The sequence below is a fragment of the Salmo trutta genome, unplaced genomic scaffold, assembly GCF_901001165.1.
Source record: "Salmo trutta unplaced genomic scaffold, fSalTru1.1, whole genome shotgun sequence".
In the NCBI taxonomy this organism is placed as follows: Eukaryota; Metazoa; Chordata; class Actinopteri; order Salmoniformes; family Salmonidae; genus Salmo; species Salmo trutta.
Window position 1 is genome coordinate 13,468,463 of NW_021822911.1, and position 141,440 is coordinate 13,609,902.

Below are 141,440 nucleotides of genomic sequence, written 5' to 3' on the forward strand. Positions count from 1 at the left end.
TAGGTTGTAACTCTCTAGGTCATGCCAGTAGGTTACAGTAGGTTGTATCTCTCTAGGTCATGCCAGTAGGCTACAGTAGGTTGAAACTCTCTAGGTCATGCCAGTAGGCTACAGTAGGTTGTAACTCTCTAGGTCATGCCAGTCGGTTACAGTAGGTTGTATCTCTCTAGGTCATGCCAGTCGGTTACAGTAGGTTGTATCTCTCTAGGTCATACCAGTAGGTTACAGTAGGTTGTATCTCTCTAGGTCATGTCAGTAGGCTACAGTAGGTTGTATCTCTCTAGGTCATGCCAGTAGGTTACAGTAGGTTGTATCTCTCTAGGTCATGCCAGTAGGTTACAGTAGGTTGTATCTCTCTAGGTCATGCCAGTGGACTACAGTAGGTTGTATCTCTCTAGGTCATGCCAGTAGGTTACAGTAGGTTGTATCTCTCTAGGTCATGCCAGTGGGCTACAGTAGGTTGTAACTCTCTAGGTCATGCCAGTAAGCTACAGTAGGTTGTAACTCTCTAGATCATGCCAGTAGGCTACAGTAGGTTGTAACTCTCTAGGTCATGCCAGTAGGTTACAGTAGGTTGTAACTCTCTAGGTCATGCCAGTAAGCTACAGTAGGTTGTAACTCTCTAGATCATGCCAGTAGGCTACAGTAGGTTGTAACTCTCTAGGTCATGCCAGTAGGTTACAGTAGGTTGTAACTCTCTAGGTCATGCCAGTAGGTTACAGTAGGTTGTATCTCTCTAGGTCATGCCAGCAGGTTACAGTAGGTTGTATCTCTCTAGGTCATGCCAGTAGGCTACAGTAGGTTGTAACTCTCTAGGTCATGCCAGTAGGCTACAGTAGGTTGTAACTCTCTAGGTCATGCCAGTAGGTTACAGTAGGTTGTAACTCTCTAGGTCATGCCAGTAGGTTACAGTAGCTTGTATCTCTCTAGGTCATGCCAGTAGACTACAGTAGGTTGTATCTCTCGTAGGTTACAGTAGGTTGTATCTCTCTTGGTCATGCCAGTAGGTTACAGTAGTTTGTAACTCTCTAGGTCATGCCAGTAGGTTGTAACTCTCTAGGTCATGCCAGTAGGTTACAGTAGGTTGTATCTCTCTAGGTCATGCCAGTAGGTTACAGTAGGTTGTAACTCTCTAGGTCATGCCAGTAGGTTGTAACTCTCTAGGTCATGCCAGTAGGCTACAGTAGGTTGTAACTCTCTAGGTCATGCCAGTAGGCTACAGTAGGTTGTATCTCTCTAGGTCATACCAGTAGGTTACAGCAGGTTGTAACTCTCTAGGTCATGCCAGTAGGTTACAGTAGGTTGTATCTCTCTAGGTCATGCCAGTAGGTTACAGTAGGTTGTATCTCTCTAGGTCATGCCAGTAGGTTACAGTAGGTTGTAACTCTCTAGGTCATGCCAATAGGTTACAGTAGGTTGTATCTCTCTAGGTCATGCCAGTAGGCTACAGTAGGTTGTAACTCTCTAGGTCATGATAGTAGACTACAGTAGGTTGTATCTCTCTAGGTCATGCCAGTAGGTTACAGTAAGTTGTAACTCTCTAGGTCATGCCAGTAGGTTACAGTAGGTTGTATCTCTCTAGGTCATGCCAGTAGGCTAGAGTAGGTTGTAACTCTCTAGGTCATGCCAGTAGGCTACAGTAGGTTGTATCTCTCTAGGTCATACCAGTAGGTTACAGTAGGTTGTAACTCTCTAGGTCATGCCAGTAGGCTACAGTAGGTTGTAACTCTCTAGGTCATGCCAGTAGGCTACAGTAGGTTGTATCTCTCTAGGTCATGCCAGTAGGTTACAGTAGGTTGTATCTCTCTAGGTCATGCCAGTAGGCTACAGTAGGTTGTATCTCTCTAGGTCATGCCAGTAGGTTACAGTAGGTTGTATCTCTCTAGGTCATGCCAGTAGGTTACAGTAGGTTGTATCTCTCTAGGTCATGCCAGTGGGCTACAGTAGGTTGTATCTCTCTAGGTCATGCCAGTAGGTTACAGTAGGTTGTATCTCTCTAGGTCATGCCAGTGGGCTACAGTAGGTTGTAACTCTCTAGGTCATGCCAGTAAGCTACAGTAGGTTGTAACTCTCTAGATCATGCCAGTAGGCTACAGTAGGTTGTAACTCTCTAGGTCATGCCAGTAGGTTACAGTAGGTTGTATCTCTCTAGGTCATACCAGTAGGTTACAGCAGGTTGTAACTCTCTAGGTCATGCCAGTAGGTTACAGTAGGTTGTATCTCTCTAGGTCATGCCAGCAGGTTACAGTAGGTTGTATCTCTCTAGGTCATGCCAGTCGGTTACAGTAGGTTGTATCTCTCTAGGTCATACCAGTAGGTTACAGTAGGTTGTAACTCTCTAGGTCATGCCAGTAAGCTACAGTAGGTTGTAACTCTCTAGATCATGCCAGTAGGCTACAGTAGGTTGTAACTCTCTAGGTCATGCCAGTAGGTTACAGTAGGTTGTATCTCTCTAGGTCATACCAGTAGGTTACAGCAGGTTGTAACTCTCTAGGTCATGCCAGTAGGCTACAGTAGGTTGTATCTCTCTAGGTCATGCCAGTCGGTTACAGTAGGTTGTATCTCTCTAGGTCATACCAGTAGGTTACAGTAGGTTGTATCTCTCTAGGTCATGTCAGTAGGCTACAGTAGGTTGTATCTCTCTAGGTCATGCCAGTAGGTTACAGTAGGTTGTATCTCTCTAGGTCATGCCAGTAGGTTACAGTAGGTTGTATCTCTCTAGGTCATGCCAGCAGGTTACAGTAGGTTGTATCTCTCTAGGTCATGCCAGTAGGCTACAGTAGGTTGTATCTCTCTAGTAGGTTACAGTAGGTTGTATCTCTCTAGGTCATGCCAGTAGGTTACAGTAGGTTGTAACTCTCTAGGTCATGCCAGTAGGTTGTAACTCTCTAGGTCATGCCAGTAGGTTACAGTAGGTTGTATCTCTCTAGGTCATGCCAGTAGGTTACAGTAGGTTGTAAATCTCTAGGTCATGCCAGTAGGTTGTAACTCTCTAGGTCATGCCAGTAGGTTACAGTAGGTTGTATCTCTCTAGGTCATGCCAGTAGGTTACAGTAGGTTGTATCTCTCTACGTCATGCCAGTAGGTTGTAACTCTCTAGGTCATGCCAGTAGGTTACAGTAGGTTGTATCTCTCTAGGTCATGCCAGTAGGTTACAGTAGGTTGTATCTCTCTAGGTCATGCCAGTAGGCTACAGTAGGTTGTATCTCTCTAGGTCATGCCAGTAGGTTGTAACTCTCTAGGTCATGCCAGTAGGTTACAGTAGGTTGTATCTCTCTAGGTCATGCCAGTAGGCTACAGTAGGTTGTAACTCTCTAGGTCATGCCAGTAGGTTACAGTAGGTTGTAACTCTCTAGGTCATGCCAGTAGGCTACAGTAGGTTGTATCTCTCTAGGTCATGCCAGTAGGTTACAGTAGGTTGTATCTCTCTAGGTCATGCCAGTAGGTTACAGTAGGTTGTATCTCTCTAGGTCATGCCAGTAGGTTACAGTAGGTTGTATCTCTCTAGGTCATGCCAGTAGGTTGTATCTCTCTAGGTCATGCCAGTAGGTTACAGTAGGTTGTAACTCTCTAGGTCATGCCACTAGGTTACAGTAGGTTGTATCTCTCTAGGTCATGCCAGTAGGTTACAGTAGCTTGTATCTCTCTAGGTCATGCCAGTAGGTTACAGTAGGTTGTATCTCTCTAGGTCATGCCAGTAGGTTACAGTAGGTTGTATCTCTCTAGGTCATGCCAGTAGGCTACAGTAGGTTGTAACTCTCTAGGACATGCCAGTAGGCTACAGTAGGTTGTTCCTCTCTAGGTCATGCCAGTAGGATACAGTAGGTTGTATCTCTCTAGGTCATGCCAGTAGGTTACAGTAGGTTGTATCTCTCTAGGTCATGCCAGTAGGTTACAGTAGGTTGTATCTCTCTAGGTCATGCCAGTAGGTTGTATCTCTCTAGGTCATGCCAGTAGGTTACAGTAGGTTGTAACTCTCTAGGTCATGCCAGTAGGTTACAGTAGGTTGTATCTCTCTAGGTCATGCCAGTAGGTTACAGTAGGTTGTATCTCTCTAGGTCATGCCAGTAGGTTACAGTAGGTTGTATCTCTCTAGGTCATGCCAGTAGGTTACAGTAGGTTGTATCTCTCTAGGTCATGCCAGTAGGCTAAAGTAGGTTGTAACTCTCTAGGTCATGCCAGTAGGCTACAGTAGGTTGTTCCTCTCTAGGTCATGCCAGTAGGCTACAGTAGGTTGTATCTCTCTAGGTCATGCCAGTAGGTTACTGTAGGTTGTATCTCTCTAGGTCATGCCAGTAGGTTACAGTAGGTTGTATCTCTCTAGGTCATGCCAGTAGGTTACAGTAGGTTGTATCTCTCTAGGTCATGCCAGTAGGCTACAGTAGGTTGTAACTCTCTAGGTCATGCCAGTAGGTTACAGTAGGTTGTATCTCTCTAGGTCATGCCAGTAGGTTACAGCAGGTTGTATCTCTCTAGGTCATGTCAGTAGGTTACAGTAGGTTGAAACTCTCTAGGTCATGCCAGTAGGCTACAGTAGGTTGTTCCTCTCTAGGTCATGCCAGTAGGCTACAGTAGGTTGTATTTCTCTAGGTCATGCCAGTAGGTTACAGTAGGTTGTATCTCTCTAGGTCATGCCAGTAGGTTACAGTAGGTTGTATCTCTCTAGGTCATGCCAGTAGGTTGTATCTCTCTAGGTCATGCCAGTAGGTTACAGTAGGTTGTAACTCTCTAGGTCATGCCAGTAGGTTACAGTAGGTTGTATCTCTCTAGGTCATGCCAGTAGGTTACAGTAGGTTGTATCTCTCTAGGTCATGCCAGTAGGTTACAGTAGGTTGTATCTCTCCAGGTCATGCCAGTAGGTTACAGTAGGTTGTAACTCTCTAGGTCATGCCAGTAGGCTACAGTAGGTTGTATCTCTCTAGGTCATGCCAGTAGGTTACAGTAGGTTGTAACTCTCTAGGTCATGCCAGTAGGTTACAGTAGGTTGTAACTCTCTAGGTCATGCCAGTAGGTTACAGTAGGTTGTAACTCTCTAGGTCATGCCAGTAGGTTACAGTAGGTTGTAACTCTCTAGGTCATGCCAGTAGGCTACAGTAGGTTGTATCTCTCTAGGTCATGCCAGTAGGTTACAGTAGGTTGTAACTCTAGGTCATGCCAGTAGGTTACAGTAGGTTGTAACTCTCTAGGTCATGCCAGTAGGTTACAGTCGGTTGTATCTCTCTAGGTCATGCCAGTAGGCTACAGTAGGTTGTATCTCTCTAGGTCATGCCAGTAGGTTGTAACTCTCTAGGTCATGCCAGTAGGTTATAGTAGGTTGTAACTCTCTAGGTCATGCCAGTAGGTTACAGTAGGTTGTAACTCTCTAGGTCATGCCAGTAGGTTACAGTAGATTGTATCTCTCTAGGGCATGCCAGTAGGTTACAGTAGGTTGTAACTCTAGGTCATGCCAGTAGGTTACAGTAGGTTGTATCTCTCTAGGTCATGCCAGTAGGTTACAGTAGGTTGTATCTCTCTAGGTCATGCCAGTAGGTTACAGTAGGTTGTAACTCTCTAGGTCATGCCAGTAGTCTACAGTAGGTTGTAACTCTCTAGGTCATGCCAGTAGGTTACAGTAGGTTGTAACTCTCTAGGTCATGCCAGTAGGTTACAGTAGGTTTTATCTCTCTAGGTCATGCCAGTAGGCTACAGTATCTTACAGAAGTTTCGTAATGATTAAGTTATGTGGACACGTGTCATACCGACAACTTTGATAAAACACTATAGGAGTTGTCTCCAGATCGCTATGCATATTCATGCTAGTAGCTTAGCATCTCTCTCCATTGAATACAGGCGGCTGACGTCAACAACCCTCATAGAATATAAACAATAGATTACAATAATAAGATGTATCCACCAATCCAAAGACAGGATAGGCGGGAGATAGACAACCCACAGTGCAGCTTTGTGGACAACGACTCCCCTTGTCAGGACGGAGAGACATCTTGTCAGTATATCCATAATCTTTGGTGTAGCCAACCCAACTCTCACATGGCTCTATTGGGGGTCACGGTGTGTAGTAAAACATCACTACATTAAAATCACTACATGCCGTGGCCCCCCAGTCTGCGGTCAGCAGATAGATCCTTCTCAAATATATATGTTAAGTCACTTTTTGGAAACGGAACGGAGAAAACAAGGGGCAGCTTGTTCTCTACGTCGTCTGATTCTAGACATATCAGTCATCATCCCAGGGCCCTCCGTTGAAGAGGTATTGACGAGCCAACTCAAAATATCCAAAGTTAAAAACTAATTGAAGGCGGTACTTACTGGTGTTACTCAGATCTCCTGTCTCCTCCTCTTCATCTTTCAATGTGACAGTAATCTCTCCTTCCTTCTTCACTCCAAAAACAGCATCATCCTCTTCTTCCTCTTGTTTAACTGAAACGTCTTTCTCTTCTTCTTTCACTGTAACAGCCTCACTCTCTACTTCTTGTTTTACTGTAACATCCTCCTCTTCCTTCTCCTCTTTCACGACAATGTTCAGCCCCAGAGCTTCTTTCTCCGTCCAGCAGACCTCCTCTTCTTTAACAGGAGGGGAGTAGTTTAGGGAGCTCATGTTCGGGGATGTTAGCTAGCTAGCTATCATTAGCGACTAGGCTAATGCTAACTTAACCAGCCAGCTACTATAGCTGACTAATAAAAAATAACGTAATATTAAATTAAATAGGTTAACAAGTAGATACGACAGAAGTGTGTCTGAAACACAGTAGCTAATATAGACCGAAAGCGTATAAATAGCTTGAATGTTTCGGCTATGTTGGCTAGCAAGCTACCAAGGTGGTTGACGAGCTGTTTATGAAGAACCGTCCACTAGATTATACGTCACGCTGCAGCATCGCCTGAAAGACGCACATCGCCGTCTGCTGACTGGAGGGAAACGCAGTTGAGGATCACATTTTATTTTCAGACTAAGATTATTTTACATGGATTTAATTAAATAATACTATTATATTGAGACAGACAAAGACAGGAATGTGGTGATTGATTAGTGAGAATATATTTTTTTTCTACAGCACATTTAAGGCAGTTTCATTCAGTCAAACAACATATAAATAAGTAGCCAGCTACTGTAGGTCTATACTGCTCCTACATGGTGTAACAATACATCATGTAGATATATATAATGAACAGACTAGGTCTATACTGCTCCTACATGGTGTAACAATACATCATGTAGATGTATATAATGAACAGACTAGGTCTATACTGCTGCTACATGGTGTAACAATACAGTGCATTCGGAAAGTATTCAGACCCCTTCACTTTTTCCACATTTTGTTACATTACAGCCTTATTCTAAAATGATTAACACTACCGTTCAAAAGGTTGGAGTCACTTAGAAATGTTCTTGTTTTTGAAAGAAAAACACTTTTTTGGTCCATTAAAATAACATCAAATTGATCTGAAACACAGTGTAGACATTGTTAATGTTGTAAATGACTATTGTAGCTGGAAACAGCTGATTGTTTAATGGAATATCTACATAGGCATACAGAGGCCCATTATATGCAACCATCACTCCTGTGTTCCAATGCCACGTTGTGTTAGCTAATCCAAGTTTATCATTTTAAAAGGCTAATTGATTATTAGAAAACCCTTTTGCAATTATGTTAGCACAGCTGAAAACTGTTGTGCTGATTTAACAAAGCTTTTGTAAACAGTGTTGTTGCATAACAATCAGGGAGTAGAACAACAATAATCATCACCCTCTTGACCAATCTTCCCTCCACTTAACATTGGGTTGATTCAGACCCTGTCAGTGTACCAGGTGGACATTGGATTTGATTCAGACCCTGCCAGTGTACCAGGTGGACATTGGATTTGATTCAGACCCTGCCAGTGTACCAGGTGGACATTGGGTTTGATTCAGACCCTGCCAGCATGGCCAGAAATGTATTCCAAGGTCAGTAACTTATAACCACAGAACCACCCCAGACCTTTCATGCATGACTAAAAACACCTAAGTATTAGATTTACTGCCATGGTCTAGTATGTCACCGCCTCAGACACCATTCACAATGCTGGCTGAGGTACGAGTAAAACATGACATATTATTTCCTAACCATTCACAATGCTGGCTGAGGTACGAGTAAGACATTTTACATTTTAGTCATTTAGCAGACGCTCTTATCCAGAGCGACTTACAGTAGTGAATACATACATTTCATGCATTTTTTTTGTACTGGCCCCCCGTGGGAATCAAACCCACAACCCTGGCGTTGCACACACCATGCTGGCGTTGCACACACCATGCTCTACAAACTGAGCCACAGGAACATATTATTTCCTAACCATTCACAATGCTGGCTGAGGTACGAGTAAAACACAACATATTATTCCCTAACCATTCACAATGCTGGCTGAGGTACGAGCAAAAACATGACATATTATTTCCCAACCATTCACAATGCTGGCTGAGGTACGAGTAAAACATGACCTATTATTTCCTAACCATTCACAATGCTGGCTGGGGTACGAGTAAAACATGACATATTATTTCCTAACCATTCACAATGCTGGCTGAGGTACGAGTAAGACATTTTACATTTTAGTCATTTAGCAGACTCTCTTATCCAGAGCAACTTACAGTAGTGAACAGTTCACTTAATTGTCCATTGAAATAAATTTTGACAATTTAATCATTACTACATTAAGGCCTGATTGCTGGAGTGCTGCAGAGATGATTGTCCTTCTGGAAGGTTCTCCCATCTCCACAGAGGAACTCTGGAGCTATGTCAGAGTGACCATAAGGTTCTTGCTCACCTCCCTGACCAAGACCCTTCTCCCACGATTTCTCAGTTTGGCCGGGCGGCCGGCTCTAGGAAGAGTCTTGGTGGTTCCAAACTTCTTCCATTTAAGAATGATGGAGGCCACTGTGTTCTTGGGGACCTTCAATGCTGAAGACATTTTTTGGTACCCTTCCACAGATCTGTGCCTCGACACAATCCTGTCTCAGAGCAATATGGACAATTCCTTTGACCTCATGGCTTGGTTTTTGTTCTGACATGCACTGTCAACTGTGGGACCTTATATAGACAGGTGTGAGCCTTTCCTAATCATGTCCAATCAATTGAATTTACCACAAGTGGACTCCAATCAAGTTGTAGAAACATTTCAAGGAAGATCAATTGAATCAGGATGCATCTGAGCTCAATTTCGAGTCTCATAGCAAAGGGTCTGAATACTTAAGTAAATACATTTGTAAAAATGTTTTTAAAAAATGATTTTGTTTTGTCATTATGGGTTATTGTGATGTCATTATGGGGTATTGATTATTCAATTATAAAATTATTCAACTTTAGAATAAGGCTGTAATGTAACTAAATGTTTAAAAAGTGAAGGGGTCTGAATACTTAATGAATGCACTGTATACCCCTTGCAGTTTTGTACACAGTCATGTGATACGTGGTATAGAAGAGTCCAATCTTAGGAGAGTACATGGGAGGCACTATACTGTGTGTCTGCAGGTGTTTATCTGGTCAAAACCACTGATACAGGAGCCCCTCCACCCTCTGGTGGGATGGATCATGTCAACAGAGAAACCTAGATTCAAATACTTAGATTTGTGTGTTTTGGGTATATGTCGTGAAATTGTTAGATATTACTTATTAGATATTACTGCACTGTCGGAGCTAGAAACACAAGCATTTCACTACACCCACAATAACATCTGCTAAACACATGTATGTGACCAATAAAATGTGATTTTGATTTGAATTAAACGTCCTATTTATCAAAGATGCTTTTGGCTGGAGTCAAAATGACTCCAAAGGATTTGAATTTGTTAAAAGTCCATATTGATACAGAAACACTAAACCATGATTTAGATGTATTAACAACCAGTTGATTGACAAAGTCATGAAAAATTGGAAGAATTGAATAAAATAAATTTTTGGCTATGATAAAAGACATGCCTCTGGGGTCAAAATGATCCATGTCAGAAGTATGGTTCAATGCAAATATGTAGTGGGTGTAAAGTTTGTTTTAAATTCTCTCTCATTAAACACGAATCAATCAACACATGCTTCTCTTTGAACGACTTGATATAATATTAAACTTTTATGAAATAAATGAAAAATAAACGTTTGGTTCCTCAGCTGCGTTGCCCTCCAGTCAGCAGATGGCGATGTGCGTCTTTTAGGTTCAGGCGATGCTGCCAGTGTGACGTATAATCTAGTGGACGGGACGCTCCTTCAACAACAACAGCTAGTCAGACACCTCGGTAGCTTTCTAGCAAACATAGCTACAACATTCACGCTCTTTACACTGGTTTGGTGTATATTAGTCGCTGTGTATTAAACACACTTCTGTCGTATGTACTTGTTGGCCCATTTAATTATATATTTACGTTGTTTGTCAGCTAGCTGGTTTGCTAAGTTAGCTTAGAACTAGGCTAGTCGCTAATGCTAGCTAGCTAACATCCCCGACCATGAGTTCACTAAGTTTCTCTCCTCCTGTTAAAGAAGTGGAGGTCTGCTGGACGGAGAAAGAGGCTCTCGTCAAAGAGGAGGAGGAAGAGAAGGATGTTACAATACAAAAACAAGTAAAGGGTGAGGATGTTACTGTGAAAGAAGAAGAAGAGAAAGACGTTTCAGTGAAAGAAGAGGAAGACGCGTTCAGAGTGAAAGAGGAGGAGGATGTTACTGTGAAAGAGGAAGAGGAGGATGCAGTTTTTGGAGTGAAAGAGGAGGAGGGGGAGATGACTGTCACATTGGATGAAGAAGAGGAGGTTGGAGATCTGTTTAACACCAGTAAGTACCGTCTCTGCAGTCGTTGAACCAATATGCAGTAAAGGGGTTCTACACTTTAATGTTGTTCTGTAGGAATGGCTGAAGCTTCACTGTAACGTGTAGAACATCAAGAGTGGACCATCAACAACACGTTAACAATTGATCAAATGCATCCAATGACAATGCCTGAAATACTGTAGTCCTCAATATCTCCTATTAGATTAGCCCAATATGTTCTCTTAAAGGGGCAATCAGCAGTTGTTACATCCATTTTGGGACTTATACATTAATGATATGTACCCATCTGTTTCTTTAAGAATTCACTTTTAAATGCCTCGTGAGCTTAGTTCAACTGTTGTACCCCATCAGATCCCAAAATATAAGCTTTTTTTTACTCCAATGTTTGTCAGTGAATATAAACAAACACTGTATATCCTCAAAACATGGTTAAAACTATAATGTTGATATCATGGCTGGTTACATTTCTCCAGCCCCATCCCTCAGCTTTTTACCGAAACGGGCAGGGAGTACGCTTTGTTATTGTTTCTACTGCTGATTGCTGCCCCGTTACTCCTCAAGGTCCAAGGACTGTATGTTATTTTCAGAGGTAGACTGGCTCTGGCAGCTAAAATAGTCAAATATTCCATCTAAATGTGAATCGATTCTCAATTGCGATACGTTTCTAGAAACATAAATTGCTGTACTTTCATATCAATTCAGAATAATTTCACACAATACTTAAATATCACATCAAAATAATTTCAAATAATACTTTCATATTACATCAAAATAGGTAACCAGTCGCGATGCCTACATCCATAACTAGTGGTTTCCTCATTAGCAGATATACTACATCCATAACTAGTGGTTTCCTCATTACCAGATATACTACATCCATAACTAGTGGTTTCCTCAATACCAGTTTTACTACATCCATAACTAGTGGTTTCCTCATTACCAGATATACTACATCCATAACTAGTGGTTTCCTCATTACCAGATATACTACATCCATAACTAGTGGTTCCCTCATTACCAGATATACTACATCCATAACTAGTGGTTTCCTCATTAGCAGGGAGGAGTTTCTGCAACCAATTCAGTAGGCAAGTCAGTTAAGAACAAATTCTTCATTTCAATGATGGCCTAGCAACGGTGTTCAGGGGCAGAATGACAGATTTTTACCTTGTCGGCTCGGGGATTCGATCTTCCAAACTTCCGGTTACTAGTCCAACGCTCTAACCACTAGGCTACCTGCCGCCCCTGGATCAGCCTCATTAGCAGGGAGGAGTTTCTGCAATGAAATTGTGTGCGCATCGCCCTCGCACCGCAATTTTAGCAAATACAGAAAGGGGCCTATATTGGAGACCAATAGTTGTCTGGCACACTGCTTAGAATTTCAACAACTTTAATAACTTATTTCTAGTTACCACTAATGGGTATCTCTGGGCATCACCTTTTACCTCAAATAAACAGTGGATTTCTGCTGTTGTTGGCCTTTAATCATCTGTCTGACTTTGTGATTCACACAGGAGAGAGACGGGACTATCGTGGATCCTCTGGGGATCCTCAACAACATCATGATGCTGACGAGGCAGAGAAGAGTCTCTCCAGATCAGAACTCCTCAAGAAACACCAGCATAGAGCCACAGGGAAGAAATCTCACTGCTGCTCTGACTGTGGGAAGAGATTCAGCTCTTCAGTAGACCTTCAAATACATAACATAATTCACACAGGAGAGAAATCTTTTGGCTGTGATCACTGTGGGAAGAGTTTTACTCAGCTAAGCAGCCTGATAGTACACCAGCGGACACACACAGGAGAGAAAGCTTTTAACTGTGATCAATGTGGGAAGAGTTTTATTCGGCTACAAACCCTGAAATCACATCAGAGAATACACACAGGAGAAAAACCATATAGCTGTAATCAATGTGGGAAGAGTTTTACTCAGCTAAACACCCTGATAGTACACCAGCGGACACACACAGGAGAGAAAGCTTTTAACTGTGATCAATGTGGCAAGAGTTTTGCTACATCTAGCCAGCTGACTTTACACCAGAGAACACACACAGGAGAGAAACCTTATAACTGTAGTCAATGTGGGAAGAGTTTTACTACATCTAGCCAGCTGACTTTACACCAGAGAACACACACAGGAGAGAAATCTCATAGCTGTCATCAATGTGGGAAGAGTTTTGGTACATCCGGATGTCTGACAACACACCAGAGAACACACACAGGAGAGAAACCTTATAACTGTAGTCAATGTGGGAAGAGTTTTACTACATCTAGCCAGCTGACTTTACACCAGAGAACACACACAGGAGAGAAACCTTACAGCTGTGATCAATGTGGGAAGAGTTTTGCTTCATCTAGCAGTCTGACAGTACACCAGAGAACACACACAGGAGAGAAACCTTATAGCTGTAATCAATGTGGGAAGAGTTTTGCTTCATCTAGCGGTCTGACAGTACACCAGAGAACACACACAGGAGTGAGACCTTATAGCTGTGATCAATGTGGGAAGAGTTTTATTCAATCTGGCAATCTGACAGTACACCAGAGAACACACACAGGAGAGAAACCTCTTAGCTGTGACCAGAGATAATCTGATAAAAGATCTCTGATCAAATATTAGACAATACATACATGAAGGAGTTGTTTCATGATATCAATGAAATGTCACAATATAGAATGTTTTAACATTGTAGTAGGAGTAATTTAATGATTTTAATGATAATATTGCAGGTGTTTCCTCTTGAAAACAGATGGTCAAAGTTTTGCGTTTAGCCAGTGAGTTGCCATGGATCACCAACTATTTTGACTGCACGTTTTTCCGTATTGGAGATGAGTTTTGTTTGGGCTCGTTCCAAGGGGACGCGAGTTCTAGAAGCTAGTGGGATTTAGGAAGACGAGAGTTCTAGAATTGTGGGGGAAAAATATTTTTTCTTGTTTTTAATTGTTGACATCCAGTAGACACCATGTTTATATTGGTGAAGGTGAAGCATTGTAGTTGATTATAATGTGAAATGGAAGTTGTTTTCTGTTGGTGGTAAGCATTCTCTTAAGGGGGAAGGTATTACATTCTTTGGTTTTTCCATTCATGTTTTGAGGTTTGGATTTTAGCACGTCTAGCTCGTTAGCGCGTCTAGCTCGTTAGCACGTCGTCTAGCTCGTTAGCACGTCGTCTAGCTCGTTAGCACGTCGTCTAGTTCGTTAGCACGTCGTCTAGCTCGTTAGCACGTCGTCTAGCTCGTTAGCCCGTCTAGCTCGTTAGCCCGTCTAGCTCGTTAGCACGTAGGACGCACTGATTGGTGTCACCTCGTTAGTCAGTATGTGTTACACCTGTGCTGGCTTGTCCATCTCGTTAGTAGGAAGGTGTTTCACCTGAGCTGGTCCGGTTTTTAGTTGTGGTTGTTGTCAGTGACTCTTTGTTAGTTCCCTCTTCTATGTAAGGGCCATTTCTGGTTTTCTTGTTTTCTTGATGGGGAAGGTAACAAACAAGCTTATATTATGGGTTGGATATTGCATCCTATTGTTAATATTTTAATCAATGGCATTTGCTTAGGGTGTTCATTAGTCTTTCAGTTGTTAGTCTTCTGTTTGTTGTGATTTTCATTAGAATGCTCAGTAGTCTAAGTTATTGTGTTTTATCCTCTTGTGTTTGAGTACTAAATATTTTCATAGTTTTTTTCTGTGAAGCCATTGTGTTGCATCCATGTCTGAAATGTGCTGTATAAATAAAGCTTGATTTGATTTGAACATATTGTAAAACAAATGAACCCAATGACTGACCAACACTCTTGCATAACCAATGAACAAATGTGTGCAAAAGCAACACATATCTAGGTCCATCTGGTAAACACCACCCCCGGCTCTACCAGGGGCTTGAGGTGTTCTCCCACAGCTCTGCTTATGTCATGTTCTGTGGCCTTGCTGTTCCATTTATTGACTGCCCCTGCAACACAGAAACACATTTAGTCATATTATATAAAACACTCAAAGTAATGGATATGGAGCATCTCTGGCCTCAGTTACACCTGGCACCTAAATGTGACTTGTCATCCGATCACTCCAAGCTTCATTAGGTTCAGATCTACCAGGATGGGCCTTTGACATAGTCTGGATGCAGTCAGGCCACTGAATATGCATAAGCAATGTAAAGAGATGGGGTGAATGAGGTGAAAAGTACATTTGACACAAATGACCTTCATAATATCAAATAAGAAATGTGTGTGTCTGAGGGGAAATTAACTTTCATACAGCCAAAAGGGGTGAGAAATTACACCAATATCAGTGGACAATTTGCACTAATGTAAATAAACATGGATGATGGAACATATTCCCTTTAGCTGACGTGATGAACCACTAAGGGGACATAAATATTTACCATCTAAACCATGTGTGACCTCTCACCTCTCTGGCTGTAGAAGTGTTCTTCCTAACCAGTCCCTCAACAGCTCTCTGACTGAGCTCCACCCTCACTGGGTCTTCAGAGGAGAGGAAGGCTGAGGAGGGATGGAAGGATGAATGGATCAGTCAGTCAATAAAGTGTAGAGCTGCTGTCTATGCTGTCTGACAAAATCACTATTTTAGTAGTTTATTAAAGTAAATTAGGCTTTATGACTGCTGAATACCAACTGTCAATCACTTAGATCATGTATTTTCAGGTAGAGATACATCCTTGGGACGTCCCTAGCCCGTTGAAGTTGACATTTAAAATGGTTAAGGTTAGGGGTTAAGGTTAGGGTTTAGGGTAGGGATGTCCCAAGGATTCCAGATTGCATTGACCATCGTGTATTATTCTGTCTCTTTTACATAGCAGGTGTAAAATAAACACAGACAAGACAAGTAGGCACGCAGTGCATTATGGTCATTGTAGTTTAAAATAGCATCTAATTATGCCAATCTGTACGTGGGGTTGTTAGAGAAGAATGTGATTGTCAGCCCTAACAATCCATTCTAGCAGCTCATCAGGCTCTGTAAAAGTCTTCATTGATGACGTGTTCCATCTATTCCAGGGGACAGCAGAGGAACTTCATCGATTCCACTCCTTCATCAATACAAGCAGTGAACATCTGAAATTCACCCTCACCTTTGATGCGCATGAAACAAGTTACCCGATGGTTGGATGATACTGTTCTCGTCAATCATCTTAAAAACTTAAACTGAAAATCAACCAATCCTCCATTGTTAACGCAGTGGAAATGTCAAATGCTTTATTATCTACACATGTAAAGTGGGTGACGGAGAGAAATAAAATGGTTAGGTTATGGTAAAGTTTATAAAATATCAAATAAAGTATTTTTCCCAAAAATTGTTTTAAGTCCCAATGCAAAGTTACACCTCACTGTTCTATTTTTGGAGTTATTACATAAAACCAATCAGAATTCAGAAGAATGATAAAGGCAGGTGTTATGTAATATGGAAGACCGGTCTATTCCCTGTGATGTAAACAACAACAGAAAGAACTTCAAATGTAGAACTTCAAATTAAACCAATCGTTTCCACTCATGACTTGAGTGATTAAAGTAAACCAACGTTTTGGAAATACATAACGCCATCTAATCAAAGAATGTTAGCTATATGCAGTTATCTTAGCCAGCCAGCTAACATTACCTATTTGGCCAACGAGCTATGGTCAGCGAGCTGGAGCCTAACTAATGGAGACCAGTTAGAACCCAACTAAAACCCAACTAAAACATGACTGCAGATCAGAAGAGACATACAGAATGATGGCAGGGAAAATCACAGCATCAAAAATAGATAGATTCCATGATGGGGAAACAAAGCTTCCTGAAGCATCGACGCTTTCCAGCCGATTGTCTCAAAAATAGGTTCATTACTCAAGGCTTTGAGCAACACAGAATTTAGAACAGCCAAATTATTATAGATGACGTCCCACACCGTAGCAGCATAGCCTTTATGTCATTATTATAGATGACATCCCACACCGTAGCAGCATAGCCTTTATGCCATTATTATAGATGACATCCCACACCGTAGCAGCATAGCCTTTATGTCATTATTATAGATGACATCCCACACCGTAGCAGCATAGCCTTTATGTCATTATTATAGATGACATCCCACACCGTAGCAGCATAGCCTTTATGTCATTATTATAGATGACATCCCACACCGTAGCAGCATAGCCTTTATGTCATTATTATAGATGACATCCCACACCGTAGCAGCATAGCCTTTATGTCATTATTATAGATGACATCCCACACCGTAGCAGCATAGCCTTTATGTCATTATTATAGATGACGTCCCACACCGTAGCAGCATAGCCTTTATGTCATTATTATAGATGACATCCCACACCGTAGCAGCATAGCCTTTATGTCATTATTATAGATGACGTCCCACACCGTAGCAGCATAGCCTTTATGTCATTATTATAGATGACATCCCACACCGTAGCAGCATAGCCTTTATGTCATTATTATAGATGACATCCCACACCGTAGCAGCATAGCCTTTATGTCATTATTATAGATGACGTCCCACACCGTAGCAGCATAGCCTTTATGTCATTATTATAGATGACATCCCACACCGTAGCAGCATAGCCTTTATGTCATTATTATAGATGACATCCCACACCGTAGCAGCATAGCCTTTATGTCATTATTATAGATGACATCCACACCGTAGCAGCATAGCCTTTATGTCATTATTATAGATGACGTCCCACACCGTAGCAGCATAGCCTTTATGTCATTATTATAGATGACATCCCACACCGTAGCAGCATAGCCTTTATGTCATTATTATAGATGACATCCAACACCGTAGCAGCATAGCCTTTATGTCATTATTATAGATGACGTCCCACACCGTAGCAGCATAGCCTTTATGTCATTATTATAGATGACGTCCCACACCGTAGCAGCATAGCCTTTATGTCATTATTATAGATGACGTCCCACACCGTAGCAGCATAGCCTTTATGTCATTATTATAGATGACATCCCACACCGTAGCAGCATAGCCTTTATGTCATTATTATAGATGACATCCCACACCGTAGCACGTAGCAGCATAGCCTTTATGGCATTATTATAGATGACGTCCCACACCATAGCAGCATAGCCTTTATGTCATCAACTAAACCACGGGCCGTGTTCGAGAGCATAAAATCCATGCTGCATTGTGGGTAAATGGTGACTGGCTGACTGATTTATAAATAATAATGAGTAGTTATTTATGATGTAAGGTGATTTGTAGATCAGTCAGTCGGCAGTCGCCTGCAGTGTCGAACAAGCCCAATACCAAACCAATCAGGTGGTTGTTTGATGAAATGAAGCTTCAGACGCCATTGATGACGTGCTGCTGATAAAGTGATACAGGCATCGGTACACTGCTTTGAGGTTTACTGCTTAGCGATTTGGACGCAGGCCTCGTAGCTCCGGTATCAAAAGTAACATCCCTACTGACAACAAGGCACCAGAGTCCACCGTGCTAATGCGTTCCCACTAGATATCACAACCACACAGTATATGAAAGCATGAGGTGTGGCTGACGTTTACAAGCTGGAGCTAGATACCGAGCTAGCATACAAACTCTGTAGCACATAGTGCATTGTGGGTAGTTTAGAAGATATCTGGAAATAAGTTTAAGAAATATGTAACAACGCAAAAACATAACTGTTTGTACTTATAGGTAACCAGATTGTGACTACAACTAAGTTACTAAGTCTTTAACCACACTGTGTTGTTACACGGGTGAGTAAAAACGAACGCTTCCTACCCTTTAACTTTTTGTCTGAAAATAAAATATACATTTTAATCAACTGCGTTACCCACTCCAGTCAGCAGATGGCGGTGTGGGAATTTAGCGCAATGCTGTTGGTGTGACGTATAATGTAGTGGACGGAACTCTTCTTTCAACAGCAGTAACAGTTCGTCAGCCGCCTCGGTAGCTTGCTAGACAAAATAGCCGAAACAATAAAGCTCTTTAGACGCTTTAGTGTATATTAGCCACTGTGTTTTAAACCCACGTCTGTCGTCTAGTTAGTTATCCGATTTAATTTCATATTTACGGTGTTGTTGTTATTATTCAGCTAGCGGGCTGGTTAAGTTAGCATTAGCCTAGCTAGCTAACATCTCCGACCATGCGGTCACTGAGCTACTGTCCTGCTAAAGAAGATGACTTCACAGTAAAACAAGAAGTAGACGGTGAGGCCGTTACTGTGAAAGAAGAAAAAGACGCGTTCAGAGTGAAAGAGGAGGAGGATGTTACAGTAAAACAAGAAGTAGAGGGTGAGGCCGTTACTGTGAAAGAAGAAAAAGACGCGTTCAAAGTGAAAGAGGAGGAGGATGTTACAGTAAAAGAAGAGGAGGATGCAGTTTATGGAGTGAAAGAGGAAGAGGGGGAGATGACTGTTACATTAATAAAGGAGGAGAAAGAGGTGGAAGAAGAGGAGGTAACTGGACATCTGGGCCCGGTTTCACAAACGCATCTTAAGGCGTCCAATGGTTCTAACGGTGAACTTAGCCAAAAGATGGTTTTGAGAAACCGTTCCCTGATTAACACTAGTAAGTACTGTCTTAAATACAGAGGCACAAACTCTGCAGTTGTTGATCTGATGTTTGGTGTTAAAGCGGAAATATGCAATAGCTACATCCATATTGTGACTTTTAAATTATTTATTTATAGCCATTGATTCTTGAAGAATATAACACATGCATCATGAGCTTAGTTCAACTGTTGTACCCCATCAGAATATAAGCTTTTTTTACTCCAATGTTTAGAAACAATGTAAACCAACACTGTATAGCCTCAACATGGTTAAAACTATAATGTTGATATCATGGATGGTCAGTCCTTGCATCCATAGGTCTGTCTATGAATTTGAGAGTAGTTACATTTCTCCATCATCATCATCATCTTATTACCAAACAGTGGTGGAATTACAGCTTTGTTATTGTTTCAACTGCAGATGGACAGATTGTTGTGTGGCTTTTTTTAAATCAAGGATTTAAAAAGAAACAAAATGGCAGCCCAGAGACCTAAGCTGTGTTAGAATACTCATACTAACCGTACTATTTGTGATATTAATTGAGTATGTAGTATGCTTATTGGTCATAGTATGATGTAGTTAGTATGCCAAAAGTATACGAGCAGGGGCCACTATTTCCGTGCTTTTAGGGCCCATAATGCAATTCTTCATAAACCAGGTAGGCCAGTTGAGAACAAGTTCTCATTTACAACTGCGACCTGGGTGTGGCTTTTCAGATTTGAAGAAAATGGAGGAAAATATTCAGCCGAAGTCCAACGAGAGCCGATACAAATTCTTTGCTTTAACTAATTATGACAAATGTTAAGAAAATGTTAAGCAATGTAATAAAGTAGTGACTTTTCAAATAAGTTACCTTACATGTTATTCTGGCTGACAATTTGTTAGCATGTTATTACAGCAGTATGTATCGGTATGTTATCTAGCTACCTAACGTTAGTTGGCTACTTATACGTCACACTTGCCAGTATATGAACTATATTCTATCTAACTAACTACCCAACGTTTATTGACTTGATTATTCCCGTCATTCTTAGCTTTGCTAAATGGTATAGTCGTAGTGCTTTCTCAATGGACATTCGGGTGCTTTCATCGAGTGAATTTATCTACTCTGATTTCAGAGCATCTCGTCTGAGTACCAGAGAGCAGTGTTTAACTATCCCTGTAAACACGCTGGAGGATTCAGTATCCATTGAAGAGCTTGAACGATTCATTGACGAGAGATACTTACGAACTCAAAGAAACATGTTGCTGGTTTCAGAGGATTCCAGCATCATTGTTGTTAAGGACAACCAACCCAATCAACAAAACAAAACCAAGTTGGCCAATAGGTATCAGCGATGGAACCAAACCATCCCCTAGTAAGAGGGCAAGTGGGGAGAGGTTTACTGATATGGATGTTGAACACGGAGCTGGAAGGTACTGTAGACTCTATTAATAGCAAGGTGGAGGTGGTACAAAGGGATGCAAGGTGCTGTAGACTCTATTCATGGCAAGGTGGAGGTGGTACAAAGGGATGCAAGGTGCTGTAGACTCTATTCATGGAAAGGTGGAGGTGGTGCGAAGGGATGAAAGGTACTGTAGACTCTATTCATAGCAAGGTGGAGGTGGTGCAAAGGGATGAAAGGTGCTGTAGACTCTATTCATGGCAAGGTGGAGGTGGTACAAAGGGATGAAAGGTGCTGTAGACTCTATTCATGGCAAGGTGGAGGTGGTGCAAAGGGATGAAAGGTACTGTAGACTATTCATAGCAAGGTGGAGGTGGTGCAAAGGGAGAACAAACAACTTAACAACTTGGTAGACAGATATTCAGTAAATACTAGGAATAGATTGGTAGCGAGGTTGCATAGCAACAGCATCAACTTCTGGTAGACAGGCGTAGTGCTAGTACGCTCAACTGAAAGGATCCAGTTTGTTTACAGTTTACTAACATGAACTAATAGTATAGATGGATTGGTAGACAGGCGTAGTGCTAGTACGCTCAACTGAAAGGATCCAGTTTGTTTACAGTTTACTAACATGAACTAATAGTATAGATGGATTGGTAGACAGGCGTAGTGCTAGTACGCTCAACTGAAAGGATCCAGTTTGTTTACAGTTTACTAACATGAACTAATAGTATAGATGGATTGGTAGACAGGCGTAGTGCTAGTACGCTCAACTGAAAGGATACAGTTTGTTTACAGTTTATAAACATGAACTAATAGTATAGATGGATTGGGTCTTTGGTCGGATCAAACGTCTTGTCTGCCTGAGTGTGATGTGTACGATGTCTGCCCACTCTCAACCTAGCCTTGGGGATGGGCGGTAAACCGTATTTTACTATATACCAGTATTGATGCACGAACCGGTTTGGGTTTTTACTTTACCTTCTATAAGGGTATTTCAATGTTTGGTTTGTTAAATGTGATGCGCAATTCCGTCATGTTCCTTTATTCGGGACATTTAGAATGTCAACCCATCACAGAGTAGCCTAGTGGGATTATTCACAAAATTATCTGGTGATCAGGTTATGAAATGTCATGACAAAGACATTTTAGTTTCCATGTTTCACCTGAAATATTAAACGATTTATAGTCCAAGGTCTATGTTGTTGTTAGGTGAAGTTATGGGTCCTACAGTAGGTCTATGTTGTTGTTAGGTGAAGTTATGGGTCCTACAGTAGGTCTATGTTGTTGTTTGGTGAAGTTATGGGTCCTACAGTAGGTCTATGTTGTTGTTAGGTGAAGTTATGGGGCCTACAGTAGGTCTATGTTGTTGTTAGGTGAAGTTATGGGTCCTACAGTAGGTCTATGTTGTTGTTAGGTTAAGTTATGTGTCCTACAGGTCTGTATTATTGTATGTGTTTAACACTTTGTGTACAAACCCTCATTGTCAGGCTGATGGCAAAGCTAGCCAAAGAGCGTTTTACTGGTTGAAGTGTTTTTTAAGTATAAAGCAATTGATTTGTGACAATAACACAAACATATTAACCAGGACATTCAAACGAGCCTTACAATTCTAATCCAAAAGTAATGTGAAATGCACTCATAAGCAACCTCGAAATGGAGGCTATTTTTGCTGTCAGCCTATGAGAACTCCCCTGAGTTTTCCCCCACGGTGGTGAATTAGTGAATAGACACAGAGCTTAATGTGAGTTTCCTTGAGTAGCACTCCTGATCTTGCACTGATGGTGCGCTGTAATATTCAGAATACATTGTGAAAAACTAAAATCTTTGCTCACCATTTTTGCTCCAGGCAGATATACTACATCCATAACTAGTGGTTTCCTCATTACCAGATATACTACATCCATAACTAGTGGTTTCCTCATTACCAGATATACTACATCCATAACTAGTGGTTTCCTCATTACCAGATACACTACATCCATAACTAGTGGTTTCCTCATTACCAGATATACTACATCCATAACTAGTGGTTTCCTCATTACCAGATATACTACATCCATAACTAGTGGTTTCCTCATTACCAGGTATACTACATCCATAACTAGTGGTTTCCTCATTACCAGATATACTACATCCATAACTAGTGGTTTCCTCATTACCAGATATACTACATCCATAACTAGTGGTTTCATCATTACCAGATATACTACATCCATAACTAGTGGTGACCTCATTATCAGATATACATGTAACGCTCGTCGTTGAAGGGGGACCAAAATGCAGCGGGTAAAGTGCTCATCCTCTTATTTATTAAAGAAAACACTTAAACAATACAAAACAAACGACGAAAACAGTCCAGTAAGGTGCATAGACTATACTAGAAACAACCACCCACAAAACCCAGTAAAAACAAACACAACTAAATATGGCCTCCAATTAGAAACAACAACAACCAGCTGTCTCTAATTGGAGGTCATTGACAAAACTCACATAGAACTAGAAAAGCTAGATAAACATAGAAATAAGAAAACTAGAACCTAAACCCACAATACCCATCCACACAAAACAAACACCCCCTGCCACGCCCTGACCAACTACAATGACAAATAACCCCTTTTACTGGCCAGGACGTGACACTACATCCATAACTAGTGGTTTCCTCATTACCAGATATACTACATCCATAACTAGTGGTTTCCTCATTACCAGATATACTACATCCATAACTAGTGGTTTCCTCATTAGCTTGGAGATTGCAATCAAATTGTGTGTGCGTCGCCCTCGTGCCGCAATTCTAGCAAACACAGAAAGGGGCCTATATTGTAGACCAAAAGTCGTCTGGCACACTGCTTAGGGGTTCAGTAACTGTAATATGTGAAAACAAGACAAAATATAACTATTGTTGCTCACTTGACTGTCTTAAGACAAGTGTCAAATTCCCAGACATCATTTGTTGTATAACTTCATGGGTACGCTCTGGGCATCACCTTTTACCTCATATAAACAATGGATTTCTTCTGTTGTGGGACTTTAACCATCTCTCTGACTTTGTCGTTCACACAGGAGAGAGACGTGACTATTGTGGGTCCTCTGGGGAGCCTCAACAACATCATGATGCTGACGAGGCAGAGAAAAGTCTCTCCAGATCAGAACATCTCAAGAAACACCAGCGAGAACACACAGGAAAGAAACCTCACCACTGTTTTGAGTGTGGGAAGAGTTACTTAAGATCAAATTCACTGAAAGTACACCTGAGAATACACACTGGAGAGAAACCGCACTGCTGCTCTGACTGTGGGAAGAGATTCACCTCTTCAGTAGACCTTACAATACATCAGAGAATTCACACTGGAGAGAAACCTTGTGGCTGTGATCAATGTGGGAAAAGTTTTACTCAGCCAAGCAACCTGAAATCACACCAGAGAATACACACAGGAGAGAAACCATATAGCTGTAATCAATGTGGGAAGAGTTTTATTCAGTCAAGCAGCCTGATAGTACACCGGAGAACACACACAGGAGAGAAGTTGTATAGCTGTAATCAGTGTGGGAAGAGTTTCACTCAGTCAAGCAGCCTGATAGTGCACCAGAGAACACACACAGGAGAGAAGCCATATAGCTGTACTCAATGTGGGAAGAGTTTTGTTACATCTGGCTGTCTGAAGACACACCAGAGAACACACACAGGAGAGAAACCTTATTGTTGTGATCAATGTGGGAAGAGTTTTACTCAGCCAAACAGCCTGATAGTACATCTGAGAACACACACTGGAGAGAAATCTTATAGCTGTGATCAATGTGACAAGAGATTCTCCGATAAAAGATTTCTGATCAAACATCAGAAAACACATGAAGGAGTTGTTTCATGATATCAATGATATGTCACAATGTAGAATGTTTTAACATTGTAGAAGGAGTATTTTAATGATGTCACAATGTAGAATGTTTTAACATTGTAGAAGGAGTATTTTAATGATGTCACAATGTAGAACCCTAAACGTTTGTCCCCTGTTCTATTGATTTCAACATGATATGGATATTATCCTCAGGGGGAAAATCCAGGCTCTGAAATGGAAGAGTACTATTTATGAGATTTAACAAAAAGTGTTGTTTAAGACTTACCACGTTGGCAAAATCAAAATGTAACACTTCAAAATGTAGCTAGCTGTCTTCTTCAGGTTTTCCTCTAACCAGTGAGGTAAAAGATATCTCCCTTTTCCATGTGTTTTTTTAGTTGTGTTAGTTTCAACATCACATACAACCTGATTTCCCCCCTAATCGATATCAGTGATTTATTGCTACTTGTCAAAACAACAGTTTTGGTGCTTGTGCAGTTTATAAGGAGCTTGTTTAAAAAATACAAGTAATATGATTATTGTGGCAGATGTTTGTGTAAATAGTATGGCCCATTTTATGTTTGGGTTTTCAATATATCACAAATTGTTTCTGCATTTTGGTTATTGATTTGGACACGTTAAAACTGTGTTTTGACATTGGGGCTATCCCACCTCGCAAAAGGTCATTGAAAAGAAGACCTGACATTCTATATAAGTTCGGTTTTAGTTGAAAATATGTATTTTCAGGTCGTTAGACTTGAAAACAACTTAATTTCAACTTTCTTGCAGCCTATACACATGGACGTATAATATATTGTATATAATAAATTGGTCAACTAACAAGAAGAGTTTGTTTTAGGAAGACGAGAGTTCTAGAAGCTAGTGAGTTTTTTCAAAAATTAAGATTGTAGAAAAATATATATATTTAGAAATGTGTTTTTTCTTGTTTTTAATTGTTGACAGCCAGTAGACACCATGTTTATATTGTAGAAGGTGAAGCATTGTAGTTGATTATAATGTGAAATGGAAGTTGTTTTCTGTTGGTGGTGAGCAAACTTGTCCAACAAAAAACATTGGATAAATGTGTTGTCTTAAGGGGGAAGGTGTTACAGGCTCTGGTTTTTCCATTTATGTTTTGAGGTTGGACTTTAGCGCGTCTAGCTCGTTAGCACGTCTAGCTCGTTAGCACGTCTAGCTCGTTAGCGCGTCTAGCTCGTTAGCGCGTCTAGCCCGTTAGCGCGTCTAGCCCGTTAGCGCGTCTAGCCCGTTAGCGCGTCTAGCTCGTTAGCGCGTCTAGCTCGTTAGCGCGTCTAGCTCGTTAGCGCGTCTAGCTCGTTAGCGCGTCTAGCCCGTTAGCGCGTCTAGCCCGTTAGCGCGTCTAGCTCGTTCGCGCGTCTAGCTCGTTCGCGCGTCTAGCTCGTTCGCGCGTCTAGCTCGTTCGCGCGTCTAGCTCGTTAGCGCGTCTAGCTCGTTAGCACGTAGGACGCACTGATTGGTGTCACCTCGTTAGTCAGTATGTGTTACACCTGTGCTGGCATGTCCATCTCGTTAGTGGGAAGGTGTTTCACCTGAGCTGGTCCAGGTTCTATTTAAGAGTGTCTGGCCCAGTGCTCCAGTTGTCTTGATAGATGTGGAGAGTCAACACCTTTAGTTGCTCCACCTTTTTGGTTTGCTTCCTGTCTTTAAGTTTGGTGTGGGTTTTTCTTTTGTTTGTCTCTTCTTGGGCAGATTTAGTGGGTCTCATGGTGGGTGTCTTTTAGGTCCCAGTTGTTGTTACTAGTCAACTTTCAGTGGACACCCCCATAGTGGCTATCAGAACCCCTCCTAAAACCCCACCTGTTTAGTTGTGGTTGTTGTCAGTGACTCTTTGTTTGTTCCCCTCTTCTGTTTAATAAGGGATATTTCTGATTTTCTTGCTGGGGAATGAAACAACAAACAATGTAGTAAAACAAGCTTATATTTTGGGTTGGATGTTGCATCCAATTGATAATATTTTAATCAATGGAATTTCCTTAGAATGTTCTCTAGTCTTTCAGTTGTTAATCTTGTTTGTTGTGGTAAATATTTGTTTTTTCCTGTGAAGCCATTGTGTTGCATCCATGTCTGAAATGTGCTGTATAAATAAAGCTTGATTTGATTTGAACATATTGTAAAACAAATGAACCCAATGACTGACCAATCAACAGACTCTTGCAAAACCAATGAACAAATATGTGCAAAAGCAACACATATCTTGGTCCATCTTAGTATGAAAAACAGTATAAATTCAGTATATCTTCCACTGTCAAAATAGTGCATGATATGTACAGTGAGGGAAAAAAGTATTTGATCCCCTGCTGACTTTGTACGTTTGACCACTGACAAAGAAAGGATCAGTCTATAATTTTAATGGTAGGTTTATTTGAACAGTGAGAGACAGAATAACAACAAAAATATCCAGAAAAACGCATGTCAAAAACCTACTATTAAAATTATAGACTGATAATTTCTTTGTAATAAGTGGGCAAATGTACAAAATCAGCAGGGGATCAAATACTTTTTTCCCCCACTGTACGTTTAGTTTCACTTTTCAACCAACCCAGTTCATTTGTTGAAATCAATATGTCAAAGGATTCAACTACTGAAAACTGAAACAAACAAATGGATCAAACAGATCAATCCCACTTTTCCAGCCTGCTGAAGGCGTGGTGGAGTGGTCGACACCACCCCCGGCTCTACCAGGGGCTTGAGGTGGTCTCCCACAGCTCTGCTTATGTCATGTTCTGTGGCCTTGCTGTTCCATTTTCTTGACTGCCCCTGCAACACAGAAATAAACACATTTAGTCATATTATATAAAACATTCAAAGTAATGGATATGGAGCATCTATGCAACACAGAAACACATTTAGTCATATAAAACACTCAGGGCCGGTTTCACATAAAAGGCTTAAGCTTAGTCCCAGACTAAAAGATAGTGGTAGATTTAACTTTTGGATAGGAGTTAAATCCTTGAGGTTTTTGGCATCTGGAATCTTTCATTGTGAAACTGGTGATTTGTGTGGTGCCAGTGAAGCAACTGTGTTTAATTGTTCACAAAGTCTGCAGGAGGAGTCTTTACATCTAGTTTCCTGATGCTGCTGGCCAAGCCAACTATAAAGTCTGCAGGAGGAGTCTTTACATCTAGTTTCCTGATGCTGCTGGCCAAGCCAACTATAAAGTCTGCAGGGCCATTTGTGAACTGAGGAGTCTTTACATCTAGTTTCCTGATGCTGCTGGTCAAGCCAACTATAAAGTCTGTAGGAGGAGTCTTTACATCTAGTTTCCTGGTGCTGCTGGTCAAGCCAACTATAAAGTCTGCAGGAGGAGTCTTTACATCTAGTTTCCCGATGCTGCTGGCCAAGCCAACTATAAAGTCTGCAGGGCCATTTGTGAACTGAGGAGTCTTTACATCTAGTTTCCTGATGCTGCTGGCCAAGCCAACTATAAAGGGCAATATGAATATCTGAATATGGGCAGTTCCCAGGAGTGATTAGCTGCTCACCTCTAGTTGTTGTTTCTTCTTGTAATCCTGATAATAATGCAGATATCTCACCTCTAGTTGTTGTTTCTTCTTGTAATCCTGATAATAATGCAGATATCTCACCTCTAGTTGTTGTTTCTTCTTGTAATCCTGATAATAATGCAGATATCTCACCTCTAGTTGTTGTTTCTTCTTGTAATCCTGATAATAATGCAGATATCTCACCTGTAGTTGTTGTTTCTTCTTGTAATCCTGATAATAATGCAGATATCTCACCTCTAGTTGTTGTTTCTTCTTGTAATCCTGATAATAATGCAGATATCTCACCTCTAGTTGTTGTTTCTTCTTGTAATCCTGATAATAATGCAGATATCTCACCTCTAGTTGTTGTTTCTTCCTGTAATCCTGATAATAATGCAGATATCTCACCTCTAGTTGTTGTTTCTTCTTGTAATCCTGATAATAATGCAGATATCTCACCTGTAGTTGTTGTTTCTTCTTGTAATCCTGATAATAATGCAGATATCTCACCTCTAGTTGTTGTTTCTTCTTGTAATCCTGATAATAATGCAGATATCTCACCTCTAGTTGTTGTTTCTTCTTGTAATCCTGATAATAATGCAGATATCTCACCTCTAGTTGTTGTTTCTTCTTGTAATCCTGATAATAATGCAGATATCTCACCTCTAGTTGTTGTTTCTTCCTGTAATCCTGATAATAATGCAGATATCTCACCTCTAGTTGTTGTTTCTTCTTGTAATCCTGATAATAATGCAGATATCTCACCTCTAGTTGTTGTTTCTTCTTGTAATCCTGATAATAATGCAGATATCTCACCTCTAGTTGTTGTTTCTTCTTGTAATCCTGATAATAATGCAGATATCTCACCTCTAGTTGTTATTTCTTCTTGTAATCCTGATAATAATGCAGATATCTCACCTCTAGTTGTTGTTTCTTCTTGTAATCCTGATAATAATGCAGATATCTCACCTCTAGTTGTTGTTTCTTCCTGTAATCCTGATAATAATGCAGATATCTCACCTCTAGTTGTTGTTTCTTCTTGTAATCCTGATAATAATGCAGATATCTCACCTCTAGTTGTTGTTTCTTCTTGTAATCCTGATAATAATGCAGATATCTCACCTGAAGTTGTTGTACTCTTCTTGTGGTTACATTTCCATTGAATTCACTGCAAATTGCAGCCCAACCCTCTTGTTCTACTGCTCAGTAGCAGCAGTGTGGTTTTTACCTTCAATAACTGGATGGTTTGACAACGTTTGTTTTGGAGCGTTTTTTCATACACACTAAAGTTTTTTTGGAACAAATTATTTTTGCCTCTGCCATTGTTTCGTCTCAAGATTCACACCAGTATTGGTGTTTTCTATTCCGGGTTTTAATGAGCACCACTAGACCAACAGCATGTGTTGTTGGTCATTCAGGATGGCACATCAATGCGAGCTGTGGCAAGAAGGTTTGCTGTGTCTGTCAGCGTAGTGTCCAGAGCATGGAGGCGCTACCAGGAGACAGGCCAGTACATCAGGAGACGTGGAGGAGGCCGTAGGAGGGCAACAACCCAGCAGCAAGACCGCTACCTCCGCCTTTGTGCAAGGAGGAGCACTGCCAGAGCCCTGCAAAAGGACCTCCAGCAGGCCACATGTGCATGTGTCTGCTCAAACGGTCAGAAACAGACTCCATGAGGGTGGTATGAGGGCCCGACGTCCACAGGTGGGGGTTGTGCTTACAGCCCAACACCGTGCAGGACGTTTGGCATTTGCCAGAGAACACCAAGATTGGCAAATTCGCCACTGGCACCCTGTGCTCTTCACAGATGAAAGCAGGTTCACACTGAGCACGTGACAGATGTGACAGAGTCTGGAGACGCCGTGGAGAACGTTCTGCTGCCTGCAACATCCTCCAGCATGACCGGTTTGGCGGTGGGTCAGTCATGGTGTGGGGTGGCATTTCTTTGGGGGGCCGCACAGCACTCCATGTGCTCGCCAGAGGTAGCCTGACTGCCATTAGGTACCGAGATGAGATCCTCAGACCCCTTGTGAGACCATATGCTAGTGCGGTTGGCCCTGGGTTCCTCCTAATGCAAGACAATGCTAGACCTCATGTGGCTGGAGTGTGTCAGCAGTTCCTGCAAGAGGAAGGCATTGATGCTATGCACTGGCCCGCCCGTTCCCCAGACCTGAATCCATTTGAGCACATCTGGGACATCATGTCTCGCTCCATCCACCAACGCCACGTTGCACCACAGACTGTCCAGGAGTTGGCGGATGCTTTAGTCCAGGTCTGGGAGGAGATCCCTCAGGAGACCATCCGCCACCTCATCAGGAGCATGCCCAGGCGTTGTAGGGAGGTCATACAGGCACGTGGAGGCCACACACACTACTGAGCCTCATTTTGACTTGTTTTAAGGACATTACATCAAAGTTGGATCAGCCTGTAGTGTGGTTTTCCACTTTAATTTTGAGTGTGACTCCAAATCCAGACCTCCATGGGTTGATAAATTGGATTTCCATTGATTATTTGTGTGTGATTTTGTTGTCAGCACATTCAACTATGTAAAGAAAAAAGTATTTGATAAGATTATTTCATTCATTCAGATCTAGGACGTGTTATTTTAGTGTTCCCTTTATTTTTTTAAGCAGTATATGTTGTTCTGCCCCTGAACAAGGCAGTTAACCCACTGTTCCCTGGTAGGCAATCATTGTAAATAAGAATTTGTTCTGTTGGGGCTAGGGGGCAGTATTGAGAATTTAGAAAAAAATATGCGCCCATTTTTAACTGCCTCCTACACCAACTCAGAAGCTAGGATATGCATATTATTAACATATTTGGATAGAAAACACTCTGAATTTTCTAAAACTGTTTGAATGGTGTCTGTAAGTATACCAAAACTCATATGGCAGGCAAAAACCTGAGAAGAATACAAGCAGGAAATTAGAATTTTGTGGCTGTACTATTTTCGAGTCATTGCTAATAGATCACACAGTGACAAAGGATTCATTTTGCACTTCCTACGGCTTCCACTAGATGTCAACGATCTTTATAAAGTTGTTTGAAGCGTCTATGATGAACAGAGACCGGATGACAAGGAAGGGAAGTTGACGTTCCTGGGATGTCGTCACTTCATTATTGTGCGCACATGCGTTTCCTGTGAGGCAAGACATTTTGCAAAACGTTTTTCATGACACAGGAGAGGTCGGGTTGAAATATTACTGATGTTTCACGTTAAAAATGGCCCTAAAGATTGATGCTAAACAACGTTTGACATGTTTGAACGAACGTAAATAGATTTATTTTTTGTAACTTTTCGTCGTGACTCCCCCCCTACATTTTGAGGAGCCTACTGAACGCGCTAACAACATGGAACAACAAGTTATTTGGACATAAATTATGAACTTTGTCGAAAGAAACCACATTTGTTGTGGATCTGGGATTCCTGGAAGTTCCTTCTGATGAAGATAATCAAATGTAAGGGATTATTTACAATAGTATTATTGATATTAGATGGTTCCAAGATGGTGCTAACCTGTATATCCTAGCCTATTGTTCTTAGCATAGCACCCCGTTTATTGCAAAGTGTGATTTCCCAGTAAAGTTATTTTGAAATCTGGCAATGCGGTAGCATTTATGAGATGTTAATCTATAATTCTTTGAATGACAATATTATAATTTACCAATGTTTTCGAATAGTAATTTTGTAAATTGTAACGCTGATTCACCGGAAGCATTTGAGGGAGAAAAAAATTCTGTATTTCACCGCCACTGTAAAATGCTGTTTTTGGATATAAATATGAACTTGATGGAACAAAAAATGCATGTATTGTATAACATAATGTCCTAGGAGTGTCATCTGATGAAGATTGTCAAAAGTTAGTGCATAATTTTAGCTGGTTTTCTGCTTTTGGTGACGCCTGTCTTTGAATTGACAAAACATTACACACAGCTATTTTCAACGTACTCTCCTAACATAACCTAACTTTATGCTTCGCCGTAAAGCCTCTTTGAAATCGGACAATGTGGTTGGATTTAGGAGATGTTTATCTTTCAAATGGTGAAAAATAGTTGATTGTTTGAGAAATTGTAATGATTAGATTCTTGCAGTTTTGAATTTCCCGCCATGGTATCTTGTCAATAAATCCCGTTAGCGGGATCAGAGCGGGAAGGGGTCCTCTAGAGGTTAACCGACTTGCCTAATTAAATAAAGGTTAAATAAAATTTTAAAATAATGAAGTCTGTTGATTGTCAATCATTGGGTTCCTTTGTTTTGCAATATTCTCAAATCAAATCAAGCTTTATTTATACAGCACTTTTCAGACATGGATGCAATGCAATGGCTTCACAGGAAAAAACAATGAAAATAAACGGATATTTACTACACAACTGAAAGACTACGGAACATTCCAAGGAAAATCCATTGATTAAAATATGAACAATTGGATGCAATATTCAACCATAACGAGATGGACAAGCAGGCACAGGTGTAACACATTCTGACACCAATCAGTGCTAACGAGCTAGACGTGCTAAAGTCCAACCTCAAAACATAAATGGAAAAACCAAAGCCTGTAACACCTTCCCCTTTAAGACAACAAATATATCCTATATTTTCGTTGGACAAGTTTGCTCACCACCAACAGAAAACAACTTCCATTTCACATTATAAATCAACTACAATGCTTCACCTTCACCAATATAAACATGATGTCTACTGGCTGTCAACAATTAAAAACAAGAAAAAACACGTACTTTTAAATAATAATAATATACAATAGTATTTTTTCACCTTTTTCTTACTATAGAATCCTAAAACTCACTAGCTTCTAGAACTCTCATCCCCTTGGAACGAGCCCAAACTAAACTCATCACCAATACAGAAAAACGTGCAGTCAAAATAAATTGTGATCCATGGCAACGCACTGGCTAAACGCAAAACACAAATCTTTTTGACAAATCTTTTTGAGCCAATCAGCAACCAAGTTGTCCTTACCACGGACATGTCTGATTTCAAGAGGAAACTCCTGCAATATCCGTAGTAACTTTCCACCTCACTGCGGAGCTTCTCTCTCTTTTCAGGGTTCACTAGATAGGCATGTTGTTGGATCGGGGCCCAGTCCCCAATGTCATGCTCTAGTACATTTGGTTTGGCACATCTGAGAATGAACCCTGATATTCTAAAAGCAGGGTAACAATGTCAATATAATAGTCAGTTGGTTACATAAATAATTATTACTAAATGTTACATGAAATGTAAATATGAAATATTTGGTTGCATAGTCTTATTTTCAAAGTCTTTTCAATGACATGTTGCTAGGTGGGATATCCCCAATGTCAAAACAAAGTTTTAATGTGTCCAAATCTAAACATAAAATGTGCTATATACACAAACATCTGCCACAATAATCATATTACTTGTATTTTTTAAAACAAGCACCTTATAAACTGCACAAGCACAGAAAACGCTGTTGTTATGACAAGTAGCAATAAATCACTGATATCGATTAGGGGGAAATCAGGTTGTACATGCTGTTGAAACTAACACAACTAAAAAAACACATGGAAATGGGGGATATATTTCACCTCATTGGTTAGAGGACAACCTGCAGAAGACAGTCAGCTACATTTTGGAGTGATGCATTTAAATTTAGGGGTCGCTAAACAAAGGAACACAACACTTATTTGTCATCACTCATCGATATCATGTGGATTTTTTTTCTTTTTACCGTTGTTTTACCAGGTAAGTTGACTGAGAACACATTCTCATTTACAGCAACAACCTGGGGAATAGTTACAGGGGAGAGGAGGGGGATGAATGAGCCAATTGTAAGCTGGGGATGATTAGGTGGCCGTGATGGTATGAGGGCCAGATTGGGAATTTAGCCAGGACACCAGGGGTTAACACCCCTACTCTTACGATAAGCACCATGGGATCTTTAATGACCTCAGAGAGTCAGGACACCCGTTTAACGTCCCATCCGAAAGACGGCACCCTACACAGGGCAGTGTCCCCAATCACTGCCCTGGGGCATTGGGATATTGTTTAGACCAGAGGAAAGAGTGCCTCCTACTGACCCTCCAACACCACTTCCAGCAGCATCTGGTCTCCCATCCAGGGACTGACCAGGACCAACCCTGCTTAGCTTCAGAAGCAAGCCAGCAGTGGGATGCAGGGTGGTATGCTGCTGGCAACAATTGTGCGAAAGGAGGAAGATGAGTTTACACGTCCTGTTAAAACGAACAGCTCAAAAACCACATGGAATCTGGGAATAATGTGTACATCACTGGTTAGAGGACAACTTCTAGAAAGCAGCTCACTACATTTTGAAGTGTTGCATTTTGATTCCAGTGGGTAACCAACATGGTAAGTGTAACACAGCTCTTTTTCTGTTAGTCACTTTTTGTTAAATCACATAAATAGTAACTCTTCCATTTCAGAGCCTGGATTTTCCCCCTGAGGTTAATATCCATATCATGTTGAAATCAATAGAACAGGGGACAAACGTTTAGGGTTCTACATTGTGACACTATTAAAATACTCCTACAACAATTTTAAAACATTCTACATTGTGACATCATTTCATTGATATCATGAAACAACTCCTTCATGTATGTATTTTCTGATGTTTGATCAGAGGTCTTTTATCTGTGAATCTCTTGTCACACTGATCACAGCTATAAGGTTTCTCTCCTGTGTGTGTTCTCTGGTGTTGAGTCAGAGTGCTAGATGTAGTAAAACTCTTCCCACATTGACCACAGCTATAAGGTTTCTCTCCTGTGTGTGTTCTCTGGTGTTGAGTCAGAGTGCTAGATGTAGTAAAACTCTTCCCACATTGACCACAGCTATAAGGTTTCTCTCCTGTGTGTGTTCTCTGGTGTAAAGTCAGATATCTAGATGTAGTAAAACTCTTCCCACATTGACCACAGCTATAAAGTTTCTCTCCTGTGTGTGTTCTCTGGTGTTGAGTCAGAGTGCTAGATGTAGTAAAACTCTTCCCACATTGACCACAGCTATAAGATTTCTCTCCTGTGTGTGTTCTCTGGTGTAAAGTCAGATATCTAGATGTAGTAAAACTCTTCCCACATTGACCACAGCTATAACGTTTCTCTCCTGTGTGTGTTCTCTGGTGTTGAGTCAGATATCTAGATGTAGTAAAACTCTTCCCACATTGACCACAGCAATACGGTTTCTCTCCTGTGTGTGTTCTCTGGTGTTGAGTCAGAGTGCTAGATATAGTAAAACTCTTCCCACATTGACCACAGCTATAAGGTTTCTCTCCTGTGTGTGTTCTCTGGTGTGATACCAGATGGCCAGATTCACCAAAACTCTTCCCACATTGATCACAGCTATAAGGTTTCTCTCCTGTGTGTATTCTCTGGTGTGATACCAGATGGCCAGATTGACCAAAACTCTTCCCACATTGATCACAGCTATAAGATTTCTCTCCTGTGTGTATTCTCTGGTGTAGAGTAAGAGTGAAAGATGCCGCAAACCTCTTCCCACATTGACCACAGATATAACGTTTCTCTCCTGTGTGTGTTCTCTGGTGCACTGTCAGCCCTCCAGATTGACCAAAACACTTCCCACATTGATCACAGCTATAAGATTTCTCTCCTGTGTGTGTTCTCTGGTGTGCAGTCAGACTTCCAGATAGACCAAAACTCTTCCCACATTGAGTACAGCTATAAGGTTTCTCTCCTGTGTGGATTCTCTGATGAATTTTAATGCCTGATGGGGAGGTGAATCTCTTCCCACAGTCAGAGCAGCAGTGAGTTCTCTTCCCTGTGGATGTCTGCAGGTGTTTATTGAGGTGTTCTAATGTGGAGAGGCTCTTCTCTGCCTCTTCAGCATCAAGAGGTTGTTGAGGCTCCCCAGAGGATCCACGATAGTCCCATATCTCTCCTGTGTGAACAACAAAGTCAGACAGATGGTTAAAGGCCCACAACAGCGGTAATCCACTGTAAAAGGTGATGCCAACAGCGGAGCCATGATGTTGGACAACAATTGACGTCTGTAATGAATGTTAAAATTATTTGATATTTGCCTTAAAATGAGCAAGAATAGTCATATTTTGTCTTGTTTTCACATTCGTAGTGACATTGATGATTGTAGGCTAGAAATAAGTTATTCGTGTTGTTGAACCTCTAAGCAGTGTGCCAGACTACTTTTGGTCTCCAATATAGGCCCCTTTCTGTGTTTGCTAAAATTGCGGCACGAGGGCAATTTGATTGCAGAAACTCCTCCCTGCTAATGAGGAAACCGATAGTTACGGATGTACTATATCTGCCTGGAGCAAAAATGGTGAGCAAAGATTTTAGTTTTTCACAATGTATTCTGAATGTGAATGGGGGAAATTCAGGGGAGTAACATCCATTTCCAGGTTGCTTATGAGTTCATTTCACACTACTTTGGATTATAATTGTAAGGCTCATTTGAATGTCCTGTTTAATAAAATGTTTGCTAAAGCATTAAGAATTATGTGTAATTATTGAAGAACTGCGTTAATGACAGTATCCATTTGGGTGCTGTCAATAAAGTTCCGATTTTATTTATTTATTTAACCAGGTAGGCCAGTTGAGAACAAGTTCTCATTTACAACTGCGACCTGGCCAAGATAAAGCAAAGCAGTGCGACACAAACAACACAGAGTTACAAGTGGGATAAACAAACGTACAGTCAATAACACGACAGAAAAATCTATATACAGTGTGTGCAAATGGATTAAGGAGGTAAGGCAATAAATAGGCCATAGTAGCAGAGTAATTACAATTTAGCAAATTAACCTCTATGGGCTCGGCGGGACGAATTCGTCCCACCTACGTAACAGCCACTTGAAGCCTGTGGCGCGATTTTCAAAACCTTAAAAATCCTATTACTTCAATTTCTCAAACATATGACTATTTTACAGCTATTTAAAGACAAGACTCTCGTTAATCTAACCACACTGTCCGATTTCAAAAAGGCTTTACAACGAAAGCAAAACATTAAATTATGTCAGCAGAGTACCAAGCCAGAAATAATCAGACACCCATTTTTCAAGCTAGCATATAATGTCACAAAAACCCAGAAGACAGCTAAATGCAGCACTAACCTTTGATGATCTTCATCAGATGACACTCCTAGGACATTATGTTATACAATACATGCATGTTTTGTTCAATCAAGTTCATATTTATATCAAAAACCAGCTTTTTGCATTAGTAGTTTATGTAACATTATATGCTAGCTTGAAAAATGGGTGTCTGATTATTTCTGGCTGGGTACTCTGCTGACATAATCGAATGTTTTTCTTTCGTTGTAAAGCCTTTTTGAAATCGGACAGTGTGGTTAGATAAAGGAGAGTTTTGTCTTTAAAATGGTGTAAAATAGTCATATGTTTGAAAAATGAAAGTTTTGGGATTTTTGAGGAATTTGTATTTCGCGCCACGCCCATCATTGAATATTGGAGCGGTGTTCCGCTAGCGGAACGTCTAGATGTAAGAGTTAAGGTGGTGAGGAAATTACTTAAAAAAAACAACCAGGCATCCTCTACTGACGGGATGAGGTCAATATCCTTCCAGGATACCCGGGCCAGGTCGATTAGAAAGGCCTGCTTGCAGAAGTGTTTTAGGGAGCGATTGACACCGATGAGGGTTGGTCGTTTGACCGCGGACCCATAACGGATGCAGGCAATGATCGCTGAGATCCTGATTGAAAACAGCAGAGGTGTATTTGGAGGGCAAGTTGGTCAGGATAATATCTATGAGGGTGCCCATGTTTATGGATTTAGGGTTGTACCTGGTGGGTTCCTTGATAATTTGTGTGAGATTGAGGGCATCTAGCTTGGATTGTAGGACGGCCGGGGTGTTAAGCATATCCCAGTTTAGGTCACCTAGCAGAACGAACTCTAAAGATAGATGGGGGCCATTCAATTCACATATGGTGTCCAGGGCACAGCTGGGAGCTGAGGGGGGTCTATAACAGGCGGCAACAGTGAGAGACATATTTCTGGAGAGATACATTTTTAAAATTAGAAGCTCGAACTGTTTGGGCTTAGACCTGGAAAGTATGATAGAACTTTGCAGGCCATCTCTGCAGTAGATTGCAACTCCTCTCATTTTGACGGAAAATGTTGTAATTGGGGATGGAAATTTCTGACTTTTTGGTGGCCTTCCAAAGCCAGGATTCAGACACGGCAAGGACATCAAGGTTGGTGGAGTGTGCTAAAGCAGTGAGTTAAACAAACTTAGGGAGGAGGCTTCTGATGTTAACATGCATGAAACCAAGGCTTTTACGGTTACAGAAGTCAGCAAATGAGAGCGCCTGGGGACACACAGGGCCTGGGTTAACCTCTACATCACCTGAGGAACAGAGGACTAGGATGAGGGTACGGCTAAAGGCTATCAGAACTGGTCGTCTAGTGCGTTGGGAACAGAGAATAAAAAGAGCAGATTTCTGGGCGTGGTAGGAAAGATTCAAGGCATAATGTACAGACAGGGGTATGGTAGGGTGTGGGTACAGTGGAGGTAAACCTAGGCGTTGAGTGACGATAAGAGAGGTTGCATCTCTGGAGGCACCAGTTATGCTAGGTGAGGTCACCGCATGTGTGGGAGGTGGGACAAAAGAGTTCTCTGAGGCATGTTGAGTGGGACTAGGCGCTCCGCAGTAAAATAAAACAATGATAACTACCCTAAACAACAGTATACAAGGCATATTGACATTAGAGAGACATAAAGCGAGGCATATAGCAATCACAGGTGTTGATTGGGATAGCTAGCTAAGACAACAACGGGTAAGACAACAGTTAATCAGCTAAGACAACAACAACAGGTAAAATGGCGATGAATGGGCAGATAGGGTCGGTTAACTACACACAGGTCCTGAGTTCGAGGCTGGGGCCGACAGATAAACAAAATGGAGTACTGTGATTAATGAACAGTCCAGCAGGCATCAGCTATGTAGCCAAGTGATCATAGTGTCCAGTGAACAGCAATATATGAACCAGGGAAGCCGTTAGGTAGTCGTTACTACGCTAGCCGGGAGATGCGCCTGGCTCGGGGCTAACTGGTGCTAGCTTAGAGACAAGGGCATCACCGACGCCTGGCAAAGGCCGGTTGAGGGAACATCGGACGGAATTGCGTCGGCAGACCAGTCGTGATGGATCGGCGGTGCTCCGTGTCGACAAAGGGTCAAGGCCAATTGGCAAGAGGTATTGTAGCTGGAGTAATTTTGTTTGGTAGCCGGGAGATACACCTGGCTCGAGGCTAACTGGTGCTAGCTTCAGGACTATAGCCAATCTGGTGCAAAGGTCCAGAGCTTACGGTAGGAATCCGGTGATGTAGTGGCTTCTTGTCGTCTCAGTGAAGAATCTGGGAGGCATCAGCTGTGTAGCTGAGTGATCATAGGGTCCACTGAGCAGGCCGGGAGATGGGCCTGGCTCAAGGCTAGCTTCGGAGCTGGGCCACTCGGTAGCAGCTAGCTAGCTGCGATTATCCAGTATAATGGTCGGCTTTTCACCAAAAACACTCACAAACTTTTACAGATGCACAATCGAGAGCATCCTGTTGGGCTGTATCACCGTCTGGTATGGCAGCTGCTCCGCCCATAACCGAAAGGCTCTCCAGAAGGTAGTGAGGTCTACACAACGCATCACCAGACACTTTAGGAGCATAACATCAGAATATACGAAGGCCAGCAGCAGCGGGAGGAGAAGGCTAAGGAAGAGGTTTTTTTCTGATGGTTAGGCTATCTTGTTTCAGAGGGGTGTCATCAATAGCCCATAATGACAAAGTGAAAACCGGTAAAAAACAGAAATACCTTATTAACTTAAGTATTCAGACCCTTTGCTATGAGACTCAAAATTGCTTTCAGGTGCATCTTGTTTCCATTAATCATCCTTGAGATGCATCTACAACTTGTTCGGAGTCCACCTGTGGTAAATTCAATTGATTGGATATGATTTGGAAAGGCACACACCTGTCTATATAAGGTCCCAAAAAAACCAAGCCATGAGGTCGAAGGAATTGTCCGTAGAGCTCCGAGACAGGATTGTGTCGAGGCACAGATCTGGAGATGGGTACCAAAAATAATTCTGCAGCATTGAAGGTCCCCAAGAACACAGTGGCCTCCATCATTCATAAATGGAATACTCTTCCTAGAGCTAGTCACCCGGCCAAACTGAGCAATTGGGGGAGAAGGGCCTCGGTCAGGGAGGTGACCAAAAACCTGATGGTCACTCTGACAGAGCTCCAAAGTTCCTCTGTGGAGATGGGAGAACCTTCCAGAAGGACAACCATCTCTGCAGTACTCCACCAATCAGACCTTTATGGTACAGTGGCCAGACAGAAGCCACTCCTCAGTATAAAGCATATGACAGCCTGCTTGGAGTTTGACAAAAGGCACTTTAAGACTCTAAGACCATGAGAAACAAGAGTCTCTGGCTTGATGAAACCAAGATTGAACTCATTGGCCTGACTGCCAAGAGTCACGTCTAGCGGAAACCTGGCACTATCCCTACGGTGAAGCATGGTGCTGGCAGCATCATGCTGTGGGGATGTTTTTCAGCAGCAGGGACTGGGAGACTAGTCCGTAAAGTATTATGTGAAATTATTTTGATGTGATATTTAAATATCGTGTGAAATTATTCTGAATTGATATGAAAGTACAGCAATTTATGCTTCTAGAAACGTATCGCAATTGAGAATCGATTCACATTTAGATGGAATAGTTGACTATTTTAGCTGCCAGAGCCAGTCTACCTCTGAAAATAACATACAGTCCTTGGACCTTGAGGAGTAACGGGGGCAGCAATCAGCAGTAGAAACAATAACAAAGCGTACTCCCTGCCCGTTTCGGTAAAAAGCTGAGGGATGGGGCTGGAGAAATGTAGCCATCCATGATATCAACATTATAGTTTTAACCATGTTTTGAGGATATACAGTGTTTGTTATTATTTACTGACAAACATTGGAGTAAAAAAAGCTTATATTTTGGGTTCTGATGGGGTACGACAGTTGAACTAAGCTCATGAGGCATTTATAAGTGATTTATTCAAGAAACAGATGGGTACATATCATTAATGTATAAGTCCCAAAATGGATGTAACAACTGCTGATTGCCCCTTTAAGAGAACATATTGGGCTAATCTAATAGGAGATATTGAGGACTACAGTATTTCAGGCATTGTCATTGGATGCATTTGATCAATTGTTAACGTTTTGTTGATGGTCCACTCTTGATGTTCTACACGTTACAGTGTAGCTTCAGCCATTCCTACAGAACAACATTAAAGTGTAGAACCCCTTTACTGCATATTGGTTCAACGACTGCAGAGACGGTACTTACTGGTGTTAAACAGATCTCCAACCTCCTCTTCTTCCTCCAATGTGACAGTCATCTCCCCCTCCTCCTCTTTCACCCCATAAACTGCTTCCTCCTCTTCTTTTACTGTAACATCCTCCTCCTCTTTCACTCTGAACGCGTCTTCCTCTTCTTTCACTGAAACGTCTTTCTCTTCTTCTTTCACGGTAACAGCTTCACCCTCTACTTGTTTTTGTATTGTAACATCTTCCTCTTCCTCCTCCTCTTTCACAAGAGCTTCTTTCTCCGTCCAGCAGACATCTTCTTTAGCAGGAGGAGAGTAACTTAGTGAACTCATGGTCGGGGATGTTAGCTAGTTAGCATTAGCGACTAGCCTAGTTCTAAGCTAACTTAGCAAACCAGCTAGCTGACAAACAATGTAAATATATAATTAAATGGGCCAACAAGTACATACAACAGAAGTGTGTTTAATACACAGCGACTAATACACACAAAACCAGTGTAAAGAGCGTGAATGTTGTAGCTATGTTTGCTAGAAAGCTACCGAGGTGTCTGACTAGCTGTTGTTGTTGAAGGAGCGTCCCGTCCACTAGATTATACGTCACACTGGCAGCATCGCCTGAACCTAAAAGACGCACATCGCCATCTGCTGACTGGAGGGCAACGCAGTGGAGGAACCAAACGTTAATTTTTCATTTATTTCAGAAATGTTTAATATTATATTAAGTCGTTCAAAGAGAAGCATGTGTTGACTGATTCGTGTTTAATGAGTGAGAATTTAAAACAAACTTTACACTTTTCACTATAGATTTGCATTGAACCATACTTCTGACATGGATCATTTTGACCCCAGAGGCATATCTTTTATCATAGACAAAATGTGGTTTATTCAATTCTTCCAAATTTTCATGACTTTGTCAATCAACTTGTTCTTAAGAAATCTATATCATGGTTTAGTGTTTCTGTATCAATATGGACTTTTAACAAATTCAAATCCTTTGGAGCCAGTTTGACTCCAGCCAGAAGCATCTTTGATAAATAGGACGTTTATTTCAAAACAAAATCACATTTTATTGGTCACATACACGTGTTTAGCAGATGTTTTTGTGGGTGTAGTGAAATGCTTGTGTTTCTAGCTCCGACAGTGCAGTAATATCTAATAAGAAATATCTAACAATTTCACAACATATACCCAATACACACAAATCTAAGTATTTGAATCTAGGTTTCTCTGTAGACATGATCCATCCCACCAGAGGGTGGAGGGGCTCCTGTAACAGTGGTTTTAACCAGATAGACACATGCAGACACACAGTATAGTGCCTCCCATGTACTCTCCTAAGATTGGACTCTTCTATACCACGTATCACATGACTGTGTACAAAACTGCAAGGGGTATATAGTGCATTCATTAAGTATTCAGAACCCTTCACTTTTTAAACATTTAGTTACATTACAGCCTTATTCTAAAGTTGAATAATTTTATAATTGAATAATCAATACCCCATAATGACAACACAATAACCCATAATGACAAAACAAAATCATTTAAAAAAAACATTTTTACAAATGTATTTACTTAAGTATTCAGACCCTTTGCTATGAGACTCGAAATTGAGCTCAGATGCATCCTGATTCAATTGATCTTCCTTGAAATGTTTCTACAACTTGGAGTCCACTTGTGGTAAATTCAATTGATTGGACATGATTTGGAAAGGCACACAACTGTCTATATAAGGTCCCACAGTTTACAGTGCATGTCAGAGCAAAAACCAAGCCATGAGGTCAAAGGAATTGTCAATATTGCTCTGAGACAGGATTGTGTCAAGGCACAGATCTGGGGAAAGGAACCAAAAAATGTCTTCAGCATTGAAGGTACCCAAGAACACACTGGCCTCCATCATTCTTAAATGGAAGAAGTTTGGAACCACCAAGACTCTTCCTAGAGCCGGCCGCCCGGCCAAACTGAGAAATCGGGGGAGAAGGGCCTTGGTCAGGGAGGTGAACAAGAACCTGATGTTCACTCTGACAGAGCTCCAGAGTTCCTCTGTGGAGATGGGAGAACCTTCCAGAAGGACAACCATCTCTGCAGCACTCCAGCAATCAGGCCTTAATGTAGCAATGATTAAATTGTCAAAATGTATTTCAATGGACAATTCAGTGAATTGTTCTGTGAAAGGTGTTGGCTAGGGATGACATGCAGGAGCTTGCAGGGATTTGTAGTCTTGCATGTCATCTACTTTGATGCTAATTAGCATTTTAGAATCCGAGAGTAAAGAGACACAAATATATTGATACAAGTATTTGTATTGATTATGGATCCCCATTAGTTCCTGCCAAGGCAGCAGATACTCTTCCTGGGGTTTATTATGGATCCCCATTAGTTCCTGTCAAGGCAGCAGCTACTCTTCTTGGGGTTTATTAAGGATACCCATTAGTTCCTGCCAAGGCAGCAGCTACTCTTCCTGGGGTTTATTATGGATCCCCATTAGTTCCTGTCAAGGCAGCAGCTACTCTTCCTGGGGTTTATTATGGATCCCCATGAGTTCCTGCCGAGTATGGTTAGGGAGCGTGCCAGCCTGCCTGAACCGCCCCTGAATTAACAGGTATAAATGATGGGTTATGAATTAACAGGTATAAATGATGGGTTATGAATTAACAGCTATAAATGATGAGTTATGAATTAACAGGTATAAATGATGGGTTATGAACTAACAGGTATAAATGATGGGTTATGAATTAACAGCTATAAATGATGAGTTATGAATTAACAGGTATAAATGATGGGTTATGAACTAACAGGTATAAATTATGGGTTATGAACTAACAGGTATAAATGATGGGTTATAAATGAACAGGTATAAATGATGGGTTATGAACTAACAGGTATAATTGATGGGTTATGAATTAACAGGTATAAATGATGGGTTATGAATTAACAGGTATAAATGATGGGTTATGAATTAACAGGTATAAATGATGGGTTATGAACTAACAGGTATAAATGATGGGTTATGAACTAACAGGTATAAATGATGGGTTATGAATTAACAGGTATAAATGATGGGTTATGAATTAACAGGTATAAATGATGGGTTATGAATGAACAGGTATAAATGATGGGTTATGAACTAACAGGTATAAATGATGGGTTATAAATTAACAGCTATAAATGATGGGTTATGAATTAACAGGTATAAATGATGGGTTATAAATTAACAGGTATAAATGATGGGTTATGAATTAACAGGTATAAATGATGGGAAATGAATTAACAGGTATACATGATGGGTTATGAATTAACACATCCCCTCCAGGCATTAAAATACATTCAGGACTTCTTATAGTGAGCATAACATGACAATACATGACATCTAAGTAGCTGAATATTCTATTGGACTAACAATCTAACAGTTTGAAGGACACAACTCCTGTTATTCTGGTTAAACAGTGGGAGACTAGTTGATTAAGGAGTGGGGATTTTTTTACAATTAGGAAATAATATTTCATGTTTTACTCGTACCTCAGCCAGCATTGTGAATGGTTAGGAAATAATATGTCATGTTTTACTCGTACCTCAGCCAGCATTGTGAATGGTTAGGAAATAATATGTCATGTTTTACTAGTACTTCAGCCAGCATTGTGAATGGTTAGGAAATAATATGTCATGTTTTACTCGTACCTCAGCCAGCATTGTGAATGGTTAGGAAATAATATGTCATGTTTTACTCGTACCTCAGCTAGCATTGTGAATGGTTAGGAAATAATATGTCATGTTTTACTCGTACCTCAGCCAGCATTGTGAATGGTTAGGAAATAATATGTCATGTTTTACTCGTACCTCAGCCAGCATTGTGAATGGTTAGGAAATAATATGTCATGTTTTACTAGTACCTCAGCCAGCATTGTGACTGGTGTCTGATGCAGTGACATACTAGACCATGGCAGTAAATCTAATACTTAGGTGTTTTTAGTGATGCATGAAAGGTCTGGGGTGGTTCTGTGGTTATAAGTTACTGACCTTGGAATACATTTCTGGCCATGCTGGCAGGGTCTGAATCAAACCCAATGTCCACCTGGCACACTGACAGGGTCTGAATCAAACCCAATGTCCACATGGCACACTGGCAGGGTCTGAATCAAACCCAATGTCCACCTGGTACACTGGCAGGGTCTGAATCAACCCAATGTCCATCTGGTACACTGGCAGGGTCTGAATCAAACCCAATGTCCACCTGGTACACTGGCAGGGTCTGAATTAAACCCAATGTCCACCTGGTACACTGACAGGGTCTGAATCAAACCCAATGTCCACCTGGTACACTGGCAGGGTCTGAATCAAACCCAATGTCCACCTGGTACACTGACAGGGTCTGAATCAACCCCAATGTCCATCTGGTACACTGACAGGGTCTGAATCCACCCAATGTCCACCTGGTACACTGGCAGGGTCTGAATCAAACCCAATGTCCACCTGGTACACTGGCAGGGTCTGAATCAACCCAATGTCCACCTGGTACACTGACAGGGTCTGAATCAACCCAATGTCCACCTGGTACACTGACAGGGTCTGAATCAAACCCAATGTTAAGGGGAGGGAAGATTGGTCAAGAGGGTGATGATTATTGTTGTTCTACTGCCTGATTGTTATGCAACAACACTTTTTACAAAAGCTTTGTTAAAGAACAAGTTGTTGTTTGTGTCGCACTGCTTTGCTTTATCTTGGCCAGGTCGCAGATGTAAATGAGAACTTGTTCTCAACTGGTCACCTGGTTAGATAAAGGTGAATTTGTTAAAAAAAAAAATTGTAATATTTTTTACAACATTAACAATGTCTACACTGTATTTCTGATCAATTTTATTATTATTTTAATGGATGAAAAATGTGCTTTCTTTAAAAAACAAGGACATTTCTAAGTGATCCCAAACTTTTGAACAGTAGTATATATCTACATGATGTATTGTTACACCATGTAGGAGCAGTATAGACCTAGTCTGTTCATTATATACATCTACATGATGTATTGAAACACCATGTAGGAGCAGAATAGACCTAGTCTGTTCATTATATACATCTACATGATGTATTGTTACACCATGTAGGAGCAGTATAGACCTAGTCTGTTCATTATATACATCTACATGATGTATTGTTACACCATGTAGGAGCAGTATAGACCTAGTCTGTTCATTATATACATCTACATGATGTATTGTTACACCATGTAGGAGCAGTATAGACCTAGTCTGTTCATTATATACATCTACATGATGTATTGTTACACCATGTAGCAGCGGTATAGACCTAGTCTGTTCATTATAGACATCAATATGATGTATTGTGTCACCAAAATAAAGGGAAATTATATCATTTTATACTAATACAATTGCTCAGAGAAAGAGATTTAGTTTAACATGTAATTCTCAAAATGTAGGGGTCTGAATTATTGCCACCCATGTTTTTAATTCTCCAGCACTCTCCCCTTGGGAGGATAATGACACTGAAATGTTTTATGAGATTAGAGAACACATACAGAATCTCTCCAGGTCCTTGATTGATTTAGTCTGCGCTTATGTACTGCCCTGTTCAATTCAAACCACAGGTTTTCAATGGAGTTCAAGTCCGAAGTCTGAGAAAGCCATTGAAAATGTTGCTTTTGTGCCCAATTAACCATTTCTTCATGGATGTTGATGTGTCTTGCTGGAAGATCCACTTATTGCCAAGTTTCAGCCTCCTAGCAGAGAGGTAACCAGGTTTTGGGCTAAAATATCCTGGTAAAGTTAATTTATTTATTTCATACAGTAATTTTTGCTCATCTTTATCAAGGGTATCAATAACTAGGTGCTTATTTTGATATATAATCATTTGCTTCTTAATCAGAAATACAGATGTGAAGTAGAGGTTAAGTTTGTTTTAAATTTTCATAAAAAATCTGAATTAATCAAACAACACTTGTTACTCTTTGTACGTGTTGATATAATATTAATATTTAACAGAGAGAAAAAAACGTTTCCCTAAACTGCTTTATAATATTATAATTCAATGAAGAAGAAAATAGTTTTCCCTCCTCAACTGCGTTTCCTCCCTCCAGACAGCAGATGGCGATATGTGTCTTTCAGGCGATGTTTCTAGTGTGACGTATAATCTAGTGGACGGAACGCTTCTTCAACAACTGCAGCCACCTCGGTAGCTCCCTAGCCGACAAAGTCGGAACTTTCAAGCTGTTTAGACAATTTCGTGGTTTAATTGCCACTGTGATTTAAACATAGTACTACATTTTATGTAATATTTACGTTGTAAGTCAGCTAGCTGGCTGGTTAAGTTAGCACTAGTCTAGTCGCTAATGCTAACTAGCTATTATCCCCGACCATGAGTTCACTAAGCTACTCTCCTCCTGTTAAAGAAGAGGAGGCCTGCTGGACGGAGAAAGAAGCTCTGGTGAAAGAGGAGGAGGAAGAGAAAGATGTTACAATACAAAAACAAGTAGAGGGTGAAGCTGTTACCGTGAAAGAAGAAGAGAAAGACGCCTTCAGAGAGGAGGAGGATGTTACTGTGAAAGAAGATGAAGAGATGGAAGATGCAGTTTTTGGGGTGGAGGATGAAGAGGGGGAGATTACTGTCACATTAGAGGAGGACGAAGAAGAGAAGACTGCAGATCTGATTAACACCAGTAAATACAGTGAGTACTATCATATAAAACAGGGACATTGATCTGATTAACACCAGTAAATACAGTGAGTACTTTCTATAAAACAGGGACATTGATATTTTATTTTAATTTTTTTTCACCTTTTTTAACCAGGTAGGCAAGTTGAGAACAAGTTCTCATTTACAATTGCGACCTGGCCAAGATAAAGCAAAGCAGTTCGACAACATACAACAACACAGAGTTACACATGGAGTAAAACAAACATACAGTCAATAATACATTAGAAAAATAAGTCTATATACAATGTGAGCAAAGGAGGTGAGATAAGGGAGGTAATGACAAAAAAGGCCATGGTGGCGAAGTAAATACAATATAGCAAGTAAAACACTGGAATGGTAGATTTGTAGTAGAAGAAAGTGCAAAGTAGAAATAGAAATAATGGGGTGCAAAGGAGCAAAATAAATAAATAAATACAGTAGGTGAAGAGGTAGTTGTTTGGGCTAAATTATAGATGGGCTATGTACAGGTGCAGTGATCTGTGAGCTGCTCTAACAGCTGGTGCTTAGTGAGGGAGATAAGTGTTTACAGTTTCAGACATTTTTGTAGTTCGTTCCAGTCACTGGCAGCAGAGAACTGGAAGGAGAGGCGGCCGAAGGGGGAATTGGCTTTGGGGGTGACCAGAGATATACCTGCTGGAGCGCGTGCTACAGATGGGTGCTGCTATGGTGACCAGCAAGCTGAGATAAGGGGGAACTTTACCTAGCAGGGTCTTGTAGATGACCTGGAGCCAGTGGGTTTGGCGACGAGTATGAAGCGAGGGCCAGCCAACGAGAGCGTACAGGTCGCAGTGGTGGGTAGTATATGGGGCTTTGGTGACAAAACGGATGGCACTGTGACAGACTGCATCCAATTTATTGAGTAGGGTATTGGAGGCTATTTTGTAAATGACATCGCCGAAGTCGAGGATCGGTAGGATGGTCAGTTTTATGAAGGTATGTTTGGCAGCATGAGTGAAAGATGCTTTGTTGCGAAATAGGAAGCCAATTCTAGATTTAACTTTGGATTGGAGATGTTTGACAGTCTAACCAGACACCTAGGTATTTGTAGTTGTCCACATATTCTAAGTCAGAACCGTCCAGAGTAGTGTTGCTGGACGGGCAGGCAGGTGCAGGCAGCGATCAGTTGAAGAGCATGCATTTAGTTTTACTTGTATTTAAGAGCAGTTGGTCGCCACGGAAGGAGAGTTGTATGGCATTGAAGCTTGTCTGGAGGGTTGTTAACACAGTGTCCAAAGAAGGGCCAGAAATATACAGAATGGTGTCGTCTGCGTAGAGGTGGATCAGAGACTCACCAGCAGCAAGAGCGACATCATTGATGTATACAGAGAAGAGAGTCGGCCCAAGAATTGAACCCTGTGGCACCCTCATAGAAACTGCCAGAGGTCCGGACAACAGGCCCTCCGATTTCACACACTGAACTCTATCAGAGAAGTAGTTGTTGAACCAGGTGAGGCAATCATTTGAGAAACCAAGGCTATTGAGTCTGCCGATGAGGATGTGGTGATTGACAGTCGAAAGCCTTGGCCAGGTCAATGAATACGGCTGCACAGTATAGTTTGTTATCGATGGCGGTTAAGATATCGTTTAGGACCTTGACCATAGCTGAGGTGCAGTTGCTGTTTGAGGTGAAGAAACATTTGTTTTGAGAAGCTCCACAACTCATTAGTGGTGGTGCATTAAGACAATCAGAAATACTATCAGACATCCCCAAATGGGCACATTTTATAGGCCTACATTTGCACACAGGCCAGGTAGACTAGTCCTACTTCTATATGCGTAATTAGGTGTGCGTCCTTACTCAACATTGACAGGAGTGTTTCAAACAAAAGACAATTAATAAATTGACAAAACTGATGCATCTTGCGGGGTCAGATCTGGGTGGTCTGCCAGGGGCCGTTTCATTTAGTATCCGTTTGGGTCGGCATGGGGAATGATTGTATTTTCCCATAGTATGTTGTACCGAAGTTGAAAGGGAGTGTAACTTTATGACCATTGTTGGATTCGGGCTAAACTTTGAACATTGAGATATTAACCTGTTACATCTAGATGTTCCACTAGTGGAACACCGCTCCAATATCCAATGATAGGGCGTGGCGCGAATTACAAATTCCTAGAAAATCCGAAATCTTCCATTTTTCAAACATATGACTATTTTACACCATTTTAAAGACAAGACTCTCCTTTATCTAACCACACTGTCCGATTTCAAAAAGGCTTTACAACGAAAGCAAAACATTAGATTGTCAGGAGAGTACCCAGCCAGAAATAATCAGACACCCATTTTTCACCTGACCCCGCAAGATGCGTCAGTTTTGTCAATTTTAGCAAACATAGAAAGGGGCCTATATTGGAGACCAAAAGTCGTCTGGCACACTGCTTAGAGTTTCAACAACATGAATAACTTATTTCTAGCCTACAATCATCGATGATACTACTAATGTGAAAACAAGACAAAATATGACTATTCTTGCTCATTTTAAGACAAATGCCAAGTAATCATTACATTCATTACAGACGTCAATTGTTGTACAACATCATGGCTACGCTGTTGGCATCACCTTTTACAGTGGATTTTCGCTGTTGTGGGCCATTAACCATCTGTCTGACTTTGTTGTTCACACAGGAGAGAGACGTGACTACCGTGGATTCTCTGGGGAGCCTCAACAACCTCATGATGCTGACAGGGCAGAGAAGAATCTCTCCACATCAGAACACCTCAAGAAACGCCAGCGGAGAACCACAGGGAAAAGATCTCACCGCTGCTTTGACTGTGGGAAAAGATGCACCTCATCAGGCATTAAACTACACCGGAGAATTCACACAAGTGATAATTCTCACTGCTGCTCTGATTGTGGGACATTTTTTAAATCTTCATCAGAACTCAAAATACACCTGAGAAATCACACAAAAGAGAAACCTTACTTCTGCTCTGACTGTGGGAAGAGTTTTCCTCTGTCAACCAGCCTGATATCACACCAGAGAACACACACAAGAGAGAGAACTTACAGTTGTGATGAATGTGGGAGGAGTTTTCCTATTTTAATCGCCCTGATATCACACCAGAGAACACACACAGGAAAGAAACCGTGTAGCTGTGATGAATGTGGGAAGAGTTTTGCTTCACCTGGCGGCCTGACAGCACACCAGAGAACACACACAGGAGAGAAACCTTTTGGCTGTAATCAATGTGGGAAGAGTTTTACTCTGCTAAGCAGCCTGATATACCACCAGAAAACACACACAGTAGAAAAACCTTATAGCTGTGCTCAATGTGGGAAGAGTTTTACTTACTTTAGCATGTGGACCAGACACCAAAGAACACACACAGGAGAGAAACCTTATAGCTGCAATCAATGTGGGAAGAGATACTGTCAAAAACGTTCTCTTATTAAACATCAGAAAATACATGAAGGAATTGATGGTGACTAACAAAAAAAGAGTTGTGTTACACTTACCATGTTGGTGACCCACTGGAATCAAAATGCATCTTGCTGTTTTCTACAAATTGTCCTCTGACCAGGGATGTACACATTATTCCCAGATTCCATGTGGTTTTTCAGCTGTTCGTTTTAACAGGACGTGCAACCTCATGTCCCTCCTCTTGCATAATTGATTTCAACATGATATCGATGAGTGATGACAAATAAGTTCCTTTGTTTAGCGACCCCTACATTTAAATGCATCACTCCAAAATGTAGCTGACTGTCTTCTACAGGTTGTCCTCTAACCAGTGAGGTAAAATATATCTCCCATTTCCATGTGTTTTTTTTTGTTGTGTTAGTTTCAACAGCATGTACAACCTGATTTCCCCCCTAATTGATATCAGTGATTTATTGCTATTTGTCAAAACAACAGCGTTTCTGGTGCAGTTTATAAGGTGCTTGTTTTAAAAATTACAAGTAATATGATTATTGTGGCAGATGTTTGTGTTCATAGCACATGTTATGTTTAGGTTTTCAATTTATCCCAAACTGTTTCTGCATATTGGGTATTGATTTGGACACGTTAAAACTGTGTTTTGACATCGGGGATATCCCACCTAGCAACATGTAATTGAAAAGACGTTGAAAAGAAGACTATGCTCCGTTTTTTCAGTGACTTGAAAACAACTTAATTTCAACTTAGTTGCAGGTAGCCTAGTGGTTAGAGCGTTGGGCCGTCATTGTAAATCAGAATTTGTTCATAACTGACTTATTGACAATTATTGCCTACCGGGGAACAGAGGGTTAACTGCCATGTTCAGGTGCAGAACGACAGATTTAGCTTGTCAGCTCGCGATTCAATCCAGCAACCTTTCGGTTACTGTTAAATGAAGGTTAAAATAAAGAAATAAATACACATGGACGCAGTATAATAATTTGGTCTGTAATCAATTTTATTAACAATCCTACATCACTCCAGTATTTCTTCACAACATTCAAGCGTTAATTGTCTTTATTCCACTACTGAAGAAGCATGTCTCACATCACCTCATATTTCAAACATTCAGCCTGACAAAATATACATGTTTTATTATTCCATGCCTCACCATTAAGTTAATTATTGCCAATACATATTAACAAAGGGGTGTACATTTGATCACAATTTATTTTGACTTTTTCCGTATTGCAGATGAGTTTTGTTTGGGCTCGTTCCAAGTGGACCAGAGTTCTAGAAGCTAGTGAGTTTTAGGAAGACGAGAGTTCTAGAAGCTAGTGAGTTTTAGGAAGACCAGAGTTCTAGAAGCTAGTGAGTTTTAGGAAGACGAGAGTTCTAGAAGCTAGTGAGTTTTAGGATTCTATAGAAAGAAGAGAAAAAGGAGAAAAAAATATTTCAATTGTATATTATTATTTAGAAATAAGTGTGTTTTTCTTGTTTTTAATTGTTGACAGGAGGTGAAGCATTTTAGTTGATTTTAATATGAATTGGAAGTTGTTTTCTGTTGGTGGTGAGCAAACTTGTCCAACAAAAATATAGGATATATTTGTTGTCTTAAGGGGGAAGGTGTTACAGGCTTTGGTTTTTCCATTTATGTTTTGAGGTTGGACTTTAGCACGTCTAGCTCGTTAGCACGTCTAGCTCGTTAGCACGTCTAGCTCGTTAGCACGTCTAGCTCGTTAGCACGTCTAGCTCCGTTAGCACGTCTAGCTCGTTAGCACGTAGGACGCACTGATTGGTGTCACCTCGTTAGTCAGTATGTGTTACACCTGTGCTGGCTTGTCCATCTCGTTAGTGGGAAGGTGTTTCACCTGAGCTGGTCCAGGTTCTATTTAAGAGTGTCTGGCCCAGTGCTCCAGTTGTCTTGATACATGTGGAGAGTCAACACCTTTAGTTGCTCCACCTTTTTGGTTTGCTTCCTGTCTTTAAGTTTGGTGTGGGTTTTTCTTTTGTTTGCCTCTTGGGCAGATTTAGTGGGTTTCATGGTGGGTGTCTTTTAGGTCCCAGTTGTTGTTACTAGTCAACTTTCAGTGTCCCAAACTTATATTTTGGGTTGGATATTGCATCCAATTAACATTTTAATCAATGGCATCTCCATAGGGTGCTCATTAGTTTAAGTTTAGTCTTGTTTTTTATCCTCTTATGTTTGTTGTGTACTAAATATTTCTGTTTATTTTCAATGTTTTTTAAAATCTTTTTCCTGTGAAGCCATTTTGTTGCATCCATGTCTGAAATGTGCTGTATGAATCAAGCTTGATTTTATTTGAACATATAATGAACCCAATGACTGAACAATCAACAGACTCTTGGTCCATCTTAGTATGAAAAACAGTATCAATCCCACTTTTCCAGGCTGCTGAAGGCGTGGTGGAGTGGTAAACACCACCCCCGGCTCTACCAGGGGATTGAGGTGGTCTCCCACAGCTCTGCTTATGTCATGTTCTGTGGCCTTGCTGTTCAATTTCTTGACTGTCCCTGCAACACAGAAAAACACATTTAGTCATATTATATATAACACTCAAAGTAATGGATATGGAGCATCTATGGCCTCAGTTACACCTGGCACCTAAATGTGACTTCTGTCATCCGATCACTCCAAGCTGCATTAGGTTCAGATCTACCAGGATGGGCCTTTGACGTAGTCTGGATGCAGTCAAGCCACCAAATATGCATCAGCAATGTAAAGAGATGGGGTGAATGAGTGGGGAAAAGTACATTTTACACAAATGACCTTCATAATATCAAAGAACAAATGTGTGTGTCTGAGGGGAAATTAACTTTCATACAGCCAAAAGGGGTGAGAAATTACACCAATATCAGTGGACAATTTGCACTAATGTAAATAAACATGGATGATGGAACATATTCCCTTTTGATGACGTGATGAACCGCTAAGGGAACATAAATATTTACCATCTAAACCATGTGTGACCTCTCACCTCTCTGGATGTAGAAGTGTTCTTCCTAACCAGTCCCTCAACAGCTCTCTGACTGAGCTCCACCCTCACTGGGTCTTCAGAGGAGAGGAAGGCTGAGGAGGGATGGAAGGATGAATGGATCAGTCAGTCAATAAAGTGTCTCCTTCAACATGGTCAACATGGTCAGTCTCATTATGAGTCTAATCTGGTCTCCTTCGACATGGTCAGCCTCATTATGAGTCTAATCTGGTCTCCTTCAACATGGTCAGCCTCATTATGAGTCTAATCTGGTCTCCTTCGACATGGTCAGCCTCATGAGTCTAATCTGGTCTCCTTCGACATGGTCAGCCTCATTATGAGTCTAATCTGGTCTCCTTCGACATGGTCAGCCTCATTATGAGTCTAATCTGGTCTCCTTCGACATGGTCAGACTCAATATGAGTCTAATCTGGTCTCCTTCAACATGGTGAGCCTCATTATGAGTCTAATCTGGTCTCCTTCAACATGGTGAGCCTCAATATGAGTCTAATCTGGTCTCCTTCAACATGGTGAGCCTCATTATGAGTCTAATCTGGTTTCCTTCGACATGGTCAGCGTCATTATGAGTCTAATCTGGTCTCCTTCAACATGGTGAGCCTCATTATGAATCTGGTCTCCTTCAACATGGTGAGCCTCATTATGAGTCTAATCTGGTCTCCTTCGACATGGTGAGCCTCATTATGAGTCTAATCTGGTCTCCTTCAACATGGTGATCCTCATTATGAGTCTAATCTGGTCTCCTTCGACATGGTGAGCCTCATTATGAGTCTAATCTGGTCTCCTTCAACATGGTGAGCCTCATTATGAATCTGGTCTCCTTCAACATGGTGAGCCTCATTAATTGTCTGATGAAAAAGAAACCCACACACTGATCAGTATCAATCAGCCTTTTGTTTTCTTTCAAGTTATTAACTAATGATTAACACACACAAGTTCTCAGATGTGTGAGTGCTTTACCTATTTCTAACAGTATCATTTCAAATGGAGAAAACATCTCAGCAAAATGGAAACAATGTGGGAGGACTAGCAAATCCTGTTTCACTATCGAAATTACAAACCACATGCACAAGTGCATTGGACACGCCTATGAAGCCAATACTAATCTCATCATGTCTGCATTGGACACGCCTATGAAGCCAATACTAATCTCATCATGTCTGCATTGGACACGCCTATGGGCCGGCAAGTAGCCTAGTGGTTAGAGCATTGGGCCAGAAACCAAAAGATTGGTGTATCGAATCCCGAGCTGACAAGGTAAAAATCTGTCGTTCTGCCCCTGAACAAGGCAATTAACCCACTGTTCCCCGGTAGGCTGTCATTGTAAATAATAATTTGTTCTTAACCGTCTTGCCTAGTTAAATAAAGCTTAAATTAATAAAATAATGTTTAAATGTAGCAGAATTAAATACCCACAACATTCATTCTGGGGGAACTAGATTGACTCAGTTCACAGACTGTCAGCCAGACAGTGATTGTGCATCAATATCATCAGACTAAATTAGAGTAACAACCAAATAAAACAGACAAACAGGGAATGTTCAATGACCCAAAAAGACACTATAGTTGATTGTGTGAATCCACTTTATTTCCTATCATAAAGAACAGCTGTGGAAATGGGCCGTGGATTTAGACGTCCATCTGACTCCACAACAAGACATGACTGAATAGTTCAATAGTGTCTAATCCAAATAAATCAGCACAATGTCAGGTGTTAGTGCAGGGCTGGAACAGAAACCTGCACACCCAGTAGCTAGATCTCTAGCAGCAAGGTTGGCCATGCATTTTGTAGGTCTCTGCATCGTTGCTTTAACAGTATTGGTGTAGTCATACAACTTATTCTAACAGTAAACCAATAGCATATTCAGAGCATTTAGAAAGTATTCAGACCCCTTGACTTTTCACACATTTTGTTACGTTACAGCCTTATTCTAAAATGGATTAAATAATATTGTTTTCCTCATTAATCTACACACAATACCCCATAATGACAAAGTGAAAAACAGAAATACCTTATTTACATAAGTATTCAGGCCCTTTGCTATGAGACTCGAAATTGAGCTTACATGCATCCTGTTTCCATTGATTATCCTTGAGATGTTTCTACAACTTGATTGGAGTCCACCTGCGGTAAATTCAATTGATTGGACATGATTTGTAAAGGCACACCTGTTTATATAAGGTCCCACAGTTGACAGTGCATGTCAGAACAAAAACCAAGCCATGAGGTCGAAGGAACTGTCCGTAGAGCTCCGAGACAGGATTGTGTCGAGGCACAGATCTGGGGAAGGGTACCAAAAAATGGCTGAAGTATTGAAGGTCCACAAGAACACAGTGGCCTCCATTATTCTTAAATGGAAGACATTTGGAACCACCAAGACTCTTCAAATCTACTAATTATATGCATTTTCTAGTTTCTGGGCAGGAGTAGTAACCAGATTAAATCGGGTACGTTTTTATCCGGCCGTGAAAATACTGCCCCCTATCCCAAACAGGTTAAAACATTCTACATTGTGACATCATTAAAATACTCCTACTACAATGTTAAAAACATTCTACATTGTGACATTATTTCATAGATATCATGAAACAACTCCTTCATGTATTTTCTGATGTTTAATCAGAGATCTTTTATCAGAGTATCTCTTGTCACATTGATCACAGCTATGAGGTTTCTCTCCTGTGTGTGTTCTCTGGTGTACAATAAGACTGCTAGACTTAGTAAAACTCTTCCCACATTGTGTGTTTTCTCTGGTGTGATAACAGGCTGCCTAAGTGAGTAAAACTCTTCCTACATTGAGTACAGCTAAGAGATTTCTTTCCTGTATGTGTTCTCTGGTGTACAATCCATTGGCTAGATGTAGTGAAACTCTTCCCACATTGAGTACAGCTATATGGTTTCTCTCCTGTATGTGTTCTCTGATGAATAGTCAGACAGCTAGATATAGTAAAACTCTTCCCACATTGATCACAGCTATAAGGTTTCTCTCCAGTGTGAATTCTCATGTGTACTTTTAGTGATTTTAATCTGAAGTAACTCTTCCCACAATCAAAACAGTGGTGAGATTTCTCTCCAGTGTGAATTCGCAGGTGTACTTTTAGTGAATTTGATCTTGAGAAACGTTTCCCACAGTCAGAGCAGCAGTATGGTTTCTCTCCTGTGTGTACTTGCTGGTGTATTTTAAGTTCTGATGAAGATTTGCAACCTTTCCCACAGTCAGAGCAGCAATGAGATTGATCATCTGTGGGTCTCTGCTGGTGTTTCTGGAGGTGTTCTGATGTGGAGAGACTCTGCTCTGCCTTGTCAGCATCATGATCTTGTTGAGGCTCCCCAGAGGATCCACGATAGCCACATCTCTCTCCTGTGTGAACAACAAAGTCAGACAGATGGTTAAAGGCCACAACAGCAGAAATCCACTGTAAAAGGTGATGCTGTCTTAAGAGAAGAAGTAAGGCTTCTCTCCTCTGTGTGTTCTCTGATTACCCTTTTAGCTCAGCTGTTGATAAAAAACTAAATCTACAGTCAGATCAGTGATAATGCTTCTCTCCTTTATGATTACCTTGGTGTCTTTTTAACTGGGCCAGTCGAGAGAAACTCTTTCCACAGTCAGAGCAGGAGTAAGGCTTCTCTCCTGTGTGTATTCTCTGATGAACTGTCAGAGACCTTGATGTTGTGAATCTCTTCCCACAGTCATTACAGGGATACAGATTCTCTCCAGTGTGTGTTTTAAGGTGTATTTTTAGCTTTGATAGAATTGGGAAAATCTCCTCACAATGTGGGCAGTGGTGAGACCTCTTAGCTCTGTGATCTTCCTGCTGTTGCTCTCTGGGATGTAGAGAATGGAGACCATGTTGAGACAATCTCCTCCTCCTCTTCTTCATCTTTAATGTTGACATTCATCTCCAGTGTTTGACTGCAGTCCTCCAGCTTCACTGATTCCATCTCTGGATCCTGCAGTGCAAACTGGGCTCCACTGTCACAATCAGGACCCAGTGACTGTAGGTTTGGACTCAGTGTGGAAGGAGAGTGGCAGGCTGGGATTGTCCTCACTGTTGACGTTACCGACCTCAGACTGTAGTAATAAAGAGAAAAGGACAGCACAGTTCTTGCGTTTTCCTTATTCTAAAGAATGGTGTGCGCCTACCGGAACTTCCTGTTCCCCCCCACTACTACAGTGCAACAGCGACATCTATTGGACTTCATCCTGAAGTGATTTGTCTGTGTTTCTAGTCTAGAGGTTAACTGATCATTTCATGGTATGACTGTAAACACTGATAAAGTATCATATACATCATGTTGGTATGACTGTAAACACTGATAAAGTATCATATACATCATGTTGGTATGACTGTAAACACTGATAAAGTATCATATACATCATGTTGGTATGACTGTAAACACTGATAAAGTATCATATTCATCATGTTGGTATGACTGTAAACACTGATAAAGTATCATATCCAAATAATCTCAAAATGAAAATTCAAGTATTATATGGCATTTTAAAGATACTCTACTCGTTAATCCAATCACATTGTCTTATTTCAAAAAGGCTTTACGGTGAAAGAAAAACAGATTATTTTAGCATCTCAGCAACAAACAAAAAATTAAAAAGCCATTTTCCAAGCACGATAGCCATCACAAAACCAGATATTCAGCTAAAATTAAGCACAAACCTTTGACAATCTGAATCAGATGACACTCCTAGGACATCATGTTAGACAATACATGCATTTTTTGTTCGATCAAGTTTATATTTACATCCAAAAAAAAACAATTTTTACATTGGTGCGTGACGTTCAGAAAATGTTTCCTCCCCACAACATCCGGTGAAAAGACACATTTAAATTACGGAAGAACTCATAAAATGCAACCACTTTGTCAGATTTCAAAAATAACGTTACGGGAAAAGCAACATTGTTCAATATTGTGAGTCCAGAATTTAGCCTTCAATGCTAAGCTATACAGTTAGCCTTCAACCACGGCGTCGACAAATCTCTAACAATATGTTGGAAATATTTACTGACCTTTTGCTGATCTTCTGGCGGAATGCACTCGGATGGGCTCTCACTTCCACAAGAAAAATTTTCATTTGTTCTGCAAAAGTCCATCATTTATGTCCAAAATAGGTCCGTTTTGTTGACCCGTCCAGAACTACATGTTACCATGCCAATGTGGCGTAGACGAAATGGCCAAAAAATTCCATTACCGTTTGTAGAAACACGTCAAACGATGTTTCCAATCAATCCTTTAGGGTATTTTTTAACGTCAAATGGGGATAATTTAACAACGGGGCTGTAGGTATTCAGTCATACAAGAACAAATAAAAACAACAGCTAAGTCACGTGGATGCGCGTCATAACACACCTGTTTTCTGATTGGCCAGGGATTGAACGAGACAGAATTTTCTGCCCGGTAACAGATGACGGAATGAAAGAAGTTCCTAAAGATTGTTGACAGCCAATGGAAGAGTCAGGATTTACGTTGCACCTACGATGTCTTTGTAGTTTTTTCAAGGTGATTCAAAAGAAAAACTACATTTCGAATTTCTCCCACTTCCTGATTCAATTTTTTCTCAGTTTTTTTTGCCTGCCATATGAGTTCTGTTATACTCACAGACACCATTCAAAAAGTTTTAGAAACTTCAGAGTATTTTCTATCCAAATCTACTTATAATATGCATATTCTATTTTATGGGCCAGAGTAGTAACCTGAGGAGGAGAATCACTTAGCCTTTCAACTAATTTTCAAATGATAGGATGCCTATTTAAAAACACTTTTTCAACATTTCAAGATAGCAGTTAATAAGATCAAACTGAACTAAAGACAGCTGTATAATTTTTTAATTCATTTTGACATATTGTTTGGGACCACTTTTTTTGCTCTGTTTGAAGGCTGTCAGCTTCTTCTCAGGAAGAGAATCCCTTAGCCTTTCAACTAATTTTGGGTTAGTTCGACTAATTTTGGGTTAGTTCTCTCAAGAAGAACTAACCTATCTCAACACGACAGAAAGTAAGACAGGGAAACCAATCTCAACATGACAGAAAGTAAGACAGGAGAACCTATTTCAACATGACAGAGAGTCAGTCAGGAGTCCCTGACCTTATCTTCTCTCAAGAAGATGTCTGGTAGGCCCATTTAAATACCTTTTTTGGACATTTCAAGATAGCAGATGTTTGAGTTGGGTCTATTAACACAGCTGAGAGTTGTTAATTTTTTCATTTTTTCATTTTTGACAAAATGAGCAGTCCTGGAAGTGACAGATTTTGACTCATATTGAGTGATAAGATTGAGCTATTTAAAAACACTTTTTCAACATTTCAAGATAGCAGTTAGTTCAGTTTGACTTTATTAAAGGCAGCTGTATATTCTTTTTTTGACCCAAAAATATTCTATGTTCACGCCCACTTTTTTTGCACTATGTTTGAAGGCTGTCAACTTCTTGTCAGGAGGAGAATCACTTAGCCTTTTAACTAATTTTCAAATGATAGGATGCCTATTTAAAAACACTTTTTCAACATTTCAAGATAGCAGTTAGTTCAGTTTGATCTTATTAAAGACAAATGAATCCACTGTGTCTGCCTTTCCACTGTGAAGACAGGTTCTACTGCCCCCTGCTGTCTGTTGATGGTACTACTACTAGACACAGCGGCAGAATAAATTAAACTAGACATTTGTTTTCATTTCAAAACCAGAGAGCAACCGCTGTCCGGTGAAGTCCACACAAAGCGTATTGCATGTAACCAAACAGTTAGGTGACCTGCAGCACGGTCAAAGCAAAATATATGTTTCAGACGTTTTAGGGACGACAAAACGACTATTGCTTTAAAACGACACAGAGAGTTCAGCACCTACAGTTACGATCTGTCTTTAATTTTGCCCTTTTTTAAAACCATAAATTTGGATTAGCACAGCTAGCACAGCTAGCACAGCTAACGCAGCTAGCACAGCTAACACAGCTAGCACAGCTAACACAGCTAACACAGCTAACACAGCTAGCACAGCTAGCACAGCTAACACAGCTAGCACAGCCAACACAATCAAAGGAAGCCAAATGCTCACTGGCTTCCCTTGCCTTCAACGCTACGGGCAGCAACAATGTTATACTCTTTATGACCAGACAGCATCAGACAGGACTGAGACAGACTGTTTCACTGTCCAGACAGCATCAGACAGGACTGAGACAGACTGTTTCACTGACCGGACAGCATCAGACAGGACTGAGACAGACTGTTTCACTGACCAGACAGGACTGAGACAAACTGTTTCACTTATCAGACAGGACTGAGACAGACTGTTTCACTGACCAGACAGCATCAGACAGGACTGAGACTACCCCAAAGACAACGTGTGTGAAGCAAGAGCTTCCTGTGACAACCGGAAGTTGTTAAAAACAGCCTAGAGCTATTGTCATATGGCCACCTGCAGATAGTGAAAATTACGCAACTCAACCATGTGTCATTCAGTCAATTATTAAGGTAGAGACTTCTTATTCAGGATTCTGTTTATGTCTACCCCAAAGACAACGTGTGTTGAGTAAGAACTTCCTGTGACAACCGGAAGTGGTTAAAAACAGCCTAGAGCTTTTGTCATATTTCAACATGACGGAGAGTAAAGTCAGTCAGGAATCCCTGACCTTGTCTTCTCTCAAGATGTCTGGTAGGCCCATTTAAATACCTTTTTTGGGCATTTCTAGATAGCAGATGTTTGAGTTGGGTCTATTAACACAGCTGTGAGTTGTTAATTTTTTAATTTTTTAATTTTTGACAAAATGAGCAGTCCTGGAAGTGACAGATTTTGACTCATATTGAGTGATAAGACTGAGCTATTTAGAAAATCCCTTAGCCTTTCGACTAATTTTGGGTTAGTTGGACTAATTTTGGGTTAGTTCTCTCAAGAAGAACTAACCAATCTCAACATGACAGAAAGTAAGACAGGGAAACCAATCTCAACATGACAGAAAGTAAGACAGGAGAACCTATTTCAACATGACAGAGAGTCAGTCAGGAGTACCTGACCTTATCTTCTCTCAAGAAGATGTCTGGTAGGCCCATTTAAATACCTTTTTTGGACATTTCAAGATAGCAGATGTTTGAGTTGGGTCTATTAACACAGCTGTGAGTTGTTCATTTTTTCAATTTTTGACAAAATGAGCAGTCCTGGAAGTGACAGATTTTGACTCATATTGAGTGATAAGACTGAGCTATTTAAAAACACTTTTTCAACATTTCAAGATAGCAGTTAGTTCAGTTTGATCTTATTAAAGACAGCTGTATATTCTTTTTTTTTACCCAAAAATATTCTATGTTCACGCCCACTTTTTTTTGCACTATGTTTGAAGGCTGTCAACTTCTTGTCAGGAGGAGAATCACTTAGCCTTTCAACTAATTTTCAAATGATAGGATGCCTATTTAAAAACACTTTTTCAACATTTCAAGATAGCAGTTAGTTCAGTTTGATCTTATTAAAGACAGCTGTATCATTTTTTTATTCATTTTGACATATTTTTTGGGACCACTTTTTTTGCTCTTTTTGAAGGCTGTCAGCTTCTTCTCAAGAGGAGAATCACTTAGCATTTCAACTAATTTTCAAATGATAGGATGCCTATTTTAAAACACTTTCTCTACATTTCAAGATAGCAGTTAGTTAATTTTGAGCATATCAAAGACAGCTGCAACTTTATTTTATTAATTTTCACTATGTTCTTTTTTTTTACCCAAAATTATTCTAAGTCCACAGTCTCTGTCATTGAACTATGTTGAGTCGTGTGCCTGGTGATTGAACAGGTTACCAGGTGTGTTTTTGAATATAGTTCTTAATGGCTTTAGTGGTGTGCTGGGGTCCATTGCTTGCTAAGGGGGAACCTCCCACCCGGGTTCAGCCAACAGGGGGCGCACCCAGCCCCTCTAGTTAAACTGAATGTCTCTCTCTCTCTCTCTCTCAGGCTATGAAAAAAGCCCCACCTCCTCTCGCTCAGCCATTCTAACAGTGGAAGCCAGGATCTGTGAGAAACTATGATAATAAACTGTGAACAATAATGAAGCCATGTTTGTCTTTGTGAGTGAGGATTTATTATTTAATTGTGTGATAACTTTAATTATGTGATCCATCCTCTGTTTCTTAACTGAATAAACATTTTAAGATAGCAGTTGGTTCAGTCTGATCATCTCATGTACTGTTGGAACTTTATTTGAATCCTTTTTCACAATTTTTATTTTTATTTTTTTTATGACAAATTCCAGAGCCTCTGTATACATTTGTACACATTTTTTCCCCACTCTCTACTTTGTACAATGACAGAGAAAGTGGGACTCTGTCGTTTTTTCTGACAAGTTCTCTCATTGATCTCAGGTTCAGCCACCAAGGGGGTCACCCACCCTCCATGAAAACTTTCATAGGCTCTCTTTCACTCAGTAATCATGTAACAAGTGGACAGGCTCCCAGAGGCAGGGCAATCAAAGGCTCCAAGTCACTGAAGTGCCCATCAGCCCAGCCATTGTTATTATTCCTACCAGCCGTTCTACATGCAAACAATTTAAAACACTATAGTAAAAATTATTTATATTTTCTAGTCTGAGAGGTTCTGAATAGAACCTGTTTCCAAACAGTATGAATAATAACAATGGCTGGGCTGATGGGCAGTTCAGTGAGTTGGAGCCTTTGATTGCCCTGCCTCTGTATTACTGAATGAAAGAGAGCCCAGCCCTGAAATGAATCACCCTGATGATCTTCTAACCTCAACATAACAATGACGTAGGCAACCACCTTGGATGGACAATCAATGCAAGGTGTTAATCTCATCTCCTGAATGATCAATTTAACACAACTTTAAACACAGGGTTTTTTCTTGTTTCGATATTTAAATGTTGAAAAGGGTTGTGCCTATCTGAGTGTGTATATAATGGCCTTCTCCAGAGAAGTCATTCTCAATAGAACTTTATACTGAGAGAGAACACACTTCCAAGGAGCTGATTTTGGATTGTTACCTTTGCTGTATTCTGAAAAAATTTAGTTGAGAAATTACTTGGAGCAAGATGGCATCTGCTACTGGTTCAAGGTAAGATATCTCTTTATTCATTCAATATATATATTACTGTAATTGTCTTGCTGTTAATAAAAATGTTATTAGTAGTTCTGCCAGACTTAGGAAGGTTGGAATTAGGGCAGCAGGCAATGTATTCCTATTGAAAGAGATTTAGAGGTCAAGGCTGCACCCTGTTTTAACTCTTAAAACCTCTACGGGCCACGGTGGCAGTATTGAGAATTTTGAAAAAAATACGTGCCCATTTTTAACTGCCTCCTACACCAACTCAGAAGCTAGGATATGCATATTATTAACACATTCGGATAGAAAACACTCTGAATTTTCTAAAACAGTTTGAATGGTGTCTGTAAGTATAACAAAACTCATATTGTAGGCAAAAACCTGAGAAAAATAGATTTAAAAAAAATGAGAATTTAGTGGCTGTACTATTTAGTGTCATTGTTTATTAGATACCATAGTGAGAAAGGATACAGTTCGCAACTCCTACGGATTCCACTAGATGTCAGCGATCTTTATAAAGTTGTTTGAAGCTTCCATGATTAACAGGGAGCAAATTAGAATGCATTGAAGTTGACGTCCGTGGGATGTCGTCACTTCCATTATGGCCTGCACCTGCGCAATCATGAGACACGAGACATTTTTAAAAAACGTTTTTCTAGACACAGGTGAAGTCGGGTTGAAACATTACTGATGTTTCACGTTAAAAATGGCTCTAAAGATTGATGCTAAACAACGTTTGACATGTTTGAACAAACATAAATAGATTATTTTTGTAACTTTTTTAACTTTTTGCCGTGACTTCACACACCCCCCCCGCGCTACTTTTTAGTAGCCACCGAAGCGCTAACAACATGGAACAACTTGGAGTTATTTGGACATCAATTATGAACTTTGTCAAAAGAAACCACATTTGTTGTGGACCTGGAATTCCTGGAACTGCCAATGGATGAAGATAATCAAAGGTAATGGATTATTGACAATAGTATTATTGATATTACATGGTTACAAGATGATGCTAAACTAATTAGGCTAGCTTATTGTTCTTAGCACAGCACCTGGTTTATTGCAACTTGTGATTTCCCAGTAAAGTTATTTTGAAATCTGGCAAGACAGTATCATTTACGAAATGTTAAACTATAATTATTTGAATGACAATATTATAATTTACCAATGTTTTCGAATAGTAATTTTGAAAATTGTAACGTTGTTCACCGGAAGCATTTCAGAGAAGAAAAAAATCAGAATTTCACCGCTACTGTAAAATGCGGTTTTTGGATATAAATATGAACTTGATGGAACAAAAAATGCATGTATTGTATAACATAATGTCCTAGGAGTGTCATCTGATGGAGATTGTCAAAGGTTGGTGCATAATTTTAGCTGGTTTCTGCTTTTGGTGACGCCTGACCTTGAATTGAAAATGGATGTTTGTACTTTTGTGGCTATGTACTGTCCTAACATAATCTAACTTTATGCTTTTGCCGTAAAGCCTCTTTGAAAATCGAACAATGTGGTTAGATTAAGGAGATGTTTATCTTTTAAATGGTGTAAAATAGTTGATTGTTTGAGAAATTGAAATTATTAGATTTTTGATGTTTTGAATTTCCAGCCTTGCTAGCAATCCCGTCTCAGGGTTCATTGCTAACCCGTGGCCTCAACAGGTTAACCACTTCCGGTTGTCACAGGAAGTTCTTACTCAACACACGTTGTCTTTGGGGTAGACATAAACAGAATCCTGAATAAGAAGTCTCTACCTTAATAATTGACTGAATGACACATGGTTGAGTTGCGTAATTTTCACTATCTGCAGGTGGCCATATGACAATAGCTCTAGGCTGTTTTTAACAACTTCCGGTTGTCACAGGAAGCTCTTGCTTCACACACGTTGTCTTTGGGGGAGTCTCAGTCCTGTCTGATGCTGTCTGGCCAGTGAAACAGTCTGTCTCAGTCCTGTCTGATAAGTGAAACAGTTTGTCTCAGTCCTGTCTGGTCAGTGAAACAGTCTGTCTCAGTCCTGTCTGATGCTGTCCGGTCAGTGAAACAGTCTGCCTCGGTCCTGTCTGATGCTGTCTGGACAGTGAAACAGTCTGTCTCAGTCCTGTCTGATGCTGTCTGGTCATAAAGAGTATAACATTGTTGCTGCCCGTAGCGTTGAAGGCAAGGGAAGCCAGTGAGCATTTGGCTTCCTTTGATTGTGTTGGCTGTGCTAGCTGTGTTAGCTGTGCTAGCTGTGTTAGCAGTGTTAGCTGTGCTAGCTGTGTTAGCTGTGCTAGCTGCATTAGCTGTGCTAGCTGTGTTAGATGTGCTAATCCAAATTTATGGTTTTAAAAAAGGGCAAAATTAAAGACAGATCGTAACTGTAGGTGCTGAACTCTCTGTGTCGTTTTAAAGCAATAGTCGTTTTGTCGTCCCTAAAATGTCTGAAACATATATTTTGCTTTGACCGTGCTGCAGGTCACCTAACTGTTTGGTTACATGCAATAAGCTTTGTGTGGACTTCACCGGACAGCGGTTGCTCTCTGGTTTTGAGATGAAAACAAATGTCTAGTTTAATTTATTCTGCCGCTGTGTCTAGTAGTAGTACCATCAACAGACAGCAGGGGCCAGTAGAACCTGTCTTCACAGTGGAAAGGCAGACACAGTGGATTCATTTGTCTTTAATAAGATCAAACTGAACTAACTGCTATCTTGAAATGTGGAAAAAGTGTTTTTAAATAGGCATCCTATCATTTGAAAATTAGTTGAAAGGCTAAGTGATTCTCCTCCTGACAAGAATTTGACAGCCTTCAAACATAGTGCAAAAAAAGTGGGCGTCAATCATATTTGTGAACATAATCCCTAGCTGTATATTGCCGCTTTCCATGTTGTCTGTAGCTTGTGAGGTGTGGAAACACTGTTGCTTTAATGGATTTTGTCTTGTTGCTTTTTCTTCTATGTTGCTCTGTCTGTATGCTACGTCTTGCTTGTCCTATGTTGCTCTGCGTGTGCTCACTGCTCAATGATTGTCTATTTGTAATTGTTTTTTAATAACCTGCCCAGGGACTGCGGTTGAAAATTAGCCGGCTGGCTAACTGGCTTAACTGAAACGTTGATAAATGTGCACTGTCCCTGTAAAAATAAAATAAACAGAAACCAACGTTGAGTTGAGGTGCAACCAAAAACTTGAATGATCATAGAAAAGGAAAAAGCGCAACTCTTGCTCACTATAAAAAATGCATTGCTTTATTCAAGCAAGGTTAAAAGATTAACGTTTCGGCCTAGTCTATGACGATATGCAAGTTGTGTTTGCCCAGGAAAAGGGAGACCCAGACTCACCCTGGTTCTTGAGGGTTGAAGACAGCGAAAAAGTATCATTAAGTAAATGGGACTTTTCAATTCTTGAATACAAATCTTTAATGAACATGAATTTAAATACAATTGACTTGAGGATCAGAGCATGCAGGCTGACTGGCTAGCCCTGAAGGCCCTCTGCCTCTACCTCTGTGTGGTTCATAGGCACTCACATAGGCACTCACACAAAACAATATCCCACATCGCAGGTGGGACAAAAAGGACACACTAAGTATGATCCCCAATAAGAGGTAACGATTATCAGCTGCCTCCAATTGGGAACCATATACACACACCAACATAGAAATATAATACCTAGAAACCCCCCTAGTCACGCCCTGACCTAAAACACCATAGAGAACCCCGAGGGCTCTCTATGGTCAGGGCGTGACACAAGCTGAATATTGAATATAACTGTGATTTCTGTGGAATGGAAAAGGAGACCATTTTTGCATTTGTTTTTTACCTGTATTTATAGCAGAATGTTTTGGATTGACATACAGAATTTTGTTACAAAATAAATTGGGCCGGTTGTACTATTTAATGGTTTTGATATAATGATTTATTTCAGAAATTCTGACGGATAAAGATGTAGCATATTTAATTCAACTGCTAATAATACTAGGTACATTTCATATTCACAAATGCCAATGGCCTAATTCAAAACCTAACTTTTTTCACTTTATAAATGAGTTTAAACAATATGGCATCACTAACTATAATGAAAAACAAAAAGGCAATTCAAACTTGTAGTCTTAATGAATATGATTTGTTTGTTTAGGATTCCTGGCAATGTAAATAGTTTGTTAGTACGCTTGTTTGCATGTGACTATTCTTCTTTTGTTTGATGATATTTGTTAATAAAGAAAAGTAAAAAAGAGTGCCCTGTATAAGTTGAAATCATATTGAACAACTACCAGAGAGAACCTTCTCTACATAGGAATTGCATACCATATTTTTTCCCATACATCAAAATAATACTTTATTGTCAATCAGCAATTACTTACTTAGATAAGGCCTCAACAAGGCCCCAGTTAATTAAAATATTAAGATCACCTGCTCTTTCCATGACATATGCTGACCAGGTGAATCCAGGTTAACGCTATAATCCCTTATGGATGTCACTAGTTAAATCCACTTAAATAAGTATAGATAAAGAGGAGGAGAAAGGTTTAAAAAAATATTGTAAGGCTTGAGACAATTGAGACATGGATTGTGTATGTGTGCCATTTAAAGGGTGAATGGGCAAGACAAAATATTTACATGCCTTTCAACGGGGCATGGTTGTATGTGCCAGGGGTACCAGTTTGTGTCAAGAACTGCAATGCTGCTGGGTTTTTTACGCTCAACAGTTTCCCGTGTGTATGAAGAATGGTTCACCACTCAAAAGACAATTTGACACAACTGTGGGAAGCATTGGAGTCAACATGGGCCAGCATCCCTGTGAATGTGTTGTACACTCAGTACATTAATAGTATTGGTACCGTGTTCTTGCCGTAACCTGTAAAGCTGGAGCAGCCTGCGAGGCAGGGGGAGGTGTAGGTGATGCCATTGTCTGAACACACAGGGTCCCACTCCCCAGCCAAGCAGGAGCAGTCTCTGTTACACTCTGACAACAGGCTGCCATCGTACACCAGGGGACCTGGGGGACAGAGAAAATGGCTGGTAATAATGATGTTTAAATAATTGTGTCTGAACTATCATTGACATAGGCACAGTGACAAAACAGCCAGGAATCCTGGCTCAGTAACAACCATACTGTATATTCCCACAAGAGGGAGCCCAGGAAGAGGCCCATGTGTGTTTTGGTCTAACTCTCCCTCATATTCCACTGATCAAAACTTTTGTTTTTATCAACCCACACACCCCCCAACCAACCAACCAACCAATCAGATGTCATATTTACCCGTTGTAGGACACGGTCAGACCAGCCACCTTAACGTTGTCACACTTAGCGCCAGACTGCAGAAGGAGGAGGTGGTAGGCCATGAAGGAGGTGACGAAAGACAGCTGGGCTCCAGACACAACGCCAAGCTTATACCTCTTCATCAGTAGACCTCCCAGGAATATCCCCACCGCACCCACAGGCAGGTTCACCTCACCTGGAAAAGTTATACTCACACGTCTTTAGTGCTGCCAGTGTGCTGGAGTTTCATTTCCACTCATGTTCAACAAACCTACAGGGGATGGGAGAAAACAAAAAAAATAGAATTTAATGCCATTCAACATCAATACTGACAGGATGGAACATTTCAGTTGGAGCATGTCCATGTTTCTATGGCTTCGTTAAGACAGGCAGCCCAATTCAGTAGTTTTTTGAGTAATTGGTATTTTGACCAATCAGATATGCTCTGAAAAAGAGCTGATGCGAAAATATGTAATGTGATTGGTCAAAAGATCAATTAGTGGAAAAAATATCATAATTGGGCTGCCTGTCTAAACGCATCCCTTGTCTCTCTGTCTCTGACCCAAACCTCAGTCCTTGCATCGATTACAGAGGGCTGAAAAGGATTACGATCAAGAATCGTTACCCCCTACCCGATGTCCGCCACCTTGGAGTTGGCCCTAGGAGCCCAATTCTTCACCAAACTGGACTTCCGCAACGCTTAAAATCTGGTGAGAATCAGGGAGGGAGATGAGTGGAAAACTGCCTTTAACACCCCTAGTGGTCACTGAGTATTTAGTCATGACCTTCGGAATATCGAACTCACCGGCATTTTTTCAAGCATTGATCAATGACACTCTTAGGGATATGTTGAATGGGTTCGTCTTTGTTTACCTCGACGACATCCTGATCTTCTCCAAAAACCCTTCCGGAACACATTCGGCCCTGTCCCACCTCACTCAAGCAGGTTTTTGCGGGAATCTCAAGGCTGACAGGGCATTCATAGAGCTCAAGAGACGTTTCAACTCCGGACCCATCCTCGTTCATCCTGATCCTACTCGTCCCTTTGTGGTAGAGGTGGACGCCTCGGACACCGGAGCTGGTGCGGTCCTTTCACAGCGGAACGAGGAGGACAAGAAACTGCACCCAGGCGCATTTTTTATTTTGACTAAAAATGACAAATCAGTTTGGATACTAGGCTGCAACAACATAGCAGCACATAAAACAATGTTAGGGCTTTGACAGTAGAGTCATGGACAAACGCCAATCAATCAGTTAATAGGAACAACTAGAAAACTGGACAGTATTGAGAGCAGACTCTGAACCACAAGAAAAACGGATCATACTGTCGTCTGTATCTAGTTTTTACTACATGAATTCTCAAGCAACTCAATGTTATTGTTGATACCCATCTCAAAGCTGCAGTCTATGAGTCCGATGAGAGAGCTGGACAGGTCAAAGTGTCTCTCTGAGTGATGGCACACTTCATGTAGGTCCCTGACAGAGCTTTGGTGAAGGAGGCGAACGACAGGGCCACGATGAACTGCTGACAAACACAAGAGACAGAACATTAGTGTGTGTTTGTCCGTGTGTATGTGCATGCGTGGATGCGTGGGCAGACAGAGTGCATGTGTAGCTGAGGTGGCCTGCAAAAGTAAAAAGAACGGACACAAGTTTACGTCTGCAAAGTTCTGGCGCTTTCTTTATTCTGAAGAATGTTTTTTTCCTCTTGTTCAATTGTCTATTTTCTTGTTAGTACTTTGAAAATATTCACATCAAACAAGTGCACATTTTAAATTACACAACATAAATGCACTTTACCTAAAGCACAACTCAAAAATGTTCCACAAATAACCCTGTCTTAGTGTATGGTTTCACATGAAAACCACAATGTATTTCACATTCATACAATAGAAACACCTATATATGAAAACATAACTGAATGTTTTTCTATATACCGCTACCTCTATAGAAAACTGACAACAATACATTCAGCTTTAAGATAGTGGCACCTCCAGAAAATCGTCTCTCTCTCACTGTATGCACTAAAAGTCACAATTTTACACAAAAAAACAATAACATGTAAAACCAAGTCAGAAATCCCTAACAAATGGATTCTTTATAAAAAAATCTCCTAGACAAAATCCAGTACAAGTAAGCTACTCAGTAAACATAGTCTCTGTGACTCGTAAATCGTTTTTTACCTCAGCTAGCATCAAGCTAACAAATACTCTCACTCAATGTAAATCACGTTCTTCTCTCACTCAGTTCGACACAAAGCCAAAACAAAACCTTTCCTAACGTGATAATACCTTGACAGAGTTGTTAAATAGCATGTTATTACATATTGTGTATATATTTGAACGTTTGGAAGTTCTGTTACATACCTGTAATAGTAAAAAGAACAGACCCAGTTTAGCTCAGTAAAGTTCTGATCCTTATTCAGCAGAATGGTGAGCGCTTGGCCTGAACTTGCTGTTTCTCCTGCTACAACAGTGCAACAGCGCCATCTATTGGCCTGATGGACTGCTAACGCTAAAGTATTTAGAAAATGCAATTTAGATTAATTAAGACAAATACATAAACAAATTGGGAGGGAAATGCATAATAAAAGAGTGTCCGTTTTTAGTGACTTTGTTTTCAACCCATTACACATGCACAATCGTACATGTGCATTTTAAAGCATTATTAAGAACCTTGAGTGTGGAACTGCAGGGCGTTTGTTGGCCTGCTTGTCAGGGACACACAGTTCCTGTTGGCTGGTCAGCTTCGCTCTGTCCTCTGCTGAATCACCCATCCTATCCAGTCAGATACGCAAAAACCACATCAATTTCACATGTGAACACGGGAAGTGTTCCAAAAACATGTTTTCATGTAATCTTATGTGAAGATAATGTGATAACATGTAAAGCAACATGTGATTACATTAAACTACACTTGTGAAAATGGGATTTTCGCATGATTTTCACATGGTTTTCACATGATTTCACATAAAATGTCAGTTGAAATCATGTGGTTTTTCTGTAAGGGCAGGAATATAAGATGCATTTTGATGTTATGTTTGATGTTACATGGTCTTGAAAATGCAATGTTCTTTGAGGTTCTTCCATGTTCCTTTCCATGTATTTTCCATTTTACTTTCCCTCAGTCCTTTTCACTTTCCTTGGCAAAACAAGCTCTGTCTCCAGTCAAGACTTATTCAGAGCCACCATGAATTGAAAGCAGCTTCTGACAGATTTTAAACCATTGAACAAATAGTTTTATGATGAAGAGTAGACCCTACTAAACACCCTTGATTCTTTACACACACATTGAAAGCCAAAAATCTCAAATTTGGACTCATCAGACCAAAGGATAAATTTCCACCAGTCTAAGGTCCATTGCTCGTGTTTCTTGGCCCAAGCAAGTCTTCTTATTATTGGTGTCCGCCCATAAGTAGTGGTTTCAATGGAGCAATTCGACCATGAAGAACTTCATGGCTACTTCGAAGAATCTCAAATATAAAATATATTTGGATTTGTTTAACACTTTTTTGATTATTAGATGATTCCAATTGTGCTATTTCATAGTTTTGATGTCTTCACTATTATTCTAAAATATATAAAATTGTAAAAAAAAAGAAAAACCCTTAAATGAGTAGGTGTGTCCAGACGTTTGACTGGTACTGTATATAGTGTGATATTGCAAATACGGAACAATCCAGGGGTGCAAAGCTCTTGGAGACTTACCCAGAAAGACTCACAGCTTTAATCGCTGCCAAAGGTGATTCTAACATGTATTGTGAATACTTATGTAAATTAGATATTTATGTTTTTCATTTTCAATACATTTGAAAAAAATTCAAAAAACATGTTTTCACCTTGTCATTATGGGGTTTTGTCTGTAGCTGGGTGAGATGATAAAAAAAACTATAATTTAATCCATTTGGAATTCAGGCTGTAAGAAAACAAAATGAGGAATAAGTTAAGGGGTATGAACACTTTCTGAAGGCACTGTATATCTGCAAGAAAGTGATAAATGAGCGACTCTTTGAAAGGGGGTCATATAAACATTGCCTTATTTTAAAAAATAATGCTAAAATGCTATAATCGGCATAGTTTCTCAGACCAAATCTTCATTCTGTAAAATAAAGTAAAATACACGCTAGTAAAATACACGCTACAGGGAATGCAAAAAAAAAAATGGCTTCTGCAAAGCACATATACATTGTCCAATCAACATCCACACATTGATTTCATTCTTAGGGTCTTTATTCAAACACAAACACACTTGGAATAACATGCTCTTTCAGTGTCTTGTTGCAGGTTGTGCAATGTTCAAAAGCGTGTGAGGGATTAGCATGAATGTGTGTGTATGTGTGTGGGGTCAAGTTTGGACGGTCGTACATATGCAAATAGCCGAGATTGTATATATATATATATGTATAATTGAAACTGACTTATCAAACTACACTGTACAGCTTTAATGTGTCTGTGCATCATAGGTACAACTGTAAGCAATTCAGTTCTCAGATGTCTGTTTAATGTCAGAAACAAAATGAAAAGCACCTGTTAGACCATTACAATGCGGACTGTCATGCATTTTTACTATTACCAACAAGACAACGAAGTGATACGTGCCATGGAGACTTATAACGGATACTTTCCAAACACCAAAAGTTCCCACGCTGAGCGATATTGTTTACTACACTATTATGCATACAATCCAAGTCATACGTTTATTGTCATTCATACTCTTATTTGTAACCGAATATCTTTGCAAAAGTGTTCCTTGTGTCAATTCAGAGCTCGGAAATATTGGAATAATGTGCTTAAGGGGACTGACACTCAAGGCGCACAACAGGATAACACAACAACCACATTTTCAATTGACAATCATTGCTTTAAATGGATGTGGTCAATAGATTTGTAAAGGCATATATAAACAATGTATTTAACTTGCAAACCAAGGTTGGACTGGTAGGTCTATGCAACATGCACCTGGATAATCATGTCATGAATCGGGACGGGCTCCTACGTCCTCATATACACATTATGACATAATAAAGAGCTTAATCTTTCACGAAATAAAGACATAGAAGCATACCCAATTATACAGGTTCTACACATTCCATTTCTCCATGGCAATAGAATGTAAACATTCTATTTTGCGCCAAACATCGCCTGCAACTCAATTCTAAGTGCAGCATATTGGACGACAACACAGTCATTGATCATTCGCGACTTTAAGTCATTCCTGTTATCTCTAGAGCATCCCGTATATCTATAGCGCTGCATTTCTTCCCCATCTTACCATGGATAGGGTTTGGTGCATTCCGGAGTTCACTTATGGTCCCACAAAGGTAATCTTAGGATAAATTCATTTTAGCATAGTGTAAATGCCTGTGCATAATGTGCATAACAAAGCATCATTATTTTCATTATCTTCAAAGGAATTCTGTAGAAGCAGCCTTTATTTTCAGACTCTGCAGGCCTGCTGGGAGGAAACATATTACAATAAACAGGTAAGATTCATCCCACAAAAACATAAACAACAGAAAGAGAGTTGTATTTCAAGACAGTTTAGAGAAGTTGGTCATAAGAGTTCTTAATATCACTTGCAAATTGTCAGGCATGAGTAGTTGTGAAATGTTGCGAGAGGCCCTTCTGAAAGCACATGATATGGTATTTCGTGGCATGGTCTCACACCTTACCTCATCTTGCAGAAGAAGCTCATGGTCCATTATCTGCTGCTCCAGAGTCAAGGCCAGGTCCCGCCCCATGTCACCACGGAGCACATGAGCAACTGGCTGGTGTCTCAGGGCAAAAAATCCCTTAGGGAGAGGTGAGCGCCACGTCAGCACTCACCTTCACTGCCATTCCCTGCCACCAGCAGCACTAAAGGAGGTGTGGGTAAAATAAACAACAGAAAAAACACAAGCCAGGAAAGTTGAATTGCTCTGTGTTTTATTTGAAGGGTGTGGAAGGAAACCCTGGAGGAGGGAAACGACCTCGCTCGGCTGGTAAGAGAATGAGAGTTAGAGACATACTACAAGTTAGTGAGCTCTTTACTAGCCTTTCAACAACGAGTTAGCACAGCAGGATAGATCTGTTGTGAAATTACACTAATGGGACTTCCTGTTTCATACTGCAGGCCTGGGAAGTAAACACTTGCCTAAAAATGATGGACATAGAGCACGAGGCTTTCTGCAAGCTCCGCCGCTCCATGCATGCTCCAAGTCCAGGGCGAACTCCTGGGCGCTCCTCGTCCCCTGCCTCAAGTGGAAGAGACGTTCACCCGCCGCTCTACCCTCGGGCGGGTGGTCGAAGACTGCTCGGAAGCGGCGGGTGAACTCCTCGAAGTGGTCCAGCGCTGCATCTCCTTCTACCCACATGGCGTTAGCCCACTCCAGGGCTTTCCCCCGAGAGGCACGAGACGAGGGCGGACACCCTCTCACGTCCCGAAGGAGCCGGTACACGTCCTGCTGCAGCAGGAAACCCTGGCAGCATGCCGCCGTCCCATCATACTCCCCGGGAACAGCGAGACGAATCCCACTGGGACCAGGTACAGGAGGGGCGAGTAGTGGCGACCCCTGTTGTGCTGGTGGAGGCGCTGGAGGGACTCCCTGTCTCTCCCAGCGGTCTATCGTCTGAACGACGCGGTCCATAACGGCGCCGAGATGGTGGAGCATCGCCGTGTGCTCTCGGACGCGCTCCTCGACCCCTACAACAGGGGTACCTGCTCCTGCTGACTCCATAAGGCAGGGTGTGGTATTCTGTCAGAGTGTGCGCAACTGGTCGAAGGAAGTCAGGTGCAGGAGAGCAGAGATGAGTGAACAGGCACGCTTTATTAGGCAGAGGAAAACAGCCGGACGCAACTGCGTAACAACACTCCGGCCCAAGGAAAAAGCAAGCGCACAAATACACAAAATAGTGCAAAATACAAAAACCACGGGTTAACATAATACCCGGCGCAAAACTAGCCTGTAGCGTCACACACAAAACGAACTAACAATACCACACACAGACACGAGGGGACCTCAGGATAATATACACGTAGAGTAATGAGGGGATGTAAACCAGGTGTGTGGAAAAACAAGACAAAACAAATGGGAAATGAAAGGTGGAGCGGTGATGGCTTGAAGACCGGTGACGTCGACCACCGAACGCCGCCCGAACAAGAGGAACCGACTTCGGCAGGAGTCGTGACACCATGGGAAATAAAGAAATATAGTTTAAGTGAATTGGAAAGAGTAAGAATGAAAAACTAAAGAAAAGCTGTAAACGGCTGTCACCTGTGCTGACATGATTAAAAGTGAAGTAAACCTTACTTTTCGCGTTGTAGTTTATATGATAAGCTCATTGGAAGGGTAACAAATTTGGAGGCACCGCTGAGATTTATTTTCATATGAGCATGTTATAGTGTGGACACTATATAAATAATTACATGGTTATTATTGGCATTAACCTTGACCTTTCCCCTTTGATGATGTCATCACCAAGAGTGAGTTCTGTGCAATGTGATTCTACCACCGGCTGAGTGGGCTATATAGTTCTGTTATATTTGTACCGTTTGTACCTGGCAATACACCTTTAGGTTTGGGTTGAAAGTAAAGGAAAGTAATATCGAAATGCGTGTGGGCATTCCTTGTCAAGTTACTACACCTTTTTGGCGACGAGGATAAAACTTTATCAACTTGTACAGGGCGAGTTAGCTAGATAGCTTAATGAGCGACGGAGAGCAGGTGCCACTGGACGGAAACGCCGACGGGGACAATCAGCAGCAAGTGCAAATCGCTAACGAGGATCAAGGACAAGTTGGCGTTATAATGGCAATGTTTGGGACTATCACTGAGTTTGTGGAAGAGAACGAAGACTGGACGGAATATGTGGAAAGGTTGGGACACTTTTTCTTGGCAAATGGAATCATAGATGAGGCTAAACAGCGCTCTATTCTCTTGAGTGTGTGTGGGGCTAAAACCTACAAGCTAATGAGGAATTTGGCTACACCACGGAGACCGGGAGAAATTCCTTTTGGGGATCTAGTTGCTCTCGTTCAGACTCACCACAATCCAAAGCCTTCAGTGATTGTCCAGAGGTTCAAGTTTAACTGCCATTTTCGGAAAACAGGTCAGTCTGTTGCTACCTTTGTTGCTGAATTACGTGAACTCTCTGAACATTGTGAGTTTGGGGCTATGTTAGGGGACTTGCTCCGTGACAGATTAGTCTGTGGCATTAATGAGGACAGCATACAGCGCCGGTTGCTGGGGGAAGCCACACTGACTTTCAAGAGGGCATTGGAACTATCTCAAGGGATGGAGATGGCCGCTAGTAATGTGAAAAATATTCAAAAGGCCAACAGTGAAAGTTGTGCAGTGCATCAGGTGACAAAAGAGGTGGCAGGAAAAAGGGGAAAAGCAGTGGAATGTTTCAGATGTGGAGGGACACATTATGGTAACAACTGTAAGTTCATGGAGACTGTCTGTCACAATTGCAACAAAAAGGGACATTTAGCAAAAAAATGCAGGGGTCCTAGGAGCAAGCCAGAGGGTGGGCGGACTGGGCTGGGCAAGTTCACAGCACCAAAGCCTCAGTCAGCAGCGCACCACCTAGAGAGCACAGAGGAGGAGGAAGAGCATTGTTCCTACAACATGTTTAATGTGAGGGAGCCGCGCGCAGAGCCTATCTATGCTACAGTGGAGGTAGATGGAAAGCAGATGAGGATGGAGGTTGACACGGGGGCCTCTGCCTCTGTCATAAGTGAGGAGACCTACAAACAAAAATGGGGCTCAAGACAGGTTTCTGCCCTCACACCAGCAGGGATCAGACTGCGTACGTACACCGGGGAGACCATACCATTGCTTGGGGCTCTAGAAGTGGACATTGCATACAACAGCCAGGAAGCGAGAGCACGGCTCCTGGTGGTGAAAGGGAATGGGCCTAGTTTACTAGGGCGTGACTGGCTAAACAAAATACAACTGAGCTGGGGTGAGATAAAACACACCCGAGTGACTGAGGATGTCATTCAAAAATACCCAGAGATTTTCAAAGATGAACTGGGCACACTGCAGGGCACTGCAGTTAAGCTGTTCGTGGATCCTCAGGCCGAGCCTCGCTTTTTCAAGCCCAGGACAGTGCCTTACGCCATGAAAAAGAAAGTGGAAGAAGAGTTGGAGCGGCTGCAGGAAGAAAACGTCATTACTCCCGTTCAGTTCTCCCGCTGGGCAGCTCCTATCGTTCCCGTTCTGAAAAGTGACGGCACGGTGCGTATATGTGGGGACTACAAACTCACCATCAACAGGGCCTCTAAGCTAGACGCTTACCCGCTGCCACGGGTGGAGGACTTGTTCGCGACACTGGCAGGAGGCAAGACGTTCTCAAAGCTTGACATGAGTCACGCCTACCAACAGCTCCTCCTGGACGAGGACTCAAAAGAGTATGTCACAGTAAACACGCACAAAGGCTTGTTCAGGTACAACCGCTTGGTTTTCGGAGTGGCGTCCAGCCCAGCCATTTTCCAGAGGACAATGGACAATCTGCTGCAGGGGATCCCTCATGTAGCAGTGTACCTGGATGACATCCTGGTTACAGGGGAGACGGAGGAGGAGCACCTCCACCATCTGGACCAGGTGTTAAAGAGATTCTCTGAGGCAGGGCTGCGCCTGAAGCGTAGCAAGTGCACATTCCAAGCACAGAGTGTGACATACCTAGGTCACAAGATCACAGAGCAGGGTCTGTGTCCTGTGGAGGACAAAGTCAGGGCAATCAAGGATGCTCCAAACCCCAAGAATGGGTCAGAGCTCAGGTCGTTCCTGGGCATGGTGAACTACTATGGTAAGTTCCTCCCTGAGCTGTCAACAGTGTTGGCTCCACTTTATCAGTTGCTCCACAAAGACTGTAAATGGAAGTGGGGGCCAGCACAAGAGAAAGCTTTCAAGGAAGTGAAAGCACTACTACAATCAGCACAACTTCTGGTTCATTTTGACCAAGACAAAGAGATCATCCTGTCATGTGACGCCTCACCCTATGGCGTCGGGGCAGTACTCTCTCATCAGATGGAGGACGGGTCAGAGAGACCCATTGGATTTGCATCACGTACGCTGACGAGTGCTGAGAAGGGTTATTCACAGTTAGACAAGGAAGGTCTGGCCATAGTCTTTGCTGTGAAACGCTTCCATCAGTACCTCTACGGTCGTCATTTCACCATATGCACTGACCACAAACCACTGATGAGCCTTTTTAGTGAATCAAGATGCATTCCGCCCATGGCTTCAGCAAGGTTACAGCGCTGGGCCCTGACACTGTCGGCTTACCAGTATACGATAGTGTATAGAGCGGGGAAGGACAATGCAAATGCAGACGCGCTCAGCCGTCTCCCGCTACCAGAGATGCCTGCCACAACTGTGGTGCCTCCCGAGACAATTTTCCTAATGGAGAGATTGTCAAACTCACCTGTGAATGCCAAACAGATCAAACAGTGGACAGACCGGGATCCTATCCTGTCCCAAGTGAAAAGATTCCTGATGCAGGGTTGGCCTCCTGTCATAGAGGATGATGGACTAAGACCTTATGCAAAGCGCAAAACTGAGCTGAGTGTGCAGGATGGCTGCATACTCTGGGGGTCCAGAGTGGTTGTTCCACCCCCTGGCCGTGCACAAGTCATGGATGAGGTCCATGAGGCTCACCCGGGTGCCTCCCGGATGAAAAGTTTAGCCAGATCTTACATCTGGTGGTCTAACATGGATCAGGAGGTAGAAGACAAAGTTAAATCATGTTCTGAGTGCCAGATCAACCAGAAGATGGCGCCGCCCGCGCCACTACATCTGTGGGAGTGGCCTGACCACCCATGGTCCAGGCTGCATATAGATTTTGCAGGCCCTTTCATGGGTCACATGTTCCTTGTCATGGTGGACGCACACTCCAAGTGGCTGGAGGCGCACATCATGAGCAACATCACAGCGACCACAACCATTGAAAAGCTTCGGCAGGTGTTTTCAACCCATGGTCTGCCGGACTCTCTGGTGTCCGACAACGCAACAACGTTTACCTGTGATTTGTTCCAAGAATTCATGCGGAGAAACGGGATCCGCCATGTCCGCAGCGCCCCGTTTCACCCGGCCTCAAACGGCTTAGCGGAGCGGGCTGTGCAGACTCTGAAAGAGGGGCTCAAAAGGATGACTGGGGGAACCATCACTACTAAGCTCTCTCGGTTCTTGTTCCAGTACCGCATCACGCCACAAACAACAACAGGACAGGCTCCAGCGGTGATGTTAATGGGCAGAAGGCCAAAAGCTCACCTGGATCTACTGCGTCCGAACATCAGAGCACGAGTGGAACGGAAGCAGGAGAAACAAAAAGAGAGACATGACCACCACGCAAGAGAGAGACAGTTAAAACCCAATGACATTGTCTACATCCGCAACTTCACAAGCAGCCAACGCTGGTTGCCAGGTATCATTCTGAGTCAGAGTGGTCCCGTCTCCTTTGTGGTCAAACTGACTGATGGTCGAGTCATGCGCAGACACCAGGACCATCTCCGCCTGCGCTATGACAAAGACAAGACCATGTTTTCAGACGGAACAGCTGTGGGTGGTAGTGTACAAGTTGAAATCCCACAGGAAACAGCATCTGAGGAACAGGGGCATTCAGTGGTTCCAGCAGAGGGTGATGGACATTCTCTCACAAACACCCAACCCGCTCCTGTGCCCTCAGACCCAGCTCCACTGGGACACGCCTTACCTGTGTCTCGTAGCACACCAGGAGTACTGCGCAGATCACAGCGTAGTCACAAGCCTCCTGAAAGACTAACTCTGTAGTTGAGACTGAGAGACTCGTGGTGTTAGTGTTTGTTTGGAGCAGCAGACCTAGTTGAAAAGAAATAAGGACTGTCATTTTATTGTTGTTGTTTTGGTTACATTTACGGTAACACCAGCAGAAGTTCTACAGTGTGGTGTAGTAAAGAGAAGAAAACACTAATGTGGTTTACTTGTTAACCTTATGTTTTCCTTACAGGGGGGGATTTAAATTGAGGGGGGAGAAGTGTTATATTGTGGACACTATATAAATAATTACATGGTTATTATTGGCATTAACCTTGACCTTTCCCCTTTGATGATGTCATCACGAAGAGTGAGTTCTGTGCAATGTGATTCTACTACCGGCTGAGTGGGCTATATAGTTCTGTTATATTTGTACCTGGCAATACACCTTTAGGTTTGGGTTGAAAGTAAAGGAAAGTAATATCGAAATGCGTGTGGGCATTCCTTGTCAAGTTACTACAGAGCACCAGCCCATATTCCTGGAACGGACAACGAGTGAGAGACATTGGGAGAGCAGCTAGCTAGCTAACGTTAGCAGGCTAACCACCTAACGGAGTGTAGCTATCTTGCCATTGCCTGCATTGTCGTTGTTGCCACGTGAGCAGGACAATATGAGTCGAGAGAGGGAAATGTTGTTGGATGAAATCGAACAGAGTTTATGGACTTTAACTGAGGACAATTTACGGCACTTGTGTGTACGTTGTGGAATAGGAGGTGTAGATGACTGAAGTAAAAGGAAAGAGCCATCGCGCTTTGCGATGCAAATTGATGGAAGATTACTGTGAGAAGGAGGATTTAATGGAATCAGAGGATGAGGGAATGTCTTGGCTGCTTCAACTGAAAGGCGAAATCAAAGGAATGTCGGACTCTGAGGATACTGTGAAAGTCTGCCTACAAGTCCCAGCCAGTCGGCGACAGCGAACCCAGCGGAGAGACGGGAGCTGCGGCAGAACGAAAAGAAGAGGGAGGGGCTCCTCAGCCCAGCAGAGAAGTGGTCTCAGCTCCAGAAAGGCACCCACCACAGAGAGAGAATGGAGTGAGTATGTCCAGTTAGAAAGACTTTAAAATTCATGGACAGATCGGAGATCAAAATCAAAAAGATAAGCTCAGTTTCAGCAGCCTAGAACATCGTATTGAAAATGGACGGAGAAAAGGATACCATGAATTAGAAATCATAGAAGCAGTAATCAGAGCTGTGAGCCCAGGGCTTAAGATGAGGAGTTATCTGGGGGACACATATCTTGAGGACACATTATGCAGAGAGGGATGCTACTGAACTGTATCACAAGTTGACTAAAGCAACACGGCCTTGGACTTCCTAGTCCGAGTCTTTAACCTGAGACAGAAAGTGTTATATCAGCCTCAGCTCGTGCCCAATCAGGACTGAAATATGGCACAGTTAGTCAAGAGTCAATGCCTGCAGGCCATTGTTACAGGATTAACAAATGATAATGTCAGGGCAGAGATGAGAGTGCATCTCCAGAATATTAACACTAGTGATGAACTGTTGCTTGAGAAAATGCAAATTGCCCAGGGCAATGAAAGCAAACGCATGCAAAAGGCCAGGATTTCCCGTAAGCTCACACTCACACGAGTGAACGAAGTATAGAGTGAGGATAACCGGGATAGAGGAAAGGAATGTGAAGAGGCAGAGCCCTCACAGACCACAGTCCGAAAACAAAATAAATATACTGCTCAAAAAAATAAAGGGAACACTTAAACAACACAATGTAACTCCAAGTCAATCACACTTCTGTGAAATCAAACTGTCCACTTAGGAAGCAACACTGATTGAAAATAAATTTCACATGCTGTTGTGCAAATGGAATAGACAACAGGTGGACATTATAGGCAATAAGCAAGACACCCCCAATAAAGGAGTGGTTCTGCAGGTGGAGACCACAGACCACTTCTCAGTTCCTATGCTTCCTGGCTGATGTTTTGGTCACTTTTGAATGCTGGCGGTGCTTTCACTCTAGTGGTAGCATGAGACGGAGTCTACAACCCACACAAGTGGCTCAGGTAGTGCAGCTCATCCAGGATGGCACATCAATGCGAGCTGTGGCAAGAAGGTTTGCTGTGTCTGTCAGCGTAGTGTCCAGAGCATGGAGGCGCTACCAGGAGACAGGCCAGTACATCAGGAGACGTGGAGGAGGCCGTAGGAGGGCAACAACCCAGCAGCAGGACCGCTACCTCTGCCTTTGTGCATAGAGGAGCAGGAGGAGCACTGCCAGAGCCCTGCAAAATGACCTCCAGCAGGCCACAAATGTGCATGTGTCTGCTCAAACGGTCAGAAACAGACTCCATGAGGGTGGTTCGAGGGCCCGACGTCCACAGGTGGGGGTTGTGCTTACAGCCCAACACTGTGCAGGACGTTTGGCATTTGCCAGAGAACACCAAGATTGGCAAATTCGCCACTGGCGCCCTGTGCTCTTCACAGATGAAAGCAGGTTCACACTGAGCACATGTGACAGACGTGACAGAGTCTGGAGACGCCGTGGAGAACGTTCTGCTGCCTGCAACATCCTCCAGCATGACCAGTTTGGCGGTGGGTCAGTCATGGTGTGGGGTGGCATTTCTTTGGGGGGCCGCACAGCCCTCCATGTGCTCGCCAGAGGTAGCCTGACTGCTATTAGGTACCGAGATGAGATCCTCAGACCCCTTGTGAGACCATATGCTTGTGCGGTTGGCCCTGGGTTCCTCCTAATGGAAGACAATGCTAGACCTCATGTGGCTGGAGTGTGTCAGCAGTTCCTGCAAGAGGAAGGCATTGATGCTATGAACTGGCCCGCCCGTTCCCCAGACCTGAATCAAATTGAGCACATCTGGGACATCATGTCTCACTCCATCCACCAACGCCACGTTGCACCACAGACTGTCCAGGAGTTGGCGGATGCTTTAGTCCAGGTCTGGGAGGAGATCCCTCAGGAGACCATCCGCCACCTCATCAGGAGCATGCCCAGGCGTTGTGGGGAGGTCATACAGGCACGTGGAGGCCACACACACTACTGAGCCTCATTTTGACTTGTTTTAAGGACATTACATCAAAGTTGGATCAGCCTGTAGTGTGGTTTTCCACTTTAATTTTGAGTGTGACTCCAAATCCAGACCTCCATGGGTTGATAAATTGGATTTCCATTGATTACTTTTGTGTGATTTAGTGTTTCCTTTATTTTTTTGAGCAGTATACTTGTCTGTAACGTAAAGCAATGCAGAAGCAATAAGCATTGTAAATGATGATAGAACACATCAAATTAATGTGAACATGAGGACACAAAGGAGAGATTTAATTAAAAGATCATGTTTTAATACATTTTTAATGCTGAATATTGGCAAATCCACTCTGGGCAAATGGCCTGTTGGACAAAAATAAAAAATAGTTAACATCCTTGCTACTTCAGCCATTTGCTATGTTAAAGTAAAATCTCAGTTAATGATGAAGGATACAATTTGGAAGGATTTTCCAGAATCATACCTCAGTAGGGTAGAGTGTCAGGTGGCACAACCATTGGTGCCATGAGGTCGAAGTGTGAAGGAGGGAGCAAGCCAGAGAGCTGTCTAGGAAGCAGTCCAGGACCATGGCTTGGAGGCTTTGAGTTGGTCCCATCATTGTCATGCATTGTAGGGTATCTGCTGCCCCATAGACCTGCTGGTAGTGGGAAAGGTGTTAGCAGGGGACCACCAGGGACATCTATGATTGGCTGACACAGTCTTGGTTAAACCACATGTATTCTAAAGCAATATTCACCTGCTTTCATAGAGTAAGGATTCACTCCTTTGGGGACACTGCCAGTGTTCCCCTGATATCCATAGGTCCCCATCGGTGGAGGTGGTGGTACACACTTGTTCTGTAAAACACATCAACACATTTTCCAAATTGTTAGTAATATTATCACAGTTGAAATACAATGGTTGTTCACTGTTTTTATTTCTTTGAATTTAAGTGTGTACCTCAGCCTTGGGCTCAGTTTTGTTAACCCATCTGTGCAGAGTTGGATCCCAGACAATCTGAGGAAGAAGATATTAGCAATGTGAAGCAAGCCACAAATTGTCTTTTTTTTAATCCACTCAATTGTCTCTACATAGAATAAAGTGTTAATAACCAGTTCCTTACAGATCTGTCTTTGTCCTCAGGTAGATGAACCTCCTTCTTATTAACTCTTCCACTCCCAAAGACCCAGCTGAGCCAGCCTCCACTGTTATTGTGAACAGCAGGGGTCTCGGGCTCAGCCACCGGCCGGCTGCCAGTCTGGCACTGAGGGTTGGCATCGGAATGTTCCGGCTTGGTGATGGACATCATAGCAGGATGCTCAACATATCTAAGTCGGACATCTGTAATAAGTGGGAGAAGTCAGGCCACTCTGCTCATGTCACCACACAGAACAATTACTAGCTGCCAGGTAGAAACGTCTCGCTCTGATACTCTGTTACAACCCAATCTTAACCAACACGCAGTCACAGGGATTACTGGGAGGTTACTCCAGGACTCTGCGATCGCATTGTTTTGGTTGCAAAATCAACAATTCCCTGCATATTATGTGAGGGCTTACAAATTTGACCAATCACCAAACTATTTCTGAATAAAATAGTCACGTCATCACAATATTATTGCATAGAACTGACCCATTACCACAGTACAAAAAGAGGGCTCGCAATTTCAACCAATCACCGCACATTGACTGCATAATATGGTTCAATCAAGCCAGACGTCAACACAGTTTTTTCCTTGTCAGCGCATTTTTGCAACAAATTGGACAAAACAATTGCATATTGCTATGCAAAATGTCATAATTGTCGCTGCAAAATCTAGCATATTTATCAGCTAATATCCAAAAAACCCATGCGAAATCCTGGAGAGATTCACCGGAATATGAAAATGTATACACTCACTACTGTAAGTCGCTCTGGATAAGAGCGTCTGCTAAATGACTAAAATGTAAAAGTAAAATGGAGCTAAACCTGTTGTATGGAGAAAATGCATGAAAGTATTACAGCTATATGTTCCAAGAATTCATGCGGAGAAAGAAAAGGGATCCGCCATTGTCCGCAGCGCCCCGTTCACCCGGGCCCTCAAACGGCTTAGCGGAAGCGGGCTGTGCAGACCTGAACGAGGGGCTCAAAAGGATGACTGGGGGAACCATCACTACTAGCTCTCTCGGTTCTTGTTCCAGTACCGCATCACGCCACAAACAACAACAGGACAGAATCCAGCGGTGAGTTAATGGGCAGAAGGCCAAAGTTCACTGGATCTACTGCGTCCGAACATCAGAGCACGAGTGGAACGGAAGCAGGAGAACAAAAAGAGAGACATGACCACCACGCAAGAGAGAGACAGTTAAAACCCAATGACATTGTCTACATCCGCAACTCAAAGCAGCCAACGCTGGTTGCCAGGTATCATTCTGAGTCAGAGTGGTCCCGTTCTCCTTTGTGGTCAAACTGACTGATGGTCGAGTCATGCGCAGACACCAGGACCATCTCCGCCTGCGCTATGACAAAGACAAGACCATGTTTTCAGACGGAACAGCTGTGGGTGGTAGTGTACAAGTTGAAATCCCACAGGAAACAGCATCTGAGGAACAGGGGCATTCAGTGGTTCCAGCAGAGGGTGATGGACATTCTCTCACAAACACCCAACCCGCTCCTGTGCCCTCAGACCCAGCTCCACTGGGACACGCCTTACCTGTGTCTCGTAGCACACCAGGAGTACTGCGCAGATCACAGCGTAGTCACAAGCCTCCTGAAAGACTAACTCTGTAGTTGAGACTGAGAGACTCGTGGTGTTAGTGTTTGTTTGGAGCAGCAGACCTAGTTGAAAAGAAATAAGGACTGTCATTTTATTGTTGTTGTTTTGGTTACATTTACGGTAACACCAGCAGAAGTTCTACAGTGTGGTGTAGTAAAGAGAAGAAAACACTAATGTGGTTTACTTGTTAACCTTATGTTTTCCTTACAGGGGGGGATTTAAATTGAGGGGGGAGAAGTGTTATATTGTGGACACTATATAAATAATTACATGGTTATTATTGGCATTAACCTTGACCTTTCCCCTTTGATGATGTCATCACCAAGAGTGAGTTCTGTGCAATGTGATTCTACTACCGGCTGAGTGGGCTATATAGTTCTGTTATATTTGTACCGTTTGTACCTGGCAATACACCTTTAGGTTTGGGTTGAAAGTAAAGGAAAGTAATATCGAAATGCGTGTGGGCATTCCTTGTCAAGTTACTACAGAGCACCAGCCCATATTCCTGGAACGGACAACGAGTGAGAGACATTGGGAGAGCAGCTAGCTAGCTAACGTTAGCAGGCTAACCACCTAACGGAGTGTAGCTATCTTGCCATTGCCTGCATTGTCGTTGTTGCCACGTGAGCAGGACAATATGAGTCGAGAGAGGGAAATGTTGTTGGATGAAATCGAACAGAGTTTATGGACTTTAACTGAGGACAATTTACGGCACTTGTGTGTACGTTGTGGAATAGGAGGTGTAGATGACTGAAGTAAAAGGAAAGAGCCATCGCGCTTTGCGATGCAAATTGATGGAAGATTACTGTGAGAAGGAGGATTTAATGGAATCAGAGGATGAGGGAATGTCTTGGCTGCTTCAACTGAAAGGCGAAATCAAAGGAATGTCGGACTCTGAGGATACTGTGAAAGTCTGCCTACAAGTCCCAGCCAGTCGGCGACAGCGAACCCAGCGGAGAGACGGGAGCTGCGGCAGAACGAAAAGAAGAGGGAGGGGCTCCTCAGCCCAGCAGAGAAGTGGTCTCAGCTCCAGAAAGGCACCCACCACAGAGAGAGAATGGAGTGAGTATGTCCAGTTAGAAAGACTTTAAAATTCATGGACAGATCGGAGATCAAAATCAAAAAGATAAGCTCAGTTTCAGCAGCCTAGAACATCGTATTGAAAATGGACGGAGAAAAGGATACCATGAATTAGAAATCATAGAAGCAGTAATCAGAGCTGTGAGCCCAGGGCTTAAGATGAGGAGTTATCTGGGGGACACATATCTTGAGGACACATTATGCAGAGAGGGATGCTACTGAACTGTATCACAAGTTGACTAAAGCAACACGGCCTTGGACTTCCTAGTCCGAGTCTTTAACCTGAGACAGAAAGTGTTATCAGCCTCAGCTCGTGCCCAAGCAGGACTGAAATATGGCACAGTTAGTCAAGAGTCAATGCCTGCAGGCCATTGTTACAGGATTAACAAATGATAATGTCAGGGCAGAGATGAGAGTGCATCTCCAGAATATTAACACTAGTGATGAACTGTTGCTTGAGAAAATGCAAATTGCCCAGGGCAATGAAAGCGAACGCATGCAAAAGGCCAGGATTTCCCGTAAGTTCACACTCACACGAGTGAACGAAGTATAGAGTGAGGATAACCGGGATAGAGGAAAGGAATGTGAAGAGGCAGAGCCCTCACAGACCACAGTCCGAAAACAAAATAAATATACTGCTCAAAAAAATAAAGGGAACACTAACACAACACAATGTAACTCCAAGTCAATCACACTTCTGTGAAATCAAACTGTCCACTTAGGAAACAACACTGATTGAAAATAAATTTCACATGCTGTTGTGCAAATGGAATAGACAACAGGTGGACATTATAGGCAATAAGCAAGACACCCCCAATAAAGGAGTGGTTCTGCAGGTGGAGACCACAGACCACTTCTCAGTTCCTATGCTTCCTGGCTGATGTTTTGGTCACTTTTGAATGCTGGCGGTGCTTTCACTCTAGTGGTAGCATGAGACGGAGTCTACAACCCACACAAGTGGCTCAGGTAGTGCAGCTCATCCAGGATGGCACATCAATGCGAGCTGTGGCAAGAAGGTTTGCTGTGTCTGTCAGCGTAGTGTCCAGAGCATGGAGGCGCTACCAGGAGACAGGCCAGTACATCAGGAGACGTGGAGGAGGCCGTAGGAGGGCAACAACCCAGCAGCAGGACCGCTACCTCCGCCTTTGTGCATAGAGGAGCACTGCCAGAGCCCTGCAAAATGACCTCCAGCAGGCCACAAATGTGCATGTGTCTGCTCAAACGGTCAGAAACAGACTCCATGAGGGTGGTTCGAGGGCCCGACGTCCACAGGTGGGGGTTGTGCTTACAGCCCAACACCGTGCAGGACGTTTGGCATTTGCCAGAGAACACCAAGATTGGCAAATTCGCCACTGGCGCCCTGTGCTCTTCACAGATGAAAGCAGGTTCACACTGAGCACATGTGACAGACGTGACAGAGTCTGGAGACGCCGTGGAGAACGTTCTGCTGCCTGCAACATCCTCCAGCATGACCAGTTTGGCGGTGGGTCAGTCATGGTGTGGGGTGGCATTTCTTTGGGGGGCCGCACAGCCCTCCATGTGCTCGCCAGAGGTAGCCTGACTGCTATTAGGTACCGAGATGAGATCCTCAGACCCCTTGTGAGACCATATGCTTGTGCGGTTGGCCCTGGGTTCCTCCTAATGGAAGACAATGCTAGACCTCATGTGGCTGGAGTGTGTCAGCAGTTCCTGCAAGAGGAAGGCATTGATGCTATGAACTGGCCCGCCCGTTCCCCAGACCTGAATCAAATTGTGCACATCTGGGACATCATGTCTCACTCCATCCACCAACGCCACGTTGCACCACAGACTGTCCAGGAGTTGGCGGATGCTTTAGTCCAGGTCTGGGAGGAGATCCCTCAGGAGACCATCCGCCACCTCATCAGGAGCATGCCCAGGCGTTGTGGGGAGGTCATACAGGCACGTGGAGGCCACACACACTACTGTGCCTCATTTTGACTTGTTTTAAGGACATTACATCAAAGTTGGATCAGCCTGTAGTGTGGTTTTCCACTTTAATTTTGAGTGTGACTCCAAATCCAGACCTCCATGGGTTGATAAATTGGATTTCCATTGATTATTTTTGTGTGATTTTGTTGTCAGCACATTCAACTATGTAAAGAAAAAAGTATTTAAAACCTGTTGGTGCTAGGGGGCAGTATTGAGAAATTTTGAAAAGAATATGTGCCCATTTTTAACTGCCTCCTACACCAACTCAGAAGCTATGATATGCATATTATTAACACATTCGGATAGAAAACACTCTGAATTTTCTAAAACAGTTTGAATGATGTCTGTAAGTATAACAAAACTCATATTGCAGGCAAAAACCTGTGAAAAATAGATCAAAAGAAATGTGAATTTTGTGACTGTACTATTTAGGGTCATTGCTTTATAGATACCACAGTGAGAAAGGATTCATTTCGCAACTCCTACGGCTTCCACTAGATGTCAGCGATCTTTATAAAGTTGTTTGAAGCATCTATGATTAACAGAGAGCAAATTAGTATGCAGGGATGTTGACATGTCGTCACTTCATTTTTCGCGCCAGCGCATAAATGTGAGAAGAGAGATTTTTTCATAAACGTTTTTCTAGACACACGAGAGGTCGTGTGAAAATATTACTGATGTTTCACGTTAAAAATGGACCAAAAGATTGATGCTAAACAACGTTTGACATGTTTGAACGAACGTAAATAGATTATTTACTAGTTTTTTTTAGCTTTTCGGCGTGATTTTACACCCCCCCACACGTTTTGTGGGAGCCTACTGAACGCTAACTACTTGGTGTTATTTGGACATAAATTATGAACTTTGTCAAAAGAAACCACATTTGTTCTGGACCTGGGATTCCTGGCAGTGCCTTCTGATGGAGATAATCAAAGGTAAGGGGATATTTACAATGTTATTATCGATATTAGATGCTGCTAACCTGTATAGCCTAGCCTATTGTTCTTAGCATAGTACCCCGTTTATTACAAAATGTGATTTCCCAGTAAAGTTATTTTGAGATCTGGCCATTCGGTAGCAATTACGAGATGATAATATATTATTCTTTGAATGACAATATTATAATTTACCAATGCTTTCGAATAGTAATTCCGTAATTTGTAACGCTGAATTCACTGGGAGCATTTGAGACGAAAAAAATTCTGAATTTCACCGCGACTGTAAATGCTGTTTTTGGATATAAATATGAACTTGATGGAACTAAAAATGCATGTATTGTATAACATAATGTCCTATGAGTGTCATCTGATGCAGATTGTCAAAGGTAAGTTCATAATTCTAGCTGGTTTTCTGTCTCTGTTGATGCCCTTCTTTGAATTAGCTAAACATTACACACAGCTATTGTCAATGTACTCTCCTAACATAACCTAACTTTATGCATTCTCCGTAAAGCCTCTTTGAAAATCGGACAACGTGGTTAGATTTAGGAGATGTGTATCTTTCAAATGGAGGAAAATAGTTGATTGTTTGAGTATTTGAAATGATTAGACTCTTGCAGTTTTGAATTCCCCGCCATGGTCACTTGACAATGAATCCCATTACCGGGATAAGATCCCCAAGAGTTTATTCCTTTATTTTTTTGAGCAGTATACTTGTCTGTAACGTAAAGCAATGCAGAAGCAATAAGCATTGTAAATGATGATAGAACACATCAAATTAATGTGAACATGAGGACACAAAGGAGAGATTTAATTAAAAGATCATGTTTTAATACATTTTTAATGCTGAAGATTTTTAATGCTGAAAAAAATCTATGTATGGCAAATCCACTCTGGGCAAATGGCCTGTTGGACAAAAATAAAAAATAGTTAACATCCTTGCTACTTCAGCCATTTGCTATGTTAAAGTAAAATCTCAGTTAATGATGAAGGATACAATTTGTAAGGATTTTCTAGAGTCATACCTCAGTAGGGTAGAGTGTCAGGTGGCACAACCATTGGTGCCATGAGGTCAAAGTGTGAAGGAGGGAGCAAGCCAGAGAGCTGTCTAGGAAGCAGTCCAGGACCATGGCTTGGAGGCTTTGAGTTGGTCCCATCATTGTCATGCATTGTAGGGTATCTGCTGCCCCATAGACCTGCTGGTAGTGGGAAAGGTGTTAGCAGGGGACCACCAGGGACATCTATGATTGGCTGACACAGTCTTGGTTAAACCACATGTATTCTAAAGCAATATTCACCTGCTTTCATAGAGTAAGGATTCACTCCTTTGGGGACACTGCCAGTGTTCCCCTGATATCCATAGGTCCCCATCGGTGGAGGTGGTGGTACACACTTGTTCTGTAAAACACATCAACACATTTTCCAAATTGTTAGTAATATTATCACAGTTGAAATACAATGGTTGTTCACTGTTTTTATTTCTTTGAATTTAAGTGTGTACCTCAGCCTTGGGCTCAGTTTTGTTAACCCATCTGTGCAGAGTTGGATCCCAGACAATCTGAGGAAGAAGATATTAGCAATGTGAAGCAAGCCACAAATGTTCTTTTTTTTTATCCACTCAATTGTCTCTACATAGAATAAAGTGTTAATAACCAGTTCCTTACAGATCTGTCTTTGTCCTCAGGTAGATGAACCTCCTTCTTATTAACTCTTCCACTCCCAAAGACCCAGCTGAGCCAGCCTCCACTGTTATTGTGAACAGCAGGGGTCTCGGGCTCAGCCACCGGCCGGCTGCCAGTCTGGCACTGAGGGTTGGCATCGGAATGTTCCGGCTTGGTGATGGACATCATAGCAGGATGCTCAACATATCTAAGTCGGACATCTGTAATAAGTGGGAGAAGTCAGGCCACTCTGCTCATGTCACCACACAGAACAATTACTAGCTGCCAGGTAGAAACGTCTCGCTCTGATACTCTGTTACAACCCAATCTTAACCAACACGCAGTCACAGGGATTACTGGGAGGTTACTCCAGGACTCTGCGATCGCATTGTTTTGGTTGCAAAATCAACAATTCCCTGCATATTATGTGAGGGCTTACAAATTTGACCAATCACCAAACTATTTCTGAATAAAATAGTCACGTCATCACAATATTATTGCATAGAACTGACCCATTACCACAGTACAAAAAGAGGGCTCGCAATTTCAACCAATCACCGCACATTTACTGCATAATATGGTTCAATCAAGCCAGACGTCAACACAGTTTTTTCCTTGTCAGCGCATTTTTGCAACAAATTGGACAAAACAATTGCATATTGCTATGCAAAATGTCATAATTGTCGCTGCAAAATCTAGCATATTTATCAGCTAATATCCAAAAAATCCATGCGAAATCCTGGAGAGATTCACTGGAGTATGAAAATGTATACACTCACTACTGTAAGTCGCTCTGGATAAGAGCGTCTGCTAAATGACTAAAATGTAAAAGTAAAATGGAGCTAAACCTGTTGTATGGAGAAAATGCATGAAAGTATTACAGCTATATACTCACATGAGCCATACATTTAATCTATCACAACTTATTCTCACGCTATCACAATGGTAATTTCTTTACTAATTAGGTAAGGTAAAGTGACCTCTTCTCTTGGAATAGAAATCCACAGGTGGAGTACACGCTCGACCATCCCATTTCCACAGTGGTGCCACCATGGGGATGATGGGAGGTGGTTGTGGATGATTGTTTCCATTCTTCACAGGGACACTGGTTGTGAGGAAGATCTCCTCCCTCTCTGCAGGGACACTAGCCTTTGGGACGATCCACTCCCTGTGCGCAGGGACGCTGGCCTTTGGGAAGATTCCTTTCCTCTGCGCAGTGACACTGGCCATCAGGAGGATCAACTCCCTTTGTGCATGGGTGACGTGTGATGCTCTGAGGATCTTCTTCTTCCGCGCAGTGATAGAAGCTGCTGGAAGAATCCCCTCCCTCTGTACAGGGATGAGGCCTGATGCTCGGAGGATCCCCTCCTTATGTGCAGGGATGAGGCCTGATGCTCGGAGGACCTCCTCCCTCTCAGCAGGGACACTAGCCTTTGGGACAATCCCCTCGCTGTGCGCTGGGACGCTGGCCATTGGTACGATTCCCTCCCTCTGCGCAGGGACACTGGCTGTTTGGAGGATCCCCTCCCTCTGTGCAGGGATGAGGCCTGATGATCGGAGGATCTCCTCCCTCTGTGCATTGATGCTGGCTACTGAGAGAATCCCCTCCCTCTGTGCAGGGACACTGGCTGTTTGGAGGATCTCCTCCCTCTGTGCAGGGACACTGGCTGTTCGGATGATTCCCTCCCTCTGTGCAGGGACACTGGCTGTTCGGAGGATTCCCTCCCTCTGCGCAGGGACACTGGCTGTTTGGAGGATCTCCTCCCTCTGCGCAGGGACACTGGCTGTTTGGAGGATCCCGTCCCTCTGTGCAGGGATGAGGCCTGATGATCGGAGGATCTCCTCCCTCTGTGCATTGATGCTAGCTGCTGAGAGAATCCCCTCCCTCTGCGCAGGGACACTGGCTGTTTGGAGGATCCCCTCCCTCTGTGCAGGGAGGAGACCTGATGATCGGAGGATCTCCTCCCTCTGTGCATTGATGCTAGCTGCTGAGAGAATCCCCTCCCTCTGCGCAGGGACACTGGCTGTTTGGAGAATCCCCTCCCTCTGTGCAGGGACACTGGCTGTTTGGAGGATCTCCTCCCTCTGTGCAGCAACTTCGGCTGCTGTGATGATCTGCAGGTATAACATAGAGCATATAGTAATTCCCTAAAAAATCAACCACTTGGAATCTATAACATCATTGACACATACACTGAGTGTGTTAAACATTAAGAACACCTTCTCTTTCCGTGACATAGATTAATCAGGTGAAAGCTATAATCCCTTATTGATGTCAATTGTTAAATCTTCTTCTCAGTGTAGATGAAGGGGAGGAGACAGGTTAAAGAATGATTTTTAGACAATTGAGACATGGATTGTGTATGTGTGTCATTCAGAGTGTGAATGAGCAAGACAAAAGATTTAAGTCCCTTTGAACAGAGTCTGGTAGTAGGTGCCAGTTTATGTCAAGAACTGCAAGGAGGGGGGCATCTCAATAGGAAGGTGTTCTTAATGTTTTGTTCACTCAGTGTATCCCTAGCATATACTTACATTTGTATGTGTACTGATAATGTAAATACACAAATTATATTAACGTTATCTACAATATATTATAATACCGTAAGCTTCCCTGCTGCAGGGGCATTTCCTCCTACAATTTTGAGCTGATTTTCTTCACTTAAGCAATATTTTGTATCTTTGTTAATTTTCACATTTATTGTGTTTGGAATGGCACTGTTACTACAGCATTTCATGTAAGTATGTAGGACAATTACCCATAATGCTCACTGACTGAACATTCAAAATTACCATGGCAATTATTGAAAAATTCACATGCCATCGGAAACTTGGAACCTCAGATTTGAAATGAATGTAAGTTATTAGTGTAGAGCTTCCTACTGGTTGATTCTCATACTTCACAAGTGGGAAACTTGAAATCATCATTCCATAACGAGTTAGCGAGTCAGAAATGTCAGAATTTCCTAGTTCCGACTTGAAGGGCCTTCTATGATGTAGGGCAGGTCAGTAACCAAATTATTTTACTGTGCCCAGTCGCACACAGACTTTTATGGTCACACAAGTTGCCACCGGTGGATTCAAAATGAGTAGCCTAACAATTATTTACATGGCCCCAGGTACATTTGCAACCAAATTATTTTTCTGTGAGAAATCAATAATAGTTGCACACATAGGGTAACAATCAGCAATTGACAGTGAGCAATGAGCAAGTTAAGCATAGACGGGAAGTTGACAATAGCTTATTATTAGTGTAAATACATTGTATTTCTATGGTTGCAGTCCTCTAAGATTGAATTGCATTGAATTGAATTAATCAGATCCAATGATTTACCGCCCGTAGGGTGGGGTACCGCTAGTCATCATTATTATAATCACCATCTCAATCATTATCACCATAACATCATAGACTTATTCTTCTGTATCTGAGACTCATCTGACACTACCTTAGATATGGCAGTCTGCAACTCAATACACTGCCCCTGCAAGGTGTTCAGCGTCCCCTGCATGTGGTTAATCGACTGCTTAACATCGTTCAGCAGGATCTGAATCTCAAGCCTGCAAGAAATCAGGTGGTTCAGCATACTGCGATGAAGAGAGGCTTCAGACCATGCCCATAGGACCATCTATAGGATTCTTTCTCACTTAACACCAATCTTATTAGGAATGTAACTTTGTGCAGAAGATGTTACTATAGAGTTATTTAGAAGAAAAAAAGTGTACTTTGTCAGGCGCCAAAAGGATGACGGGATGTCTCCCTGCTCCAGTGAGCTCTGCTGGCAGGTCTTGCTCCCTGTTGGAGGAACGGGAGCCAAATTAGAAGACAAATATCTATGGTTGTTCAGCAATGAAACGTTCATGTCATAATGGGGATTGTCCTTCCCTGTGAAAAGAATAACTACAGCTGGGGTTTACTTTCTCACTCTTAGATAATGTAATACAATCTTTAAACCCATCAGAAGTGTAGTGCTTACCTCCATGAAAATATTGGCCCCTGTTATTTTGGGCTGCATTGCCCCAATGTTGACCACTAGTTCCAACTTGTGATGAGAAGGTCTTGATGAAATGATCAGGTCAACATTTTGTTAGACATTTCAGAGATAGCATTAACAATTGTACATGAGACAGTGCTTCCAGATATTGAGGTATCTTCCTTCTGAGGTATGTAAAAAAATCTGGTGTGTGAGAACTCACATGAAAGGTATCCATGATTCTAGATTAAGCCAATCATGTATGTGATTACCATCCTATGGGTCAGCAATGGAATGATTGCTACACAGCTTTCAGGCGACTTTATGTCTTGGGCCTGGATGAATCATTGAAATACAAGTAATATTGTGAAGTTGTGATGCATTATTGCCATTGTAATTTGGAATATTCCATCAAAGTTATTTGTTTTGACAGTCAAAACAACTAACTCTTACGATTAATCACTTGATTTGAGTAACTTGAGTTGACAGAAGTAGCAACTTTATATTCTGACCTAAACACTGACTTGTGCAATGCCTAATGCATAATCTATGCATGTTATTTGCTCATCATAGTATATAGCCGAGGATCTCATAGTCCCAAAACAGCATTGGCCATTGGACTGCTCAGTCAAAACAACTAACTTTTACGATTAATCACTTGACTGGAGTAACTTGAGTTCGGAACTAAAACATTAAAAGTAGGCTACAGCTTGACGCATATCCTTACCTTGGACAAGCGTATCCAAAAGGCCTATCCAGTCGTGCGTGAAGATACCTTTAGGCAGATAAAAGCGTGGTACGGGTTGAGACACGCTCGGTAATGTGAATCTGTAACACTGATATAAAAGCACGTTTTCATTTATAATTTACACTGTAGAATGACCTGCAAGCCAATCAGAATCTAGTTTAAACAATACCGTGGGTTCCATGGAACGTCACAAACATATCAGGCCACTTGCGTCACAGATTACAGTCACTGAACATGGGTTTAATAGCTATATTGGCTATATGTACAGTATATGCACATCGTATTGAATTGAGATTACATTTACTGTAATTATGTAGCCTAATCCTATGAGGATCATATGTCAAATGTTAGAATCATGGCACATGAAAACATCATTATATTGACTGCAGATTATAAAATTCACTGTGACACAATATCCATGTAATTCCATTAAATTACGTTGAACCAACGTGGAATAAACATTTAATTGATGTATGTGCCCAGTGGAAAGTGATCAATTCGAAATGATTGAATACATACAGTATTACAAAGAAAGAGATACAAAAATTGCTCCGAAAAGCTCGAAAAAGTCTCATTTCCCTGGGCGACCCAAAAGTAAAATGTATGTACGCATTACTGCACATCGGTTGGGATGAAAGCGTCTGCTTTCAAATCTCTGACTCACACATATTTACAATCTCGCGATGTTTATTTCTGGTGTTTTCACGTTTGCGGGATTTTGTGAAGTAAATTATGCGCAGGAGAGCTCCATGAAATCAGGGACATGGTCAAGATGGCGACATAAGAGGGTGGAACATTTCTAGCTGAGGAACAATTTTAGGGTTTTCTCACAAAGTATAAAGTTTTTTTTGTTCTTGTTCTTTTTCGATGTAAATGTAGTTTTTAATTGAATTTGGCCAAAGAATATTCAACAAAATAGCTATAAGCCTAATGCAAGTGGCCACAAGGCAATGACAAAACGCCTTTCACGTGCCAAGGTGATATACTTCAGCATCAGACAGCACCCATGCACTGAAGTCTTTCAGCAATAACACTACAATACATCCAAAATGCGACAACAACAAGAAGTGCATTTATTCCATATGCATAATCAGACAACTGTGCATTGGTAATAATGTTTCGGATGAAATGGCTATCACAACGTCCAAAATTAAATTAATAATATCCAAAGTGCAGCCACAACGAGAAGTGCAATGCATTCAGCCTATGCCTGTTAATTAACTGTGCACACACTTGTAAAACGAACTGGCTATAATCACAATCTGAGTGATTATATTTCTATTGCAAAAATACTTGTAGGCCGACTGGCCGACAATATGCATGCGTCTTCTTTTTTTTAATTTATATATTTTTTTATTATGAACACAACAAATACACAAAAAAAACAGAAATATACAAACAAGAGTACAAAACCTAAGACAGGGGTATTACAAATCAAGATTCATTTTCAATTTGTTAAATACTTTTATGGTGCGTATTGCTTTTTTGTTGTTTACTGATCATTTCAAAATAATATTTCAATTCTATCTTAAATAATGTGAAAAGGGGTTTGTTCTCTGCCCACTTCATTTTATGGACAAAGAATCTTCCATGAAAGATAAACAAATTAACAATGAAAGTTAAATCAGGGTCCATATCATTTGGTTCAAAATAAAACATAATATAGTCTTTCAAATTTACATTAATAGTTGTTTCTTTTAAACTAAAATCTTCTAACTCACACCAAAATCTTCTGACATAAGAGCAGTCCCAAAATAAATGGTTAAGAGTCTCTGGGTCACAATCACAAAATACACATTTGTTATCAATAGCTATTTTAAATCTGTGTATAATAAAGGTCTTTACAGAGTAGATTCTATGAATGAGTTTGTATGATACTTCTTTCACCTTATTAGATATACAATATTTACCAGATAACAACAAAACTTTGTTCCAGTTCACTTGTCCTCGGGCTGCATTCCAGTACATTTTAACAGAGGGAATAGTAACATATTGACAGTTTCCTTATATACATGTTATTACATTTATAGTTTACAATGTCAATTCCTTCTAATTGTATTGAGGCTACAAAATCCTCAACAGTTGCACTTGGAGTATTGTTATATTCTCCTAAAAGAAGAATAGCACCTTTAGGGACAGCTCTAACAACAATTTGATACTCCCCAGGAGTGAATGTAACATTGTGTTTGAGTAAGAATTCGAGACCACCAATTTGTTGGAATATTAAATTAGGGATGATATTCCAGATGCAATCCTTATTTCTTAAATAGTTTTGCATCCATTTAATTTGAAATATTATGAGGCTTAAAAATCCAGAGCATTCAACCCTCCCTCACCTTGGGTGCTACATATTACCGCTTTTCTAAAATAATGTGGTTTATTCCTCTATATGAAGTTAAATCATTTCGTATCAACCATTTTAGTTACTGACAGAGGAACATCCAAGGCAAGGGAGGTATAAACTAATCTGGACAGACCTTCAGATTTTGATAAAAGTACACGTCCAGATAAAGAAAGATCTCTTAAAAACCAGGAGTTAAATCCCTTTCCAATTTTCTCTACAATAGGAGAGAAAGGTTGCGACGGCGCAATACCATCTAAGTAGGGGCAGAGTGAGTAGTGTTGGAGGAGAGCGAGAGGGAAAAGAATACAAGGTAGTGGTCGGAGACTTGGAGGGGAGTTGCAGTGAGATTAGTAGAAGAACAGCATCTAGTAAAGATGAGGTCAAGCGTATTGCCTGCCTTGGGAGTAGGGGGGGGACGGTGAGAGGGTGAGGTCAAAAGAGGAGAGGAGTGGAAAGAAGGAGGCAGAGAGAAATGAGTCAAAGGTAGACGTAGGGAGGTTAAAGTCACCCAGAATTGTGAGGGGTGAGCCATCCTCAGGAAAGGAACTTATCAAGGTGTCAAGCTCATTGATGAACTCTCCAAGGGAACCTGGAGGGCGATAAATGATAAGGATGTTAAGCTTGAATGGGCTAGTGACTGTGACAGCATGGAATTCAAAGGAGGAGATAGACAGATGGGTCAGGGAAGAAAGAGAGAATGTCCACTTGGGAGAGATGAGGATTCCAGTGCCACCACCCCGCTGACCAGATTCTCTCAGGGTATGCGAGAACACGTGGTCAGACGAGGAGAGAGCAGTAGAAGTAGCAGTGTTTTCTGTGGTAATCCATGTTTCCGTCAGCGCCAAGAACTCGAGGGACTGGAGGGTAGCATAGGCTGAGATGAACTCTGCCTTGTTGGCCGCAGACCGACAGTTCCAGAGGCTGCCGGAGACCTGGAACTCAACGTGGGTCGTGCGCGCTGGGACCACCAGGTTAGAGTGGCAGCGGCCATGCGGTGTGAAGCGTTTGTTTGGCCTGTGCAGAGAGGAGAGAACAGGGATAGACAGACACATAGTTGACGGGCTACAGGAGAGGCTACGCTAATGCAAAGGAGATTGGAATGAAAATTAACTAAACAACTGGGGAAACGAGAGAGCAGGGCCTCCCTCACTAACCATTCACTGAAACACTCAAATATAACTATTCCAACTTCCACTTTAGAAATTATAATTGATGTAAACTACAGTGGTTCAATGTTTCCAGGAATAGGCTCAAACTTAGTTTATTCAGCTAGATAACTTGGTACATTATTCTTCTGTGAAACCCACCGAGTGCACCGTATCCTATGACGCCGTAGCTAACTAGCATCCAATAACACACGGTTAGCACCAATACTTGGTTACAACAAACTACCAATGGATCATTCGTGTCCGTGTCTAGTTCCTTTCATAACGCAGAAGTAATTAAACGTTGGCTAGCTAACACAAAGTCAGTCCTGCTAGCTACACAAGTGGACTACACAACTCGAAAGTTCAGAAAGTTAAGCTTACGTTGCAAAAATCGTATTGACTAAAAATGATACAGTACTGCTAGCTGGTAGAGTTGGCTAGCTAGCAGTGGCTGCAACCAGTGGCTGCAACCTGAGGATCAAGAAGCTCGGAATCGTCTGTGGCCGATGATTGAGAGAGCAAGGAAGGAAGGGAAAAGTGCATACTTTGCCGGAGCTAAGGCTTTTGGTAATGGAAGGGAAATTCACGCTGACGCCTAGTTTGTTGACTGCTGGATTTATCAAGTGAGTTGTGCAGTGCTGAGTTTTATTTGCATCTGATAAAACTTTATATTTCTTGAGGAAAGAGCATTGTTTGTGTGAGCCAAACTTATTTTATATCTAAAAAAAAATGTATGGCAGGGAAATTCGCACTGACACTTAAAGCTAGCTTAATGGCTATTCGTTTTTACCAATCTATGGTAAAATGTTATTTGCAATTGTATAAAAATATGTATATATATAATTTAGGTCAACCACTTGCGTGGTGCAAAGGACTGTTTTTATTTGCAACTAGTAAGAACTTTTCTTTTTGTGAGACCCTGATTCGTGTGAACGTATACAAGTTTAATATTCTTCATATAGTCACTGATAGTAAATGTCCATTTCTGTTTTTTCTATTAATGCCAGGGGAATCCGTAATATTTTGAAAAGGAAATATTTATTTTTTTGTATTGTAAGGGTAAGAGTGCCGACTTTTATTTCATTCAAGAAACTCATGCCTGTTCCACAGATACTGCGTTTTGGGAGTGTCAATGGGGGAATGATATTTGGTTTTCATTTGGTACTAATCGGTCAGCAGGTGTTGCTATTTTAAAAGGCAACTTTAAGGGTCATATATTGAGTCATGAAGCAGATAATACAGGGAGATGGATTATACTATTGGTAGATGTCAACCATGTTCAATTCATTGTTGTAAATACTTATGCTTCCAATAACAAGTCAAGTAACTGTATTTTATTTAGAGACATTGAGAGGAAAATGAGTAAAATTATGTCTAAATTCCCATTGGCCAAAGTAATATGGGGTGGAGATTTTAATACATGATAATCTAGATAGATGACCTCCTAAGGATAGTAATTCTGTTTGTGAGATAAGGAATATATGTCTAAGGTTAGGTGTTCTAGATATTTGGAGACATAAGAACCCAGATAAGATTATGTTTACATGGAGTACTAAAGATTTATCTATACAATCCCGTATTGATTTCTGGCTGATATCTGAAGATATGGCTGACAAGGTTGAAACAGTCTCGATTGAACCATCGATTTTAACAGACCACAAAGGGATCTCAATAAAGATAAATATGCATGGTTTGTCAACAAAAAAAGTTAGCAAAGGTTACTGGAAAATGAACAAGACTTTACTAGAGAAGGCAGTAGCTGGAATTAATGATAAATACTGGAATTGTGCCTGTGTTATGAATACGTTTGGAAGTTACTGGGAGCTAATGAAATTTGATTAAGGCTTTTGGCTATTTCAATGGGGAAAGAAATTGCTCGTGCCAAGAGAGAAAGAATATGACATCATAAAGGGAATAATGGATTATACTAAAAAAAGTTAACTAACTAATCAGGAATTACTGGAGCTATCATCATTGCAAATACAGTTAGACTGTATCTACGAGGAAAAGGCCCGGGGAACGTTTATAAGGTCAAGACGAAAATGGATGGAAAAGGGAGAGAAAAATACAAAATATTTCTTTAATTTAGAAAAAAAGGCAGGCGAAAAGACTTCCATATGTAAATGAATGATTAATAATGCTCCCAATGAAAATCCAAAAGAAATCTCTCAGCATGTTGCCCAGTTTTATCAGAATCGGTATACATCAGCCCAGCCAACTTCCAATATGGATCTTTTCTTAGACAATGTAGCAAACATTGCTAAGAAGATAGATAATGATTTCAGGGATTTTTGTGATGATGCGTTATCTGAAATTGAGATAAAAGACTGTATTAAAAGCCTTAAGGACAATAGGTCCCCTGGAAATGATGGTTTATAAGCAAGTTTTATAAAGAATTCAATTATAAATTGATTCCTTTCATTCTTGCTATGTTTCAAGAATCAATAGAAAAAGGGGAGTTACCGGCTTCCTTAAAGCAAGGTGTAATTACTTTGATTCCCAAACCTAATAAGGATACTCTTTATACAGACAACTGGCGACCCATTAGCATATAATTGATGAACAATCTGGTTTTATGCATGCTCGACACATTAGTAATAACATCAGGTTGATCTTAGATATGATTGACTATAATGACCTCATCCTTGATGATAGTTTTCTTATGTTTGTTGATTTTTATAAAGCTTTTGACACTGTAGAAAATGAGTTTATGTTCAAAGCAATATGTTTTTTGGGGTTTGGTGACTATTTTTTGAAAGCAGTCCAAACTTTATATAGTGGTTGTACAAGCTCTGTAAAATTAGCTCGCGGGAGATCCCAAAGATTTGATATTGGCCGTGGCATTAGGCCCAATTAGTCCATTTGTATTTTTATTGGTTACTCAAATTATGGCCTTTCATATCAAAAAAGGGAATTTATGGTGTTTCAGCACTTGGCAAGGAATTTAAACTATGTCAACTGGCTGATGATACCACCATATTTTTAAGAGACAGGAATGAGGTTTCTAAAGCAGTTTCCTGTATTGAAGAATTTTCCTTAGTTTCGGGTTTGAAAATTAATATCAATAAGTTAGTCTTATTTCCACTCAAGGATTGTGTTTTACAGGAAGTATATGGTATCCCAATTAAAGATAAGGTTACTTATCTTGAAATTGTTATATCCAAGGATGAAAAACAAAGGAGTGAATTGAACTTTAACTCCATTATTGAGAAAACAAAGAAGAAATTGAACTTCTGGTTGATGAGAGATATTTCGTTATACGGTTGGGTTTTATTTTCCAAAGCTGAAGGGTTATCCATATTGGTTTATGTCTCGTTATCACTTGGCTTACCCCCTAAAATTATAGAGGACTTAGATAAGATTCTTTATCATTTTATTTGGAGGAACAAGCCTCACTATCTACGAAAATATATTCTCACTAATACCCAAGAACAAGGTCTTGAGGTTTTAGATTTCAATACTCCAAATAATACTTTTAAAATAAATGTAAAAAAAAAATGGATTCTGAAGTATGTTAAGAACCAGAACAGTATTTGGAATGTTTTCCCTAAGTATTTATTTGACTCTGTTGGTGGTTTCGAATTTTGCTTCGATGTAATTTTGATATTGATAAAATCCCAGTAAAGTTGGCCAAATTCCATAAGCAGACAATTCTAGATTGGATGTTAGCGTATAAACACAAATACTTTTTATGGAACAAAGATATATGATTTAAAAATAAGTATTTTTTATAACTGGTTTGAGAATACAATTATTTTAGTTGGTCAGTTACTGAATAAGGATGGATATCTACTCTCATATGGGGAATTTCTTGATAAGTTTAAAATTCCAATTACCCCAAAAGAATATGCAATTGTTTTTGATGCGATTCCAAGGGGGGGGGGTTGTCTCCTTTAAATTCCTCTGTGGTTGATGTAACAGATTTACATGAAAATATATTCATTGGCATTGGTATTGGTAGAGCATGGTGTTTGCAACACCAGGGTTGTTGGTTCGATTCCCACGGGGGGCCAGCACAGAAAAAATAAATAAAAAATGTATGAAATGAAATGTATGCATTCACTACTGTAAGTCGCTCTGGATAAGATGACTAAAATGTAAATGTAAAATAAATGTAGTAATAAACAGATTAGGAATATTGTTTATGATACTACAATTCTCTCAGCAAGATTCTTTTGGTCAGATATCTATGGTGATATACAATGGGGGAAAGCATGGAAAATTGCTAACAAATATTGTATCAGTAACAAAGTAAAGGAAGTTTCATTTGAAATGTTACATAGAATTTATCCTGTGAAACATGTTTTGGAAAGATTCAAGCTGTCACGACCGTCGTATGAATAATTAGACCAAGGCGCAGCGTGAGTAGAGTTCCACATTTTAATAATAGTGAAACTTCCAAAAACAACAAAGCTATAACGATCGTGAAACACGTAGCGCACATAGGCACTCACACAAAACAATATCCCACATCGCAGGTGGGACAAAAAGGACACACTAAGTATGATCCCCAATAAGAGGTAACGATTATCAGCTGCCTCCAATTGGGAACCATATACACACACCAACATAGAAATATAATACCTAGAAACCCCCCTAGTCACGCCCTGACCTAAAACACCATAGAGAACCCCGAGGGCTCTCTATGGTCAGGGCGTGACACAAGCTGAATATTGAATATAACTGTGATTTCTGTGGAATGGAAAAGGAGACCATTTTTGCATTTGTTTTTTACCTGTATTTATAGCAGAATGTTTTGGATTGACATACAGAATTTTGTTACAAAATAAATTGGGCCGGTTGTACTATTTAATGGTTTTGATATAATGATTTATTTCAGAAATTCTGACGGATAAAGATGTAGCATATTTAATTCAACTGCTAATAATACTAGGTACATTTCATATTCACAAATGCCAATGGCCTAATTCAAAACCTAACTTTTTTCACTTTATAAATGAGTTTAAACAATATGGCATCACTAACTATAATGAAAAACAAAAAGGCAATTAAAACTTGTAGTCTTAATGAATATGATTTGTTTGTTTAGGATTCCTGGCAATGTAAATAGTTTGTTAGTACGCTTGTTTGCATGTGACTATTCTTCTTTTGTTTGATGATATTTGTTAATAAAGAAAAGTAAAAAAGAGTGCCCTGTATAAGTTGAAATCATATTGAACAACTACCAGAGAGAACCTTCTCTACATAGGAATTGCATACCATATTTTTTCCCATACATCAAAATAATACTTTATTGTCAATCAGCAATTACTTACTTAGATAAGGCCTCAACAAGGCCCCAGTTAATGGTTGAAAATAACTTATGTCAGTGCCAATGAGTTACACTGAGTGTTAAAATATTAAGATCACCTGCTCTTTCCATGACATATGCTGACCAGGTGAATCCAGGTTAACGCTATAATCCCTTATGGATGTCACTAGTTAAATCCACTTAAATAAGTATAGATAAAGAGGAGGAGAAAGGTTTAAAAAAATATTGTAAGGCTTGAGACAATTGAGACATGGATTGTGTATGTGTGCCATTTAAAGGGTGAATGGGCAAGACAAAATATTTACATGCCTTTCAACGGGGCATGGTTGTATGTGCCAGGGGTACCAGTTTGTGTCAAGAACTGCAATGCTGCTGGGTTTTTTACGCTCAACAGTTTCCCGTGTGTATGAAGAATGGTTCACCACTCAAAAGACAATTTGACACAACTGTGGGAAGCATTGGAGTCAACATGGGCCAGCATCCCTGTGAATGTTTTGTACACTCAGTACATTAATAGTATTGGTACCGTGTTCTTGCCGTAACCTGTAAAGCTGGAGCAGCCTGCGAGGCAGGGGGAGGTGTAGGTGATGCCATTGTCTGAACACACAGGGTCCCACTCCCCAGCCAAGCAGGAGCAGTCTCTGTTACACTCTGACAACAGGCTGCCATCGTACACCAGGGGACCTGGGGGACAGAGAAAATGGCTGGTAATAATGATGTTTAAATAATTGTGTCTGAACTATCATTGACATAGGCACAGTGACAAAACAGCCAGGAATCCTGGCTCAGTAACAACCATACTGTATATTCCCACAAGAGGGAGCCCAGGAAGAGGCCCATGTGTGTTTTGGTCTAACTCTCCCTCATATTCCACTGATCAAAACTTTTGTTTTTATCAACCCACACACCCCCCAACCAACCAACCAACCAATCAGATGTCATATTTACCCGTTGTAGGACACGGTCAGACCAGCCACCTTAACGTTGTCACACTTAGCGCCAGACTGCAGAAGGAGGCCATGAAGGAGGTGACGAAAGACAGCTGGGCTCCAGACACAACGCCAAGCTTATACCTCTTCATCAGTAGACCTCCCAGGAATATCCCCACCGCACCCACAGGCAGGTTCACCTCACCTGGAAAAGTTATACTCACACGTCTTTAGTGCTGCCAGTGTGCTGGAGTTTCATTTCCACTCATGTTCAACAAACCTACAGGGGATGGGAGAAAACAAAAAAAATAGAATTTAATGCCATTCAACATCAATACTGACAGGATGGAACATTTCAGTTGGAGCATGTCCATGTTTCTATGGCTTCGTTAAGACAGGCAGCCCAATTCAGTAGTTTTTTGAGTAATTGGTATTTTGACCAATCAGATATGCTCTGAAAAAGAGCTGATGCGAAAATATGTAATGTGATTGGTCAAAAGATCAATTAGTGGAAAAAATATCATAATTGGGCTGCCTGTCTAAACGCATCCCTTGTCTCTCTGTCTCTGACCCAAACCTCAGTCCTTGCATCGATTACAGAGGGCTGAAAAGGATTACGATCAAGAATCGTTACCCCCTACCCGATGTCCGCCACCTTGGAGTTGGCCCTAGGAGCCCAATTCTTCACCAAACTGGACCTCCGCAACGCTTAAAATCTGGTGAGAATCAGGGAGGGAGATGAGTGGAAAACTGCCTTTAACACCCCTAGTGGTCACTGAGTATTTAGTCATGACCTTCGGAATATCGAACTCACCGGCATTTTTTCAAGCATTGATCAATGACACTCTTAGGGATATGTTGAATGGGTTCGTCTTTGTTTACCTCGACGACATCCTGATCTTCTTTTAGTGTGTGTTTGTCCGTGTGTATGTGCATGCGTGGATGCGTGTGCAGACAGAGTGCATGTGTAGCTGAGGTGGCCTGCAAAAGTAAAAAGAACGGACACAAGTTTACGTCTGCAAAGTTCTGGCGCTTTCTTTATTCTGAAGAATGTTTTTTTCCTCTTGTTCAATTGTCTATTTTCTTGTTAGTACTTTGAAAATATTCACATCAAACAAGTGCACATTTTAAATTACACAACATAAATGCACTTTACCTAAAGCACAACTCAAAAATGTTCCACAAATAACCCTGTCTTAGTGTATGGTTTCACATGAAAACCACAATGTATTTCACATTCATACAATAGAAACACCTATATATGAAAACATAACTGAATGTTTTTCTATATACCGCTACCTCTATAGAAAACTGACAACAATACATTCAGCTTTAAGATAGTGGCACCTCCAGAAAATCGTCTCTCTCTCACTGTATGCACTAAAAGTCACAATTTTACACAAAAAAACAATAACATGTAAAACCAACTCAGAAATCCCTAACAAATGGATTCTTTATAAAAAAATCTCCTAGACAAAATCCAGTACAAGTAAGCTACTCAGTAAACATAGTCTCTGTGACTCGTAAATCGTTTTTTACCTCAGCTAGCATCAAGCTAACATATACTCTCACTCAATGTAAATCACGTTCTTCTCTCACTCAGTTCGACACAAAGCCAAAACAAAACCTTTCCTAACGTGATAATACCTTGACAGAGTTGTTAAATAGCATGTTATTACATATTGTGTATATATTTGAACGTTTGGAAGTTCTGTTACATACCTGTAATAGTAAAAAGAACAGACCCAGTTTAGCTCAGTAAAGTTCTGATCCTTATTCAGCAGAATGGTGAGCGCTTGGCCAGAACTTGCTGTTTCTCCTGCTACAACAGTGCAACAGCGCCATCTATTGGCCTGATGGACTGCTAACGCTAAAGTATTTAGAAAATGCAATTTAGATTAATTAAGACAAATACATAAACAAATTGGGAGGGAAATGAATAATAAAAGAGTGTCCGTTTTTAGTGACTTTGTTTTCAACCCATTACACAAGCACAATCGTACATGTGCATTTTAAAGCATTATTAAGAACCTTGAGTGTGGAACTGCAGGGCGTTTGTTGGCCTGCTTGTCAGGGACACACAGTTCCTGTTGGCTGGTCAGCTTCGCTCTGTCCTCTGCTGAATCACCCATCCTATCCAGTCAGATACGCAAAAACCACATCAATTTCACATGTGAACACGGGAAGTGTTCCAAAAACATGTTTTCATGTATTCTTCACATAAAATGTAAGTTGAAATCATGTGGTTTTTCTGTCAGGGCAGGAATATAAGATGCATTTTCATGTTATGTTTGATGTTGCATGATCTTGAAAATGCAATGTTCTTTGAGGTTCTTCCATTTGCTTTTCCATGTATTTCCATGTATTTTCCATTTTCCATTCCCTCAGTCCTTTTCACTTTCCTTGGCAAAATCAAATCAAATCAAATGTATTTATTTAGTCCTTCTTACATCAGCTGATATCTCAAAGTGCTGCACAGAAACCCAGCCTAAAACCCCAAACAGCATCGGTAGCCCTGCCCCCTGGTAAACAGCGTATGATCGCTGGATGATTCGTTTTAAGTCTAATACTACAGGTAATGGAGAATGGAGTCGCCAATGACTAGGGTTTTCAATTTGTCAGAGCTAATGCTGGGAGCCTTCGGCGTCTCAGACCCCGTAACGGGAGGAGTAGAGACCTGAGAAAGCTCAGACCCCGTAACGGGAGGAGTAGAGACCAGAGAAGGCTCGGCCTCAGACTCCGACTCGCTGCTTAATGGGGAGAACTGGTTGAAAGTTTCTGTCGGCTTTAATCGCTGCCAAAAGTGATTCTAACGTGTATTGTGAATACTTATGTAAATTAGATATTTCTGTATTTCATTTTCAATACATTTGAGAAAAAACCTTTTCACTTTGTCATTATGGGGTATTGTCTGTAGCTGGGTGAGATGATAAAAAAACTATAATTTAATCCATTTGGAATTCAGGCAGTAAGAAAACAAAATGCGGAATAAGTTAAGGGGTATGAACACTTTCTGAAGGCACTGTATATCTGCAAGAAAGTGATAAATGAGCAACTCTTTGAAAGGGGGTCATATAAACATTGCCTTATTTAAAAAAAAAAATTGCTATCATGCTATAATCGGCATAGTTTCTCAGGCCAAATCTTCATTCTGTAAAATAAAGTAAAATACACGCTACAGGGAATGCAAAAAAAAATGGCTTCTGCAAAGCACATATACATTGTCCAATCAACATCCACACATTGATTTCATTCTTCGGGTCTTCATTCAAACACAAACACTCTTGGAATAACATGCTCTTTCAGTGTCTTGTTGCAGGTTGTGCAATGTTCAAAAGCGTGTGAGAGATTAGCATGAATGTGTGTGTATGTCTGAGGGGTCAAGTTTGGATGGTCGTACATATGCAAATAGACTAGATTGTATATTTCAGGACCATGGACAGCAGCGATATCGGCATAGTGATATCTGTCATCCAGCACCACATGACAGTAAACAGCGGCCATCTCATGTGAAGTTGGCACTGGGGAAATCCCATGTAATGAGAAACGAGGCCTAGGAGGCAAAAAGACTGAAGGAGAAGATTCCCACAGGAACTCTATGCTAAACTGTTCTGCCACATTCATTTCAAATGTTACATCTTTCGAATTGTAAATAATAGGGAATACATCTGCAAAAAATTGAAACTGACTATTCAAACTACACTGTACAGCTTTAGTGTGACTGTGCATCAAAGGTACATCTGTAAACAATTCCGTTCTCAGATGTCTGTTTAATGTGAGAAACAAAATGAAAAACAACTGTTAGACCATTACAATGCGGACTGTCATGCATTTTTAGTATTACCAACAAGACAACGAAGTGATACGTGCCATGGACACTTATAACGGATACTTTCCCAACACCAAAAGTTCCCACGCTGAGCGATATTGTTTACTACACTATTATGCATACAATCCAAGTCATACGTTTATTGTCATTCATACTCTTATTTGTAACCGAATATCTTTGCAAAAGTGTTCATTGTGTCAATTCAGAGCTCGGAAATATTGGAATAATGTGCTTAAGGGGACTGACACTCAAGGCGCACAACAGGATAACACAACTACCACATTTTCAATTGACAATCATTTTTTTAAATGGATGTGGTCAATAGATTTGTATAGGCACATATAAACAATGTATTTAACTTGTAAACCAAGGTTGGATTGGTAGGTCTAAGCAACATGCACCTGGATAATCACGTCATGAATCGGGGTCTGCCTCTGTGTTACGGCTGATGTTCACATCCTCCAGGTGGGACGAACCCGGGTCTGCCTCTGTGTTACGGCTGATGTTCACATCCTCCAGGTGGGACGAACCCGGGTCTGCCTCTGTTTTTTGGGTGATGTCTTGAACCTCCAGGTGGGAAGATGCCGGGTCTGCCTCTGTTTTGGGGGTGATGTCCACAATATCTAGTTGGGAAGAACCCGGGTCTGCCTCTGTGTTAACGGTGATATTCACAACCTCCAGGTGGGAACAAGCCGGGTCTGCCTCTGTTTTTGGGGTGATGTCCACAACCTCCAGGTGGGAAGATGCCAGGTCTGTGTTATGGGTGACACTAACAATCCTGATGAGCTCTACTACTACAAGGCACCAAGATGTCATCAAAACAGGCATCTGTCAGAGTGCTCTCTATCATTGCTACTCACCTGCTTGGATGTCAGCTGGTCGTGTGGTGGAGACGGCCACCAGGAGGACAGGGGGGACTGGTAGGGTGGCTGCAGGGGGCTGGAAGCAGCTCTGCACCTCGTCCGCCACAAAGGCACAGACAGAGCTCATATAAAAAGGGCTCTGCAGGTCATCCGTGGAGAAGGACTGACTGATTCTCCCGAGGATCGACCGCACAGAGTCAAAAGCAGCAGCCCGGGAGAAAGGGATGTGATGTGAAGGGTCCTTTAACATGTAGGAGAGCTTCTGCACTACGGCCGCCACCATGCCCACGGCCATCCCGCTTATTAGGATTGGGTGCTCTGAATGGCCTTCCTCTGGCTGAAGCCACAGGGCCAGGAGGAGCCTGGGCACCACCTCCACCACCACCTGAGATGGGCTGGGTTGCTACGGGCCTCATTGGACTGCTCGCCCAGAATGCTCCTCACAGCTCTCTCCACGATGCTGTGGGCTTTAGGATCGCTGAAATCAACAAAAAGGAGAAGACAAAGCTAAACGATGTGCAATGTGCTCACAGAGAACACTGTCTTAGTCTGTTTCTGCGTAGTTCCAGATGTGTAGATAAATGGATCAAGTCATATGCAGGGCAGTACATGGAACTCACATGTCAGCTGGCGAGGTGGAATGCATGGAGCGGCGGAGCTTGCAGAAAGCCTCGTGCTCTATGTCCATCATTTTTAGGCAAGTGTTTACTGCCCAGGCCTGCAGTATGAAACAGGAAGTCCCATTAGTGTAGTTTCACAACAGATCTATCCTGCTGTGCTAACTCGTTGTTGAAAGGCTAGTAAAGAGCTCACTAACTTGTAGTATGTCTCTAACTCTCATTCTCTTACCAGCCGAGCGAGGTCGTTTCCCTCCTCCAGGGTTTCCTTCCACACCCTTCAAATAAAACACAGAGCAATTCAACTTTCCTGGCTTGTGATTTTTCTGTTGTTTATTTTACCCACACCTCCTTTAGTGCTGCTGGTGGCAGGGAATGGCAGTGAAGGTGAGTGCTGGCGTGGTGCTCACCTCTCCCTAAGGGATTTTTTGCCCTGAGACACCAGCCAGTTGCTCATGTGCTCCGTGGTGACATGGGGCGGGACCTGGCCTTGACTCTGGAGCAGCAGATAATGGACCATGAGCTTCTTCTGCAAGATGAGGTAAGGTGTGAGACCATGCCACGAAATACCATATCATGTGCTTTCAGAAGGGCCTCTCGCAACATTTCACAACTACTCATGCCTGACAATTTGCAAGTGATATTAAGAACTCTTATGACCAACTTCTCTAAACTGTCTTGAAAGACAACTCTCTTTCTGTTTATGTTTTTGTGGGATGAATCTTACCTGTTTGTTGTAATATGTTTCCTCCCAGCAGGCCTGCAGAGTCTGAAAATAAAGGCTGCTTCTACAGAATTCCTTTGAAGATAATGAAAATAATGATGCTTTGTTATGCACATTATGCACAGGCATTTACACTATGCTAAAATTAATTTCTCCTAAGATTACCTTTGTGGGACCATAAGTGAACTCCGGAATGCACCAAACCCTATCCATGGTAAGATGGGGAAGAAATACAGCACTATAGATATACGGGATGCTCTAGAGATAACAAGAATGACTTAAAGTCGCGAATGATCAATGACTGTGGAGTCGTCCAATATGCTGCACTTAGAATTGAGTTGCAGGCGATGTTTTGCGCAAAATAGAATGTTTACATTCTATTGCCATGGAGAAATGGAATGTGTAGAACCTGTATAATTGGGTATGCTTCTATGTCTTTATTTCGTGAAAGATTAAGCTCTTTATTATGTCATAATGTGTATATGAGGACGTAGGAGCCCGTCCCGATTCATGGCGTGATTATCCAGGTGCATGTTGCTTAGACCTACCAATCCAACCTTGGTTTACAAGTTAAATACATTGTTTATATGTGCCTATACAAATCTATTGACCACATCCATTTAAAAAAATGATTGTCAATTGAAAATGTGGTAGTTGTGTTATCCTGTTGTGCGCCTTAAGTGTCAGTCCCCTTAAGCACATTATTCCAATATTTCCGAGCTCTGAATTGACACAATGAACACTTTTGCAAAGATATTCGGTTACAAATAAGAGTATGAATGACAATAAACGTATGACTTGGATTGTATGCATAATAGTGTAGTAAACAATATCGCTCAGCGTGGGAACTTTTGGTGTTGGGAAAGTATCCGTTATAAGTGTCCATGGCATGTATCACTTCGTTGTCTTGTTGGTAATACTAAAAATGCATGACAGTCCGCATTGTAATGGTCTAACAGTTGTTTTTCATTTTGTTTCTCACATTAAACAGACATCTGAGAACGGAATTGTTTACAGATGTACCTTTGATGCACAGTCACACTAAAGCTGTACAGTGTAGTTTGAATAGTCAGTTTCAATTTTTTGCAGATGTATTCCCTATTATTTACAATTCGAAAGATGTAACATTTGAAATGAATGTGGCAGAACAGTTTAGCATAGAGTTCCTGTGGGAATCTTCTCCTTCAGTCTTTTTGCCTCCTAGGCCTCGTTTCTCATTACATGGGATTTCCCCAGTGCCAACTTCACATGAGATGGCCGCTGTTTACTGTCATGTGGTGCTGGATGACAGATATCACTATGCCGATATCGCTGCTGTCCATGGTCCTGAAATATACAATCTAGTCTATTTGCATATGTACGACCATCCAAACTTGACCCCTCAGACATACACACACATTCATGCTAATCTCTCACACGCTTTTGAACATTGCACAACCTGCAACAAGACACTGAAAGAGCATGTTATTCCAAGAGTGTTTGTGTTTGAATGAAGACCCGAAGAATGAAATCAATGTGTGGATGTTGATTGGACAATGTATATGTGCTTTGCAGAAGCCATTTTTTTTTGCATTCCCTGTAGCGTGTATTTTACTTTATTTTACAGAATGAAGATTTGGCCTGAGAAACTATGCCGATTATAGCATGATAGCAATTTTTTTTTTAAATAAGGCAATGTTTATATGACCCCCTTTCAAAGAGTTGCTCATTTATCACTTTCTTGCAGATATACAGTGCCTTCAGAAAGTGTTCATACCCCTTAACTTATTCCGCATTTTGTTTTCTTACTGCCTGAATTCCAAATGGATTAAATTATAGTTTTTTTATCATCTCACCCAGCTACAGACAATACCCCATAATGACAAAGTGAAAAGGTTTTTTCTCAAATGTATTGAAAATGAAATACAGAAATATCTAATTTACATAAGTATTCACAATACACGTTAGAATCACTTTTGGCAGCGATTAAAGCCGACAGAAACTTTCAACCAGTTCTCCCCATTAAGCAGCGAGTCGGAGTCTGAGGCCGAGCCTTCTCTGGTCTCTACTCCTCCCGTTACGGGGTCTGAGCTTTCTCAGGTCTCTACTCCTCCCGTTACGGGGTCTGAGACGCCGAAGGCTCCCAGCATTAGCTCTGACAAATTGAAAACCCTAGTCATTGGCGACTCCATTCTCCATTACCTGTAGTATTAGACTTAAAATGAATCATCCAGCGATCATACGCTGTTTACCAGGGGGCAGGGCTACCGATGCTGTTTGGGGTTTTAGGCTGGGTTTCTGTGCAGCACTTTGAGATATCAGCTGATGTAAGAAGGACTAAATAAATACATTTGATTTGATTTGATTTTGCCAAGGAAAGTGAAAAGGACTGAGGGAATGTAAAATGTAAAATACATGGAAATACATGGAAAAGCAAATGGAAGAACCTCAAAGAACATTGCATTTTCAAGATCATGCAACATCAAACATAACATGAAAATGCATCTTATATTCCTGCCCTGACAGAAAAACCACATGATTTCAACTTACATTTTATGTGAAGAATACATGAAAACATGTTTTTGGAACACTTCCCGTGTTCACATGTGAAATTGATGTGGTTTTTGCGTATCTGACTGGATAGGATGGGTGATTCAGCAGAGGACAGAGCGAAGCTGACCAGCCAACAGGAACTGTGTGTCCCTGACAAGCAGGCCAACAAACGCCCTGCAGTTCCACACTCAAGGTTCTTAATAATGCTTTAAAATGCACATGTACGATTGTGCTTGTGTAATGGGTTGAAAACAAAGTCACTAAAAACGGACACTCTTTTATTATTCATTTCCCCCCCAATTTGTTTATGTATTTGTCTTAATTAATCTAAATTGCATTTTCTAAATACTTTAGCGTTAGCAGTCCATCAGGCCAATAGATGGCGCTGTTGCACTGTTGTAGCAGGAGAAACAGCAAGTTCTGGCCAAGCGCTCACCATTCTGCTGAATAAGGATCAGAACTTTACTGAGCTAAACTGGGTCTGTTCTTTTTACTATTACAGGTATGTAACAGAACTTCCAAACGTTCAAATATATACACAATATGTAATAACATGCTATTTAACAACTCTGTCAAGGTATTATCACGTTAGGAAAGGTTTTGTTTTGGCTTTGTGTCGAACTGAGTGAGAGAAGAACGTGATTTACATTGAGTGAGAGTATATGTTAGCTTGATGCTAGCTGAGGTAAAAAACGATTTACGAGTCACAGAGACTATGTTTACTGAGTAGCTTACTTGTACTGGATTTTGTCTAGGAGATTTTTTTATAAAGAATCCATTTGTTAGGGATTTCTGAGTTGGTTTTACATGTTATTGTTTTTTTGTGTAAAATTGTGACTTTTAGTGCATACAGTGAGAGAGAGACGATTTTCTGGAGGTGCCACTATCTTAAAGCTGAATGTATTGTTGTCAGTTTTCTATAGAGGTAGCGGTATATAGAAAAACATTCAGTTATGTTTTCATATATAGGTGTTTCTATTGTATGAATGTGAAATACATTGTGGTTTTCATGTGAAACCATACACTAAGACAGGGTTATTTGTGGAACATTTTTGAGTTGTGCTTTAGGTAAAGTGCATTTATGTTGTGTAATTTAAAATGTGCACTTGTTTGATGTGAATATTTTCAAAGTACTAACAAGAAAATAGACAATTGAACAAGAGGAAAAAAACATTCTTCAGAATAAAGAAAGCGCCAGAACTTTGCAGACGTAAACTTGTGTCCGTTCTTTTTACTTTTGCAGGCCACCTCAGCTACACATGCACTCTGTCTGCACACGCATCCACGCATGCACATACACACGGACAAACACACACTAATGTTCTGTCTCTTGTGTTTGTCAGCAGTTCATCGTGGCCCTGTCGTTCGCCTCCTTCACCAAAGCTCTGTCAGGGACCTACATGAAGTGTGCCATCACTCAGAGAGACACTTTGACCTGTCCAGCTCTCTCATCAGACTCATAGACTGCAGCTTTGAGATGGGTATCAACAATAACATTGAGTTGCTTGAGAATTCATGTAGTAAAAACTAGATACAGACGACAGTATGATCCGTTTTTCTTGTGGTTCAGAGTCTGCTCTCAATACTGTCCAGTTTTCTAGTTGTTCCTATTAACTGATTGATTGGCGTTTGTCCATGACTCTACTGTCAAAGCCCTAACATTGTTTTATGTGCTGCTATGTTGTTGCAGCCTAGTATCCAAACTGATATGTCATTTTTAGTCAAAATAAAAAATGCGCCTGGGTGCAGTTTCTTGTCCTCCTCGTTCCGCTGTGAAAGGACCGCACCAGCTCCGGTGTCCGAGGCGTCCACCTCTACCACAAAGGGACGAGTAGGATCAGGATGAACGAGGATGGGTCCGGAGTTGAAACGTCTCTTGAGCTCTATGAATGCCCTGTCAGCCTTGAGATTCCCGCAAAAACCTGCTTGAGTGAGGTGGGACAGGGCCGAATGTGTTCCGGAAGGGTTTTTGGAGAAGATCAGGATGTCGTCGAGGTAAACAAAGACGAACCCATTCAACATATCCCTAAGAGTGTCATTGATCAATGCTTGAAAAAATGCCGGTGAGTTCGATATTCCGAAGGTCATGACTAAATACTCAGTGACCACTAGGGGTGTTAAAGGCAGTTTTCCACTCATCTCCCTCCCTGATTCTCACCAGATTTTAAGCGTTGCGGAGGTCCAGTTTGGTGAAGAATTGGGCTCCTAGGGCCAACTCCAAGGTGGCGGACATCGGGTAGGGGGTAACGATTCTTGATCGTAATCCTTTTCAGCCCTCTGTAATCGATGCAAGGACTGAGGTTTGGGTCAGAGACAGAGAGACAAGGGATGCGTTTAGACAGGCAGCCCAATTATGATATTTTTTCCACTAATTGATCTTTTGACCAATCACATTACATATTTTCGCATCAGCTCTTTTTCAGAGCATATCTGATTGGTCAAAATACCAATTACTCAAAAAACTACTGAATTGGGCTGCCTGTCTTAACGAAGCCATAGAAACATGGACATGCTCCAACTGAAATGTTCCATCCTGTCAGTATTGATGTTGAATGGCATTAAATTCTATTTTTTTTGTTTTCTCCCATCCCCTGTAGGTTTGTTGAACATGAGTGGAAATGAAACTCCAGCACACTGGCAGCACTAAAGACGTGTGAGTATAACTTTTCCAGGTGAGGTGAACCTGCCTGTGGGTGCGGTGGGGATATTCCTGGGAGGTCTACTGATGAAGAGGTATAAGCTTGGCGTTGTGTCTGGAGCCCAGCTGTCTTTCGTCACCTCCTTCATGGCCTACCACCTCCTCCTTCTGCAGTCTGGCGCTAAGTGTGACAACGTTAAGGTGGCTGGTCTGACCGTGTCCTACAATGGGTAAATATGACATCTGATTGGTTGGTTGGTTGGTTGGGGGGTGTGTGGGTTGATAAAAACAAAAGTTTTGATCAGTGGAATATGAGGGAGAGTTAGACCAAAACACACATGGGCCTCTTCCTGGGCTCCCTCTTGTGGGAATATACAGTATGGTTGTTACTGAGCCAGGATTCCTGGCTGTTTTGTCACTGTGCCTATGTCAATGATAGTTCAGACACAATTATTTAAACATCATTATTACCAGCCATTTTCTCTGTCCCCCAGGTCCCCTGGTGTACGATGGCAGCCTGTTGTCAGAGTGTAACAGAGACTGCTCCTGCTTGGCTGGGGAGTGGGACCCTGTGTGTTCAGACAATTGCATCACCTACACCTCCCCCTGCCTCGCAGGCTGCTCCAGCTTTACAGGTTACGGCAAGAACACGGTACCAATACTATTAATGTACTGAGTGTACAACACATTCACAGGGATGCTGGCCCATGTTGACTCCAATGCTTCCCACAGTTGTGTCAAATTGTCTTTTGAGTGGTGAACCATTCTTCATACACACGGGAAACTGTTGAGCGTAAAAAACCCAGCAGCATTGCAGTTCTTGACACAAACTGGTACCCCTGGCACATACAACCATGCCCCGTTGAAAGGCATGTAAATATTTTGTCTTGCCCATTCACCCTTTAAATGGCACACATACACAATCCATGTCTCAATTGTCTCAAGCCTTACAATATTTTTTTAAACCTTTCTCCTCCTCTTTATCTATACTTATTTAAGTGGATTTAACTAGTGACATCCATAAGGGATTATAGCGTTAACCTGGATTCACCTGGTCAGCATATGTCATGGAAAGAGCAGGTGATCTTAATATTTTAACACTCAGTGTAACTCATTGGCACTGACATAAGTTATTTTCAACCATTAACTGGGGCCTTGTTGAGGCCTTATCTAAGTAAGTAATTGCTGATTGACAATAAAGTATTATTTTGATGTATGGGAAAAAATATGGTATGCAATTCCTATGTAGAGAAGGTTCTCTCTGGTAGTTGTTCAATATGATTTCAACTTATACAGGGCACTCTTTTTTACTTTTCTTTATTAACAAATATCATCAAACAAAAGAAGAATAGTCACATGCAAACAAGCGTACTAACAAACTATTTACATTGCCAGGAATCCTAAACAAACAAATCATTCATTAAGACTACAAGTTTTAATTGCCTTTTTGTTTTTCATTATATTTAGTGATGCCATATTGTTTAAACTAATTTATAAAGTGAAAAAAGTTAGGTTTTGAATTAGGCCATTGGCATTTGTGAATATGAAATGTACCTAGTATTATTAGCAGTTGAATTAAATATGCTACATCTTTATCCGTCAGAATTTCTGAAATAAATCATTATATCAAAACCATTAAATAGTACAACCGGCCCAATTTATTTTGTAACAAAATTCTGTATGTCAATCCAAAACATTCTGCTATAAATACAGGTAAAAAACAAATGCAAAAATGGTCTCCTTTTCCATTCCACAGAAATCACAGTTATATTCAATATTCAGCTTGTGTCACGCCCTGACCATAGAGAGCCCTCGGGGTTCTCTATGGTGTTTTAGGTCAGGGCGTGACTAGGGGGGTTTCTAGGTATTATATTTCTATGTTGGTGTGTGTATATGGTTCCCAATTGGAGGCAGCTGATAATCGTTACCTCTTATTGGGGATCATACTTAGTGTGTCCTTTTTGTCCCACCTGCGATGTGGGATATTGTTTTGTGTGAGTGCCTATGTGAGTGCCTATGAACCACACAGAGGTAGAGGCAGAGGGCCTTCAGGGCTAGCCAGTCAGCCTGCCTGCTCTGATCCTCAAGTCAATTGTATTTAAATTCATGTTCATTAAAGATTTGTATTCAAGAATTGAAAAGTCCCATTTACTTAATGATACTTTTTCGCTGTCTTCAACCCTCAAGAACCAGGGTGAGTCTGGGTCTCCCTTTTCCTGGGCAAACACAACTTGCATATCGTCATAGACTAGGCCGAAACGTTAATCTTTTAACCTTGCTTGAATAAAGCAATGCATTTTTTATAGTGAGCAAGAGTTGCGCTTTTTCCTTTTCTATGATCATTCAAGTTTTTGGTTGCACCTCAACTCAACGTTGGTTTCTGTTTATTTTATTTTTACAGGGACAGTGCACATTTATCAACGTTTCAGTTAAGCCAGTTAGCCAGCCGGCTAATTTTCAACCGCAGTCCCTGGGCAGGTTATTAAAAAACAATTACAAATAGACAATCATTGAGCAGTGAGCACACGCAGAGCAACATAGGACAAGCAAGACGTAGCATACAGACAGAGCAACATAGAAGAAAAAGCAACAAGACAAAATCCATTAAAGCAACAGTGTTTCCACACCTCACAAGCTACAGACAACATGGAAAGCGGCAATACACAGCTAGGGATTATGTTCACAAATATGATTGACGCCCACTTTTTTTGCACTATGTTTGAAGGCTGTCAAATTCTTGTCAGGAGAATCACTTAGCCTTTCAACTAATTTTCAAATGATAGGATGCCTATTTAAAAACACTTTTTCAACATTTCAAGATAGCAGTTAGTTCAGTTTGATCTTATTAAAGACAGTTGTATCATTTTTTTATTCATTTTGACATATTTTTTTTTCTCTGTCATTGAACCATGTTGAGCCGTGTGCCTGGTGATTGAACAGGTTTCCAGGTGTGTTTTTGAATATAGTTATTAATGGCTTCAGTGGTGTGCTGGGGTCCATTGCTTGCTAAGGGGGAACCTCCCACCCGGGTTCAGCCAACAGGGGGCGCACCCAGCCCCTCTAGTTAAACTGAATGTCTCTCTCTCTCTCAGGCTATGAAAAAAGCCCCATCTCCTCTCGCTCAGCCATTCTAACAGTGGAAGCCAGGATCTGTGAGAAACTATGATAATAAACTGTGAACAATAATGAAGCCATGTTTGTCTGTGTGAGTGAGGATTTATTATTGAATTGTGTGCTAACTTTAATTCTGTGATAACTTTATGTAATACATCCTCTGTTTCCTAACTGAATAAACATTTTAAGATAGCAGTTGGTTCAGTCTGATTATCTCATGTACTGTTGGAACTTTATTTTAATCAACCATTTTTGGTTCCAGGTAGAACCCTTTGTTGTTCAAGACAGTTACAGTCATTCATTACATTCTTATTGGACTCACATACACTCTTAGAGAAAAAGGTTCCAAAACTGGCCTTCTGCTTTCCCCATAGGAGAACCATTTTTGGTTCCAGGTAGAACCCTTTGGGGAAAATGTTATACATGGAACCCAATAGGGTTCTACTTGGAAACAAAAAGGGATCTCCTGTGGGGAAAGCCAGAGAACCATTTGAAGTAGATAGTAGCATTCTTTCTAAGAGTAGAGTTGGCCTGGGCTATAGTTTAATGATATGGTCATAGACTGAATTGTACTGTTTCAAGGCAGGTGCCAACAACGCCCCCAGACAGGCACTCCAGGTGAGGGAGAAGCTGACCACCTACTTCTCATCGCCAGCAGGTGAAGTTCCATGGCAGTATGCCGTGGAGTGAAACAGCTCTTTGAAGAGCCCAATAACACAAAGGTTATTTTAAGAACCATCCACCGTTGTCCATAAAATATCATTTTTCCCCCAGATTACTTTATGTATCATTGTCTCTCTTCATTTGGAAGCTATATTTAAGTGACATTTGGGAGTAAAGACCACACCTTAAAACCACTTCCCTCTCTCATTAACGTCAGTATTATACACACCTGGCATGGTACATCAGGTGAGCAGGAGCACTAATTAAGGTTATACGACATACAGTTAGTATGATAACTAAGGGAAAGGGTAACCTAGGGTCCATACAAATAGTACAGTTTAACACCATGTTCACTGGCCTGACAAAATACAGGTGGGAAAAAAATGAATTAGGAAGAGAATGTGTTTTTACTTTCATCTTGTCTTAGATCTGCGAAGGTGTAGGGAAGAAATGAGCAGATTAAGTCTAAATGAGATATTAATAAACAACTGACTATGAAAACATCATTTTATAAGTATTCAAGTACAGGAAAGAACATGACCGGTACGTGTAAAAAATGTTTAAAAAAAATACAACTATTGAAAGAGGTGTGTGTGCGTGTAAACATTTAAAAAAGAGCATCTGTGAATTCTTCAGTGTATGAGTTTCAATTCTGTCAATTCAGAAATCTATGTAACACTAATAATGAATGCTATCCCGAGACGTTATAAACAAATGACTATGAATTGACTGAATTTAAACGGAACGGACGTGTGTGAAAAGAAAGGTACAATGAGGGAGGTCAAAAACAACAACCAGACAACTCCTCTCCTCTTCCTGTCCTTCCTGTGAGCTGGTCGGCTAAATGGACTCCATCTCTGGAAGGGAAGAGAAAAACAACAACCAGACAACTCCTCTCCTCTTCCTGTCCTTCCTGTGAGCTGGTCGGCTAAATGGACTCCATCTCTGGAAGGGAAGAGAAAAACAACAACCAGACAACTCCTCTCCTCTTCCTGTCCTTCCTGTGAGCTGGTCGGCTAAATGGACTCCATCTCTGGAAGGGAAGAGAAAAACAACAACCAGACAACTCCTCTCCTCTTCCTGTCCTTCCTGTGAGCTGGTCGGCTAAATGGACTCCATCTCTGGAAGGGAAGAGAAAAACAACGACCAGACAACTCCTCTCCTCTTCCTGTCCTTCCTGTGAGCTGGTCGGCTAAATGGACTCCATCTCTGGAAGGGAAGAGAAAAACAACAACCAGACATCTCCTCTCCTCTTCCTGTCCTTCCTGTGAGCTGGTCGGCTAAATGGACTCCATCTCTGGAAGGGAAGAGAAAAACAACACATACAAGCTTAACATAAAAGAAAACCATAAAAGGTGAGATTTATGTTAACTAAATACTGCTTGTATAGTGTAGTTAGAGGCATAAATATTGGAACAGTGCAGTAAAGTTGGTAATACTTGCTGTTTACTCATGGAATTTGTATTTCAGAGATAAAGATGAATATGACAGGAAAATATTTAGACAGTAAACTGTTGTTTAGGGATATTTTCTAACCTAGAAACAACAGCTGTACATTTGCCTCATATTAATACTTTGATCTGAAATACCAATTAGCCTACATGAGTATACTGTAAAGAATGACCTACTTCACTGTCGCAACACTTATGACACTACCTGTGATGTGGAGAAGAAAAAAAACGTACCATTGAACTCGGCTTGGAAAAGCAGCTGATACATTTTAACTTCGACTGCTGCTTTTCTTTGCTGAGGCAGCCTTTTCAGGGTTGGCACCAGGCTCATGGCAAAGAGGGTCTCTTCATCCTCCTTCCTGTGAGCATCAGGTTGGGCTGCATCCCTCTCGACGGCTTGGAGGAGCCTCTGCTGAAATGAGTTGAGTGGATCTGGAACCTTCGATGACGCCTGGTGTGACGTTGTTTCTCTCTCTGTTTGTCTCCACGGCCACATCCTGTTCAACGAGGTCCTCAGTGGTCACTTCCGTGAGGTTCATAATAATCTCAGGTGGTCCTAGATCCAGCGGTGCTTCCTCCATTTCATCGTCTTCCATGGCTGCACCGATGGTGGTCATACTTGTGGATGATGTAGACATTGTAGAGGGTCTCGCTGCACCGGTGGAGGCGATGGTCGCAGTTGTAGGTGACATTGAGGGTCTTGATGCACCGGTGGGGGACAACACTTGTGGATGATGTAGTAGAGGGTCTGGCTGTAAAATTGCCACTCGTTGCCCAAGGCACAATAAATGGATCCAGAAAAGAAAGAATGTGGCAGAAGCACCAAGGCTGCTGGCCTGAAGCTGCTGACCCAGACCTCTTCTTCTCTTTCTCTGCCCTTCTCTCTCTCTGATACCTGTCCCTGAGTCCTCTCCACTTCCTCCTACAGTCTTCTTCTACATAGACATGATAAGCCAAACAATTACCTAGCATACCTATAGTTATTAGATAGCTATCATGGATATGTCACCTACTGTACACATAGACACACACACGGTTATCTGACCAAATTATCAGGGGTACAGTAGTATCTACCATTTCTATGACTATTTATGACATACACACTCACTCTTTCAAACATGATTATTTGGTAAAGTTATCAGGGGTAGTAACTAGCATAATTTATTTGACTATTTCTTTCACACACACACCTCATTGGCTAGGTTAGCAAGCTAGGTTAGCTAGCTAGCTAACTAGCCACATCTAGCACGTGCTCACTACTAAACTGACCTGGCAATCCTACTATCGTGGACACTTGTCTCCAAGCAGCATTTTTTTGTGTTTATGTCCCTGTAGCTGTCAGCAGTTGTGTCAAAAAGACACGGTTTTGAGGATACTGCGAAAATGATTCTCTCCTCCATGTGTACAACCGCATGCGACCATCTGCAAAAGGTTCCTGCATCAGTATAGTTGCCTAGCAGCGCAAAATGTTACGTAGCAGTGATGCAATGACGCAGTCGGTGTGTTCGAAGCGTCAGTATAGTTGCCGAGCTGCGCAAAATGTTACGTAGCAGTGATGCAATGACACAGTCGGTGTGTTCGAAGCGTCAGTATAGTTGCCGAGCTGCGCAAAATGTTACGTAGCAGTGATGCAACGACGCAGTCGGTGTGTTCGAAGCGTAAGTGACCCGTTATACAAAATAAGAATTGTTCTTATCAGCCTGACTAGGGCTGGGCGATATATCGATATATATTTTAAATGTGATATGAAATTAGACCATTTCACATATATCGATATAGTTTGCGCTTTGATCCTTGCTCCAAGCAAGCTGCAGACCCGGAGCTCTCTGCGCTGCTCCCCGCGCCTCCTCTTTCATGCACAGAGGGCGGAGGGGCAGGAACAGACACTTCAACAAACATGGAGGAAGCAACAGCGTCTGCGGAGCGTTTTGACGAGGAATTGGTTAGTAAAAGAAAAAGCATTGGCTCAGTCATTTGGAGATGGTTCGGATTCAAAGTATCAGATGAGCAACAAAATCACGTTGTATGTAGGCAGTGCCATAAAAAAAGTTCCAGCACTACAAATCTTTTTCACCACCTAAAACAGTGGCACAAACTGCAATACGAAGAGTGTGTGAAACTGCGCGCTGCAGAAGCCCCAGCCGCAAGCCGTCGACAACCCGAAAAAGCTCCAGCCCCGAAACAAAGCTCACTGCAAACTTCATTTTCCCGCAGTGTGGTGCCTAATGAAAAGAAAATTGGCAAGTGGTGTACTATAACTAAAGCGGTGTCCTATCACATTGCTAAAGATATGGTCCCTGTTGCAACTGTGGAACAAGTCGGATTCAAAAAGCTACTGAAAACTATGGACCCGAGATATGAGCTTCCCAACTACTTTGCACGAGAAGCACTGCCACAAATGTCCACTGAAGTCAGGCAGAGCCTTGCTGACCGGCTCGCTAACGGGACCCATTTTGCGTTGACCAGCGATATGTGGTCGAGCAGGACATGTGAGCCTGAGATGATGATGAAAACAGCGTCGTGTCGTCTCCAAAACAAGTTATTTCCCCCCCAGGATCACACCGGTGAGCATATAGCTGAGGCCTTGCAGGACGCAAGCTGGGAAACTCCCGAGAAAAGCATCCGGTTGCTATAACAACCGACAACGGGAGCAACGTGGTCAAAGCGGTGGAGCTGAACGAGCGGCTGAGGATGCAGTGCTTCGGTCAGACTACACTTGGCTATTGGGGAGTGCAGTGTTTTAAGGACTATTCACACATTTTACTGATTACAATATTACTTTTTCATTCTTTTTTCCTTTGTGTCTTGTCTGCAACTTTTTTGGGTTTTATGCTGCTGTCTTGGCCAAAAATTGATTAAGTAGATTAAAATATTAGTTTTTCATTATTTTCCTTTGTGTCTTGTCTGCAACTTTTTTTGTTTTATGCTGCTGTCTTGGCCAAAAATGGATTAATAAAACACAAAACATAAAGTGGTAAAAGTAAAATCACTTCCAATACAGGATGGTAGATTTCAGAACCATATTTATTAGGTTATTGGATACGAATTAGTGATGCATTGATGTGTTTACCACTTTAATGTTACAGCTGGTAAAGGTGAGGTAATTATGACTTTAAAATGCTGGTTAGCCTGTTGATATCATCAAGGTAACATATTTAGTTATTATGATAGACTATAGTTTTTTCTCTGGATTGAAAGAGCCAACTGCAAAGTAACTAGAAACTAATGTTGACACGTAGGTAGGCCTAAACATTGTGGAGTTTTTAGTGGAGTAGAAATATGAAGTAGCATTAAATACTAAGCATAAATACTAAGAACAACAACAAGAACGAAACATGAGTAAATGTACATACAGTATAGTCATCATTTATAAATTATACACAAATAATAATACATAAAAATCACTTACAGGATTCAAATTCAGAAAATAAATGAATATAATATTTGATATTTATGATTAGGACTGGCGTTGATTAAAAAAAATAAACTATGAAACAAGAAAATATTAATGTAGAATATTTATAAAGCTTGATTTTGGAAAGCACTTAGTTGTATGAGTGTGTTAAAGTGAAAACAGAGTCAAATTTTCTCGCATAAGCACATTTGTTTAATAGTTTTTTTATGATTCTGACAGGACATGGCATGAATGACAAGCGCGTCAACCGGGCCATTTCTCTGTGCAAGAGAATTGTAAGCTGTTTTTTGTACAGCTGGAAGAAAAGGAGACATCTTGCTGAAGTCCAGATTCAGCTGGGTCTGCCAAGTCACCAACTCATAACCGAGTCTGCCACACGCTGGGGATCAAGGCAGCAGATGATAGAGAGAGTCCTGGAGCAGGAAGGAGCACTGGCCAAAGTCCTGTCTAATGACAAAAAGACCAGGCACCTTGTCCCTACCTGGCAGGACTTAGAGGTCCTAGAAGCAGTCCAAAAGGTCCTGTGTGTGTGTGTCCTTACGTTCCACTCGAAGCCAGCTACAGCGATTCCTCCGGCGGCACCAGTTCAAGCCAGACCGATGAACAGACCAGAGCCCTCGCTGCTGGCAAACAGAGATGCTCCGATCTACACACACACACACACACACCAGATACACACACACACACACACACTCAACATAGAAATAGAACTCAAGCTTAGAAATAGAGAACATAGAACAAACACAAAAAACACCCCCTGTCACGCCCTGACCACTCAGTCTCACTCTACCATAGAAAATAAGAACTTATATTGGTCAGGACGTGACAGTAAAACAGTATAAACTAAACGGTGTACACCCGGTGTATACAGTATAAACTAAACGGTGTACACCCGGTGTATACAGTATAATCTAAACGGTGTACACCCGGTGTATACAGTATAATCTAAACGGTGTACACCCGGTGTATACAGTATAAACTAAACGGTGTACACCCGGTGTATTCAGTATAAACTAACGGTGTACACCCGGTGTATTCAGTATAAACTAACGGTGTACACCCGGTGTATCCAGTGTAAACTAAACGGTGTACACCCGGTGTATCCAGTATAAACTAAACGGTGTACATCCGGTGTATCCAGTATAAACGTCTCCCTCTCTGACCGACTCCTGGATCTGGATACGCGTTTCTATGGAGACAAGAGGTCAGGTCAGGGGTCACACAGAACCATCACTACCACCATCATCATCCTCCTCCTCTTCCTCACCTCCATTAGAATCCTGGTAGACGTCAGTCTCCCCCAGATCTACTCCCAGTCTCCTACAGACAGACAGGTTAGGGTTAGGAGGTGTTACTGAGCGAGCAGGCAGGCAGGCAGGCAGGCAGGCAAGGCAAGGCAGGCAAGGCAGGCAGGCAAGACAGGCAAGGCAGGCAGGCAAGGCAGGCAGGCAAGGCAGGCAAGGCAGGCAGGCGTTAGGAGGTGTTAGCATAGTTCACCGCCAACTAACAGGTGAGATGATTACTGAACAAGGTATTTTTGTAATTGGATGTACAGTTCACATACAAATCCATTATGCAATTCCAGTGTGAGATCACAGACATCTGATGGATGAAACCAGACACAATATTAGAAATCATCATCATTATTTATTCATTTGATTTTTCAACTGTTCACTGAAATAGCCGGTTTCAATAAAACTACTTGAGACATGTCATATCTGGCTTTAACTTTGACTGAACATTTGCTTTCACTTTGCGGAAAAAATATCAGGATATATATCTTATATCGATATTCAGCCTAAATATATCGGGATATGACTTTTGGTCCATATCGCCCAGCCCTAGCTCAATACAGAGAGAACCTCATGAGAGAGCTATTGGAGGAGCACCACACCCTTTGTAATTGGATGTACAGTTCACATACAAATCCATTATGCAATTACAGTGACAATATCTCACAAACCTACCCACTGCCTCATCATCCTCTAACTTTCATCATCCTCCCCACTCCCTCATAGGTAAAGTAATTACCTACCAAAAATACAGAGAGAACCTCATGAGAGAGCTGTTGGAGGAGCACCACACCCTTAGGCGCCCCTCCACTGGGGGGGTCGCCCTGCTGTAGACAATCCCCTACGCCTCACTGCACGGCATTTTCCCTGCAAAGTCCCTCAAACTGCTGCTCAAGGTAGTCGCACACGGAGGCACTGCAAAGTCTGCCTGTCTGGCGCCAGGAGAAGTAAGCAGAGGAAGATGACAAAATACATGTGTTTAGCTTGTGATACACCTCTATGTATTTCACCATGCTTTGAGGTGTATCACATGCTCAAGCATTATTGAGCACATCTGCAGCAATAAGTGACTGACTGACCTGACAGGTGACTTGACAGGTGACCTGCCATGATACTATGCCTTTAGAGGTGGGGGTGGAAATGCAGTTGTTATTCAGTCACTGCATGAATATTAAATATGGGTTATGCATATTACATTTTTTTGGTCTTCTAGTAAAACAAGTTGTTGTTGAAGCAACTACCAATACTTCAATAAAATATAAAATCAAATCAAATCAAATTTATTTATATAGCCCTTCGTACATCAGCTGAAATCTCAAAGTGCTGTACAGAAACCCAGCCTAAAACCCCAAACAGCAAGCAATGCATGTGAAAGAAGCACGGTGGCTAGGAAAAACTCCCTAGGAAAAACTCCTGAGAAAGGCCAAAAACCTAGGAAGAAACCTAGAGAGGAACCAGGCTATGAGGGGTGGCCAGTCCTCTTCTGGCTGTGCCGGGTGGATATTATAACAGAACATGGTCAAGATGTTAAAATGTTCGTAAATGACCAGCATGGTCAAATAATAATAATCATAGTAGTTGTCGAGGGTGCAACAAGCACGTCCGGTGAACAGGTCAGGGTTCCGTAGCCGCAGGCAGAACAGTTGAAACTGGAGCAGCAGCATGGCCAGGTGGACTGGGGACAGCAAGGAGTCATCATGCCAGGTAGTCCTGAGGCATGGTCCTAGGGCTCAGGTCCTCCGAGAGAAAGAAAGAAAGAGAGAAAGAGAGAATTAGAGAGAGCATATTTACATTCACACAGGACACCGGATAAGACAAGAGAATACTCCAGATGTAAAAGACTGACCCTAGCCCCCCGACACATAAACTACTGCAGCATAAATACTGGAGGCTGAGACAGGAGGGATCAGAAGACACTGTGGCCCCATCCGATGATACCCCCGGACAGGGCCAAACAGGCAGGATATAACCCCACCCACTATGCCAAAGCACAGCCCCCACACCACTAGAGGGATATCTACAACCACCAACTTACCGTCCGAAGACAAGGCCGAGTATAGCCCACAAAGAACTCCGCCACGGCACAACCCAAGGGGGGGGCGCCAACCCAGACAGGAAGACCACGTCAGTGGCTCAACCTACTCAAGTGACGCACCCCTCCCATGGACGGCATGGAAGAACACCAGTAAGTCAGTGACTCAGCCCCTGTAAAAGGGTTAGAGGCAGAGAATCCCAGTGGGAAGAGGGAAACCGACAAGGCAGAGACAGCAAGGGTGGTTCGTTGCTCCAGCCTTTCCGTTCACCTTCACACTCCTGGGCCAGACTATACTTAATCATAGGACCTACTGAAGAGATAAGTCTTCAGTAAAGACTTAAAGGTTGAGACTGAGTCTGCGTCTCTCACATGGGTAGGCAGACCATTCCATAAAAATGGAGCTCTATAGGAGAAAGCCCTACCTCCAGCCGTTTGCTTAGAAATTCTAGGGACAATTAGGAGGCCTGCGTCTTGTGACCGTAGCGTACGTGTAGGTATGTACGGCAGGACCAAATCGGAAAGATAGGTAGGAGCAAGCCCATGTAATGCTTTGTAGGTTAGCAGTAAAACCTTGAAATCAGCCCTTGCCTTAACAGGAAGCCAGTGTAGGGAGGCTAGCACTGGAGTAATATGATCAAACTTTTTGGTTCTAGTCAGGATTCTAGCAGCCATATTTAGCACTAACTGAAGTTTGTTTAGTGCTTTATCCGGGTAGCCGGAAAGTAGAGCATTGCAGTAGTCGAGCCTAGAAGTAACAAAAGCATGGATTAATTTTTCTGCGTCATTTTTGGACAGAAAGTTTCTGATTTTTGCAATGTTACGTAGATGGAAAAAAGCTGTCCTTGAAGCAGTCTTGATATGTTCTTCAAAAGAGAGATCAGGGTCCAGAGTAACGCCGAGGTCCTTCACAGTTTTATTTGAGACGACTGTACAACCATCCAGATTAATTGTCAGATTCAACAGAAGATCTCTTTGTTTCTTGGGACCTAGGACAAGCATCTCTGTTTTGTCCGAGTTTAAAAGTAGAAAATTTGCAGCCATCCACTTCCTAATGTCTGAAACACAGGCTTCTAGCGAGGGCAATTTTGGGGCTTCACCATGTTTCATTGAAATGTACAGCTGTGTGTCATCTGCATAGCAGTGAAATTTAACATTATGTTTTCGAATTACATCCCCAAGAGGTAAAATATATAGTGAAAACAATAGTGGTCCTAGAACGGAACCTTGAGGAACACCGAAATTTACAATTGATTTGTCAGAGGATGAACCATTCACAGAGACAAACTGATATCTTTCCGACAGATAAGATCTAAACCAGGCCAGAACTTGTCCATGTAGACCAATTTGGGTTTCCAATCTCTCCAAAAGAATGTGGTGATCGATGGTATCAAAAGCGGCACTAAGATCTAGGAGCATGAGGACAGATGCAGAGCCTCGGTCTGACGTCATTAAAAGGTCATTTACCACCTTCACAAGTGCAGTCTCAGTGCTATGATGTGGTCTAAAACCAGACTGAAGCGTTTCGTATACATTGTTTGTCTTCAGGAAGGCAGTGAGTTGCTGCGCAACAACTTTTTCTAAAATTTTTGAGAGGAATGGAAGATTCGATATAGGCCGATAGTTTTTTATAATTTCTGGGTCAAGATTCGGCTTTTTCAAGAGAGGCTTTATTACTGCCACTTTTAGTGAGCTTGGTACACATCCGGTGGATAGAGAGCCGTTTATTATGTTCAACATAGGAGGGCCAAGCACAGGAAGCAGCTCTTTCAGTAGTTTAGTTGGAATAGGGTCCAGTATGCAGCTTGAGGGTTTGGGGGCCATGATTATTTTCATCATTATGTCAAGAGATATAGTACTAAAACACTTTAGTATCTCCCTTGATCCTAGGTCCTGGCAGAGTTGTGCAGACTCAGGACAATGGAGCCCTGGAGGAATACCCAGATTTAAAGAGGAGTCCGTAATTTGCTTTCTAATGATCATGATCTTTTCCTCAAAGAAGTTCATAAATTTATTACTGCTGAAGTGAAAGCCATCCTCCATTTGCGAATGCTGCTTTTTAGTTAGCTTTGCGACAGTGTCAAAAAGAAATTTCGGATTGTTCTTATTTTCCTCAATTAAGTTGGAAAAATAGGATGATCGTGCAGCAGTGAGGGCTCTTCGATACTGCACGGTACTGTCTTTCCAAGCTAGTCGGAAGACTTCCAGTTTAGTGTGGCGCCATTTCCGTTCCAATTTTCTGGAAGCTTGCTTCAGAGCTCGTGCATTTTCTGTATACCAGGGAGCTAGTTTCTTATGACAGATGTTTTTAATTTTTAGGGGTGCAACTGCATCTAGGGTATTGCGCAAGGTTAAATTGAGTTCCTCGGTTAGATGGTTAACTGATTCTTGTCCTCTGACGTCCTTGGGTAGGCAGAGGGAGTCTGGAAGGGCATCAAGGAATCTTTGGGTTGTCTGAGAATTTATAGCACGACTTTTAATCTTCCTTGGTTGGGGTCTGAGCAGATTATTTGTTGCAATTGTAAACGCAATAAAATGGTGGTCCGATAATCCAGGATTATGAGGAAAAACATTAAGATCCACAACATTTATTCCATGGGACAACACTAGGTCCAGAGTATGACTGTGGCAGTGAGTAGGTCCAGAGACATGTTGGACAAAACCCACTGAGTCGATGATGGCTCCGAAAGCCTTTTGGAGTGGGTCTGTGGACTTTTCCATGTGAATGTTAAAGTCACCAAAAATTAGAATATTATCTGCTATGACTACAAGATCCGATAGGAATTCAGGGAACTCAGTAAGGAACACTGCATATGGCCCAGGAGGCCTGTAAACAGTAGCTATAAAAAGTGATTGAGTAGGCTGCATAGATTTCATGACTAGAAGCTCAAAAGACGAAAACGTCATTGTTTTTTTTTTTGTAAATTGAAATTTGCTATCGTAAATGTTAGCAACACCTCCGCCTTTGCCGGATGCACGGGGGGTATGGTCACTAGTGTAACCAGGGGGTGAGGCCTCATTTAGCACAGTAAATTCATCAGGCTTAAGCCATGTTTCAGTCAGGCCAATCACATCAAGATTATGATCAGTGATTAGTTCATTGACTATAACTGCCTTGGAAGTGAGGGATCTAACATTAAGTAACCCAATTTTGAGATGTGAAGTATCACAATCTCTTTCAATACTGGCAGGAATGGAGGAGGTCTTTATACTAGTAAGATTACTGAAGCGAACACCGCCATTTTTAATTTTGCCCAACCTAGATCGAGGCACAGACACGGTCTCAATGGGGAAAGCTGAGCTGACTACGCTAACTGTGCTAGTGGCAGACTCCACTAAGCTGGCAGGCTGGCTAACAGCCTGTTGCCTGGCCTGCACCCTATTTCATTGTGGAGCTAGAGGAGTTAGAGCCCTGTCTATGTTCGTAGATAAGATGAGAGCACCCCTCCAGCTAGGATGGAGTCCGTCACTCCTCAGCAGGCCAGGCTTGGTCCTGTTTGTGGGTGAATCCCAGAAAGAGGTCCAGTTATCTACAAATTCTATCTTTTGGGAGGGGCAGAAAACAGTTTTCATCCAGCGATTGAGTTGTGAGACTCTGCTGTAGAGCTCATCACTCCCCCTAACTGGGAGGGGGCCAGAGACAATTAATCGATGCCGACACATCTTTCTAGCTGATTTACATGCTGAAGCTATGTTGCGCTTGGTGACCTCTGACTGTTTCATCCTAACATCGAGGACTATTACATATTGGCCTGTGTGTTTTCTTGCTGTGTTTCCATCCAGTAAAACTGTTAAGGAGAGAACGTTAGCATACAAAAGCTGTCCTCAATCTTCAGCTGGAAAGATGTCCAGTTCCAGTTATGATATTGGCAAATACAGTTTGTGGTTTCTTAAAGTACAGAATAAAGAGGAATTATTCATTACAATACAATATAAGGATACAGCAATAAAACAATATTACAAATAACATAAAAATAGTTTATTCCATTGACAAAATCCCAGATTTGAGTTCTAACAGTAAGAAAGTAACTTTTGAGCTCCACAAGGGGGCAAGGCAGGGCAGAACAGAGCCATGCTGAATAGACCAAATAAACAAACCATGGTCATATGTTTTATTTTATTTAACTAGGCAAGTCATTTAACAACAAATTATTATTTACCTATGATGGCCTACAACGGCAAAACTCGGACAACGCTGGGCCAAATGTGCGCTGCCCTATGGGACTCCCAATCACAGCCAGTTGTGATACAGCCTGGATTTGAACCAGGGAGTCTGTAGTGACGTCTCTAGCACTGATGTGCAATGCCTTTGACCGCTGCGCCACTAGGGAGTCATAAATCAAATCAAATCAAATGTATTTATATAGCCCTTCGTACATCAGCTGAAATCTCAAAGTGCTGTACAGAAACCCAGCCTAAAACCCCAAACAGCAAGCAATGCATGTGAAAGAAGCACGGTGGCTGGGAAAAACTCCCTAGGAAAAACTCCTGAGAAAGGCCAAAAACCTAGGAAGAAACCTAGAGAGGAACCAGGCTATGAGGGGTGGCCAGTCCTCTTCTGGCTGTGCCGGGTGGATATTATAACAGAACATGGTCAAGATGTTAAAATGTTCGTAAATGACCAGCATGGTCAAATAATAATAATCATAGTAATTGTCGAGGGTGCAACAAGCACGTCCGGTGAACAGGTCAGGGTTCCGTAGCCGCAGGCAGAACAGTTGAAACTGGAGCAGCAGCATGGCCAGGTGGACTGGGGACAGCAAGGAGTCATCATGCCAGGCCATGTACATAAGGCCATGTAGCTTCAAAATACAACACAAGATAATACTTCTCTGACGCAATTAGCATTGTTTTACAGAGCTGATAGAAAAATGTAGCTAGCTACCTAAGCACGATTGAATATAACACCATAAAGGTTAAAAAATGAGTAACGTTACCTCACGTGTCCGCGGTTATAAAGAATATACACAAATTTATTATGCTACAATAGAAACGACATACAGAAACTATTACAACGTAATAATGCACTTACTTTGACAGAAACGCACACATTTCCAAAGTTATTATTAGTAAGGAAAACAATGAGGGCAACAGATGGAAAATGTGAACACGTGTGCAGATCCTGTTCTGACGGGAGATGAGCAAATATCTGCAGATTTGAACTGCACAAACAATTGGAAAGTGCTTGGGGAATTTTGTCCCGGTCAGAAATGTCCCAAAAATTCAATTGTCCGCAAAAGTAAAAAAAAAAAGACTATTTTTATGTGAATAAATGAGGAGGCGGAACACACCTCAATTCAAACTGTTCTTAGAAAATAAAAACTTGTTAGAAAATCATTTGAAATTGAAGTTTGAAAACAGCCTATAAATAAAAACAGTCTGCGTGCTTTGGTTTGAGGGCAGTGCGGATTAAATGCACTGTTACGTAACAATCACATTCTGGAATGGAGAGAACATTCTAACATCACGAGTATAAAAAACTCACGCTGGGGCGACCGATAGAGATATTAGGAACTCACGCTGGGGCGACCGATAGAGATATTAGGAACTCACGCTGGGGCGACCGATAGAGATATTAGGAACTCACGCTGGGGCGACCGATAGAGATATTAGGAACTCACGCTGGGGCGACCGATAGAGATATTAGGAACTCACGCTGGGGCGACCGATAGAGATATTAGGAACTCACGCTGGGGCGACCGATAGAGATATTAGGAACTCACGCTGGGGCGACCGATAGAGATATTAGGAACTCACGCTGGGGCGACCGATAGAGATATTAGGAACTCACGCTGGGGCGACCGATAGAGATATTAGGAACTCACGCTGGGGCGACCGATAGAGATATTAGGAACTCACGCTGGGGCGACCGATAGAGATATTAGGAACTCACGCTGGGGCGACCGATAGAGATATTAGGAACTCACGCTGGGGCGACCGATAGAGATATTAGGAACTCACGCTGGGGCGACCGATAGAGATATTAGGAACTCACGCTGGGGCGACCGATAGAGATATTAGGAACTCACGCTGGGGCGACCGATAGAGATATTAGGAACTCACGCTGGGGCGACCGATAGAGATATTAGGAACTCACGCTGGGGCGACCGATAGAGATATTAGGAACTCACGCTGGGGCGACCGATAGAGATATTAGGAACTCACGCTGGGGCGACCGATAGAGATATTAGGAACTCACGCTGGGGCGACCGATAGAGATATTAGGAACTCACGCTGGGGCGACCGATAGAGATATTAGGAACTCACGCTGGGGCGACCGATAGAGATATTAGGAACTCACGCTGGGGCGACCGATAGAGATATTAGGAACTCACGCTGGGGCGACCGATAGAGATATTAGGAACTCACGCTGGGGCGACCGATAGAGATATTAGGAACTCACGCTGGGGCGACCGATAGAGATATTAGGAACTCACGCTGGGGCGACCGATAGAGATATTAGGAACTCACGCTGGGGCGACCGATAGAGATATTAGGAACTCACGCTGGGGCGACCGATAGAGATATTAGGAACTCACGCTGGGGCGACCGATAGAGATATTAGGAACTCACGCTGGGGCGACCGATAGAGATATTAGGAACTCACGCTGGGGCGACCGATAGAGATATTAGGAACTCACGCTGGGGCGACCGATAGAGATATTAGGAACTCACGCTGGGGCGACCGATAGAGATATTAGGAACTCACGCTGGGGCGACCGATAGAGATATTAGGAACTCACGCTGGGGCGACCGATAGAGATATTAGGAACTCACGCTGGGGCGACCGATAGAGATATTAGGAACTCACGCTGGGGCGACCGATAGAGATATTAGGAACTCACGCTGGGGCGACCGATAGAGATATTAGGAACTCACGCTGGGGCGACCGATAGAGATATTAGGAACTCACGCTGGGGCGACCGATAGAGATATTAGGAACTCACGCTGGGGCGACCGATAGAGATATTAGGAACTCACGCTGGGGCGACCGATAGAGATATTAGGAACTCACGCTGGGGCGACCGATAGAGATATTAGGAACTCACGCTGGGGCGACCGATAGAGATATTAGGAACTCACGCTGGGGCGACCGATAGAGATATTAGGAACTCACGCTGGGGCGACCGATAGAGATATTAGGAACTCACGCTGGGGCGACCGATAGAGATATTAGGAACTCACGCTGGGGCGACCGATAGAGATATTAGGAACTCACGCTGGGGCGACCGATAGAGATATTAGGAACTCACGCTGGGGCGACCGATAGAGATATTAGGAACTCACGCTGGGGCGACCGATAGAGATATTGGAACTCACGCTGGGGCGACCGATAGAGTATTAGGAACTCACGCTGGGGCGACCGATAGAGATATTAGGAACTCACGCTGGGGCGACCGATAGAGATATTAGGAACTCACGCTGGGGCGACCGATAGAGATATTAGGAACTCACGCTGGGCGACCGATAGAGATATTAGGAACTCACGCTGGGGCGACAGATAGAGATATTAGGAACTCACGCTGGGGCGACCGATAGAGATATTAGGAACTCACGCTGGGGCGACCGATAGAGATATTAGGAACTCACGCTGGGGCGACCGATAGAGATATTAGGAACTCACGCTGGGGCGACCGATAGAGATATTAGGAACTCACGCTGGGGCGACCGATAGAGATATTAGGAACTCACGCTGGGGCGACCGATAGAGATATTAGGAACTCACGCTGGGGCGACCGATAGAGATATTAGGAACTCACGCTAGGGCGACCGATAGAGATATTAGGAACTCACGCTGGGGCAGAAGATAGCAGTTAGTTCAGTTTGATCTTATTAAAGACAGCTGTATCATTTTTTTATTCATTTTGACATATTGTAGCCTTCAAACAGAGCAAAAAAAAGTGGTCCCAAAAAATATGTCACAATGAATAAAAAAATGATACAGCTGTCTTTAATAAAATCAAACTGAACTAACTGCTATCTTGAAATGTTGAAAAGGTGTTTTTAAATAGGCATCCTATCATTTGAAAATTAGTTGAAAGGCTAAGTGATTCTCCTTCTGACAAGAAGCTGACAGCCTTCAAACAGAGCAAAAAAAGTGGTCCCAAAAAATATGTCAAAATGAATAAAAAAATGATACAGCTGTCTTTAATAAGATCAAACTGAACTAACTGCTATCTTGAAATGTTGAAAAAGTGTTGTCCACCACCTCTCTGAGGGCTCCTTGTCCACCACCTCTCTGAGGGCTCCTTGTCCACCACCTCTCTGAGGGCTCCTTGTCCACCTCCTCTCTGAGGGCTCCTTGTCCACCTCTCTGAGGGCTCCTTGTCCACCTCTCTGAGGGCTCCTTGTCCACCTCTCTGAGGGCTCCTTGTCCACCACCTCTCTGAGGGCTCCTTGTCCACCACCTCTCTGAGGGCTCCTTGTCCACCACCTCTCTGAGGGCTCCTTGTCCACCACCTCTCTGAGGGCTCCTTGTCCACCTCTCTGAGGGCTCCTTGTCCACCTCTCTGAGGGCTCCTTGTCCACCTCTCTGAGGGCTCCTTGTCCACCTCTCTGAGGGCTCCTTGTCCACCTCTCTGAGGGCTCCTTGTCCACCACCTCTCTGAGGGCTCCTTGTCCACCACCTCTCTGAGGGCTCCTTGTCCACCTCTCTGAGGGCTCCTTGTCCACCTCTCTGAGGGCTCCTTGTCCACCACCTCTCTGAGGGCTCCTTGTCCACCTCTCTGAGGGCTCCTTGTCCTCCTCTCTGAGGGCTCCTTGTCCACCTCTCTGAGGGCTCCTTGTCCACCAGCTCTGATTTCGTCCTCTCCCTTGCTGTCTGTCTGCTCCATGTTGAAAGACATTGGAAGTGTTCACCCCCCCTTTTATTTGGTGACCAGTTGTGGTTCCACAATGTGAATCAATGATCAATAACCAGTATTGATGATGTATGTTATCATGTATCATACATGTCATCGACATGTTTCTACTTTAAACACATTTTATTACTGTAGGGTCTCTACATCCTTCTATAGCAGACAGACCAGTTTAACATCTATAGGTTTAGTGATTCATCATTAAGCTCAGTTGGATTAAGTGATGGTCAGGTGTATTTAGATAACAAGAGAATCATATGAAAGTATTGTGAACATTTCACTGTGAAAGACAATGACTTTATATGGAAGGTATTTCTAGATGAAACACTGATGAGGTTTTGGTGGAAAGTTACTGTGATTGTGTGTATTGAACCTATTGAAAATATGCTAAATGATGAGTTTGTACTAAGAGTTGTGAAGTGTAGCATTGCTTCTCTACTCCTCACAAATGGTAAAGCATTGGATTGGTGTTGGCATGGGGTAGAGGGAGTTTACATATACCAGTCATTTCCTGTTAAATCCATGAAGGGAAGTGGACAAGTTCACACTTAGAAAGGAGAGATAATTGGGACACACCCCCATGTGTTCTGATAACTACAGGAATTAAACCATATTGAGGTTGTTGATTTCTATACAGACAGACAGGCAGGCAGGCAGGCAGACAGGCAGACAGACAGACAGACAGACAGACAGACAGACAGACAGACAGACAGACAGACAGACAGACAGACAGACAGGTTAGGGTTAGGAGGTGTTGACAGACAGACAGACAGACAGACAGACAGACAGACAGACAGACAGACAGACAGACAGACAGACAGACAGACAGACAGACAGACAGGTTAGGGTTAGGAGGTGTTGACAGACAGACAGACAGACAGACAGACAGACAGACAGACAGACAGACAGACAGACAGACAGACAGACAGACACCAACCAACCATCAGGTGAAGTTGTGTAGATGAGGGAATATGTGATCAGAACCCCTCCAGTCTGGTTAACCACAGTTAGGTCCAGTATGGACTATCAATACCAGTCACCATTTACAATGTGACCCAGTTCAACAGGTCTGAACAGAACTGGGGGACGTCAGACATGAAGATGTCTAAACACAACTGGAATATCATTAGTTTGTGATTCCTTGTTAATGGATTTTCAATCAGGAACACAGAGGAACAACCTGACAACATAACAATGTGTGGGTGGGTGGAGATCTAATATTGTTTTGTGCCAAACACTAAAGCATGATATTGTAATAAATCTACCCCCTATTCCCTACGTAGAACACTACTTTAGACCTGGTCAGAAGCACCGTAGTGCACTACGTAGGGAATAGGGAACCATTTGGAACAGAGACCAGTAATTCCCCTGAACATCTTTCTCTTCCTCATCTGGTTTCTTGAACAGCCCTTCACTCCTCCCCTCTTCCTCCTCCTCCCTTTTCATTCTGTTCTATCAGCCACACCACTAGCTCACCTCCACACAATCCATTTACAACTTAAAGACACACCTTGGAATAAATAACAAAGGAAAACTATTACTAGATGAAGTTTAGTGTTGGATTTTTTTATTTCCCATCACCATAAATCATATTTAATCACTGAACAGTAGCAGACCTAACTTCATCTGTTCCTGACTCTGGATAGTGGATTAAAAAGACCATCAATCTCCAATGATATTAAAGTACTATTCTGAACATTACTGATATACTGAGTGGCAAGTCCAGATATCTGCTGGTTTTATTGTTTGGTCAATAGCACCTCCTGCTGGACAGGTTTAATGTTGCTGGACTGAGCAGTATGGGAGGATGAAAGATGACACATTTAGGGACGGTTTCCTGGACATCTACATTGAACACGCTTTTTAGTCAAGGACTAGGATTAATCTGTGTCTGGGAAACCAGTCCATATAGTTTAGTAGAAAGTAAGTGATTCCAGCTTGTAGTGGACTGACTAATCCTGAACTGTCCTTTGGTTCCTGGACCATTTTCCATGCAGCTCCAGGTGACAGAGAACACATCAATTAGGGCCGAGCTGATCAATGATACTGAGGAGAATTACATAGAGACAGAGAACCAACTGAGAAAACATATCAATGGTTCTGAATGACAACCAATATACATCAACGCCAGACATCATGATTCATGGAAATGTACATTGTA

At 41.8% G+C, this 141,440-nt stretch overlaps 5 protein-coding genes and 5 long non-coding RNA genes across 21 annotated transcripts; 4 read left to right on the forward strand and 6 right to left on the reverse strand.

Moving 5' to 3' along the window:
* Positions 1-12,663: 12,663 nt before the first annotated feature.
* On the forward strand, positions 12,664-24,460 carry LOC115186490 (zinc finger protein 135-like; the record flags this gene model as incomplete). Its single annotated transcript, XM_029746111.1, has 2 exons — positions 12,664-13,329; positions 23,825-24,460. Coding segments are annotated over 2 exons (1,302 nt in total), but the record flags the coding sequence as incomplete, so codon positions are not given.
* A 33,479-nt stretch (positions 24,461-57,939) lies between these two features.
* On the reverse strand, positions 57,940-59,476 carry LOC115186732 (uncharacterized). Its single transcript, XR_003875864.1, has 2 exons — positions 59,438-59,476; positions 57,940-58,482 (listed from the first exon to the last, which is right to left on the reverse strand). It is a non-coding gene; the product is annotated as an uncharacterized LOC115186732 (long non-coding RNA).
* Positions 59,477-69,336: 9,860 nt separating this feature from the next.
* LOC115186542 (uncharacterized) lies at positions 69,337-72,598 on the reverse strand. Of its 5 annotated transcripts, none has more exons than XR_003875762.1 (5): positions 72,367-72,598; positions 72,058-72,205; positions 71,079-71,216; positions 69,692-70,810; positions 69,337-69,427 (listed from the first exon to the last, which is right to left on the reverse strand). It is a non-coding gene; the product is annotated as an uncharacterized LOC115186542 (long non-coding RNA). The 5 variants fall into 5 exon arrangements; XR_003875765.1 differs by having other exon boundaries at positions 69,692-70,398; positions 70,565-70,810; positions 72,058-72,584; XR_003875763.1 differs by having other exon boundaries at positions 69,692-70,398; positions 70,497-70,810; positions 72,058-72,584.
* Positions 72,599-77,228: 4,630 nt separating this feature from the next.
* LOC115186491 (uncharacterized protein K02A2.6-like) lies at positions 77,229-81,191 on the forward strand (the record flags this gene model as incomplete). The annotated part of the gene is made up of 2 exons (XM_029746112.1): positions 77,229-78,125; positions 78,243-81,191. Coding segments are annotated over exons 1-2 (3,699 nt in total), but the record flags the coding sequence as incomplete, so codon positions are not given.
* Positions 81,192-81,855: 664 nt separating this feature from the next.
* Positions 81,856-86,395, forward strand: LOC115186726 (uncharacterized). Its single transcript, XR_003875861.1, has 2 exons — positions 81,856-82,503; positions 85,602-86,395. It is a non-coding gene; the product is annotated as an uncharacterized LOC115186726 (long non-coding RNA).
* On the reverse strand, positions 84,624-85,795 carry LOC115186724 (protein transport protein Sec16A-like). 2 transcript variants are annotated; one of them, XM_029746251.1, is made up of 5 exons: positions 85,582-85,795; positions 85,419-85,475; positions 85,216-85,315; positions 84,943-85,116; positions 84,624-84,823 (listed from the first exon to the last, which is right to left on the reverse strand). In XM_029746251.1, the coding sequence occupies exons 1-4, from the start codon at positions 85,765-85,767 to the stop codon at positions 84,944-84,946; spliced, it is 516 nt and encodes a 171-aa protein (XP_029602111.1). In that variant the 5' UTR covers positions 85,768-85,795; the 3' UTR covers positions 84,624-84,823; position 84,943. The 2 variants fall into 2 exon arrangements, with proteins under 2 accessions (XP_029602111.1, XP_029602113.1); XM_029746253.1 differs by having other exon boundaries at positions 84,796-84,871; positions 85,001-85,116.
* Positions 86,396-91,990: 5,595 nt separating the features above from the next.
* Positions 91,991-97,975, reverse strand: LOC115186492 (uncharacterized protein KIAA0754-like). Its single transcript, XM_029746113.1, has 11 exons — positions 97,034-97,975; positions 96,814-96,895; positions 96,563-96,632; positions 96,286-96,397; positions 94,887-94,957; positions 93,823-94,766; positions 92,846-93,063; positions 92,683-92,739; positions 92,480-92,579; positions 92,207-92,380; positions 91,991-92,087 (listed from the first exon to the last, which is right to left on the reverse strand). The coding sequence occupies exons 1-10, from the start codon at positions 97,046-97,048 to the stop codon at positions 92,208-92,210; spliced, it is 1,842 nt and encodes a 613-aa protein (XP_029601973.1). The 5' UTR covers positions 97,049-97,975; the 3' UTR covers positions 91,991-92,087; position 92,207.
* A 2,911-nt stretch (positions 97,976-100,886) lies between these two features.
* On the reverse strand, positions 100,887-109,618 carry LOC115186725 (uncharacterized). 4 transcript variants are annotated; one of them, XR_003875858.1, is made up of 4 exons: positions 109,283-109,618; positions 108,066-109,121; positions 107,271-107,967; positions 105,417-107,006 (listed from the first exon to the last, which is right to left on the reverse strand). It is a non-coding gene; the product is annotated as an uncharacterized LOC115186725 (long non-coding RNA). The 4 variants fall into 4 exon arrangements; XR_003875859.1 differs by lacking the exon at positions 109,283-109,618 and adding an exon at positions 100,887-100,916 and having other exon boundaries at positions 106,849-107,006; positions 107,271-108,126; XR_003875860.1 differs by having other exon boundaries at positions 108,134-109,618.
* Positions 109,619-111,001: 1,383 nt separating this feature from the next.
* On the reverse strand, positions 111,002-112,593 carry LOC115186386 (uncharacterized). Its single transcript, XM_029746033.1, has 2 exons — positions 111,941-112,593; positions 111,002-111,832 (listed from the first exon to the last, which is right to left on the reverse strand). Exons 1-2 carry the CDS (start codon positions 112,236-112,238, stop codon positions 111,495-111,497), a joined length of 636 nt encoding a protein of 211 aa, XP_029601893.1. The 5' UTR covers positions 112,239-112,593; the 3' UTR covers positions 111,002-111,494.
* A 3,088-nt stretch (positions 112,594-115,681) lies between these two features.
* On the forward strand, positions 115,682-119,792 carry LOC115186387 (uncharacterized). 4 transcript variants are annotated; one of them, XR_003875748.1, is made up of 5 exons: positions 115,682-116,318; positions 117,160-117,297; positions 117,566-117,879; positions 117,978-118,684; positions 118,949-119,792. It is a non-coding gene; the product is annotated as an uncharacterized LOC115186387 (long non-coding RNA). The 4 variants fall into 4 exon arrangements; XR_003875747.1 differs by having other exon boundaries at positions 115,682-116,009; positions 116,171-116,318; positions 117,566-118,684; XR_003875746.1 differs by having other exon boundaries at positions 117,566-118,684.
* The last annotated feature ends 21,648 nt before the right edge of the window (positions 119,793-141,440 follow it).

Excerpts from the sequence above, each read along its gene's own strand:
- LOC115186724 (XM_029746251.1), bottom strand. The coding sequence starts at position 85,767 with ATGATGTCCATCACCAAGCCGGAACATTCCGATGCCAACCCTCAGTGC. Across the intron at positions 85,476-85,581 it reads CTGAGGACAAAGACAGATCT|ATTGTCTGGGATCCAACTCT; the intron begins GTAAGGAACTGG and ends CTTCTTCCTCAG. Across the intron at positions 85,316-85,418 it reads AAACTGAGCCCAAGGCTGAG|AACAAGTGTGTACCACCACC; the intron begins GTACACACTTAA and ends TGTGTTTTACAG.
- LOC115186492 (XM_029746113.1), bottom strand. Across the intron at positions 96,633-96,813 it reads GGGCCAATATTTTCATGGAG|GGAGCAAGACCTGCCAGCAG; the intron begins GTAAGCACTACA and ends TTCCTCCAACAG. Across the intron at positions 92,740-92,845 it reads CTGAGGACAAAGACAGATCT|ATTGTCTGGGATCCAACTCT; the intron begins GTAAGGAACTGG and ends CTTCTTCCTCAG.
- LOC115186386 (XM_029746033.1), bottom strand. The coding sequence starts at position 112,238 with ATGGCCGTGGGCATGGTGGCGGCCGTAGTGCAGAAGCTCTCCTACATG. Across the intron at positions 111,833-111,940 it reads ACCAGCTGACATCCAAGCAG|ACCTGGCATCTTCCCACCTG; the intron begins GTGAGTAGCAAT and ends CCCATAACACAG.